This window comes from Solanum dulcamara, chromosome 8 (genome assembly GCF_947179165.1).
Source record: "Solanum dulcamara chromosome 8, daSolDulc1.2, whole genome shotgun sequence".
NCBI classification, from domain to species: domain Eukaryota; kingdom Viridiplantae; phylum Streptophyta; class Magnoliopsida; order Solanales; family Solanaceae; genus Solanum; species Solanum dulcamara.
The window spans coordinates 74,459,410-74,603,588 of NC_077244.1; the positions used below are offsets into that span (position 1 = coordinate 74,459,410).

The window sequence follows — 144,179 nt, forward strand, 5'->3', positions numbered from 1 at the left end:
TGGATTTATTATTGACTCACTCATTTATTAATTCAATTTATTTGACTCATTTTAAATCATCAGAATTTGTATTGATATCTAACTCAAATTGATTCATAAAATAAATATTTTTGTTTGTTATATTATATACATTCATAATAAAGAAAAATAATAAATTTATTAGATACTTAAAATCATAAAAGACAAATAATAAAAATTGAGCGGATAAGATTTTAGCCCACTTTTTAGCTTATTTTTGTTCGGAGACCGCATTAGAGCTCTGACTAAATTTGAATCGCGCTCCATGCCTAGGACTCGAACTCGAGACCTCTGGTCAAGAGTGAAATAATTTCACCATTACACCACAATTCGTATTGGTGATCCATTTACTTATTAACTCAACCTATTTGATCCGTTTAAATTTAACTCAACCCATTCATTTACAGGTCAGTCGATTCCATATTAAGCTAGACCAGCGGTTAGATATGGTTTTGCTTTTATAATCATAAGAAGGAATTGATTTCTCCTTCGACTTTTAATTCCCACATAGCTAGCTCATCACATCCATCCATCGATCAACTTTATATTGGTAGACAGCTAACCATTCCAGAATTTTAGTATATTCCTACTAAATTAAGATCTAAGGTACTTAGCTTAGGGCTCTATAGTATGGTTCGTGTCGAATTTTCATAGGTCAATATTAATTTTATTCCAACTTTCCATACCCTTTTGCAGATTTTTTTTACTTTAATTAAGTGGCCATGTGTTTTTGTGTATATAGTCTTTTGAGACTCTAACGAATAGTAATATCGAAAGATCTTCCTCACGAGGAATTATATTGTGTCTCATTTTTTAAAGAATATTTTATGTTGTGATTATGAACAACAAAATAAACGTTTAATTAAGGTTTAAGGGAAAGTTAATAATTAAGGTTGAAGATTAAATAAAAAACGTAATGAAAGAATTATAAGGAGGGTTCATATGTGTAGTGTGAATATGTGATAATCAATGAAGAAGTTTGCACACCACACACAAAAAAAGAAAAAAAGGAGACAAAAATCATTGCTAATTATATTTGACGATAGATTATTGATAAATTATTAAAAGATTGTGCTAGCTACTAACTATTTAATGGCAAATTCGTGATGAACTTCGTAGCTTATTTATTACTTCATTTTTTGGTGTGTTTGGGGTGTTAGCAAGATTTTGGAGGACATACTTGGTTTAAAGGAGGAGGGTTACTGAGGGTTAATCTGACACAAGTCCTCTACCATCCGTACTCATAAAGATTGAAGTAAGGGTTGCATAAGTTTTATCCTTTTTAAATTCCACTTGTTAGATTAATTTCCTGAATTTATTTTTGTTGTATTCAAAATAAGTCAATTAGGCTTCAGCAAATTAAATTAGACTCATTATCTTGTGTCGGAGGAAGAGCAAAAGTCCTGGAATATCATTTATGCAAGTGCTATAATTATTTTGTGCCTTAAATTAAATTGCTTTAGTGATAATTTTATGTATTTGTGTTAAAGAAATCGCTTGATATGTATAAATAATTTATTTAAAATTTAGTACACATCTTTTTTTAAAATTCAAAAGTTCAAAATTTCGAATCCACATCTATTACAACGTCAGTTGATGTAAGCTAAATCCTAAACAAAAACACATGAACACGATTGATGATACTGTAGAATAATAATCGTTTTTGATCACTTGAATAGATTTTTATACAAATAATAACGTCTGATTGAATATAATAAAAAAAAATCTTACAAACTTTATCCTCTATCCTATACTGTCTGGTTTTGCGATCCAGAAAAATTGATACCTTCTTGTTTTTATCTTTAGTAGATTCTAAACTGACCAGTTAAACTTTCCAAATCAAGTGCACAAATAACAGAATTTAAAAAAGAAGAAGCAAAAAGACACTTACTAGTCTAAATGCTATTTGTGGAACAACATTCGTTAACCAAAGGGAAAAAAAACATATGCTTTTGTACCCATGATAAGACATGAAATGATAAGGATGAAATTAGGAGGATTCATCTTTCTTCTTCTTCTTTATATTCTTTCATTATTATTTATTTAAATAGGTTAATAGTATTTTGATTCTTTAATTATTTGTAATTATATCAGACTAAGTGTATTTAACTTTCAATTATTAAAAGTATTCACGTTTGATCCCTTTGCTAATTAATATTGATAAGTTTTCAGAATTATTAATCGTTTTCTCATTTAATTATTCATGTGTTATAATATTATACTTTTATTGTTACTCCATATTTAAGGTTAATATGTTTCTAAAAACAGTTCAAATATAACATATTTCCTATATAAAGGGAACAAAAATAACAGCGTATATATCAGTGTGATTCCATAAAGATTGTTTTCAATAAAATCTTGAGCTTAAAAAAAACCATTTTCGAAACAGATTTAAAAGATGCAAGAGAAAAGAACTATGATAAAAATAACAGAAGAAAAGAGAAAAATATTGACAACAATATAGTAAGATGACCAAGATAAAGAGAACAACATCAATAATAAAATTGAGTACAATAATAATCACAATAATGGTGAGACTGATAAGTGTTGAAGTATAAGAGCAGAACAATCAGCAAGCTTATGGTGTGATTAGTTTGTTAAGAACCTGAGTTAGTTAGCTATGTGATGAGCTGTCAGTGAGTTAGCTAAGTTAGCTAGCTATTCAGTTATTTACACAGCTGTATAAATATAGCAGTGCACTTGTCTACATTCAATGTATCACAAGATATTTCTCTGAATCAATTAAATGCTTGTCTCCTTTCGCTAGTTTTCTCTAATGTTCTTTCTAGAATTCTGAAGTAGCTAGACTCCTGTAATGAAGTTTTCATGGTATCAGAACAACGATCTAAGGGAATGTTAGTTATTGTAAACGATTACTAGGTGTACAAATTTATCTCCTACAAAAGGTGAATCAAAAGAGGCATCGCAAGGTCAATCTAGCTACAAATGACTGTTAATGGATGTCTAACAAAAAACTCTGGAGATGGTGCAACCAACATTATAACAATTCCTGTCATCGACCACAATCATCCTCTCTTTCTAGGACATATAGAAATTCTAGGTATTTCTCTCATTTCCTTACAACTAACATAGTAACTATGCTCTTCGGAGCAGGTCCTTAAGAATTGGTCTTGTAGGTCGTAGCAAATTAGGATTTGTAGATGAAAGGTTTCCAAAATCTGCATTTGAGCCTGAATTGCATGATCAGCGAGAAAAGTGTAATGCTGTAGTATTGAGCTGGATTATGAATGCTTTAAGGTTTGGTCTACTCAGTTCTGTAGTGTATGCATCTGATGCACGAAAGATTTGGCTAGATCTGAGGAAAAGGTTTGATACAGTTAATGGATCCAGAATCTTTCAACTACATAGAGAAATTCATACTCTAACTCAAGGTACAATGTCAGCTGTTGATTATCACTCAAAATTAAGAGATCTCTGGATGAGTATGATGCTATCATGCCTTGTCCTAGTTGTCCCTGTCCTGAATCAAGAAAGTTTGGTGAGCATTATGATTATCAAAGGTTTTTACAATTTCTCATGGGATTAAATGAGTCGTATAGCCCTCCTAGAAGTCAAATCCTCATGATGAGTCTCATTCCTACATTGAACAAATCCTAGACTCTATTGATTTATAAGGATATTCAGAGAAATTTAGATACATCTAGTTCAGGGGTAATCGAAAGTACTGCAATGTATGCTTGAAAAAATGTTCACTACAACAATATTGCAAACACTTTTGGTGCTAGTACCTCAAGAGGTTCTATTACTTCTTCAGGCAATAATTCTAGTGAATGATATAGTGGGAACACTAGTACATCTGGAGGAAATTACAAAGCTAGAAAGAACCTATTTGTATGTGAGCATTATGCCTTCAGAGGACACTCTAAGAACCAATGCTACAAAATTATTGTCTATTCTACAGATTTTCAGTCCAAGAGAAAGCCTATGTATGCTAATAAAGTCACATCTACTAGGTCACCTACTGGTGCTTTCTTTACTCAGGACTAATACAATCAAAAACTTCAACTGTTGTCTAGATCAAATGGTGAGCATGCTGAGGAACCTGCTGCAAATGTATCAACTGTCAATAATACAGGTAGCTTTTCTAGTACTCTTACTTGTACACATAAATATAGTAAATGGATAGTAGATTATGGAACCACTCATCATATAACCTCTGATCTGAAAGTGTTAAATCAAGCTAGGAAAGCTCCTACTCATACAAGTAGTAAAGTGCATCTTTTAAATGGTAAAGTGTGGCAGTCTCACATGTTGGCAGCACATATATTCTTTCAAATTAATCCATATCTAATGTGTTGTTTATACCTGACTTCAAATTTAACTTGTTTTCTGTGTCAAAGATCACCAAAGAGTTACAATGTATGATTGATTTCTTCCCTGATTTTTGTATTTTTCTGGACCTCTCCACTGCTTAGTTGGACGGGATTGGTAAAGAAGAGTTTGGACTCTACATACTACAAAAGGGACCAAAAGACATTTCAAAGCAGTCAGTCAATAGTAGTAGAAATCATGTTGAGTTTGTCAAGTTTGTTCATTCTGTTACAAAGTCTGAGTCTAGTGATATTTGGTATAAAAGATTAGGTCATTCTCATGTTGATATAATAAACAAGCATGCTAGTCTTATCTCTTTGAGTAGTAAGGGTCAATCTAATTACACATTTGAGCACTTGTGTGTATACACCCCAGCAGAATGGGGTTGCTGAAAAGAAGAACTATTTTGGCCATAGCTAGATCCGTGAGATTTCAAGCATCTATACCACTCAAATACTGGGGTGAGTGTGTGTTAACTGTTGTGTACATATTAAACAGACTTCCATCTAGAGTACTTCCTTACAAATCTCCTTTTGAGAAGTTATATCTACACCCTCCATCCTTAATACATCTCAAAGTATTTGCCTGCCTATGTTATGCTGCCTGTCCCAAGATTACTGATAAATTCTCATCCAGGGCTATTCCTGTAGTGTTCATGGGTTATTCCTCCACTCAAAAAGGCTACATTCTTTATGATCTTCATACTCACACATTTCTTTCAATAGACGTATGGTGTTTCAGGATGAGCTCTTTCCTTTTAAACAAATGCATATTTCTTTTAATCCAATTTTTTCAGTTCTTGATATGATCTCTTCATGTGCTTCTTTTCCCACTTCTTCCTCTACTTCTCAGTTATCTATTCCTACTGCATCTTCTACTATTCCATCTTCCTCCACCAATGTATTGCCATATTTTCTTGAAGTTTCTACTTTACTTCATATCTCTTCATCTGACCATATTCATATATCTCAACCTGCACCTCTAGCTCATGCCCCTCCTACATCAGTTGTACCATCTAGGAGATCCACCAAGTCTCTTACTATCATGTATCTCCCAAATATAAGCAAACCTTGAAAGCCTATTCAGAACTGTGTGAACCTACTTTCTTTAAGAAAGCTGTTGCTGACCCTGCTTGGGTTAAAGCCATGGAGTTGGAAATGGCTACACTAGAAAGTAATAACACATGGACCATTGTTGATTTGCCACCTGGTAAGAAGACTATTGGTTGTAGGTGGATATACAAAATCAAGTTTCTAGTTTCTGGGGAGGTAGAAAGATTCAAAGCAAAACTAGTTGTCAAAGGTTTCAGTCAAAAGGAAGGCCTGGACTATGGTGAAACTTTCAGTCCAATTGCTAAGATGGTAACAGTCATATCAGTAGTAGATCTTACTGCATCCAAAGAATGGTTCATCTATCAAATGGATGTTCATAATGCCTTTTTTAATGGAGACTTACTTAAAAAGGTATATATGAAGATTCTCAGTGGGTTTGCTAGACATGGGAAGTATCACAATGTATGCAAACTGAACAAGTCATTGTATGGACTAAAACAAGCACCAAAGTAGTGGAATATAAAATTAACCGAGGCACTAATACAAATGGGGTTTAAACAAAGTCATTATGACTACTCCTTGTTCACAAAACAGGTTGCTAGTGACACTGTGATGGTACTAGTATATGTGGATGATCTGCTGGTCACAGGAAGTAATCATGAACTTCTGTGCAGTACTAGATTGGATATTTAGAAGATGTTTAAGATGAAGGATCTTGGGGAGATAAAATTCTTCCTAGGAATTGAGCTCTCAAGTTCCAGTCAAGGTATACTAATGACACAAAAAATATGCACTGAAATTAGTCTCAGAATCAGGGCTAGGAGGAGCCAAACCTGCATGCACACCACTGGAGATGAATCAGAAACTTACATCTGTGCAGTATGATGAACATGTCAAGAATGAAGGGTCACAAGGTAATAGTCTACTCTCAGATCCTACCAAGTATCAAGGACTAGTAGGAAGACTTCTCTACCTCACAATGACCAGACCTGACTTGGCCTTTGTTGCACAAGTCTTAAAGCCAATTCGTGCACTCTCCTAAACAATCTCATTTGGAAGTTGCATTAAGGGTAGTAAGGTACATCAAGGAGGCTCCTGGTTTAGGTTTATTGATGCCAGCAGAACCTACCACACAACTCAGTGTCTATTGTGACTCAGATTGGGGAGCATGTTTGAAAACAAGAAAGTCTATCACAGGGTACCTAGTCTGTCACATGTATATCGAGTCATATTTCGCAAGAAGCAAAATTATTATAAACCAATATTTGAAGGACCACAAAAACTACTCTCCCTATTTTAATTATAATGCTAGTTAATATACTTAATCCCTTCAATTTTTCAGGGATAAAATGCAGCTAATCTTACCAGTATGTTACCAACTGTTCTTTATATTCCTATTGCAGGACTTCCGTTAATCAGGGATCTATAATTGATAAAATTATTACAAAAGTGAAGACACTTCCGTACATATTTCCTCTTATAATTTTCTGTGATTTGATGTATCAACAAATATTCTTTTACTGTATACTCCCCTTTAATTTTATTTTAACTTTACAAAAAATTAGGAACAAGATGCTTCAATGAAATTGCTCCTATTTATTCGGTTGTATTCCAAAATGGGAAGCCTTTCAAATCATTAATGTTGGTATAATCAATGGAAAAAGTATGTCGTTTATATTAAAAAAAAAAAAATCATACTAATCTTTAACTTTATTAACATAAAACACGTGTATCGCACATTTTTTTGGCAATATATTACACAATACATATATATGTAACAAGTTTAATTAATTATGAATTATAATTAATAAATACTTCATACTTACTCCATATGTATACTGTCAGTCGCCAGATATGATTATAATATTTTTGTTAATTTCTTTTAATGAACATGTACAAATAATCTATTAAAAATTCAGAAAGTAAGAAAGCATTGTTAAGTAGTGGATTGTCCATTTATTTGTGTGGACACACCACTTTGCAAGTTGCTCAACTTTCCTTCTTTTGTATAACTATAAATATGACCATTCTTGGTCATTGTGAATTGCTAAAAAAACACACAGAATACATATACACGCTATTTTCATTTCTTTTCTGTTTTCTCTCCATATTCTCTTACTTTCTTTTCTGTTATAATATTGTCAACTTAGTTATTTTATAACACGTTATCAGCACGAAGTCCTAATTTTCTCCAGAAAATTAATCTCTATATCAGGTATATCTACTAAAGAAATTTTATTTTAGTTGTCTTTTCTATTTCTAAAATTAATTTCTATCCCAGTTTTATCATGTCAAATATATCAAAACTTGAATTTGTGGCACTTGACATTTCTGGAAAAAATTATTTATCATGGATCCTTGATGCTGAAATTCACCTTGACGCTAAGGGTCTAGGTGATACTATTAAACAAGATAATAACGCATCAAGCCAAGATAAAGCAAAAGCCATGATTTTTCTCCGTCATCATACATGAAGGATTAAAAACTGAATATTTAACTATAAAAGACCCTCTTGAATTATGGACTAATTTGAAAGATCGGTATCACCACCTGAAACTTACGGTGTTACCAAAAGCCCGATATGACTGGATTCACCTTCGATTTCAAGACTTTAAAACCGTGACAGAGTATAATTCTGCGATCCACAAGGTAAGTTCCAAGTTAAAATTATGTGGAGACTCTATCACTGATGATGACTTACTTGAGAAAACTTTTTCCACTTTTCACGCTTCAAATGTGTTGTTACAACAACAATATCGTGAAAAAGGATTTAAGAAGTATTCTGAATTAATTACATGCTTACTTGTGGCTGAGCAAAATAATACTTTGTTGATGAAAAATCATGAAGCCCGTCCAACTGGATCTGCTCCATTCCCTGAAGCGAATGTTGTAGCAGCGCATAATCAGTCTGAATCAAGACAAAATAATTATCGCAGCCACGGCCGTGGCCGTGGCCGTGGTCGTGGACGTGGGAGAGGACGAATCAATTATCGTCATCATGTTGGAAATAAACATGAGAACAATAAAGGTCCTCAAAATAATTCTTCCAGAGGTAAATCCAATTTTTGTCACCGGTGTGGTATGAAGGGTCATTGGGCACGTGAATGTCGTACGCCCGAACATTTTGTGAAACTTTATCAAGCCTCTCTCAAAAGGAAAGATAATAATGTGGAGGCAAACTTGAGTTTTCGAAATAATGATGATGAAGCAACCCCCTCAAATAAACATGAAAATATTGAGGCAAATATGGCTTATAAAGATGATGATTTCGCAGATCTTCCAAATATTACTCATTTGGATGCTGAAGACTTTATGAGTATTGATTAAGGAATTTATCATCTGGCGGGGAATATATCTTATAATTAGTAACTTTTACAAAGAGGCATATAGTTTGTACTAATGTGTAAAAGTTGAAAGCTCTATATTATGTAGTATGGTCTGTTATTTATTTTTGTTACTTATTTGTCATTTCTATGTAGTATTATCACACAATATTACTTGATGTTTTTTTTTTAGTTGTATATTTGTACCATTCAAAAACCTAGATTAACACTTCTTAGTATGACACTTGTTACCAAAATAAATTGTCAATTGAGTTTATTTATTAAAAGTTTTAGTATATTGAGTTATATAAAGAAATATGAACCAAATTTCAAGCGTGTTAACATAGTAATTTATTTACGATATGCAGCCAGTATCTGATGAGCTTTATTAACACATATAATAATACATGATCGAAGATGCTAAAATATGTCAAATTAGCCATTAAGTTATAAAATTAGTGTATACTGTGTATATATGATTTTCACATCATTTGATACTGGCACATAGCCATCTGCATAGATATATGTTATCGCATGTGTTATAATTATATTCAATTAAGGTCATATTAGAACTAATGTTTTTTTTTTAGCTAATACTTTATACATACAATATTGTCAAAAATACATGTGAGTAAAGAATATTTTTCACACACATTCATGATATTATAGTTACGGTTTTTATGTTTTTTTTTGTTTTTTTAAAGCAGTTCAATATCTTAAAGTTTTTATGTTGTTAGTTTTTCACACTCTTATAATGTATCTCTTTTCATTTATGAAGAATATGGAAATTTCCCAGTCATCAGTTGGATCCAAAATCAATTATGATAATATGTGTCTTATTGATAGTGCCACAACACACACTATTTTAAGAGATAAGAAATATTTCTCTTATTTGATTATGAAAGAAGCTAATATTAATACAATATCTGGTAGTACAAAATTAATTGAAGGATCCGGAAAAGCTAAAGTTGTACTTGTTGGGGGAACAAATTTAACAATTAATGAAGCATTATATTGTAGTAAGTCTCAAAGAAATTTATTAAGTTTCAAAGATATTCGTCAAAATGGTTATCATATTGAGACTACAAATGATGAAAAGAATGAATATCTTTATATTACTACAATGATGTCGGGCAAAAGGTTTATTCTTGAAAAGTTACCCGCTCTTTCATCCGGCTTATACTTCACAAGTATTAGCATGGTTGAAACACATGCCATAGTAAACCAGAAGTTTACTAACTCAAATGATTTTATTATTTGGCATGACCGGTTGGGCCATCCCGGTTCTAATATGATGCGCAAAATAATTGAGAGTTCACATGGACACTCTTTGAAGAACCAAAAGATTCTTCAGTTTAAAGAATTCACTTGTGCCGCATGTTCTCAAGGCAAATTGATTACTAGACCATCAGTAATCAAAGTGGGCATTGAATCCCCAACATTTCTGGAACGAATACAGGGTGATATATGTGGACCCATTCACCCATCATGTGGACCATTCAAATATTATATGGTTTTAATAGATGCATCTACAAGATGGTCACATGTGTGCTTATTATCAACTCGTAATATGGCATTTGCGAGATTACTTGCTCAAATAATTAAGTTAAGAGCACAATTTCCAGATTATGCAATAAAGGCAATTCGTCTTGATAATGCTGGTGAGTTCACATCTCAGGCATTTAATGATTATTGTTTGTCCACTGGGATAACAGTTGAGCATCCGGTTGCTCATGTTCATACTCAAAATGGTCTAGCGGAATCATTAATTAAACGTCTCCAATTAATTGCTAGACCAATGCTTATGAGAACAAAACTTCCCATTTCATTATGGGGTCATGCTATTTTGCATGCAGCAAGTCTTGTGCGGATCAGACCCACAAGTTATCACAAAGTCTCTCCATTACAATTGGCTTTTGGTCAGGAGCCAAACATTTCCCATCTTAGAATATTTGGAAGTGCAGTATATGTTCCAATTGCTCCACCACAACGCACAAAGATGGGACCCCAAAGAAGATTGGGGATATATGTTGGGTATAAATCTCCTTCTATCATAAAATATTTGGAACCTATGACTGGAGATTTATTTACTGCAAGATTTGCTGATTGTCATTTTGATGAATCAGTATACCCAACATTAGGGGGAGAAAATAAGCAGCTCAAAAGGGAAATAGATTGGAATGCATTACCATTATATCATTTAGATCCTCGTACAAATAAATGTGAACTCGAAGTTCAAAAGATAATTCATTTGCAAAATATTGCAAATCAACTGCTAGATGCATTCACTGACCTATCAAGAGTTACTAAATCTCATATCCCAGCTGCTAATGCTCCAATTCGAGTTGATGTCCCAATAGGACAATTAAATAATGCAAATGAGTCTAAACCACATTTAAAACGTGGTAGACCAATCGGTTCCAAAGATAAAAATCCTCGAAAAAGAAAAGGAGCAAATAATCAAGATGGTCATGATATGAAAGAACCTGCTCAAGATGAGCAAGGAGACATAACAATTGATGAAACCTTGGAAGAGGTTAAGACGCCTGAAAATGATAAAGAAATTTCAATAAATTATGTCTCATCAGGAAATATATGGAACCGAAATAATGTAATTGTCGACAATAGTTTTGCTTATAATATTGCTATGGAAATAATGCAACAAAATGAGGATCTTGAACCAAAATCTGTCGATGAATGTAGACAGAGGAATGATTGGCCAAAATGGAAAGATGCAATTGAAGTTGAATTAGCTTCGCTTGAAAAACACAAAGTTTTCGGACCGATAGTCCGAACACCTGAAGGTATAAAACCAGTGGGGTACAAATGGGTCTTTGTGCGGAAAAGAAATGAGAAAAATGAAGTTGTAAGATATAAAGCACGACTTGTGGCACAAGGATTTTCGCAAAGACCCGGCATTGATTATATGGAAACATATTCTCCTGTGGTGGATGCAATCATTTTCAGGTATCTTATAAATCTGGCAGTTTATGAAAAACTTGCCATGCATCTGATGGATGTCGTTACAGCCTATTTATATGGTTCTCTCGATAACGATATCTTTATGAAAATTCCTGAAGGATTTAAAATGCCTGAAATATATAAAGATTCCCGGGAAACTTGTTCAATAAAACTTCAAAAATCTTTATATGGGCTGAAACAATCAGGGCGAATGTGGTACAATCGTCTTAGCAAATACTTGCTAAAAGAGGGATATAAAAATGATCCAATTTGCCCTTGTGTCTTTATAAGAAGGTCTGGATCTGAATTTGTTATAATAGCAGTGTATGTTGATGATTTGAATATTATCGGAACTCTTGAAGAACTTTCAAAGGCAGTAAAATGTCTTAAAAAGGAGTTCGAAATGAAAGACCTCGGAAAGACAAAATTTTGTCTTGGTCTACAAATTGAATATTTTGTAAATGGGATATTTGTCCATCAATCAACATATACAGAAAATATTTTAAGGAGATTTTACATGGATAAAGCACACCCACTTAGTACCCCAATGGTTGTGAGATCTCTTGATATTAATAAAGATCCATTTCGACCTCATGAAAATGATGAAGAGCTTGTTGGTGCTGAAATACCATACCTTAGTGCAATTGGTGCATTAATGTATCTTGCCAACAATTCTAGACCAGATATAGCCTTCGCAGTAAACTTGTTAGCAAGATTTAGTTCTTCCCCAACGCGAAGAGACTGGAATGGAATTAAGCATATATTCAGATACCTTCGAGGGACCATTGATATGGGTTTGTTTTACTCGAATGAATCCCCGTCACAATTGATTGGTTACGCAGATGCGGGATATTTGTCTGATCCCCATAAGGGTCGATCGCAGACAGGCTATTTATTTACATGTGGTGGTACAGCTATATCATGGCGTTCAACAAAACAAACTATGGTTGCCACTTCCTCAAATCATGCAGAGATAATAGCCATTCATGAAGCAAGTCGAGAATGTGTTTGGTTAAGATCAATAACTCAACACATTCAAGAAACATGTGGCCTTTCTTTGACAAAAGACGCTCCAACAATATTGTATGAAGACAATGCTGCATGTATAGCTCAACTGAAGGGAGGATACATCAAAGGAGACAGAACAAAACATATTTCACCAAAATTCTTTTTCACTCATGATCTTCAAAAGAAGGGTGAAATAGATGTCCAACAAATTCGTTCAAGTGACAATTTAGCAGATATGTTTACCAAAGCATTGCCAACTTCAACCTTTGAGAAAATGAGATACAAAATTGGAATGCGTCATCTTCGAGATATTAAATGATGTCTTCATCAGGGGGAGTATAATACGCGCTGCACTCTTTTTCCCTTAGTCTAGGTTTTGTCCCACTGGGTTTTCCTAACAAGGTTTTTAATGAGGCAGCATTCAAGACGTATTACCAGATGTGTGTACTCTTTTTCTTTACTAGGCTTTTTCCCACTGATTTTTTTTAGTAAGGTTTTTAATGAGGCACAACATCAATGGATGTTCAGGATAACTATGTATATATATATTTTTTACTAGCATTTTTCTTTACATGTGGACATCCAAGGGGGAGTGTTAAGTAGTGGATTGTCCATTTATTTGTGTGGACACACCACTTTGCAAGTTGCTCAACTTGCCTTCTTTTGTATAACTATAAATATGACCATTCTTGGTCATTGTGAATTGCTAAAAAAACACACAGAATACATATACACGCTATTTTCATTTCTTTTCTGTTTTCTCTCCATATTCTCTTACTTTCTTTTCTATTATAATATTGTCAACTTAGTTATTTTATAACAAGCATTATGATTTAGAATTCGTAAATCTTAAGTTTTGGTTCTGCATCTATTCAGTGCATGTATTATTTCAATAAAAATAATATACACATATATATTAAAAGTATATTATATACATTTAAAAGCGAAGTAAATGTGGATATAATATGAAGCACGTCTTCAAAGAATAAATTTATGTAGTAGAGAAAAAAGATATATGCCAAGGGACAAGCAAAAAGTTTAGGACCAAGGAGTAGGGCACATGAGGGAGCATGACCTGATTTGGTCTGATCTTTGTCTACTAATTAATCCACCAATTATCAAAATCTTTACATAATTACTCCTTATAATTACTACTAGTTGTTGGGGTACAATAACTGCATGGGATGAGACATCACTTGGTACTTTTTGATGTATCTTTGGCTAACATAATCACTATCTCTATTGTATTAAGTAAATTAAACAGATACTAGAGAATCTTAATAAAGAAAGCTAATAAAAAATTTACTACTTTCCCATTGAAAGTTTGAAAAAAAATCGAGTGATTATTTTTGCAGATATTTTAATTGAATTGGTGAGAAAAGAAAAAATAGTGATGTTTTCTAGAAAGTCTCCCACTATTTTAGTGTATATTTTTCACTATAAGTAGGTTCGATGGGGAATAAATGGTAAAATCAAATTAAGATATTTTTTTTTTACTAATTCCTGATGAAAAAAATATTTGTTTCTAACAGTGGAATTATTGCCGCCGGCTTTGAAAGCCATCCATTCAAGTTTTTCCAATCCTTTTGTTTTGTTTTCTAGTCGGGCTTTCTAAACCGCACGATGCATAAATTTAGGAGTAAAGTTTATAACTTGCTATTTTTTAACTTCTATAATTAGAAAAGATAGTTAATATCACAAAATGTGTATTTTTTCAAAGATGTGATTGAAAAGTAGTATGGAATAACTATCAATTTGTATAAAATATAAACAACAACAATAACAAATTCAGTGAAATCCTACTATGTAGGGTTTAGGAAAGGTATAATATATGCACCGTACCACTATCTCGTGGAGATAGAAATACTATTTTTGAAAGATCCTCGATTCAAGTGTATCAAATCCAAATATAAAATATAAACTTGTATAAAATATAAAATAGCAATATAACAATAATATTTGGACCACCATTTGCCCATCAAATTTCTCTGATTTACTTTTTGGTTCTCGTTTCTTCTATGCCTTACTAACGAAACAAAAATAGCTAGTAAGCAGAGGTCACATGGTCAAGTTGCTTGCAGCATCTGATTCAAAACTCAAAATCGTGGTTTTGGTTCACCAAGTTTTTAAAGTCATGAAATATTTTCATGATTTTTAAATAGAATTTTGTAGTCCAAATTAGAGGGAAAAAATATATAGAATTTATGCAAGTTGGAATTGAATTTGCAGCTTTTTATATAACGTGGCTATTTCTTTTAGATCTATTAAATTAACGCTAAGAAACTTTTTTTTTGTACTTAATTGACATTGCATATGTTATTTATGTTATTTATGTTATTGTTGCATTAAGGGGATCTTAATTCGGAGAAGGAGAGAGCAGTCGAGTGGTCAAAATCGATCGATAAATTATTAATAAACCTCTGAAGATTTGGTAACGAGCACTTATTGTGAAGCTACTTGGTAAAATAGTGAAAAAGCAAGTTACACATTTGGTCTATAGTCAAAAATAATAATATCCCTTAATCATAGAAGTTATACAGAAATTATATATCTTATACATCCATTATACATTTATCGGTTATTATTTTTGAGTTACAACTATATATTAGGGATGATAAAATTAAATTCAACTGGCTGAACTCGTTCAAGTTTGGGGGATAATTGACCCACTCATCCCATTGAAAAATGGATTGACATGTAGTCCAAATTGATTCATGAAAAATCTTGTCAATTTTTTTTAAAATTTTTTTTGAATGTTATATATAGCCATAATAAAGAATAAATAATTTTATTAAGTGCTAATAATTTATAATAATAATAATAAAAATAATTAAAACTTAGTTATAACCCGTATTTTAGCCTATTTATACTTCTACTATATATCATGAAAATCTCTTAATGAAATTTGATAAGATCCACTCACTTAAGGATTAAGCCCACTGGACCGGTCCTTATTTGTATTTTCAAGAGTAATTCGGTCCAATAACTTGGGTTGGACTTAAGAGAGAGAGAACAGAGCCCGAATACCCGAGTATCGGAGCTTTGAATACCCGTTAAGCTGTAAACATTTTGGGAGTTCTCATCCCCGGCAGCGAAGTGGTTGTTACGAATAACTGGAGAGAGATTGGCAGCGGAGCGGGAACTCAAGATGGGAGAAAACAGGTCTGTCGCCGCCGCACCACCACCGTCGTCGGCAAAAGCCTCCGCCATCGATGACGCACTTCTCAAGCAATTCTTCGCTGAGGTCAGCGAGGTTGAGCGCGACAACGAAGTTATAAGGTTCGGCCTCCTTCCCCCCATATTATATTTATAGATACAACACACACACATAGATATAGATGTACGTGTGTGTTTACAACAGTGTGTGCCGCGATCCTTTTTGTTTGTGTTAATTATTTGTTCTAAGTTCCTCTCCAGTAGTATAGCACGAATTTTATAACATGAACCTTGAAATGGATGCTATTCAGGTAACTGGAATTGTATTGTACACACCTGAAGAGGAAATTTATATGTGATAAAATGATTTTAAGATTGGTATGATAGACACGTTATTGGAATTACTGTGTATTCCTATCCGTGCAAAACTCTCTTTTTCATGATTTTTGGTCTTTAAAAGGAAAAATCACATTCTAGACAACTAATTTGGACTATAATTTCTATTTATTGAGGATTGAGCATAACAACAACAACGTTCCCGTGAAATCACATAAGTGGGGTATGGGGAGTTTGGAGTGTACGCAAACCATAACTCTATCTTGTGGAGGTAGAGAGGTTGTTCTTGAGGTATCCTCAGCTTACGTGCAACAAATCAAAATAGTTATGAAAAAAAGAAAAATCGACATTGGAGAAAACATAACAATTAATAAGGAAAGCAGTGCACAGCAATCACAAAAAGAATAGTAACAACTAAAAAATAGTGTGATAATCTAAATACAATAAATAATAGATGATGGTAGATATCAAAAGCAAGAAACTACAAGAATAGGAGCTAATACTACGACAAACACCACCAAGACTAAACCCATTGAAAAATAAGACAACACTCCACTACCTACTAATTTTCTACCCTAATCTGTGACCTTCATACTCTCCTATCTAAGATGATGTCCTCGATAAATTGAATTTGTATTATGTCCTGTCTAATAACTTTTCACCATTACTTTTCCGGCCGAGCTCTACTTCTCCTCGTACCCACTATATCCAATCCCCCGCACTGCTCACTGGGTCTTATGCACACCTTCTCTTCATATGTCCAAACTATCTCAACCTCGCTTTCCTCATCTTGTCCACCACGGAGGTTACTCCCACCTTGTTTTGCATATCTTTATTTCTCATCTTACTGCCCCTAGTATGCCCACACATTCATCTCAGCATTCTAATTTTCGCAACTTGCATCTTCAAAACATGAGAGTTCTTGACTGGCCAATGCTCCGCCCCATTCAACAAAGTCGGTCTAACCACCACTCTGTAGAACTTATTTTGAATTTTAGGTGGTTCCTTTATATCACACAAGACTCCAGAAGCTAGCCTCCACTTCATCCATGCCACATCAATAAAATGTCTCCACTCCTCCAATCTAGCATTAACTCTGTTGCATATCTCATCAATCAGTACTATGTCATCTAGCATACACCATGACACCTCATCTTGATTATACCGCTTCAATTCATCCATTACCAAAGCATATAGAAACGGGCTAAGCGTTGATCCCTGTTGCAACCCCATCCTGATTGAGAAGTCTTCCGAGTCTCCTCCCACCGTTTAGGATTGTGCTTAATAATATTCATTTATTCTTTTTTGACATGTACTAGTTTTCTTTAGATTTATGTCTTTCTTGTTGATGTTGATAGCTGAAAAATACGAATTCAGTTTGTTATTTGTATTATTCTATATTTCATAATTTGGGTTAAAACTTTAAGAACTGCAGGATACTTTCATGCTTCAAGTTGAATCCATTTGAATACCTTAACCTGTCATTTGATTCGTCCATTGACGAAGTTAAAAAGCAGTATCGTAAGGTATATTTCTTGAAAGTTGAAATTCCCCTTGGACTCAAATAGTTCCATTTTATATCATAGTCTGTAATTCGACCCTTATATATTACCATACCTTGCATGTATGCAGTTGTCCTTGCTTGTTCACCCTGATAAATGCAAGCATCCACAAGCAAAGGAGGCATTTGGTGGTAAGAAAGCCACTTTATGTTGTTCCTTGTATAGAGGAGTATTGTTATTTTAGGTAGTTTATTGAGTAAAGGACTTCTCTATTCGAACAAAAAATTCATTTCGTAGTGGATGAATACCACTTTCACACTTCTTGTTTCTTTAGTCTTATAAATGGATCTTTGGCTTGAGTATTTGGGTTATCCCGTGTTCTGTTCATTAGGTGGTTTATGTTAGATATTGATATCTTTCATCTATAAACTAAGTTTGATCATTCCAAGAATTTTTTGAATTGGAAACTCGCTCGAATTGGATTCCTTCAATGTCCATGCTGTAGATATATTTGGGAAGTTGTTTTTCTATTCTATTAGATTAGTATTAGTTAAGTGTCCCCGCTTACTGCCTCTTAGTGAACGGTTTAAAGCATTTTGTCTCAAGAAAGGTTGTTCAAAATTTAAGGTAACCACAGTGCTTTAAAATGGGTAACCTACTGGAGAGAGCAGAAGACTGCAGTTCCTCCGCCATAAATATACCTTGCTACATGAACGATCTCTCCAAAAATATAGTGTATCTGAGTCTCTGTCGCTATAGCACTAGAAAAACATATTTTACCACTTCAGAATTCTGGTTTATACCGGGCTCTATCTGGCAAACTACCAGTACAAAGGTTTTATTGTACAAGCTTCTGTTTTTATTCCTTTTGTGTATTGCTTGGAGTGGTTAATGGAATTTTCATTTTCAGATTGCAGGATAAGAGTTTCTTATCATGTTTGCCTGCTTAATTGATCATTCAACGTGGTGTACTTACCTCCTAACCAGCTACCAAACGACCCCTTAGTTTTAAGTTTATGAGATAGGAAACCGCATTGTCTTTGACAGAAATGTTTTATATGTCAGCTTATCAGTTATTTTGGTCCTCCTCCTCCCTCCTCCTTTTTCTGAAAAATGGAATCAGTTATTCTATTGTCACAAACTTTAAGGACTATAATAAAAATACAATTTCAGAAGCAGTGCAACGACTCCAGTGGCATTCAGTTTAAACTAGCATTAGAACTTTTGTGCCTTATCAACTCCCTCTCGCATCAGGGCAACATCATTCTAGATATAGCTTTTTGGATAGAGAACATTCTTTTGTAGGAGAATATCATTTATGTTGAGTCAAAAAGAATTGAAGAAAGCAAGGATGAGAGCTGGAAAAGAGCCTTAAGCCTTAATCTCAAAAGATCACTCTTGTAAATGCTTATATGTTGTCTTATTGTGAGATGATTTGGTTTGATTTTGTTTTTTTTAACTGCTCAAGTAAGAAGTTTCTGTTTTATATCTTTCCCTTCGTGCTTGTGAATTTATTTTTCAATTTTTTTCTCTTGTTGTATGCAGCCTTAGCTAAAGCGCAACAGTTATTACTTGATCAACAGGAGAGGGATTACATTCTGAGCCAAGTTGTTGCAGCAAAAGGTCCGCCATCACCTCGTTATTCATTCTTTTATTCTTTAGTCTTCCTTTTGCCATGGAATGGACTGCATTCACATTCTCTCTGCTCTTCCAATGGATCACTTGAACTGTTGCTGCAAATTCTTCAGTGGTCTGAGATCAAGAAAACTGGGTGACGGTGTCTGTTTGTGATATTCTTTTCTTTTTGCATAAGTGACATTTTTTGGGAAATGGGGTTTGTTTCAAAATTTTGAATTTTTTTTGTTGAAGTTGAAGAAGTGCTGAAGAGCTGTTTTTCACCCAAAAATCTTCAACTCAGAAAACAGACATAAATTTTCCCAAAAAAGATAAAAAGAAACTAAACAAATCAGCTTGCACAACTTATTTTTCATAAACTTCTTCAAAATTTTGTCCAAACGAAAGATGATAATCAATAGGGGCGAAAAACTTGGTCTGGTATTGTGAGCCGTTTTCTGTAACTCAACATGGATAAATGGAGACTGTTCTGCATTCTCACTATGTTGCTCACTCACTGGAACTACTATATGAATTATTCTTCTGGTTTCCTTTGTCTCTTTAATATTTTGTCTCCGCATACTGAAACTTTTGTGTTTCCCCTTTTTGTGTATGAGCACAGAAGAATTAAGATCAAAGTGGAAGAAGCAGCTTAAAAAAGATACTGCTAGTAAATTGAAGTCATTAGTTACTGAGGTAAGTCTGCAATTCTCTCATGTTTTTTAAATTGATCTAAATTTAGCTGGAATTATTGCTTCTGGATATTCATATGGTGAATTTTCTTTCTGATGTATCTACTACCGAGATTACAATTATTTTCTACAATGAAACCGTGTCCATTTCCACACAATCAAAACCACATTAAACCATGCAGGTCATCGACTCCTTGATTTGGTTATGTAACTTGATGCATTTTAGACTTACTCTTGTTTTCACCTTTCTACTAGTATATCTCTTATTGAACTCCTTTTGTTTGGCTTCTGCATGACTCTTATTCCACCTTAATGATTTGGGTAGGGAACCTACGTGGTTTCAATAGAGCATTTACGAATATATATAGCACTATGTAACTTTTGTGTTTCAAATGGTTGATTTCTGTACTCCTTCCTGATTGTGCAAACAGGGTAAATATGACCAAGAACATGAGCAGTCAGAGGAATTCCAGCAGCAGCTCAGGTTGAAGGTTAGAGAAATATTGACAGATCAAGAATGGCGGAGGAGAAAAATGGCTATGAGGGTATGTTACTCAGCTGTTTTCTTGAAATGTCATCTTTTTAGATTTCTAGTTAAACTTCCTGTTCGATTTTGTATAGATATCTGAAGAGGAAGGTCGCTTGAAGAAAGATGAGGAAGAAACAAAAGAGATGTGGAAAAGAAAACGTGAGCATGAGGAGCAGTGGGAAGGAACTAGAGAAAAGAGGGTTAGTTCTCTAGCTCATTTTAACTAGGTTGCCGCAATAGTTGTTGTATGTTCAGTGAAGTATGTTTTCTATATAACTTGCAGTTGGTGAACTTATTTGTTACTACTTACCTATCTTGCTTATCGTTTGTCATTTGTCAGTAAGACTATTTGCTTTATTGCTGCTGTTGCAAAAGTTTTCAGGTTTATAGGATTCATAAAAGATACTGATGATGTATCCTTGGTTATTATTAATGTGTTGATTGCAAAAGCAGTACTATAGTTAAATGTTTTCTGAGGTATAATCTACAGGAAGATTTCTTTCTGATAGGCTGCTTTCTTTTTCTTCGTCTCATCAGGTGTCCAGTTGGAGAGATTTCATGAAGGGGGGGAAAAAGGTAAGTTTTGATTTGCTTAGATTGCCGTCAATAAATGCTCTACCCCTCTTTTGTAATGACAAAGAATATGGCGTGGGCGGCGAACATCTTATACTTTAAGTAAAATATGATTGGACAAGTTTCTTCATGCTTTTTTGCAGGCTAAGAAAGGAGAGATTCGGCCTCCAAAGCTGAAGACAGAAGATCCCAACAAATCTTATGTTCAAAGACCAGTTAAACGAGGTTAACGCATGTACTCTGATGGGTTTTTATTGCTTCCGTAGTGACGTGAATCTCAGTGAAAGCTTGAACTGGCGTCTTGAGTATAAGCTTCACCCTTGTATAAAGTTGTATTTGTTGAGAAGCCAATTATTGAGCAGCAAATTACATTTTGCTCTCGAGTGTAAACCAGGTAGGAGAGCTTTTGGTATTATGTTCGGTGCACCAGGCTCCTCAGATCTGGTGTATTTTCCATATTCTCTAGCTCTATAGTCCAACGAGTTGGGTCCGTGGAGAGAGCTAATGAGATGTACACAAATCTTACCCCAACCTTTGCAGGGTAGGGAGTGTCAGGTGCAAGATAATTAGCAAAAATAGGTGCATATCTTGCACAAGCCATGTTCAGCATTTTAGTTTTCCCTAAAGTACCATCTCTATTCTCCACCCTTAGTGCTTGAACATCATTATTTTTATTTGCAAGACTATTTTTCGAATTAGCCAAAGTATATTTATTACCAGTTTTTCATGAAGATTGGTGTAGAAACCTGAAAGAGAAAAGTGTTCAAACAGGGGAGCGTTTTTGTCTGATCAAAGTTAAATTGATTGAAAAACTCACATTTCACTCTGATGCTCGACATTAAGATGGTATTTCAACACCTAAATCAAAAGGTGAAGGGGTACTGCCCCATATCGGTCTTCAAATAACCCATCATATGTTCTCCGCAACTCAACTAGAAAATTTTACGAAGATTGTTGATAGAAGAACCATCAACTAATCTTTAAAACAGCTAATCTGCAACTTACAGATCTCTTCGATGATGTACGAAGGTCAAAAGACAGTAAATAACACACTACAATTTTTGTATCTCATTTTCTTGTTCACGTAGTAGTATATTTTACAAGGCAACAACACAATTACACAAAGCAACAACTTCTATGATACATGTACAACAGCTCAGGATTATCTATCTCAGCAATCCGCAGACAAAAATGATGATACACCTAAACGAGGAAAAGAATATGTAGGGACTAACAAAGGAATAAAATTCAATGAAAACCCAGCACTACCCGCCCATGAGAATGATCAAAACTCCGAAAGGGTTAAATCCGTCTACCTGCTTGTGGCTCAATGTACACCTCTATCGAAAACCCCATCTGCTCAGTATCATGATGAATAAACCGCGGCGCCTGCAACCTCCAATATCTAAATCTGACTTCCTGAAGACCTTTCCGTGGAAGAATTACAACGTGCCTCAAGCCTTAAACTTTTCACGAGGATAAGTATATCCGTTGAACTCTCTGACTGGTGACCGGCTATGTACATATCACTGGAAATCTGACATGTTAGCATGAGCCTGGAAGTATAGCAAGACAATTGCACTATAATTTAAGTCCAAGTGACAGAACCTCGATCATTGGCTACTTGAGGACGTCCTCTGGTTGGTGTAGGTGGTCTGTTGGCATTTAGCTCCTAGCCCAAAAATTGCGAGTAAGATCAAACACACATCAAATAGAAAAAAATGTGGGTCGAAAGAGATCTGGTAATAACAAACCTGCATCCAAGTGTCTTCTATATGCCGCTCAGGTGAAGTTTCAGGAGAGGAAATTGCTGGTGGCAGCGGGTGAATAAGTTTTGGAACCACAACAAGATCTCTACCCAAAACCAAGATAGCACCAGCATTATTAGCAGTACCTGTAGAAAGGGAAAAAAAATTGCATAAAGATAAAAGCATATCTAAGAAATAGGAGACCTCCAAACATCCAAAATTTACAACATCATACCACAATAATTAGTGGCTGAGAAAAGCGTAATTAAATGTCCCTGAGCAAATCGTTCAAATCCATCCATCACACATTCATGCGCTCGGACAATCAGTTGAAGATCATTGTTGTTGCAGAATTCCATCACACGATCAGGCTGCATGTATGCAAGTGCTTACATTATTTCAACAAAAACTAGGGCAACTATAACCAACCAAACACCCTGGAGACCAGGATAGCTAGGAGATATCTCATATTGAAGCACCACATAAACTGAAGCACCAAAACTCCAGTCCAGCAAACAGACAATAATGTCCCAAATAACTGGAACCTTTAAGTTGTAACAGCCCAACTGGTGAATCAAATAAGTGACTTCAAGGAATTGTGATCGGGAGTTCAATATCTTAAAAGAGAAAGAGCTTCAACATGGTAATTTAGAAAAGGTCCAGGTTACAAAGATGGAAGTTGCAATTGCACAAAACGAACTCAAGAAAATGACGGCCCATAGAATGTCAAAGTGAAGCAGGGTGGATGAAGCAATCTGGACTTTTTTGTTTGAAATATCATCTCTTTCCATACTGGGCCCTTTTAAGCAAACTCCAGTTAACTGATAAGAATGTGCAGCTTCCCAAAATAACAGCCAATAGGTTGAGCCAGCATCCATAGTGATTGGACGTTCCACTTGGTGTTGCATTTGGAGAGAAAAATACCTCAAAATTGATATGAAATGTAAATTACTCACCCCAAAAGTGACCAACCCGGGCCCTCTTGCATTTGGTCTTAATCCTTCAACACTATCATTTTCTGTAGGGTCAGACCTACAAGCATGCACCAATGTGAGAAAATATGAGGATGAAGTCAATGAAAGAAGCATAAGAGAAGATGGAGACTAACCACAATAAATCCATAAGAACAATCGAGCCAGCATCCATAGTGATAGGGCGTTGGATATTTTCTATTTGTTCAACATGATTAATTGACCTTCCAATACCACCATGCATACAGATTATCTTTTTCTCGATTAATGCTGCCAGAGGAAGCCAGTTGAACAACCTATTAAATCGATGCCATGCCCAAATTCCATCTCGCTCACCCTGTTGCATAAATAGACATCAGTGTCTAGCTTGAAAAGCAAGTACAAGCTTCACCCAGTAAATCATAACATACCATGCGTTCAATGCACTCAATTCGAAAGCCAAAAAGCGCATTAATATCTGCAGCTTCATGGTTCCCACGAATTAGATGTAAATTGAGGGGATACTCAACCTAAAACATCAATTTATGTCATCAAAATCACAGGGTTACTAAGAATGTGAAAGCAAAGCAAACATCAAATTATAAGAGGTGCCTTTAAAGCAAGAATAAGAGTTAGAAAGAAGAGGTACCTTTAAAGCAAGAAGAAGGGTCATTGTTTCCAAACTGTGCTGGCCCCTATCAACATAATCTCCTAAGAAGAGGTAGTCAATATACCTGATGGTCACTTAACAAAATTAGCATTTAAGACTAAAAGAACAAATATTGACTCCACAAACCAGATCAATCAAAAAATTGGCATAAGTCTGCAGGAGTCGGAACTACAGGAGAGACAGCAAATAGACACCAACAAAATATTGCGTCACAAATTCTTTGTACTCCTTCAAGAAGTAATTTTGGTTCTTGTTTTGGTAAGTATTACTAACAAGCTCCCACAAGGGCTTAATTTAGAGAATGAAAAGGGAAAACATTCCCTTCCACTTCCATAATAGTGTTGTCCCACAAAATCAAAAACAGGATTCTGATAGTCCTACTGAGACACCAGACAGTTACCGCAACAAGCTAACTGTGATGCCCGCAATTACAATCAAAATATCCATTTCAAAACAAAAATGAAGGTAAATATAGAGATAATACTGCAATCCAGGGAACTAAAGACTGTCAAAAGGACACCTTGGACTGAAAATAAAATAAACAGAAGCAAGATTGAGCCAAGGCACTTACGATATATCCCCAGCAGTCGATGGGGAACCATACTCATCGAAAAGACGCATAAGATCCCCAAATTGCCCATGCAAGTCACCAAATATCTTAATAGGAGCCCTAAGCTGTATAACACTAGGTTCACTCGCAAATATCCTTTCAGCACTGTCACAAAGATCAGCTATCTCATTGCAGTCCAAGAAAAACTGTCGTCGAACAGGTGGCTTCCAGCCACGAGGCTTCAGAAGATGGGAAATCACCTGAGATAATAAGGAAAACTAAATAATATAACTAACATATTGCAGTTATTTGTCTTTATACGATATAACAGCTTAAGCTATAAAGTTGCTCACAGTTACATTTTCTGCAGAGTGGGGAAGTCTTTGCTCGGGTGTTCAGAATAGTTAACGGCCTGATTGAATTAATACAGAGTCCAGCTATTATCACATCCCCACCTCCTTTTCCCTCCCCTCCCCCCCCCCCCAACCCACACCTCTAGCTCACCCTAGTATAAGGCCACAACATATAGACAAGGAAATATAAATTTTATTCTCTCTTTCTTCCCTTCAATCACTTGAGCCTCTACCTCCATGAGGTAGTCTGCATACATTCTAACCCCCCTAGATCCCACCCAGTGGGATTTCACTGGGTATGCTGTTGTTGTTGTCTTTCTTCCCTTCAAAGTACTGTTACACACTTTTACTCCCCAGTTCTTTATTGAACTTCTCAGAGACCTATAGTTCTATAGCTGGAACCAAATTCCCTAGTGAAGCAAAAAAAAAAAAAAGTTACTGCTTGTAAACTTTCGATTAGATTTTTCTTGCTTCCTCAGTTCATGCTTCAACCAATCTTGAATTGGCGTAGTGCCCTGCCTTACATTCGGTGTTTCCAGCTAAGGTGATTTCATGTTTAAAAAGCACTCTTGAAGAAACTCTTGCCAAAAGCAAGAGAAGAAGAGATAGTTAGGACATATAACCTAGAACGGCACATGAAAACATTCAACAAAACACCTATCTTCCTCCTGCATAAAGCTATGCCTAACCTAGAACGGCACATGAAAACAGTCGACAAAACACCTATCTTCCTCCTGCATAAAGCTATGTCAGGAGCAGGAACAACCAAATTGGCCATTTTACTATCTAGCTGCTTAGCATGGCCCTTCAAACAGAGATACGCAAAAAACAGACACAACAACAACAGCAGTAACATACCCCAAAAACAGACGAGCAAAATATATTGGATTTAGGAGGTGTTTGGTTGACTTCTTAAAAGTGACTTAGAGCCCGTTTGGATGGGCTTAAAAAAAGTAACTTTTATGTATAAAGTGCTTTTAGAACTTTGAAGTGCTGAAAGTTATTTTTATAAATAAGCAGTTGAGTGTTTGGATAAAAGTGCTTAAATGAGGAAAATGATGTGAATTTTAGAGTTAAAAGAATAAAAAGGGTAGTTTGGGAATTTAGTTAAAATATAAGGGATATAAAAGTAATTTCCATGGTCAAAGAAAATGACTTTAAGCACTTAGAAAAAAAAAGTTAGGAATCCTAACTTTTCATTTTTGACCGACTTTAAGAACTTTATGGCTTAAAGTTAGCATTAGGCAAACACGTCCAAAAGCTAAAAGGGGGCTTTAAGTTGGTTTTGACCAACTGAAAGCCCATCCAAACGGGCTCTTATAAGCTAAAAGCCCCCCAACTTTTGGCTTTTGGCTTTTTTCCCTACTTTTTCAGCCTAAAAGAAGTGCTTTTAAACACTTTTTGTTGTTCCCAAACACTTCCAAAACTAAAAAGTAACTTTCTGATGGCAACTAAAAAATAACTTAAAAGCCAAAAGCCACTTAAAATAAGCCAATCCAAACATCCACTTAATTAATTCAGCAACTTATTTAGCAAAACTCATGCACTGTTTCCACCATAGGATTTTGAAGTTTCAGTGCAACCTACTACAAGCAGTTTACCCTTTTTACTTTCATGAATAACACATCAAATGAACAACGGTACGCCACATTTTGTCTAGAGATAAATCATTGTAGTACCTTTTTAGGAACACTGTTGATGGACATTTGACGATCCAATAGTCTCCTTGCTGCTGTTGCATTTTCTGGGGTTCCATAACTAACTCGCCTGCCTTCGTTTTCAAACTGATCAATCGAAAGCTGCCGCACCATGCCACCAAGAGCACCACCAGTCTCTGCAGCTATAACCACCTTCAATGCATTAAGGCACACTATCAGTCAACTTATGAGTAAACTAAGATCAACACATATCATTAAGGATCTGAACACTGACAGCACGGTGATGTAGCCGGACTCCAGCTGGGACAGAATTATTTGACAAGGCAGAGTCAGGCTTGATCAGAGTAGCCGCCTGTTTTCCACTTGGTGTTGCCTCCGCTCCACGGTCCCTATCTGGAAGTTCAACTTCTCCATTGCCTTGTTGACGAGCTTTTGCAGCTGCTAGTGTAGCAGTAATAGCCTCAGCTTCTGCAGCAGAAGCCTCCACTAAATATTCAACACCTTTGATGAGTCTCCTGCAAACAAAACAAACCACAAGATATATCTTTAAAAACTAATCATGCATTAACAAAACAGAGACAGCAGATGCTGTTGTTCCTATGCAACTGCAAACTCACCGAGGTCCTTGCAGCGTCGCATTTTCAGTGCTTATATCGGAATACATATCACCATTTACAGGTGGAGCAACAGGAGTTCCCAGTACAACTGAACCATCATTAACTGCTTCAGGGTCTGTTTGCCTTGTTCTTTCATCACCAAAACCATACCTTCCTGTTAACCTCCCCGCTTGTACATCAACTGCAGCTGCTGCATGTGAAGCTGCACTAGTTGTTTCAGCAGCAGCCAAGTCCTCAGCAACAAGCAAGTCATCTAGCAATACCCCTGCAACCAAAAAAACAGCAGGATTAAACTTGTTGAAGAAACCAGGAAGTGATCAGAGTAACTTCTCCAAGGAATATTTCATTACACTGTTTATATTATTTAGAGTTGGAAACATGCAACAGATACATTTGATGTTATCTTTGACTTTCACATCTGACAGTGTATTTGGCTACCTATACTTTGGAAATTAAATGAATGCATAATTTGCATGACGAATAAACCAAGTCAACAGCATTTCTACCATGATATCAGCTAATATTACTTGGAGCCTGTTTGGATTGACTTATTTTAAGTGCTTTTAAAGCAAACTAGCTTTTAAGTTTTCTTGTAGTGTTTGGGTAAGGTGAAAAAGTGTTTTTAAGCATTTAATTTTAAGCCACAACAACAAATAAAAAGAAGTCAAAAGATGGAATTCCTAACTCAATGGCTTATGCTAAAAAGCCACTTAAAATAAGTTCATCCAAACAGGCTCTTAATCTTCAATTAAGGATGTCTGTCTACTCATCCATACCTTATCCGGGAAAAAAAGGATGTCTACTTATCCATATGAAGAGCCAAGGCAGGCAGGTTTGGAGTAGCTGACTGGGTTGTTTAACGTCATTTTCAAGATGCAAAAATGCCCAAAGAATGGAGGTGGAGTACTATGATCCCGTTGTATAAGAACAAGGTGATATTCAAAACTACATTAACTACAGGGGTATCAAGTTGCTAAGCCACACTATGGAAGTTTACGAGAGAATGGTGGAGATGAGAGCGAGGAGGTTGTGGCTATATCCGAGAACCAATTTAGATTCATGTCAGGGCTATCAACTACAGAGGTCATCCATCTCATGAGGTGGAGCAATATAAGGAAAGGAAGAGGGACTTACATATGGTGTTTATTGACCTAGAAAACGCTTACAACAAAGTTCCAAGGGAGGTTCTATAGGGATGCATGGAGGCTAGAGTGTAGTAATGGCGTACACTAGGGCGATTATGGATATATACAATGGAGCCAAGACTCGGGTAAGGATAAGGGGAGGGGACTCGGAGCACTAGGCAGATAGGGTTGCAACATGGATCAGTTCTTAGCCCATTTCTATTTGCCTTAGTGATGGATGAATTGACGCAACATATCCAAGGCGAGGCGTCATGGTGTATGTTATTTGTAGATGACATAGTACTGATTGACAAGACTCACGAAGGAGTCAACACTAGGCTGAAGGTTTAGAGACAAACACAGGAGTCTTAAGGGCTTTTGAGCAAGACCAAGATAATATACTTAGAGTGCAAGTTCAATGAAATAACACATGAGATTGGCGTGGATGTGAGACTTGATACCGAGGTCATCCCCAAGTAAAGATGTTTCAAGTACAACTGGTCTTTAATCCAAGAAAATGGGGAGATCAACGATGATGTCACATCACATTAGTGTGATGGACAAAATGGAGACTTGTGTGTTAAGAAAGTGCTACCAAAATTTAAAAGATAAGTTCTACAGAGTAGTGGTTAGACCGATTATGTTGTATGGGGCAAAGTGTTGGCCTGTTAATTGTTAAGCATTCTCATGTAAATGAGGATGTTGAGGTGGATGTATGGGCATACCAGGAGAGATAAGATTAGAAATGAAGATATCCAAGATAAGATCGCAGTGGCCACAATGGTGGACAAGGGCAAAGATAGTTTGGGCATCTAAAGAGGAGATACATAGATGTCCCAATGAGCAGGTGCGAGAAGTTGTTTATGGTGGGTTTGAGGAGAGGTAGAGGTAGGCAGAAGAAGTATTGAGGGAGGTGATTAGATAAGGCATGACACATCTTCAGCTTACCAAAGACATAATTGTAGATATGAAAGTATGGAATTCGCAAATTAGCTTAGAAGGATAGTAAACAAGTCAACACTGGCTCGCTTTTTGGCGAGACAGGCTTGATGGTAGTTGGAGCACCGCATTTGTCGTATCTGTTCACTTTTTTACAGTAGTATTAGCATTATTCTCATAGTTTCTTGTCTTCGATTTTCTGTTACCATCGGTGTTTCTTGTGCTTCGGATGTCGCATTATTTTGTTGTTGTTACTGGTCCTTTTTTCTAAATGATCTACAGTGCTTTCCTTTTGGGTTCCATGTCTTCTTCATTTCCATATTTCCTTTTTCAAACTGCTTTGAAATGCTTTTCTTGAAGCCAAGGGTCTATCAAAAACAGTCTCTCTACCTCCCCGCGATAGGGGTATGGTCTGCGTACACCCAACCCTTCCCAAACCCCACTTGTGGGATTACACAGAATATGTTGTTGTTGTTGTTAGCTATATGCATACTAGAGGATGGAATTCAGTTGGTGAAGACCACTTATGAATGTCTAAAACAAAGCACATCCAGCACCACCCCGGAGACGAAGAAAGATGATAGAAGATACTTTTAGTTACTTCACAAATTCTTTTTTCACAGTTCTGATCAGCTAGTTACTTCACAATTCCAACAAAAGTAAAAATGGTTGTCATCTGAAAATCAAACTGGAAGGCAAATATAAGAACGTTCATTGATGTCTATCTTATAGTCTTACCACCACGCAGACCACCATAAATAAATATCAAGTCACCAACAGCAACAGCAGCATGTCTACAACGTCTGGTCAATTCAACTGCAGCATCTCCGCCAGCTGCATCAGCACTGAATCTGCCAGTTCTAGGACTAGTGACAACAGATGTTGTGTCACACCACACTCCTGCAGCTGTATCAAGAACTGCCAAAAGGGGGGGGGAGGTAACCACGAGAGTGAGGGATGAACATAACAGTTAACCGAGATGTCAAAAAAAAGGAGTTGAACAAACAGCGACTCCACTGTGTATCACCAAAAGTAAATAAAATACCTGCAATACTGGATGAGTCCTCTACCATGCGGCCACCACCAAGTGCCCCTCCAGATACATGGAGCCGAGCATTAACAAAAACCTATAATACCAGAACATAACTAATAATTATTATAAGAAGATCCATCTGAAAAGATGCCGTTAATAAAAGGCATGAAGCAAACACTTACAGCAGCATGTTGATATCTAGAGGATGGTGACACACCAGGAGCAATGGCCCATTCCCAGCGCCCATCTCTATGCTTGGCAAGCCCATATGCGCTGGCCAGTGGCTGTGGATCATCAAGGCAGTGGGAGAAGTATTTAAGTACAATCAACCAATGAGCACGAGGGCACACGAGAAAATAACAATGTAACAGCTCAGAGTCCCCATACAAACCAATTACACCAAGAGAAAGAAAAAAAATTAGCAAACAAAAACAGAACTATTGAGTTCATCACTTATGTTACATGGATCTTCACATCTGCTTTTGACGAACCCATGTCGAACAGGTGTAGCACTGCATAGGTGTGGGTACTTCATGATTCTTCAAAATATACACACATTACAAATCACTTACACAACCCATCTCAGATACATAATCATATACTCGCTACAAAAAAAAATATCCGCATGTGTGCACTAGACTTACTGACCGATTTGAGTAATCAAAAAAATTATGAGAGCACTCGGTCAATTAATTTTTTTAATGTCACTTTCGGTCAAACTTCAATATACACTTCTATGTAAATCTGGCCAAAGTAAATGCACAAGTCAACAAGGTTTACAGTCGTAGGCGATAAAATGCACATCCAACTAAACTACAGTTTTCTGAAGTATCATCCAGCCAAGCTGCATATACTTAACTTCAAGCCCCAGATGTCCATTGTTCATTAATCAAAAATCAGCTCCATATATTCTTATTAGGTTTAAGTGGATGAAGCTCAACACAGTGTCATTTTCACTGACAGTTTCTTGGGCATAAAGATACAGAAAAGACAGTTGATAAGTCTGTTATTTTTAAGTTAGTGAGCACAGACTACAGAAACAATAGTTGGAAGTATCTAAAAGACATGATCTGTTAAAAAGATATCATGTCAAAATTAGAATGGCTAAACAGAGACTTCGCCAAGATACAAAAGTAAATGAATAAAAGAGCCCCTTATCTAGCAGCAAAACTATTTAAGATGAGGTGATTTACATAATAAATAAGAGAACGGCTCTATGTGAGGAAATGGAAATAGAAGAGGAGTAAAAGAAGAAGGGGCTGACAAAAATAGAGCAGGATTTGTTCTAGAAAGAGAGCAAACTTTCTAGTGAGCTACCCTTTTAAGTGCAAGTAAAAAAAAATGGTAATGACAAACCAAGGAACAAGTAAATCAGCATAAAAAACCATCCATTTTTCTAATTGCATAAAAAATATGCTTCACTCACCACACTATTGGCATCCCTCCCTCCACAAAGCAGAAGAAGACCATCCGATCTCGCACTTGCAGTTGCGTACCTAGCCAAGTAACAAGAGCAGATTAGGATTTCATTACTTTACTGGACGGTCGGACCAGATTAGGATCACAGGAATTTATCTTCAGTTGGACATCATTAGAGCAAACTAGAGACTCGAGACTATATACAGAAAATTAAGAAATTGATGAAGATGGAAATGTGTAAAATACTTTCACCAAACACTTGGTCAGCTGCAGTTCAACAAACATTACAGTCTAATAAAACTTTGCTCAAGAAAAAAGAAATTCGGAAAATATAAGAGACCAACATATGCTCAATCTGCCACAACTGTTCATCAAATAACCATCTTCCAGATAAGAAATGAATGTATTTGCTGCTTCTTGAGCAAATGTTTGTCATGTTTTTGTTTTTTTATAGAAGTGGTGGTGTTTTTTTATAGAAGTGGTGGTATACGGGCCACTGCACGTGCACCTCAGCTAATCCATGGACAGCCAGTTATACAAGCACACGTGACGATTAGACCCGCTACACGTGACTAGGGAAAATAGGCTCAAACTAAGTGCAATATGGAACCTGGGATGTCCATGTTGTTATCCTTAAGCCTAAATCACTCGACCTCCCTACAAGAGGAGCCAAGGTAGGTCATCTTCTTTGTTTTGCAGTTAGTGAAAAACTTAAAAGAAACATCATAAGAAGCAATAAACTTGTTTTCTTATGATATTGAGAATTCAAACCTTTACTTCACCCTTAAAAGCCCCCATCAGAAAAAAGAGCTCCACTCATATTGTATGAAAACAGAATAGTAGGTGTAAGAAAATATGCTATTTTGGAAAAGATAGCAACTCCATCAGTAGCAAGTGAAATTGGTTTGAAACCAAGAGTGCACCAGCGAGGTGCATAATTCAGCCACTCAACCATCAATTGGTATCAATAGGAAATGATTGTTCTTAATTCCGAGTGACCTAGTGGAATTTCAGGTTTTAGCTACCTGAAGTCATATCATGGCAGTATTTTTATCATATCTACCTCTTCAAAAGTAAGGACTAACCAATGGAGATGCTGATACTAATAAATCAGCAAAGTTTCTCTTCTTTGAACTCAATGTTGTATGTCTTTACTTAAATAGTCTATGCGGTATGGTTTTCTCAACTAGGCTTCAACACAATAACAACCACTACTACCTCTGGAAACATCACATCCTGTTTAGGGTTTCTTATGAAGTCTACATTTATTGATTTTTCCTGCACACAAGATGTAAACAGGATTTGTCTGGGATGGCAGTGCAGCAGGATGTGAAGGTAGCTGACATCTGGACAACAAGGGTGGAACATCCAATTCAGAAGGAATTTCAATGACTGGGAAATTGATACAGTTACTGAGTTCTTCAGCGTGTTGGAGGAGTTTAAAGGTACAAATGAAGAAGCAGACAGATTATAGTGGAAGTTAGATAAAAATTCTTCAAGGTGAGCTCTACCTACAAGGTTTTGAACCAAGGAAACCAGCAGACACAACATTGGCAATGGAAGTATAAATGGAAGGTAAAGAATTAAGATCCCCTTCAAAGTTGCCTGCTTTACTTGGCTACTGGCAAGAGAGGCTGTTTTGACTCGAGAATCTCAAGAAGAGGAAATTCTCTCTATGTTCCAGATGTTGCCTCTGTGGTGAAGAGACTGAGATAGTTAGTCATCTGTTTCTACAGTGCAGGATAACTACACAACTGTGGAGGATTTTTGTTAGTCTCAGGGGCATTAGCTGGATCGTGCCTAACAAAATCACTCACTTACTCTATAGTTGGGAGGAAGCAGGAGCAGGAACTGCAGACAGAAAGGAATTGTAGATGTTTTGAGAGAATAAAAACTGTGATCTACAGATGATCAAACTAAACTGCATCAGACTTTTTTGTTTCTGGTGCAAACAGATATACTTGGAGGATACTGATTCAATCAGACATCCTAGGGTTTTGTTAGGATTTTTAGTCAGTTTCTTTCATTTTTGATTTTGTTGTAAATATAGTTTCAGTACAACCCATGTACTGTTATGTCAATATACACAAATGTTACCTTCTCAAAAAAAAATGTAAACAGGATCTTATGCAAATTACACATTTCTCTGCCAAGAGCATCAGTCATCAAGATTCCACTAATTTGTATGACAGTATTTTAAACTCCTTCAAATGCTATTTGGTTCCCTTCCGACTATAGTATCCACAAGAGTGAACTCCTTACACGACTCTTCCTTTTTAACTTCCATAGCATCATATCTCCAACAGTTCCATACAACAAACTTTTCGAGTGTGTTGGAAGTAAATTTATTTATTTTGATGAGTCAAATTTTCAAAAGCATTGAATACAGGTTAGTGAGCAAAATGTTGACACGGGATTAAGGACATGGCTAAAAAGAATATGAGTTAAAATGTCTATGAACTTTTGAAAGTTTAACATCGTGATTTAAGGGAACCATTTCTTGAATTTATGAATCTTTACTCAATTAGAGAAGGAATGTCATTTCCTCAAAAGTCATTATTAAGTAGTCTGCGGGCTTTATTTACTATATGTAATAAAACCTCTTGATTCTTATGAGTCCGCGAACAAATTCCATGCACAGTAATCTCATGTCAACACTAGTATATAAAAGAAGTCAGTAATGTACCGATAAAGCTAAATTCAGCTCTCACAGAAAATACTTTTGAGTACATTATAAGTTTGAATCATCACCTGATATAACAACTCTGCCTCAAACCAAAGAGCCGGCTATATGAATTATCACTGTCCTATTCACTTCATTTAGACTCGTTCTATTCAATATTAAAAAATTTATGCTCTCTAACACTGGAAGGTCTTTACATTTTGTACCGACACATAAATCTCTAGTATTAATAAGAGACACCTAACGGTTATTGAACATAAATTAAGTTGCACCAACATGACTAGGGCTCAATCCTAACTAATTGGTATCGCACATATGGATCCTTTTCTTTCATTATACCCTACTTTTTCTCTAAGTCTGCATACGTTTCAAGAGCTTCAAGGTCTTTGAAACAACTTTCTTTAATGTGCATCTGGAGGTCGACGTGGGATATAACTAAACCATCTCAAGTGATCTTCTCACATACTGCAATTGCAACTATAACAAGCTCAATACTTCTTTTTAAAAGTCAAAAGATCTCATTGCCATTTCCCAAGTTCATGTCCTACCCAACAGTAACTCTTTCCCACTTTGATCCCTAGGTGACTTGAAACTCGACCATATGGTTGGAGGGGAGGGTTTTACCAGAAGGACATCCCTCCATAGTCAAGGGATCAGATACATTCTTATAAGCAATAAATCATAACGAAATAGTCACTTATGATTGCCACTGTTTATCACATGCTACTTCTTCGATTGACATGTACAAACAAAACTTTAAGTTCTTCAGCATGTAATGAAGCACATAAAGTTCAGAATAGCAAATGAATACAGTCAAAGTAAGGACAAAATAGTGAACGTCATGTACAGTGAGGAATTAAAGTACACATCTTCAAGAAAGAGATCATGAAATTTACATGCAAGGAGGTGGGCCTTCACCCTCAGGCTCCAATTTGCGCCATTCATAAGGCTTGGCAGCTGTGTCCAAAGCCCAAACATCAGCTAGAGGCCGTTTACCTGAAAATAATGGATCAAATTATTAATTCTTTGTATATTATTGCTTAAATAAAATGGGGGGACCTCTTCATGAGACCGACCATCATTTCCACCGATAGCCATGAGATATCTTTGCCCTACTAAAGCCATGACGTGGCCATAACGTGGCCCTGGACCAGGTCCTTGGACGACAACCCTAAAAAAGATCAGAATTATTTCAATAGCTGATCACCGTACTTCACCAGCATACACCATGTTCATCGAAACTAAGTCACTACTTGAACTGCTAGGTGCCAACCTGTGCCATCGTGGGCGTTGTTGTGTAAGGTCCAGAACATGAAGATCCTCAGCTGACAATCCAGCTGGACCAATTCCACCCTGAGATGAATAGCATAGAACATCTTAACTAGCAAACATATATAATCATGCATGAAGCAAATGAAATGCTTTCAGTTTATACCAACCTGAATAACAACCATAGTTCCAACCGCGGTAGCAACATGAGCAGCTCTTGGTGTGGGTGGCTCTCCTATTGGAGTCATCCTGTGATTATTAATAAACAGGCACATACTTTATCCATTCTAAGCAAACAACAAATTAGAATGTAGCTTACCAGTGACACCAATAGCCACTTACCTAGACCATTTATTTGTCAATACATCATAGCAGTGCACATCAGCAGTAGCCCCAGCCAAACCTGCAATTAAGACCTCTTCTATCAATTGGTCACTTCATTCATTGCATTGAATCTACACAACTGGGAAGTATACCATATTCTAATCAAATCAGAAAATTGTCCATGAATTGCCCAGAAAAGAGGGCAGTCAAGTTGGATAATTAGGAGAATTGGAGGAAACGTACGAATTCCAGCACTTCCAGCAGAAGAAGGAGTCCCTGAAGCAGCAGAATTCCCTTCAAGAGCAGTTGCACCACCAAAGAGAATAAGCCTAGGACCAATGTAATTTGGGCTACCTTCCTCTCCAACAGCCGGTACAGCCGTTAACGTATGCCCGCACCTTGACCCTGGACCATCCTCCTTCTTCTCCATAACTGCGTGCACCACAGAGTATGTGGGAGCACACCTCGGCCCCGCCAGCGGAGTACTACCCTGCTGCTGCGGAGGCTGAGAAGTCGCTGGCTGCTGCTCATCCTTAGGAGTCTCCGGCGGAGATCCCCCGGCTGATGACTGGCCGTTTAGCTGCTCCGACGACGCGCTTTTATTCTGATCGTGATCGGATTCCGATGACATCGTTGAATCCACATCCATATCCCTCACCTTGAAACCCTAGATTCCTAAGCTTATTGGAGCTCCAATTCTCAATCATAGCCAGTTTGGATCACCATTTCCAATCCAATTCAAACCACAAATGTCGAAAAACACAATTCCCAGTCCCTAGATCCTCTGATTCAAATACATTCAAGTTCTCCAAAAAAAAATACAGACCGAAAGAGAGAAAATTCTAGGTTTTTCTTTCTCTCTTCTTCTCCTGAGAAAAAACTTCAAGACGGTCGTCGAGGAATACAATAGCAACACTTTCTCTCTCTAAAACTCCTTCTCTGTCCAATCCTCCATCACTCGCTTTCTCTCTCTACAAGTATTTATATGTATGTATAGATTCATACGTATTTTTCTGCGGATAGTATCTCTGTCTCTCTCATCTGTGTGAATGGCTAAGAAGAAATGTGACTACGGTGGACTTCATTCTTTACCTCTCTCAAGGTACAAGTCCTGATGCATGATTTACACTTTGTTTTCGCAGATAGTACAAGAATCAATGCATAGAGTACAGCAGTTTTGTGCAGTCGTCAGATTTCTCTTTTGTAAAAATAACCGGTTCCGATTTCAACGGGAGCGGTGCCCTCGTTGATTGGGTGAAAAAGAAGGACTTAGTAATACGCGCAGGAGCGGCGCGTGTGTTGAGATGTATGAAACTGATTCAGCCTGACAAATACATATGGGATGAGAGCTGGCTTTGGCTTAAGATAATGTATTGCATGACTGGTTAAGAGTCATTCATATTATAATGAGATTAGAATATGTACGGATCTTATTTGTATTTTATTATAAAAGTAAAAAAGCTATTTTATTGGCTCGCACATAAATAAATTTAAATACTTATAAACTTATTTAATCGAATTTTAAGTTTATTCACACCCAAGTTTACAAAATCAATAAAAGATCATTTGACTTGTGTCGTTGTCTTGCATAGGTATGCATGTGTGAAATTATGGCGAAGAAATGTGTTAAAAGAGCATAAATTAAATGAAAAAAATTATCTCCAAAGATCTGTAATTTTTTAAAATCAATGTTGATTGTTATTTAATTTGTTAAACTATAGTTTTCATCCGATAGACATAACTAACAAAGAGTGATAGATTTAATTTTTCAAATTGGCAATTAAGCAAATATGCTACCTGATCAAGTAGGTGTTTTTCTAAGAAGAAGATGGGTGCGGTCGGACCTAAAGTGAGTTGTAGAGCAACAAAATCGTACGTTCAACGTGATCAATAGATGCTTGGGAAGTACCTGAAGTGTTCTTTCTAAAGTCAAACCAACAAGTAAGGGTGTCTGACTGCCACAAATTGTTATAGGAATTGCTTAAAAACTGCTGCAAATTAATTGTGGCAGCCATAACTACAGGAGTCAAGCAAACCATAACTACGAAAATCAAGGATGGGTTTGGATCTTTTAATGAGTGGGTTTGGATTTTTTAATGGGCGGGTTTGGGTCTTTTAATTGATGGAGTGTGGTGGGTGTTTATGTGGAGATCATATGTGGCGTAAATTAATATACATGAGATGCCACATTTCATTCCGTCAAACAAAGGAGTAGAAGCACTACTAAAAAAATGTCAAAAAAATGATTCAAAAAAGTGACGGACTGCGTCGCTTTTTTGATCAAAATCGACGGAAAAGTGACGCAGTCATTTTCGTCGCTTTTCAACATTTGGCATTATAAGTTCATCATCGGAAACCTCCTCTAGCATGTGTTGAGGATGTTCTAGTGTGGTTTTCAACTCAACATCAACTTATTTTTGAACAAGTGCAACATCATTTTGGTACGCCGATCTAATACATTCTCAATTTCAATTCTTTCCACAGGCTTTGTGTCACGACCCAAAAACTGAGGTCATGATGGCACACATCTCAAAACCCAATCTGATGTGTAACCCTAAAAATAAAATTCATACAAAACTTCCAAAGAGGAAAGTGATTCCACGATTTAAATAAAAAGAAAAAAAAACAATGAAGAAATTATCCCAAAACCTGGTGTCATAAGTATAAAGAGCATCTAATACAAGGTTCGAATCTGAAGATACAACATAAGTCTCTGAATGATACAAAAGACTGAAAAATAAAGATAGACTAGTGACGATCCGAATTCTGGGACCTCACCACTAATCTGAGAATTACACAATCCGCTAGAATATTAACTGCCACGTGGGGTACCCCGACTAGTATCTGCATCAAAAAGGGACACAGAAGTAGGGGTGAGTACAATTCACATGTACTCAGTAGGTTTTAGCTGACTGAGTATAAGGAATTAATCAAACCTATGAAATAAACTAAGGAACGCTTCCACCTGCATATAGAAAAGTCCCACTTCGGCATCGGTGCCGCCAGTTTATATATATAGTGGCACGAATAAAGTATAATAACAACTCATAATCACAATTAATCAAATAATTCAAGCAGCACAAATGTCAATGCAATGCAATGCAATATGATGATGCAATGATGTGGTGGTACGGTGGAATCAAGACTGTCGCACAGCCTGTCGTATACACCTGCCGAGCTGTGCTACCAAGCAGGACCCATGGGGGTCTCGCAGACCATATACCTCAATCACAATATCTCATTATCCTTGCCACCTCCTCGTGGTCAAGGGATCACAATGCATCCACTACCCTGCCGGAAAACTACCTCGGTCAGGGACTCAAGATACAAAGGTTGGGATCACAATGCATCCACTACCCTACCGGAAAACTGCCTCGGTCAGGGACTCAAGATACAAAGGTTTAAAGGTGTTTCATTTTCTTTCTCAAAAAGAATTTCCATATTTCTCAACTTCCCATGTTTCATGATGTGATGAATGAGGATGAATGCATCAAAACACATATGCATGGAAGTAATAATCAACTCACATGTGGTATAATGTTCAAAGTTCTCAAAACTTAACCTACACATGATATTCACCCTCAATAAATAGTAACGGGAAGAACACACTTTCATTTAAATATTCACCCCTTTCTCAACAATATTTCAATACTCAAGTATGCTCAAAACCCCTAACTCAATCTCTCAGGCGGCATCACAAGTCAAATAATATACTCAAGCCTCTCTCTTAGGCAAATCATAATTCACATGCTCTCAAAGCAAATAAGATAACAAATAAGGCCCCCACACGGGCTATGTAATACAAATAAACCCCGTCACGGCAACACATTAATAAATAAGCCTCCACACGGACATCATAATATATATAACATTCTCAACTCATACTACAACCCCATCCCAAAGTCTATAACATATGAATGATTAATTACCCCATCTCAATCTCAAAGAAAGATAGCCAAACCTACCTCAATTGCCGAAACCGCACTCGAATACCTCCACCGGACAAGTAACTCTCGAATTCAGCGCTCGGAATGACAACCCACTATCAACAATGAAACATACACGTCACAAGGAGTCCAATGACACCCATATTGATAGGTTTCGGAACCGGGGGTAAAATGGTCCAAAAATTAACTATTTTCGAAAAGGGTCAAATCTGTAAATTTATTGAACAATCCCATTCTATTGGTAATAAGGAACTCATGGTTGAAAAACCCATAAAAATAGAGCTCAAAACGAGTTGGAAATCACAATTTTCCTTAAATTCGGATTAGGGAAGAAACAAGGATTTTTGGGGTTTGAAACTAAAATTTAAGAGTTAAAATCGTCAAAAACTTAATGAAAAAGGAAGGTTTTAGGTCAAAAATCACTTACCCAACACTTTGCCTCGAAAATCTCTTCTCAAATCACCTCAAGGAGTTCAAGAACTCAAACAAATGTTGAAAAATATTGAAATGAGAAGAAAGGGGCATTTTCTGCCCAAAAAGTTACTGTTCACGCGTGTTACTGTTCACGCGTGTTACTGTTCACGCGTGTTTTGTACAAATTTACGAAAATCACCCTCAAGGTCATTACAATATCCACCACTAAAAAGGATGTTCGTCCTCGAACATAAGATAAAATAAAGTACCTGGGGTCTCAAAAAGCTGAGGGTATCGAGCCTGCATATCAGACTCTAACTCCCAAGTCGCCTCCTCAGCAGGCCGATGCTGCCACTGCACCTTGACCGAAGCGACCTCCTTGGTCCTGAGTCTACGAAGCCGCCTATCTAGAATAACTGTCGGCTCCTCCTCATAAGTCAAATCCGGACTCAACTCTACCGCATCATAAGAAATCACATGAGACTCATCCGGTATGTACTTGCGAAGCATGGAAACATGAAACACCGGATGGACAGCTGACAATTTAGGGGGTAAGGCCAACTTATACGCCACTCCACCTACTCTCCTCAGGATTTCAAACGGGCCAACAAACCTTGGGCTAAGCTTGCCCTTCTTTCCGAACCTCATCACACCCTTCATGGGCGATATTTTAAGCCACACGCAATCACCCACCATGAACTCTAAGGGACGAACCCTCCTATCAGCATAACTCTTCTGACGACTCTGAGCTGTCAATAGTCGACCCTGAATCAAACGTACCCGCTCCACAGCATCCCTAAGTAAGTCAGTATCCAATGCATCAACCGCAACAGAATCAAACCATCCAATGGGTGATCGACACCTACGACCATACAATGCCTCAAATGGTGCCATTTGAATGCTGGAGTGATAACTGTTATTATAGGCAAACTCTGCTAAGGGCAAGTGTTGGTCCCATCGGGCACCAAAATCAATCACACAGGCCCTAAGCATATCCTCCAACACCTGAATAGTCCGTTCAGACTGACCATCGGTTTGGGGATGAAATGCTGAACTCATCTCTAGTCGCGTACCCAAACCACGCTGTAATGCCTTCCAAAAGTGAGAGGTGAACACTGAACCCCGATCCGATACAATAGAGATAGGCACCCCATGCAGCCTAACAATCTCACGAAGATAGATCCTAGCTAACTGATCCGCATTGTAGCTAGTCTTCACCGGAAGGAAATGGGCTGATTTGGTCAATCGATCCACAATCACCCAGACAGAGTCATACTTACCCAATGCCATGGGTAATCCAGACACGAAGTCCATAGTGATACGCTCCCATTTCCACTCAGGAATGGGCATCCTTTGCATAGGACCACCCGGTTTCTGATGCTCATACTTCACTTGTTGGCAATTTAGACACTTAGCCACAAAATCAATAATGTCTCTCTTCATGCCACACCACCAATAATGTTGTTTCAAGTCATGAAACATCTTTGCCACTCCCGGGTGAATCGAATACTTGGAACAATGAGCCTCCTCTAATATCATACGTACCCATTCACTAACCTTGGGCACACAAATGCGACCATTAATCCTCAAAACTCCTTCCTGATCAAGAGAGGCTGATTTTGCTTCACCACTCAACACTTTGTCTCGAATGGCCCTCAACTTTTCATCTTCAAACTGGTGTGTACGAATCTGGTCCATCAAAGTAGACCTAGCCTCCACAAATGCCAAAATACCATGATGTGTAGAAATATCCAGTCGGACCAACTGTCTAGCCAATGACTGAACCTCCAACGCCAAAGGCCTCTCCACAGCCTTAAGAAAGGCCAAACTACCCATGCTAGATGCTTTGCGACTCAGGGCATCCGCTACCACATTAGCTTTGCCCGGATGATAAAGTATGGTAATGTCATAGTCTTTCAATAACTCTAACCACCTACGCTGCCGCATGTTCAGATTCGGCTGAGAAAAGATATACTTAAGGCTACGGTGGTCAGTATAGACCTCGCAATGCACTCCATAGAGATAATGCCTCCACAACTTCAGAACAAACACCACTGCTGCTAACTCTAAGTCGTGGGTAGGATAGTTCTTCTCATGTACCTTCAACTGTCGAGAAGCATAAGCTATAACTCTACCTTTTTGCATCAATACACCACCCAAGCCGACTCCCGAAGCATCACAAAACACAATAAATGCCACGCCCTCCTCGGGTAAGGCTAGAATAGGTGCTGAAGTCAATAATTCCTTGAGCTTTTGAAAGCTCGCCTCACACTCATCAGTCCACTGAAATGCCACGGTCTTTTGAGTTAGCCTAGTCAATGGGGCTGCAATAGAAGAGAATCCTTGAACAAACCGACGATAGTAGCCTGCCAACCCAATAAAACTCCGAATCTCGGTAACCGAAGTAGGCCTAACCCAATCACGAACCGCTGCAACTTTGGCTGGATCAACCATAATACCATCCTTGGTCACTATATGACCCAAGAATGTCACGGACTCAAGCCAAAACTCACATTTGGAGAATTTTGCATACAACTTCTCCTCTCTCAATCTCTGAAGGACTGTCCTCAGATGCCTAACATGATCCGCCTCATTCTTGGAATAAACCAAGATGTCATCAATAAACACAATCACAAACGAGTCCAAATAAGGTCGAAATACCCGGTTCATCAACTCCATAAAAGCAGCCGGGGCATTAGTCAACCCGAAGGACATAACCACAAACTCATAATGCCCATAACGAGTCCTGAATGCAGTCTTCGGGATGTCAGATTCTCGAACTCTCAACTGATGGTAACCCGACCTCAAATCAATCTTTGAGAACACCGATGCACCTTGAAGCTGGTCAAATAAATCATCAATGCGAGGGAGAGGATACTTGTTCTTGATAGTGACTTTGTTCAACTGTCGATAGTCAATACACATCCTCATAGTACCATCTTTCTTCTTCACAAATAAAACCGGTGCACCCCACGGTGATACACTAGGTCTAATAAACCCTTTCTTCAATAAATCTTCCAATTGTTCTTTCAACTCTTTCAATTCTGCCGGAGCCATCCGATAAGGAGAAATAGAGATGGGTTTAGTGTCATGCTCCAAATCAATCACAAAATCGATATCACGATCAGGAGGAACTCCCGGCAAGTCTGTAGGAAATACATCCATAAACTCTCTCACCACCCTCGTAGTCTCTATATGAGATGACTCCGTGGTGAGATCACGTACATGAGCCAAATAAGACAAACAACCCTTATCCATCAAGCGACGAGCACGAATATAAGATATCACCCCCTTAGGGTATGAACTCGGATTACCCTTCCATACTAAGCTAGGTAAACCGGGATAAGCTAAGGTCATGGTCTTTGCATAACAATCTAATATAGCATGATAAGGAGATAACCAGTCCATACCCAGTATCACATCAAAATCAAGCATGTCTAATAAAATCAAGTCTGCACGGGTCTCTCTACCCGAAAATATCACCAAACATCCCTTGTATACCCGATCCACTACTAAAGATTCACCTATTGGGGTAGAAATAGTAATAGGCACAATAAGGGACTCACTCACATAATCAATACCCACATCAAAATAATTCGACACATAAGAATAGGTAGACCCTGGGTCAAATAATACTGAAGCAGAACGATGGCAAACTGGAACAATACCTGTAATAACTGCATCAGAGGCTTCTGCCTCATATCTACCCGGTATAGCATAGCATAACTGACGGTCACCCTTAGCCTGCGAACCACTACGAGCACCACCTCGTACTCTACCCCTAGCACCATGGGTGCCACCTCTAGTATTCTGCGAAGAACCTCGAATAGTTGGAGCATCTATAGAATGAACAACTGGTGCCCCAGGCCGTCCATTAGAAGGAGCACGTTTGGGGCAATCTTGGGCCTTATGCCCAAACTCATCACACACATAACAACCTCGAGGACCTGAACTCCGTGGGGAATAACTAGAATTGTCAAAACGACCTCCGGAGCTCGAAGAACCCTGAATAGCTGCCTGGACTGGTCTGCCCTGATAACCATGGGTTCCTGAACCCGAATATTCTCTACCCTTGGAGGAATGATCGCTGAATTGACCCTGCCGACGGAACCTCTTGGCCCCGCCCTGTCTAGCACGTCGGATACTCTCTATCATCCTGGCATGATCAATAATACTCTGAAACGTACCCCCAGACAATACAAGAGAGGCTGTAGCCTCCTGGAGATAACCGGCGAATCCCTTCACTAGTTTGCGAATCCGCTCGAATTCGGTGGGAATACTCGACATAGCATAACGAGATAACTCATGGAAGCGAGTCTCGTACTCAGATACAGATAAGGAGCCCTGCTCCAGTTTGTCAAACTCATCCCTACGCTGATCACGAAGGCTATATGGCACAAATCTCTCAAGGAACACCTCAGTAAACTGTTCCCAACTCATCATAGGAGAACCAATAGGTCTACGAGCAAGAACTGACCTCCACCATTCTTTGGCCACTCCCGCAAATTGATATGAAGTGTAAGCAACTCCATGTGCCTCTAAAATGCCTAGGTTGAACAACCTATCTTGACACTCAGTCAAAAAGTCATAGGCTTTCTCTCCGGCTTTACCATCAAACCTTGGAGGTGCCAATCGAACGAACCTCTCAAAACTCTTCTGCTCAGCTACCGACATGGCAGCATTAGCAGAAACTGGCGGAGCTGCAAATCTCGGAGGTGCAATAGAAGGCATTGAAGATGAACCAGGAGTCTGAAATCCTACACTAGGCCCCTGAACTGGCGGTGTAGCACCAACTGTGATAGGAGAACCTATAGTACCTGAAATAATACCAGAGGTAGGAGCACCATCCAGTCTAGCCAATAATCGAACCAATAGCTCTTGAAGCATCGGAGTACTATCGGGAACCACAGGAGGCTGGGATGGCCTCTCCTCCTCAGTCTTCTGCTCTAAGTCATCCTCATGCTCATACATGGGCTCAGGTGATAGCTCTCTAGCTCGTCCACGAGCAGGTGCCGCTCCCCTTGCTCGGCCTCGTCCCCTGACTCCACCACGTCCTCTACCTCGCCCGCGTACTGGGGCTTGAGCAGCAGGTGCAGCCTCACCCTCAGTAATTGTGGCTCTAGTCCTCACCATCTGCGCAGAAGGAATAGATCAGAGGTATACAACACTTGATATGAATAAATCGCACGAAGGGAGTAAAAAGAAAGAAATTCTCCTATTAAGTATCTTGTAGCCTCTCGAAGATAAGTACGGACGTCTACGTACCGATCCGCAAGACTCTACTAGACACCCTGCTCTTTAACTTATAAGACCGGTGAACCTAGTGCTCTGATACCAATTGTCACGACCCAAAAACTGAGGTCATGATGGCACACATCTCAAAACCCAATCTGATGTGTAACCCTAAAAATAAAATTCATACAAAACTTCCAAAGAGGAAAGTGATTCCACGATTTAAATAAAAAGAAAAAAAAACAATGAAGAAATTATCCCAAAACCTGGTGTCATAAGTATAAAGAGCATCTAATACAAGGTTCGAATCTGAAGATACAACATAAGTCTCTGAATGATACAAAAGACTGAAAAATAAAGATAGACTAGTGACGATCCGAATTCTGGGACCTCACCACTAATCTGAGAATTACACAATCCGCTAGAATATTAACTGCCACGTGGGGTACCCCGACTAGTATCTGCATCAAAAAGGGACACAGAAGTAGGGGTGAGTACAATTCACATGTACTCAGTAGGTTTTAGCTGACTGAGTATAAGGAATTAATCAAACCTATGAAATAAACTAAGGAACGCTTCCACCTGCATATAGAAAAGTCCCACTTCGGCATCGGTGCCGCCAGTTTATATATATAGTGGCACGAATAAAGTATAATAACAACTCATAATCACAATTAATCAAATAATTCAAGCAGCACAAATGTCAATGCAATGCAATGCAATATGATGATGCAATGATGTGGTGGTACGGTGGAATCAAGACTGTCGCACAGCCTGTCGTATACACCTGCCGAGCTGTGCTACCAAGCAGGACCCATGGGGGTCTCGCAGACCATATACCTCAATCACAATATCTCATTATCCTTGCCACCTCCTCGTGGTCAAGGGATCACAATGCATCCACTACCCTGCCGGAAAACTACCTCGGTCAGGGACTCAAGATACAAAGGTTGGGATCACAATGCATCCACTACCCTACCGGAAAACTGCCTCGGTCAGGGACTCAAGATACAAAGGTTTAAAGGTGTTTCATTTTCTTTCTCAAAAAGAATTTCCATATTTCTCAACTTCCCATGTTTCATGATGTGATGAATGAGGATGAATGCATCAAAACACATATGCATGGAAGTAATAATCAACTCACATGTGGTATAATGTTCAAAGTTCTCAAAACTTAACCTACACATGATATTCACCCTCAATAAATAGTAACGGGAAGAACACACTTTCATTTAAATATTCACCCCTTTCTCAACAATATTTCAATACTCAAGTATGCTCAAAACCCCTAACTCAATCTCTCAGGCGGCATCACAAGTCAAATAATATACTCAAGCCTCTCTCTTAGGCAAATCATAATTCACATGCTCTCAAAGCAAATAAGATAACAAATAAGGCCCCCACACGGGCTATGTAATACAAATAAACCCCGTCACGGCAACACATTAATAAATAAGCCTCCACACGGACATCATAATATATATAACATTCTCAACTCATACTACAACCCCATCCCAAAGTCTATAACATATGAATGATTAATTACCCCATCTCAATCTCAAAGAAAGATAGCCAAACCTACCTCAATTGCCGAAACCGCACTCGAATACCTCCACCGGACAAGTAACTCTCGAATTCAGCGCTCGGAATGACAACCCACTATCAACAATGAAACATACACGTCACAAGGAGTCCAATGACACCCATATTGATAGGTTTCGGAACCGGGGGTAAAATGGTCCAAAAATTAACTATTTTCGAAAAGGGTCAAATCTGTAAATTTATTGAACAATCCCATTCTATTGGTAATAAGGAACTCATGGTTGAAAAACCCATAAAAATAGAGCTCAAAACGAGTTGGAAATCACAATTTTCCTTAAATTCGGATTAGGGAAGAAACAAGGATTTTTGGGGTTTGAAACTAAAATTTAAGAGTTAAAATCGTCAAAAACTTAATGAAAAAGGAAGGTTTTAGGTCAAAAATCACTTACCCAACACTTTGCCTCGAAAATCTCTTCTCAAATCACCTCAAGGAGTTCAAGAACTCAAACAAATGTTGAAAAATATTGAAATGAGAAGAAAGGGGCATTTTCTGCCCAAAAAGTTACTGTTCACGCGTGTTACTGTTCACGCGTGTTACTGTTCACGCGTGTTTTGTACAAATTTACGAAAATCACCCTCAAGGTCATTACACTTTGTCTTAATAACAACCCACCAATCAGCCTTATCTCTACGCAATAAATGTATAGCGTAATAGATTTGCTTATCATTTTGGGCAATGATAAAATGATCATAACTTTCATATTGTCTGGTGTGCTTAACTTTAATTATATTATGTTGTTGGTCTACCTTGTACCTCTGTGTGATGGGTCAAACTACTTACACCAAAATAATACTATTTTTTTAGGCCAACCTGAATTTCTTACTTCAATAATCTCTTGAATGACACCATAATAATATTCTACAGTTTGACCATTATCGATGACATCACCTTGAACGCACATACCACTATTATTGATTTTCTTGTGCATAAAAACTTCTTCAGTTTGAAACTTAAAACCATTCATACAATATTTATTCATTGTATGAATATGAGATTCAGGCACGAGTGCGATCTCTCTCACAAATGGCGAATATTCGACATTTGAGTATTCACCATAAACATACAAATTCATTTTAAAATAATACAATTTACTATAAAATGAAAATATTATATCTATTGATTCAATATAGGCTTTCACACTTACATAATCCTTTAGCCATTTGAAAAACCTCGTATATATGGCTTCATTGCTCCATATGCTTACGAACGAGCTGATATTGATATGTACAATTTTGATAGTTAGTAATCATTTATTACTATGTAATGTGATAGTATAATTTAACACTTACTTAAGATATGGTTGAATTTCTAGACAATTAAGCAGAATATGGGTCACAGCTGATTATCTTTCCATATTAGAGAAGCCTCGTCTTACACACCACTTTGACTAAAAATTGAAATCGGTGAAAACATCGGATCACTATCACCTTCATCATTGCGATTAGGCCTATTTCTCTTACATGAAACTTCATCCCCAAAGTAATAGAAATAAAAGTCACTAGTTTCTCTCGCAATATGAGCTTGAACAATTGATCCTTCGATCTTTCCTCTCTATTTAATTGTTTGTTTGCAACTTCTAATTTTTCTGAATGTATATATCAATATATGTTAACTAATAAATATAGTATATATAAGAAAAATAACTTAATTATTTATATAAAAAATACATTACCTCTCAAATTGATACATCCACCTTATTTGAACTGAACCTCCAAGGCGGACTTCTTTTACAAGATGAATCGGAAGATGCTCCATCACATCAAAAAAACCACATGAAAAAATCTTTTCCAGCTTTGTAGTAATAACAGAAATATTTTCCTCCATCCTGTCTAAAGTACTTTCCAACAATTTTTCAGAGCATAAATCTCTAAAGAAAAGACTTACATGTGTGATTAACTTCCATATCCTGTCAGATAGGTATCTAAAAGAGATAGGAATCAAAGTTTCCATGAATACATGACAATTATGACTTTTCATACCTATCAACTTTCCTTTATTCAAATCTGCCCGCTTACCCAAATTCAAAGCATATCCCTCTAGCATTCTCAAATTTTTAACCCACTCACATATGACACATTTCTCATTCAATGTGAATGAATAACTGGCTTTAGGCTTGATAATTTTACCATTTTGTAATTCTTGCAACCACAATTCTTTTCTCCTACAGTATTCCTTTAAGTCTATTCTAACTCTTGTGTTGTCTTTTGTCTTGCCCTTAATATCCATCACTGTGTTAAACAAATTGTCAAAATATTTTTTCTCAATGTGCATCACATCAAGATTATGTCGTAGGAGATTATCTTTCCAATACTGCAACTCTCAGAATATGCTCTGTTTGTTCCAATTATGTTCAACACCATATCCAGAAAGTCTAGATGGTGGAGTTTCTGTAACTTTAGGCAGTTGAGAAACTCTCTCCCAAATTTGATGTCCTGTCAATGATGAAGGTGGAGGGTTATTTTCAACCCTGTTTTTTTAATGCATGTTTCATCTTTCTAAACTCATTGTTCATTGGCAAGAACTGATGATAACAATCAAACCATGAATTTTTTCTGTCATGCTTTAAGGTGAATATCTTACTATTTTTCATATAATGAGGACAAACAAGCTTTCCAGCAGTCATCCAACCAGACAACATTTTGTATGGAGGAAAGTCATTAATAGTCCATATTAAAGCAGCACGCATAACAAAATTCTGCTTAGTTGATATATCATAAGTCACTACGCCTTCAAACCACAATTGTTTAAGCTCATCTATCAATGATTGTAGATAGACATCAATCAAACTTTAGGATTACGAGGACCTGGAATAACACAACTTAGAAAGATGTACGGACTTGTCATGCACATTTCAGGAGGAAGGTTGTACGAGGTAAGAAATACAAGCCAGCAAGAATAAGGTGAGGCAGCATTAGAGAATGGTGTGAAGCCATCTGCACACAACCCCAATCTTACATTTTTTTGGTTCACTAGCAAAATTAAGATACATGTTATCAAAATGTTTCCATGCTTCTCCATCAGATGGATGAGACAAGAAACCCGACGACCTTCTATATTCACAATGCCATCTCATATGTGGGGCAAACATCATCGATGCATATAACCTCTTTAATCTAGGAATAAGAGGTAAATAATGCATCGCCTTAATTGGGACCATCTTTTCAGTAGGAGTCCTCTTATAACGAGCTAGTCCACAAAACTTATAATTTTCTAATTCACTATCAGTCTTGTAGAACAACATGCAGCCATTAACACAATAATGAATTCTATCATACGACAATCCTAACTTGGAAATCAATCTTTTTGCCTGATAGAAGTTCTTAGGTATGTTAAACTCAGAATTAACTAGTTTGCCCGAAAGATCAACCGTTGAGTCCATAGCCGCATGAGGAACACTCCAATCTGATTTAATATTCATTAACTTAACTGCAACTGACAAAGCAGAATGTGAACTCTCTTCACATAGTGAATGACTAGCCTCTTCTAATTGTTGATAGAAGTGTCTTGCTTCTTACTAGAAGTTTCATCAAAATATTAATCGGGTTCCATCCCACCTTGAACCCCGAAAGCATCATTGACCATTTCATGAACTCATCATGTTGAAATGTATCCTGTTGAACTCTATCATGTAGAACCCTATCATGTTCAGCCCTAATTTGACCATGTGGTACAAACATATTATATTCATCCACGGACAGCAAATTATAAAATATATTATTCAATCCATCTATTTCTGCATGATCAACCCATACAAAATATCTAGGCTTAAATCCATTACCATACAAATAAATCATAACTATATCTGGATTAAAAAATTTCAAGCACCTACATTCATGACAAGGACACCTAAACAATTCATTTCTCTTAAAAATATCAAGTGTCATTGCATGATCAATAAAACTTCTTACACCGTCAATAAATTCAGGTTTCAAACCACCACCAACTTCATAATGCATGTTATACATCCACAAACGATGATCCATCTATAAAATTATATATATTCAAGCTTAATTAATTCATAAAGACTACAATTCATCGAGACTACAACTGTCATTAATTCAATTTATAATTAATTAATTCATATAATAATTAAGTTCAAGTCCTAATTAATTCAAGTTATAATTAAGTTCAAGTTATTCAAGTTATAATTAAGTTCAAGTTATTCAAGTTATAATTAAGTTCAAGTCCTAATTAATTCAAATTATAATTAAGTTCAAGTTCTAATTAAGTTCAAGTTCTAATTAATTCAAGTTATAATTAAGCTCAAGTCCTAATTAATTCAAATTATAATTAAGTTCAAGTTCTAATTAAGTTCATATTCTAATTAATTCAAGTTATCATTATATTCTAATTAATTCAAGTTATAATTAATTTTAATTTCTAATTAATTCAACTTATAATTAAGTTCATATTCTAATTAATTCAACTTATAATTAATTCAAGTAAAAATTAAGTTTCAAACCTCATGACATTCAAGTTGAAGTTCTAAATTAAAATATCATAAAATTCAAGTATATCTAAGTTGTTGACATCCAATTTTGGCCATCCACAATGCAAATTAGCTATCGAGTTTCTTTGAATTTGAATATTTTGAAACAATTAGCTTTTATAAAAAATATATATATTTTCATGTTTATCTTTTTATAAATTTTAGTATAATATACATATTTCTATATAACTATATATTTGATTAATATTTATGTGGTTATTCAAAAATTACCTTAAAAGATTTTATTTTTACTAAATACAATGTTAGTTAGGTTAGTTTAATTATAGTTTGTATTTTTGAAAATTTTAGTTTTTTTCTAAAAAAAAATAAAATAAAATAAAAAAATCCCAAACTCCCACATCGAAAATATATGGAAAACTTGGGGTTTTTGGAGCCTATATAAAGGCTCATATTTTCATTAAGAAGGAGGAGGTTTTTTAACCACCCCAAAGTTATAAATTTTCTTAACTTGGCTAGGATTTTGGACTTTTGTCCCCAGCCTAAAAAGTTGTGAAAATTTCTAGCTTTCAATCTATATTTCCTTCACGGAAAATAGGAGATTGAAGTTGAAATTTAGGCTAAGAACCCACGAAGGTTCGAGTCTAAACTTTTTTTTAAAAAATCTTTTTTCTTTATTTTTTGTAGATTGGAGTTCCATCAAGCTATTATTGGATGGTGGTGAAGTTGTCTTCCGCTCATCGTTTTCAATCTTGGCCCGGAAAGAGGTAAAATATTTTTTCAGTTTTATTTTACTTAATTGTTTCACGTTTTATATTTAGTTGATTCATAGTCTTATTTTTTTAGTTAGTATGTATATAAGAATAATTAAAATTAATGATATAAATTTGTTATAGCTAGCATGTGTTAGAGTTAATTAGCTAGAATATGTTAGGATTATTTCATTAAAGCACTTAGTTTTGTTCATTATTTTTCCAAGTAGTTTGATATTATTATTATTACTATTATTATTATTATTACTATTATTATTATTATTGTTTGTTCTTATTATTATTGTTGTTGTTATTATTACTGTTGTTGTTTTTATTATTGTTGTTGTTGATTACTATTATTATTATTGATTGTTGTTGTTATTATTATTGTTGTTCTTATTATTGTTGTTTTTATTATTGTTGTTGTTGATTACTATTATTATTATTATTATTGTTCTTATTATTGTTGTTGTTGTTGTTATTATTGTGTTCTTATTATTGTTGTTATTATTATTATTATTATTATTATTATTATTATTATTATTATTATTTTTGTTGTTGTTGTTGTTGTTATTTTTATTGTTGTTGTTGTTGTTGTTGTTATTTTTATTGTTGTTGTTCTTGTTATTATTATTGTTGTTCTTGTTATTATTATTGTTGTTGTTCTTGTTATTATTATTGTTATTCTTATTATTATTATTGTTTTTCTTATTATTATTATTATTATTATTATTATTATTATTATTATTATTATTATTATTGTCGTTGTTGTTGTTATTATTGTGTTCTTATTATTGTTATTATTGTGTTCTTATTATTGTTGTTGTTGTTGTTCTTATTATTATTATTATTGTTCTTATTATTATTATTATTATTGTTCTTATTATTATTATTATTATTGTTGTTGTTGTTCTTATTAGTATTATTGTTGTTATTATTATTGTTGTTCATGTATTATTTATTGTATTTATATTGATTCGGGTTGTAATAATTTAGTTACTTATGTTAGTTATACTTTCTTAGATATTAATTTTAATTTATTTTAACCTAATTAGATTCCCCTAAAGATAAACCAATTCATGTTAAGTTTACTCTTTAAATGATTTTCTACCTTTACTTATTTATTTGATAAACTTTTACTTTTTTATATATACATCTATATTATTTTCAATGTTTAAGTTTAATCTCTTTTTTTTTTCTAAAAAAAAAATAATTTTAAAGTCTTCATTTCATTTTAAATTAATATTTTCAAAAGTTAGTCAAATAATTTTCAAATCGTCGGATAACCGCGCGTTAGCGGCCACTTTGAATGCTTAACACCTTCTCAAAGTGGAAATAAGAACCTCGTACCTTTTTCTCTAAATTTTTAAGACTTAAATCTGTTAGGGTCTTTTAAATTAAGTTTTCTTAATTTCTTTAAAAAATTAAGTGGCGACTCCTTTTTTCTAAAATTGATTTTTTCTCTAAAAAGTTGAAATTAATTTTAAACCGTCTTTTTTCGATATAACAGAAATGACGACTCCGCTGGGGACTAAATAGGTTCTAACCATTAGATTTGATTATTTATTTGACTAACTATTTGGGTTTGTAATAATTAGTAATTCTTGTTTTTTTTAATTGTGCAATTATGTGTTTAATTTACATATTAAATTGTTATTTGCATTTCATAGCATTTTTTCTATTTAATGTATAGTATATGAAAGAACGATTTTGCGGTACCGCAGTCGGGCTTTTTATACTTAACCCTTTTCGGAAACGATCGACAATTTATTGATACGCCATGCGTCCAATGGTTGTCGTAAGTTCCAGCCTGAGTTGTCCGCTTGGGTTACCAGTCTTGCAAAAGCCACTCTTAGTCAACCTAGCGTAGAGCAAAGCCAAATCCCTAATTTAGTGCATTGGCCTAAGACGACCCAATACCCAAGGCGTATTGGGCCCAATAGAAAGACCACCTTGAGTTCAAAATGGCCCTCGGCCTAAATGGACAATCATACCTATATGTGTAAGTTTGAAGGTTGTATACGCGGTTTGGCAAACCATTGTCCCTCGGGGCTGGGAGTTTATTTTGTAGCTTAATCTAATCAAAGAAGGATCTTCACAAAATGACACTTCATCCAAAAGGCGTTGGCGTTCGAAGATGTCAAGAAGTCAAGAAGGATTTTCCACTAAGGCTTAGTTAGGATTGTACCCCTGCGTGAGACTGATTATTTATATCCCTTTTTCCATTTATGTATCCCCATTCAAATTATTCATAATATTTGTATAAATATAAGTTTGGGGGCAATGGAATGTTTCAAATGACGTAATACATCCTTCAAATCGTTAGGCCTACCTTTGGCACAAAAAGGTCACATATTTGTTTAGGATGCGCAATAATTTTTTGTGTGCTATATGCTATAACTGTTTTGTGAATATGTTGCTTTATTTGGAGACAAGCTAGTCCACTTTTTTTAGATTTTTTTTAGAGCCTCATAGGCATAAATATCGATCACTATCGATAGTGCATCCAAATATTCAATGAGTCTTTAATTTCCCAACAAAATTCGAACTTTACACTCAAATCATAAACTTTGCTTTCTCATCTCCACACAAAAAAAAATCAAGTGGTCGAACTACGTAGCACCTGAATTCTCCTTTGTGAGATACGTAGGCAGTCTTTCAAGGCTCGGTCCCTGTTTTTGAAGTTTTCAGTTTTCCTCATTCTTTCAAAGAAATTGAGAATTTTTTCTGCATCTAAGAAAAACAAGGGTACAAAAGTTGAAACGCAAAAAAAAAAAAAAACTGTGATTCACAAGTCAACTTTTCTCACACATTATCATAAAATTATTTTTTGTCCGTTTACTCTTTCTTCACCCATAGATTAGTTTGTCTTAAAACAAAGCAACATTTATGTGTTTAATTCTTTATGTGATATTTTGCATTAATTATTATAAGCACAAACTAATACTTTGACTTTTGAGTTATTTTTCTTTTTCACGGAAAGACTAATTTATGTCGAAAAACAAACTTGCTTACTTCTCAAAGATCGAGGGTTCAACAAAGTTGTTTCTTTCTTTGTAGGGGCTGTTATCAAAGGACATCATGCGATAAATGAAAGGATCTCAATTTGGAGGTCAATTCCCTCTCCCTAACTAAGAAGTTTTCTTTGTACACAGAAGAGACGACATTATTTCAAGAGAGGGGATCACGGGACAAAGAGTTAATGGGAAATAACGATGACATTAAATTTCACAAGACACCAATACACAGCCTGAAAGATAAATCGGGGGAGTCTTTGACTATGAAATCTTACTCCTATATCTTATTACTTATTTTTTTTTATTTTTTAGAATGACCCCGCTTTCACACTCTTCTCATATCTTTGCAGGAAAACTGTCCCCGACAATAGTCGGGGATGGTTATAACAACGTATGATTCTTTGAATAGTTGGAAGAATTCAAATCATAAGAGACAATCCTCAAGAAAAACACAACAACAATAACCAGAGCTCAAGAAATTGGATTTATTGGAGAAGTATCAATTTGAGGAAGAAAGATATAGGGTGATAAACATCCAACGTCTATATTAGATGAAGAATTAAAGAGATACATATTCCAAGAGTCTCCTAAAAAATAATGTAAAAATTCAAGATAAACAAGAAATAGGATGCAAATACTAATTGAGAAATTATAGGAAAGCATAGAAAACATTGAAAGACAATCCTCTCCAGTAGAAGAATTATCCCAGATTCTGAAAAGAGCAGATAATTTCATACAATTTGTCCTCCAAAATGCACCCGTTATTATCCGTCACCGGGACAATGAGTTATGTTATCTACAATTGTTTGTCAAGTCCGCATGAAGAGGAAATCATCAATAAATAAATGTAAAGATTTTACTAGTACTGATGTAAAGGAATCTCGAAACTTCAAATAAGAGGTTTTGGAAAGGGGAATATCGGAAGAGGTGATTATTTGGGTCAAAGAATTCTCTAATATATGTTGAACGTGTGTTCAGTAAGGCAGGAGAGACAATTGGTGTAAATTACATAGGAATGGAGATAACTGATCAGATAAGGAAAAGAGAAAAAAAAATGGCAAAATTGCAAGAAGAGATAGTTGTACAGAAAGCCAAGGAGACTGAACTTAACAGAGAAAACTATGCGAGAGAAACAAATGCTTGCAACCATGTCTCATTAGATTAGATCCTTTTGTCAGGAATGGTCAATATGATCGAGATTTTTTCTACCATAAAATTGGATAAGGAACATCGTCAGCTTGTGAATGTAATATTGTCTTCAGGAGATTTGGTTCTTCAACTAATAAATGACATCATTGACCTTTCCAAAGTCGAATCAGGAGTAATGAAGTTGGAAGCCACAACATTCCGACCAAGAGAGGTTATAAAGCACGCTGCAGCATCTCCACAGAAAATATTAACATTGGAAGACCACACCAAGTTTGTCTAAAACTCTGAATTATTTTATATATCATATCTGCAAGAACTACGCACACCTGATTCTCATCTCGATGAGATACGTAGGCAGCCCTTCTTGGGTTCGGTATTTCTTTTTTCAAAAAAAAAATAAAAAAAAATTAAAAAAATAGAAAATAAATAAAATAAAAAATTGTGTACATATGTCAAGTGTCATACCTTCTTGATTGGAACGAATACAGTTAGGAGCATGCGAAATATTTGGTATGATGAAAATGATTGGCTTTGTGGTAAACCATAGCTTCTGTTGGTATCTTTCATTCGTACTTTTGTGATGCTTGAAAATTCTCTTGCGGGCATTCAAGGTAAGAATATAACCAACCTCATGGCTTCATGTGCATTGTGTGGTGAGCTTTAGATTAAAATTCAATTGCATCGCACTGTTGATCTAGAACTTGGCCTGATATGTTTGTTGAGGCGAAATCCTGAGTTATGTTTGGTTTGAGAAAAGGATTGTAGGCCTTTTTTGACCCGATTGTGCCTTTCAGAGCCTACCAAATAACATTAATCCATAGTTTTCCCACTTTGAGCCTAAAACCTTTTCTTTGGACAACCACATCTTAGCCCTTTCCCTTCTGAGTGCTTACATGCACTATCCCTCTCTTGGCCCAACCTCCTTGAGCGCACCAAAGACGCGCAAATTATAGAAGAAGATCCAACTTCGAAATTGCCAAAGGCAAAAGACGTAAAGTCTCCAAAGTCAAGAAAGCAAAGACGACTTTCTCATAAAAAAAGAACCTCCTACAAGGTCGATGTAAGACAAAAAGGAAACTACTCCAACAAAAAAGGAGAAACCTCAAAAAGGAACGAAAAGAGAAAAGCTCTAACAACTAAGGACTCAAAGAAGTCAAGACAAAAGAAAGAGGTGAAAAGAGGAAAAACTCTATCAAATAAAGACTCGAAGAAGTTGAGACAAAAGAAAGAGGATTAGACGTCAAAGGCGTATCAATCATCAAAAGCACAAATTCAGTGTGATGCTCAAGGAGAGATTAAGTCACTTTTATCCCAAATTAATATCCCACCCATTCCCTTAGCCTACATTACAAACCAATAAACAAGCCCTATATGATCTCATTCCAAATATTCTCACATTAGTGGAGACTTACATGCAGGCCAAGCATATGGTATCACAGTTGCATGCGTTGAACTTTCTTGAGAGTGTGAGTGCACTTTGTAAAATGTTCTCAAAATCAAACACTTCATATATGTGCGAAATAGAACTTTCTTTATTGTGAGGGCACTTGAAACATGATGATTGGTATAATTCTAAACCTTTGTTGGAAGCAGGATGAAAAAAATCTTGTCGACACTTAAGTATGTTTGAGGTACTACTTGAAGCTATAAGAATTACCTTGAAGTCAATCTCAGTTATGAGAAAGGAAATGAGAAAGGAAATGAGAAATATTTCTATGCATTCCTAACTGTTGATACCAATTGTAGTCAAAATTTGACTATCTCTTTGCATTCACTAAAAAAAAAAAAAAAAAAAAAAAACTCTTGCATTTGTCCTTTGAAAGTGGGTAATCCCATTGATGTGAGATGCCTATTTTACTTCATTGGATCGTCCATATCAAACTGGTGGAATATCTCGTGTTTTAAGCTGGAAATGTTGTAAGTAATACAGTTTTTCATGTCATTATGCTCATATTACACATGTGTCTACTGATTATCTTGTCTCAGATTTTGCAGCATTCATCATCCAGAGAATTGGAACTACATTTGACCTGATTCCTGCACCAACAGGATATGTAGGCGCCACAATGGCTCGGTCATGTTCCCCGTAAGATTTTCATTTCTCCCTTTTAATGAAAACTGGGACAGAATTTTTGAGATCTTCTCAAAAATTCAGAAGAAGATACTATCTCCAGCAAGTCAAGATTGGAGATCATGTTAATATATGCAACTGGGACAGAATTTTTGAGAAGATCTCAAAAATTCCATCAAGAATTGTCAGAAGTTCGAAGTCAACTTCAAATAATCTCCAACATTGCTAGAATGAAGCGAACTCAAATTCAAGTTGCGAGCCACCGAGGCCTCGTATAACTTCTATCAAAGACATGAGTTCCAACGAACACGAGTTGTTCAAAAAAAAAAAAAAAAAAAAAAAAAACAAAAAACAAAAAAAATAATAAATAATAATTAAAAAAAAAAAATAATAATAATAATAAAAAAATATAAAAAAAAAATTTGTTGTCAAATCATCCAAGAAGATGACAATGCATTTCATTTCCATTGCATTTTCATTTGCCAAGAGGGCCATTCATATTTTATTTTATTCATATTATATTATCGGAGGTGGTAATATCATTTGTCAAGAAGGCCATTCATATCATATTTTATTCATATTATATTACCGGAGGTGGTAATATCATTGCCAAGAGGGCCATTCATATTTTATTGCATTCATATTATATTGCCGGAGGTGGTAATATCATTGCCAAGAGGCCCATTGCATTCATATTATATTATCGGAGGTGGTAATATCATTTGCCAAGAAGGCCATTCATATTTTATTTTATTCATATTATATTATCGGAGGTGGTAATATCATTGCCAAGAGGGCCATTGCATTCATATTATATTACTGGAGGTGGTAATATCATTGCCAAGAGGGCCATTGCATTCATCATTGCCAAGAGGGCCATTGCATTTTCATTGCCAAGAGGGCCATTGCATTTTCATTTGCCAAGAGGGCCATTCATATTTTATTTTATTCATATTATATTATCGGAGGTGGTAATATCATTTGCCAAGAAGGCCATTCATATTTTATTGCATTCATATTATATTGCCGGAGGTGGTAATATCATTGCCAAGAGGGCCATTGTATTCATAATTGCCAAGAGGGCCATTCATATTTTATTTTATTCATATTATATTATCGGAGGTGGTAATATCATTTGCCAAGAGGCCATTCATATTCCATTGCATTCATATTATATTACCGGAGGTGGTAATATCATTGCCAAGAGGGTCATTGCATTCATATTATATTATCGGAGGTGGTAATATCATTTGCCAAGAAGGCCATTCATATTTTATTTTATTCATATTATATTACCGGAGGTGGTAATATCATTGCCAAGAGGGCCATTGCATTCATATTATATTACCGGAGGTGGTAATATCATTGCCAAGAGGGCCATTGCATTCATCATTGCCAAGAGGGTCATTGCATTTTCATTGCCAAGAGGGCCATTGCATTTTCATTTGCCAAGAGGGCCATTCATATTTTATTTTATTCATATTATATTATCGGAGGTGGTAATATCATTTGCCAAGAAGGCCATTCATATTTTATTGCATTCATATTATATTGCCGGAGGTGGTAATATCATTGCCAAGAGGGCCATTGCATTCATAATTGCCAAGAGGGCCATTCATATTTTATTTTATTCATATTATATTATCGGAGGTGGTAATATCATTTGCCAAGAGGCCATTCATATTTTATTGCATTCATATTATATTGCCGGAGGTGGTAATATCATTGCCAAGAGGGCCATTGCATTCATCATTGCCAAGAGGGCCATTGCATTTTCATCTGCCAAGAGGGCCATTCATATTTTATTTTATTCATATTATATTACCGGAGGTGGTAATATCATTGCCAAGAGGGCCATTGCATTCATCATTGCCAAGAGGGCCATTGCATATTCATTGCCAAAAGGGTCATTGCATTTCAATTTGCCAAGAGGGCCATTGCATTTTCATTTGCCAAAAGGGTCATTGCATATTCATTGCCAAGAAGGTCATTGCATATATCCTACCAATGGATTTTCATTCGTCCTACCAATGGACATGCAACATATCCTACCAATGGATCTTCATTTGTCCTACCGATGGACAGATAGTTATTTTTTCAAGTATCCTATCAATGGATCACCATCCTACCGACATGCAACATATCCTACCAATGGATCTTCATTTGTCATACCGATGGACAGATAGTTATTTTTTTCAAGTATCCTATCAATGGATCACCATCCTACCGATAGTGCAGCATTATCCTACCAACGAATCAATGAGGATTTTTCCAACATGCAAAGAGGATGAAAGAAAGTGCGAACGACATCAAAAAGGATGCAGCACAACGTGGAATCCTTTTAGCAGCGAACTGGGACACAGTCCAAAGAATAATGTCAAACTCATAAGACACGAGCTAAGAAACGACTTCCACCACAATAAACTACATTTCTATCGGAAGGCGTGTGGTTATTTTGGGGTTCATTCATAATTCAAAACTCGTACCAACCCCTTTTCAAAAAGATGAAAATGGAGTCGGCCAAAATTAGATTTGTCAATTTTCTTTGTCCACGATCTCTTTTATCAATCATATCCAAAGAAAGGGACAGCTGTTGACACCCAATTTTGGCCATCCACAATGCAAATTAGCTATCGAGTTTCTTTGAATTTGAACATTTTGAAACAATTAGCTTTTATAAAAAATATATATATTTTCATGTTTATCTTTTTATAAATTTTAGTATAATATACATATTTCTATATAACTATATATTTGATTAATATTTATGTGGTTATTCAAAAATTACCTTAAAAGATTTTATTTTTACTAAATACAATGTTAGTTAGGTTAGTTTAATTATAGTTTGTATTTTTGAAAATTTTAGTTTTTTTCTAAAAAAAAAAAAAAAATAAAAAAAAAAAATCCCAAACTCCACATCGAAAATATATGGAAAACTTGGGGTTTTTGGAGCCTATATAAAGGCTCATATTTTCATTAAGAAGGAGGAGGTTTTTTAACCACCCCAAAGTTATAAATTTTCTTAACTTGGCTAGGATTTTGGACTTTTGTCCCCAGCCTAAAAAGTTGTGAAAATTTCTAGCTTTCAATCTATATTTTCTTCACGGAAAATAGGAGATTGAAGTTGAAATTTAGGCTAAGAACCCACGAAGGTTCGAGTCTAAACTTTTTTTAAAAAAATCTTTTTTCTTTATTTTTTGTAGATTGGAGTTCCATCAAGCTATTATTGGATGGTGGTGAAGTTGTCTTCCGCTCATCGTTTTCAATCTTGGCTCGGAAAGAGGTAAAATATTTTTTCAGTTTTATTTTACTTAATTGTTTCACGTTTTATATTTAGTTGATTCATAGTCTTATTTTTTTAGTTAGTATGTATATAAGAATAATTAAAATTAATGATATAAATTTGTTATAGCTAGCATGTGTTAGAGTTAATTAGCTAGAATATGTTAGGATTATTTCATTAAAGCACTTAGTTTTGTTCATTATTTTTCCAAGTAGTTTGATATTATTATTATTACTATTATTATTATTATTACTATTATTATTATTATTGTTTGTTCTTATTATTATTGTTGTTGTTATTATTACTGTTGTTGTTTTTATTATTGTTGTTGTTGATTACTATTATTATTATTGATTGTTGTTGTTATTATTATTGTTGTTCTTATTATTGTTGTTTTTATTATTGTTGTTGTTGATTACTATTATTATTATTATTATTGTTCTTATTATTGTTGTTGTTGTTGTTGTTATTATTGTGTTCTTATTATTGTTGTTATTATTATTATTATTATTATTATTATTATTATTATTATTATTTTTGTTGTTGTTGTTGTTGTTATTTTTATTGTTGTTGTTGTTGTTGTTGTTATTTTTATTGTTGTTGTTCTTGTTATTATTATTGTTGTTCTTGTTATTATTATTGTTGTTGTTCTTGTTATTATTATTGTTATTCTTATTATTATTATTGTTTTTCTTATTATTATTATTATTATTATTATTATTATTATTATTATTATTATTATTATTATTATTGTCGTTGTTGTTGTTATTATTGTGTTCTTATTATTGTTGTTGTTGTTGTTCTTATTATTATTATTATTGTTCTTATTATTATTATTATTATTGTTCTTATTATTATTATTATTGTTGTTGTTGTTGTTCTTATTAGTATTATTGTTGTTATTATTATTGTTGTTCATGTATTATTTATTGTATTTATATTGATTCGGGTTGTAATAATTTAGTTACTTATGTTAGTTATACTTTCTTAGATATTAATTTTAATTTATTTTAACCTAATTAGATTCCCCTAAAGATAAACCAATTCATGTTAAGTTTACTCTTTAAATGATTTTCTACCTTTACTTATTTATTTGATAAACTTTTACTTTTTTATATATACATCTATATTATTTTCAATGTTTAAGTTTAATCTCTTTTTTTTTTCTAAAAAAAAAATAATTTTAAAGTCTTCATTTCATTTTAAATTAATATTTTCAAAAGTTAGTCAAATAATTTTCAAATCGTCGGATAACCGCGCGTTAGCGGCCACTTTGAATGCTTAACACCTTCTCAAAGTGGAAATAAGAACCTCGTACCTTTTTCTCTAAATTTTTAAGACTTAAATCTGTTAGGGTCTTTTAAATTAAGTTTTCTTAATTTCTTTAAAAAATTAAGTGGCGACTCCTTTTTTCTAAAATTGATTTTTTCTCTAAAAAGTTGAAATTAATTTTAAACCGTCTTTTTTCGATATAACATAAGTTATTCAAATTAGCTATAAAGTCTAAAGAGTTCAAAATTTATACAAACCAAAAAAGTTTCTAAGTTTAACTTCAAAAGTCCTAAACTTCAACTTCATGACTTTAAATATCTAACTCTAATTAGCTTAATTAATTCTAAAGTCTAAAGATTTCAAAAATTATACAAACCTAAAGTTCAAAAATAGTATCTAAATTATTCTAATTATAAGTTCTAAATTAAAGTCCTATAATTCAATTATCCAATTTCCAATATTTTTCTAAGTTTCAAACTTCAAATTTTCATATATTCAAGTATCTAAGTTATTCTAAAGTTCAACATTAGCTTAATTAGTTCAAAAGGAAGATTAACTTCAATAAGATTTCTAAAATTAACAAAAAATTCAACTTCAAAGTTCTAATTAAGTTCAATTTCTAAATTTTAAGTATCCTAAAATTCAAGTATCTAAATTATTCTAATTATAAGTTCTAAAGTCCTAAAACTCAAGCCTCTAATTAAGTTCCAATATTTTTCTCTAAATTTCAAACTTCAAAACTTCCTAAGTTACAAATTACAATCCAATATACAAACAAACTACATGGAATAAACTAATTAAGTAACTCTTAAATCACAAATTACTATCCAATTTACAATCTAATACAAAAATCTCAAATCTAACTTAAAGCTTAAAATCAAAATGGCATAAACTAATTAACTAACTAACATCACAAATTACTAAACAATTACAATCTAATTCAACAACCTAAATCTAACTTAAGCCCTAAAATCAAAACTATAACTACATTCACTAATTTCACAATCCAATATACAAATGAACTACAACAAACTAAATGTAATCAACTAATTAACTAACTAACAAATGACAAATAAAAAAATTTGAAATTTTTTATAAGGTTTAAACCCTAACCTCTTAAAGATGAATACCACAGGACGGCGGCGACGCAGCGGCGGAGGACTGACGGGGGACAGCGATGGGGGTGGGGGATGGCGGTGGGAGGCGGGGCAGCGACGGAGTTGGGGGATTTGTAGAGAGAAGGGAGAGAAAAGAGAGAGTTTAGAGAGAGACAATACAGAAAAAAACCGTTCTGTCTCGCACATATTTTAACAAAAACGACGGACAACATCTCTAAGTCCGTTGCTTTTTAAAAAATATTTGACCGTCATTTTGACCAAAAAGCAACGGACAAAGCGACCCAGTCCATCGCTATTTTAAATTTTTTGATCAAATCATTTGACCAATAGCGACGGATTTAGCGATATTGTCTGTCGCTCTATTAAAAAAATATTAATAAATAAAAAATAAATAGTTGCGACGGAAGGTGTCATAATATTTAATTTATAAATAATTATTTTTTAATAAAATATTTATATAAAAATAATATTTATTTTTAGCAGAAAAAAACCGTCAAAATAAGCGACGGACTAGGCGTCCCTGTCCGTCACTCTTAGTAAAAATAATAATAATAATAATAATAAAATGACGGACAACGTCGTTTTATCCGTCATAACTTATTTGCGACGGTGTTCGTCGCTTTTTGTTCTGTCGCTTTTTGGATTCTTTTTAATAGTGAAGTGAGCCAATAGTATGACATGAAAGGTATTTTTGAGCCAATAGTATGACTTGAATGATATTTTTGAGCCAGACTATAGTGTAACGGTATATGTGTTCTATTTCGAATAATTGAAGTATAGTTTTGATCTTTTTTCGTTATGTTTATCGAATGCTCCATTATCTAAGTTTGTGTTTGGATATTCCATAAAGAATTATATTTCAAATTAGATTTTGATATGTGATTTGATATTATGATTTAAAATCATGAAATCTACGCATAAAAAATTCAACTCGTGATTTGTTTTAAAAGTGAAAAACTTAAATCTATAAGTTGGTATTTTCTAAAAAATATATTTTGAATCTTGTAAAAAAAACACATTTCGGGCGAAGAGATTGTTATTACTATTGTTAATTAGAGAATCTTTATAAAATTATATGTATTTAAAGTTTAAAATCACAAATGTTTATTTATAAAAGGAAAAAGGGTCAAAAATGTCCTTAAACTATTTGAAATGAACAAAAATGCCCTGCGTTTATAGTTTGGTCCAAAAATGCCCTTGCCGTCAATACTTTGGTCCAAAAATGCTCTTATTGTTATTTAATTGGTCAAAAATGTCCTTTTTTCAAATAAATATATTATTTATTTTCTTTTTGAACACATTTTTTCCTATTAATATTTTCTTTATTAGCAAATGTTTATTCTACTTCAATTAGAATTTTTTTTAAAAAAATCTTATTTTATTATAATTATTTTCTATCGTTATTTGAATAAAAATTAATGATAGATTTATTATGATCTTATATATATGACATATATTATCCGTTAAAACTTAGAGTACATGAAATTATTTTAATTTAATTGATAAAATGAGATTACGAAGAATAAAATAATTTTCTACATTTTTATTACTTAAAGTGGTTTAGAAAGAAAGAAAAGAGGAATAGAGTTCCTTAAAAGTAATATTTTTACAAGGAACAAGATTTATTTTTTTTAAAAAAATATATATTTATTCGGAAAGGGGCATTTTTGACCCATTTTATAACAATAGGGGCATTTTTGATCTATTATATAATAACAGGGGCATTTCTGGATCAAAGTATTAACGGCAAAAAGATTTTTTGACCAAACTATAAACGGAAGACATTTTTGTTCATTTCAAATACTTTAAGGGTATTTTGACCCTTTTCCCTCTATAAAATGAACATGGAGATATACTATTTATCAATGCATCATCTTAGCATATTCTGATGTCTTGTTTATGAACTATAGTTTGCTCATTTGATAAGATTAGATAAGAATTAGATTGTTTTTTTTAAACAATTTGTGAGTTTTTTATGATCATGAAAAATAATACACTTAAGTAATCTAAATTATATGTTCAAACAAAATTTTAATTTTATATTAATTTAATTTCATATCGCATGCCCAAACTACTCTATCCATGTCAGCTTGTTTATAATTTCAGTTCCAAGCTTGGGTAGAAAAAAAGTATTGTCGATGGTCAATTAGAAAGTCTACTTCCGTTTGGCCATAGATATTTCCAAAAAAAATTGGAAAAAATTGGCAAATATTACTTGGCCATAGAACTTGTTATTATTTGATAAATATTTGAAAACTTTTAAAAATATAAAATTATCCCAGATTTGTATATTTTATGAAACACTCATCATTTATAGTTTTGGATTGAATTTTAATCCTCATTCATTGTACAAAATTTATACAATTATATACATAATTTATATGATTTTTATCCGAGCTTGACCTCTTCACTTTCAATTACAAATAGTAATAGAGTTTTTCTATACAAATCAATGGTATTTTTATTTTGTTTTCTTCTTTTTTTTTTCAGATTTATATCAATTGTGTTTATCGTCATTATTTTTCATGAAACACATTCATTATAAAATGATAATACAAATTTACAAGTATTTTTAACAGTTTTTAGAACTCATGGATATAAATTATATTTCTTTAATAAGTCAAATATTTCTTCCAAATTCTATAGCCAAACGTATGATGAAATTTCACCAAAAACTTCATTCAAAACTTCACTCAAAAATGACTTGGCAAAAAGTATTTGAAAACTATGGCCAAACGTTAGAGATAAATATGCGTATACTTGTGTATAATTTACTCGTTTCAAACTCTTTTTTTTTGTCTCTACATAAATTTTTTACTTCTTACCTCTCTTGTTTTAAAAAAATCAGTTCATTGAATGTTTATCGTAATTCCATAAATGCATGACATCTACTCTTTTTTTTGGTTAACAATGCATGACATCTACGCATATATATTGTTATAGTTTAAATTAAAAGTTCAATTAATATACATCCTGCCTTAAATTATTACTTGTCTGTAATAAATAAATCAAATTTAATGTAACAATCAACGTGAGTAGAAAATTTTCTTCTGTTATCCCTCACATGGCCTTTTTCTTTTCTAATCTTTTTACTGCTGTGAAGCATGCCTATTAGGGCAACGAGATTATGCTTCAATTTAGACATTTGGTTTGTTCGTGTAATCTAAAATTAGACTTCATTAAATTAGTTCAAATTAGCTAACAAAGTGCAACTCCCACTTATCTCAAATTATTAGTAGCTAACGCATACAAAATTTCAAGATCATGATTAGTAGCTCAACTTTAAAAGCTCACTTCTTTTAACATAGGCATAATATATAAATGTGTCATTTAATTTGACCTTAGATGTAACCTATACCCTTCAATTTTGGACGTGCACATATTGACACTGAAAATTATGAACTAGAAAAAAAAGAAATCATTCATTGGAATAATCTACAACCAAAGTAAAGAAATTGCAGAAGTGAGTGCAAAATGAGGGTAAAGAGGCTAAATATGGGGGAAAGTAACTTGGAGAAGAAGACTTGGATTTAGCTCTTTCTTTATTTTGCTTATGGCTCAATCCATCATTGAACATTCACACCAACAACCTTGTAATTTCACTCATGATCCACCCAATTATTCTTAAGTATATATGTACAAGAGGAACACACACATCAAAGGGAAGAGCCTATAAGGCATCCTCTCCTCAAACCCGACGAGCTACAACTACAAATTAACCAAACTGGATTCCATCTCGAGTAGAGATCTCATCTTGGTATGGAGCACTATAACTCCTTAGTCGAGCAAGTAGCATACTAAACGCCTAAAAAGGAACTTTACCAAATTACACCACAACAGTACCTTATGACTATTGATTGCTTTTTGTTGCTTTCTTTGAAAGCTCATTCAAAGCTTTGAGTTGGATTCATTTTGGGGTTTTAGTTAGGCTGAGGGCATCCTTTTTGACAAACCCTTCAAGACCTCATCCCCACATGGTAGGTACTCTAAGATGTGTCCTTTTTCTTCACAACATCACAATTTGCATTAGATTTCTCCTCTTCATTGTCAGCTGTAAACAAAAATAAATGAAAAAAGAACATGGTTCAGTTCAAAAAACATCAGATCCTAACTCAACAATCACCTATTCACCAAAGCAGTTGTCGTTTTTTTAGCTTCATTGACCCATAGGTTTTAATGTTTTACACCAAAAACCCAACACCTTATATAAGAAAATTGACCATAGTTTGTTTCATAGTGATGATTGAGACATCTAGTCTAACTTTCCCAGTCCAAATCCAGAAGTATCAACTACAGACGCCATAATTTACCTACTATCTTCTTCACATAAGACATATTTTCCTTCTTGTTCTTTCTTTGTCCCTTGGGAGATTTTCCATTCTGCCGCCCATAAGATACCAAAGAAGACTAAAAAGTTGTCCAAACTCAATAATTAAGTACTGATTCAATGCCGGGGACTCTTTCTTTTGGTTGTAATTCCAGACTTGGGAACATAAATGTGAGTATGCGAAAAAAGAAAGAAAGAATTAAATTTTCAAGATTCTCTACAATATCTAGAAGAGTTGGATCATTGAAAGTTCAAAGAAAATGGTTACACATAAAAATTCACAATTACTAAGTACTACATACTCTTTAAGATTGTTAAAATAGTTTAAGAGAAGTTTATATAAAATTAGTGAAAACATAACTATCTTGACATTTTGAAAGACTCCAATTAACCTAATATGCCCATCAATTTAAAATATCTAGCCTAGTTAGATTCTAAAAATGTCCCATCACAATAAAAGGGTAAAAAGGAAACACCTTGAAGAGATTCACACTCAAATTGTCCACAATTTGAGTATGTTAAGCTAAGTTTAGTCTATTGATATTACTAGTAATACTTTCTAAAACACTATATCAGTCGTCAATCTCAAATCGTCAATTCTACCTAGTAAATTGAACTGAAAAAAAGCCCCAAAAGAGAATGAAGAGAACTTACCAAGAAAAGGAAATTTAGTCCTTAAAAATGATGGAATCCGCCATTTCCATCAAGGATTTCAAGCAATCCGGTGAGAATTTTCTTGCAAACATGTAAGAATACGTTGAATTCGACTCTCTGAGCTTGTAAATCAGCTCGGGGGAAACTTCAGGTGGATGATAAGTATGGGGATGCCCACCAACGGAGTCGGTCCAATTCACCCGAGTCAATGTGTGACGAGTACAGCCATTTGGATCCTCCATTGATAACAAAGTAGGAAAATAATGTTCCTCCGGATAACAAGACTGGATTTTTACACATGGCTTCTTGAATTTCCTCCATAGCTTACTATCCTTAATCACCATCAAGGAATGCTTTCTTGTAATGACAAAAAACTGTGACCCAACTCGGAATTTATCAAAACTCACTTCTGGCTCCATCACATTTTCCCCTCTAGCATTATATCTATCTAATAATGAAGGAGATTCCGTAAGAATCTCTATATAACTAGGGAATTCCATTTTCCTAGATAATTTCTGGGTATCCAATAGAAAATTGTAAAAGTAATTAAACGAGTGTAAAGGGATACAATGCTGAGAGATAAGAGCAAAATAAGAATTATCTGGGTCATCAAGCAGAGCGTGAGCAAGAAGGCGGCGCGTGGCAGATATAAGCGTCGGTGATGAGCGTTGAGTTCTCTTTGAATGTATAAATCTGTCAGCGAAAACACCCATTGGAGGAGTAATTTTCACTGCAGGATCAGCGTGAATGTAAATATTATACAGATGTGGATCAGAGACATTGAAGAACTTGTGCCACAAGGGTTCAAAGTGTAAATCTGAATTCGTTAAAAAGAGAAAGGCGATTTTAGGGCGGCGCACGGTGGTGGAACCTAAACGGAATTTATTGGCAGGGAGTTTACGGGGTGGTTTTTTGAGAAAAGTGGAATCGGCGGCGATGGCTTTGTGGAAAAGGGAAAGATCGTCGAGTTCATCAGGGAGAGAAATGGGTATTTGTCGTTGAGGAAGGATTGATGGAGCTAAGTAAAAGATGATTGGTATAGAGATGAGAAGTGTAAGAGATGGGATAAGGATGTAATATTTGAACATTGTGAAGAAAAAACACAAATGGGGAAGATAGTGATGGAGACAATTTAAAGTAAAAGTACCATTCAAAAGAGCTTAGAAATAAGGAGAAGAAGAAAAGGGGTTTGGGGATTAGGGTTTGTGTGAGAGATTAAAGAAGAAGAAGAGTAGAAGTGGGGATTGAGATTCGAGATTGGAGAAGAGAGAGATGAAGAAGACGAATGGTGAAATTGGCTTGAATGGAGTTGAGTAGAAGGGGCGTAGGTATGATGGGGTGCGTGGGGGTATAGTGTGGGGCCTTTTTTTTTTTTTCCCGGTCATTCGACTTGAGGGATTGTGTCACTGCACAAAGGTGAAATTAACAAATACACTATGGTTAGGGTCTGCCTCCATCGTTTCGTTTCGATTTTATATGTTATTGATTCAAGGAAAAAGATTTAAAATATTTTTAAATTATTTAAAATAAATAAAAATATCATTCATTTATAGTTTAATCTAAAAATATTTTTGTCATCATTATTTTGGTTCAGAAATATCCTTGTTGTTATTTAATGGATAAAAAATGTCTTTGCTGACATTTTTGTTCATTTCAAATAGTTTAAAGGTATTAAATTATTAAAAAAATTATCGATTTTTAGTTTATTAATTATTGATTCTTAACGGTTCGATTTTTGATTTAATCAATAAAAAAATATATATTAAATAAATATATGATTTCTCCAACAATTTAACATGAAAGAACAATTATATGTCTTTACATGATGCTCATAAAAGGAACTATACAAGTGCAACACAAATAAAAGAATTTGGACAACAATGTGAATTAAAGGCTAAAGAGCAAAGGTAATAATCAATAAGAAATTGATATTAATCTTTAATATTTATGTAGGGATAAAGTGGTAAATTACTACCGTCTCAATTGATTGTCTATTTACACAATAACCAAGTTTTTTTTTATAAAACCATCAAAAAAAAATATGTTAACCCAATAATAATAAACCAATGACATTTTTTTCCATTCGATTTTTACACAGCCATAACTATGGTACATGATACATTTGCTACTAATTTTAACATAAATATGTAGTTTAATTATATAAAATTTTATAATGATAAATTCAAATTAGTTATTAAATTTAAAAAGTTAAAAAAAATTATGTGTGAGAATGATCAAATATATGTTGAACTTTGCTAAAATAATCAAAATATATCCTTACATGAACTCATGTGAAACCATACTCCTCTACCTAAATATGCCCTGTTTAGCGTAGTTTTATGATATTTTTATACTTTTAATCTTAGATAAACTTTCTATATTAGTTAAAAAGTAAAAGAATTCTTAAGGCTAGTAAACTTGTTAAGCATTGAAGTGAGACGAATCCAAATAAAACAAAATAATAAATGAAATTTTGTGTAATTGATCTTAATTAATGCAGATTTGAGGCTTAGAATATATTTGATCAGCCAAGATTTTGCAGCATGGTTTATTTTATATTTGATCAATTAGAATATAAATAGGGAATAGCACATCATTACATGCTATTACTATTTTAATACATGACAATTAAATTTCCATTTTCATGTCTCCTAATGTATATGATGACAAACTTAATTAATATAGTATTAGGTCATCCAATTTAAGCAATATTAAGTTGTTTAATGTTAATTATCATAAATTAGGTGGTTTAATTTGACACAACCTAATCCTAGATTAGTGCATGACGCCACGGGAACACCCTTATCTAACCAAAACCCACCAACCCTAATCCCCTATTAAAAGAAATAGAGATGCCAAATTATGTGTATCACCTACAAGTCATAGATATACTACATATTTGTATTTTTTTTTTCTTATAAGCTGTTGATCATCGATGATTGTGATAAAGTGATAAATATGCATTCGCCTTTAATTAGAGTCTCGTGTTCTAATATTGAATATAAAATTACATTTAATAAAAGCACGTGTTACTTTTAGAGTAAATCTTTCCTACACAAATCTCGATTAATTGAACCCTAAAATCGATATTGAAGGAGAAATCATTAAAATATACTATAAGTTATTCATCAATTATTTATTTATTTTATAAATATTTTGTTTGGTTAGGATGGGGCTAACAAAAGTGAGCAAGGAAAAGTAAAAGAAGGATGCTCTTTTATGAAATTAGAATCCTACATTTTAAGCTAAAGAATGTCATTAAAATCCAACAAACCCATTAATTTCCCTTTCAACTAATCAAATTCCTACCTTTTTCTTTTGGTTTATTATTAAGTAAAACTAATAATGGAACGTTTCATGAATACGTTTTAAAAACAAATCTACATTTAAAGTGGTTTAGGTCTCCCAACCACCCTTTCAAAAATACAAAAATAAGGATAGGTGACTAATTACAAAGGGATGTTATGTATCACCATTTTATTTTTCAAAACATTTATGCAGTTGACTGAAACACATCACTAACTGCTCCAATATTTGCTTCAGAAAAGAGGAAGCGAGGACGCCATCGATACAATATTGACGATATTTTAAAATAAATAACGTGAATCAAATTAAAATAGATCTTGACTCATTTTACTAATGTCCTCACACTAAAAAATTTACGTAAATATTGCCTTTATAGCTCATTATTTAGGTTTTTCATTCGAGCAGTAAGACTCACAGACAATCTCTCTATATTTATATGATAGAAATAAAATATTCATATATACATATAAAACCTTAATTACCTATTATAGTGAGTATGTCATTGTTGTTGACATTTATAATTTAAAAAGTTAGATAAATATATTTTTTTAAAAATATTCTACTAAAGAATGTTAAATTTCAGTATAATAGCTGCTCATATCTTTATCAATTTTGATAGATAAAATATTAAGTTGTTATCAATATTTGTAACATGATCTTTTAATATACTTAAAAAGAAATTTATCGACATTATCCAAAGATCGATAAGTCATGAGAGAAATAAACAGAAAGTTGTTTATTAGATAATTAATTAATAAATAAGGACAGAGTGATAAAAATAAATATTTTTTTGATTCTCCTAAATATTAAAAATATTTTCCTACAAAAAAAAAAGGCAAATTAAATTTTTATTTTTATTTTCAATATTATTTTTGTAATTAAAAGTAACAAAGTAAAATACTAATAATAATTAAATTTAAATTTGTTAAGTATAACTTAATCTATCGAAAACAGTCTCTCTGTAGTAATAAAATTTTCATACACTTTACCAAACCTGATATTATGAAGTACGGATAAAATTTGAGACGCTCTATCAAGCATGATATTTTTTCACATTGCGGATTTCACTGAGTTGTTGTTGTTATTGTATCAAGCATGATATTTTTTTTTTAAATTTGTTTGTCGTATTTTTTAAGATGTTTTAAAAAAAAATATTTTACTTTTTTTATAATATTTTAATTTTAACTTTTTATATGATATATAAAATCACAAAATTAAATAATATTTTGATACATTTATTTAGTTTAACCGAAAGACAATTTAATCTATTTCTCGTAAAACTTTAAAGGATAACTTCTGGTTATCTTCTCTTCGTATCCCCTTTCATGAAATGCCGTCGCTGTCGTCCGGTCATTTAACCGGCGGCTGCTCCGCCGCATGGTCAGCCTCTGTCACTGTCAGTTCCCTCAGTTTCCCTTTCATGTTTAATCTTCTTCTCACATCCCATTTTTGTGAAACCTCTGATATCATCTTTCCACGCCAAAATCATGACCTCCCGTTCGACCCAATGCTTCAACCCTCGTAGACTTCGGGAAGAGGTAGAAGGTGATTCGGGTCCCAAAATGGGTCGACCCAGATTTCCCTTCTCCTCCTTTATCTCCCCTCTTTAAATCCGAGCAACAATCAGAGAACCAGAATATAAAGAGTGAACTAGGGTAAGAAGTATGTTTCGTTTTATCTTTAATGCTCATTTGTATTATCCATTTTCTTTACAGTGTTGTATATATGATTTTCTTATTTTATGTACTAACTTCCCCCCCCCCCCCCCCCTCTTTTTCTCTATTGTTTTGTAGTTGAGCTAATCTTTAAGGTTTATAACCTTAAGATTTAGGCAGAGAAAGATAATGAACAACAAAATGGTGACACCAGTGCAGCATTTGTCTATCCCTGATGACCTCCCTGAGTTCTTTAAGATTTATCACCCTGAAATATGCTACCCCCAACTGGTAATCTCTTCTTTACCTGCTGCAAATTTCGGGAAAAAAACACTAATGATTCATGTAGTAATGTCAAAGTTTTGATGTATCAAGATAATCAGTCTTGCAGGAATTCGTGATATTTTGTCCCAATAGCATAGAGTCTTTCTTACTTTAGTGAACTTCTTTGGGTGAATCTCTCTGAATATGATTTTTGGAGAAATAACTAACAAAGGAGCGTTTTTTCCCCTTTCTAAAATGCGGATCTTTCGGGTGATACGCATTAGAACATTTGGTTGCATTCTGATTTCCGTGGTGGAACCAGGATTTTCACACACAAAGAACCCAAAGGGTTCAACGTGTACTATATATTCATAATAAACAATTTTAACTATGTATAAATAATGTAATTTCCCGTGGAAGGGGTTCATCCCTTGGCCTTACCTGGCTCTGCCCCCGGTTGTATTTAGATAATTTGGATGAAATTAAGGGGCATTCCACTAGTTGAACTTTTAACTTATCCCAACCGTCTGTCTGTTCTTAATCAACTATACTGTCTATAAGAGAGAAATTGATGTCATGCAGCTATGTTCTCTTATAGTTTTTGGTTCTTGTCACAGTTCATAAAATGGATCCTTTTAGATGCTTGAGTTGTATCGAGTTTTGATTGAAAGTAATGTTCAAAACTTGCAAATAATTATCTACCATTAGTACTCTTGCAAATCTGGTAAGACCAGTGTTTATTATCCTACTAAGCAATCTATATTCATATAGTTGCGTAGAAATTAGACTTTATGCATCTGCAAAGGGAATGTCAATTTGATACTTCCTTACTGACTTAAGAGTGGATGATGGAATAATAAACGATCTAATGGTGGTTAAAGTCCTAGATTTAGAATACTAGGTTGGACATAATCTGACCATTCACTCTAGAAATTAGCACTAGATATGTTCAATTTGTGTTAAAAGCTTTTCTGTCTTATTGTATTGTTTATATTGCAACAACTTTCTTTCACCGGAAATTAAGTGAAGTTAAGTTTTATGTCTCCTTTTCTTAGAGAATTCCACCTGCATTTCTCAAGTTTTTCAATGGAGATATTCCTTCGATACGTGTGCTTGAAGATCTTGCAGCGACATCTTGGAAGGCGGTTTTGGAAAAGAATGACGGTGATTTCTTTTTCATGGAAAGTTGGTCAGACTTTGTGCTGGAAAATAAATTGGAATTTAGAGATTTTCTAACATTTTCCTATGCTGGAAACTCGAAGTTTTATGTTAAAATTTATGGAAAAAATGGCAGCTTAAAGCAGGATGTAACTGCTCTCAAAGAGCCTCAGCTGCTTCCATTGGTTGAAAAAACTGCACAGGGTAAGTTTCTTGAAGAACTTTAATTTGTAGCTAGTTTGCTGCAACACATTTGTCTTCATGTTTAACCTATAGAGTTCAAGTCCAAAAACAATCAACTTGCAAAGTTCGGAACCGGTGCAGGGAAAAGCATTGTAGTTCAGCCTGCTGATCAAACAGTTAATAGGTCAGGAGACTCGGCTGCTTTAGTCACTTCATTCGAAGTTGTCATTAAGGCATCCCACTTGAATAGAGCACGCTCGGTAAGTTTATTAGTCACAGATATTTTTTGTATGCATAAATCATTAAACGCAACCTACTCTGGAAAATGTTATTAATTAAAACAGCCTCACCTTCCAAAAGACAGACTATATTGAACTTTCCAAGGAAATGCTGGTAGCAATTTCAAGCCTGTTTTGCACTCTTCTTTGCATATGATTTGCGGAAGATGATAACAGAGCATTTAACTGTTGTATAGTTGTTACTTTGTGTGTCTTCACAATAACATCAGATAGTTAAATCGTAGTGGTCAAATGGTATTGCTTGAAGTAATTAAATATACTTCGATTGGAAGTTGTCTTCTACTTGTTGTAGTCTTTTTAATTCGTAGCATTTGTTACTAATCACTTGATTATTGAATGTATATTGTGTCTGAACTCTGAACATGTTTTGAATGTATGTACTTATGCAGAATTTTCCAGCTGCATTTGGCAATTCCTACTTGAAGAGGACGCAGCGCCCACTTGTGGCTACTCTTCGAACTGGTAGTGGTAGCTGGACGATTGTTCCTCAATATTATGATAGATTGGAACTTGGGGAAGGGATGCAAAAATTTATAGACGATAATGCTTTGCGTGTAAATGATGTTTGCCGATTTAAGCTGATTGATGATGAGAAGTTAATACTGAAAGTTCGTATTATCTGGTAGCCCATGTAGTCATGAAAATGTTTTTGGATCAAATGTTTCTGCTTGAGAAAGGCATGAATAGAAGGTTGATGTACTACAACTTTATATCAATGAATTTACAACATTCTATGATATGATTAGACTGAGCTATGATTTTCGGAGCTTGTTCAAAAATGAGATTTTTTTAGCCCGGTCCAAGTAAGCATGCTATCCCATGAGGCTTGAACGAGATTGGGTTGGCCAGCTTGTGAGCCAAATAAAAAATAAGAAAAAATTACTTAATTACACTCCTTTTATTTATCATATTTTTCATTATTCTCATTCATTTTAAAAAATTTCAACATATCATTCTTTCCATTCAGATACATAAATTCACTAATTCAGATACATTAATTCCGATTCATAAAGTATCTCTATGTTCAATGTATGATGCTTTAAATTTTATTTGTTGATTAATAAAATCTTAATTAATGTATTCAGATTATCATATTTTTAAGGGATTTTTGTAAATTAAAAAAAGGTAGGAAAAAATAATAATTAACTCCTTACAGTATGTGATTTATGTAAGTTATACAAAAAATAACAGGAAAAATCACACCACGCATCTATTTAAGGATTTATATTACAGCTTATGAATGGACTTTTGTGCAATTACTATTTATAAATTATTAATTACGGGCTTTAACATATTGTTATAATCCAACTATTTAAATTAATTATTTAAATATATTAAATTTTTTCACAATTAATAAGAAAGAGAAAGTAAAAAAATAGTGCATTAATTATGTGTAATAATAATCACTACAATCAAGAAATTATTTTTTCTTTTTCAACTGACACACGTCTCCCACCCCCCCCCTCCCCACGTCTCTAATACAACAGCCTCCGTCAACTTCTCTGTAATTTCTCTTTTTTCAATTTGTTCAAAGATATTCAAAGAAAATACTCTCTGTCTTCCTTAAGATTTCTTCGGCCCCTACCATTTTTAAAAATGTCATTTTCAATTAGGGTCGTTTGGTACAGTATATTAGTACAATTAATGGATGTATTAATTAGATGTATTAGTAGTACCTTATTTGGTACATTTTTTCATGTTATGTATAATTAAACACTCTATTGTGTATTAAGGTGTATATTATTAATACCATGGATTTCTAGGTAATAGTAAAGCAAGGAGATTTAATGCATTTATTAACATGATTAAAGACCCAATTATCTCTCAAAGTCTTTTTTATATCTTTTTCACCATAATTGTTGAGGATATTTTTGAAAATAAATATTTTTATGCAATGCATGTTATTTTTAATACACTAAACCAAACAATGCATAAGAAATATTCTATCTATAATTAATGCAAGCATAATTAATACAAGCATTACTAATACACTCTATTTAACATTATTTTTATACACTCTACCAAAGATCCCTTAGTTTATAAAGGAGTTCTATATGATGAAGAAAATTCAAAAAGTTGATCATACACCTCGGAAGAGTCTCCGAATTACAGAGGACGAAACTACGGTAGAGATTGAGCCACTAAGTTTTAATATATTAACCCAAACACCAGTCAAAAAAAAAGAGAAGCAAGGTAATTGAAACTGTTGCCAATAGATTTGGTGGACCACGCGTATCAAGAGAGTAGGCTCTGGACACCATCAATTTTTCATGCCAAGGCCAAGACGACTAGTTTCCAGATGAAGGATATTCTCAACTGTTACTTTTATTTTGTTGTTTTACTAGTCTCTTTCTTCTAATGGTAGCATGTTTTTTGATATAACAATTAACTGTCACTTTTCTTTTCTTAGGTTATTACATTTTCCTTCATTCGTAGTATGATTTTTGATGTTTAAAGAATCAATTGTTATTTATGTTTTTCAGTTATATTACAATGATTTTTTGAAATTATAACTTTCAGTTTTTTTTACAGATTTCATATTGAAATTATAGTTCACATGACATTATTAGAATTCAGTTTGCATACAGGTTTCATATTGACATTATAGTTCAGCTCTTTTATAGAATACAATATTCAAAGTTTTATTATAATTCAATTTTCATACAAAGTTTATATGCTATTATAGTTCAGTTCTAATATAGGATACCATATTCCTATATTATTTCAATTAAGTTTCTTGTTATGTTACCACTAAGAATTTTTCAAGTAGTATGCCACTGTGATACTAAAAAAAAAGTTTTTTTTTATATTTTTACATATTATTATACTTAAATTTTATTTTATGAGTTAGATTTCATGCACCATAATACACGAATATATTATTAAACCTATATATGAGATACAAACTTAATTAAATTTCAAATTTAAGCTAAGTCATACCAAACTTATTACGTCCAACAGTCAATAAATAGTACAATACAAATGAGATTAAACAAGTTTCATACACAAAAATAAAATTCACATGACATAATTAGAATTCAGTTTTCATAAGGCTTCTTATTGGCATTATAGTTCAGCTCATTTATAGAATATAATTTTCAATTTATATGAGAATTCAGTTTTCATACAAATTTCATATGATATTACAGTTCCGTTCTTTTATAGAATATCATATTCATACATTGTTTCAACTAAGTTTCTTGCTATATTACCACTAAGTATTTTTCAATTCATATGCCATTGTGATACCAACAATAGATTTTTTAATTTTTACATATTGTTATACTTGTTTTTCATTTTTAAGAGTTAGATTTCATACACAATAATACATGAGTATATTATTAAGCCTACAAATGGGATACAAACCTTATTAAATTTCAAATTAAAGTTAAATTTATACCAAACTTATTACGTCGAACAGTCAATAAATAATATCATACAAATGACATTAATCAGGTTTCATACACAAAATAAAAATAACATGACATAATTAATTATAAATTCATTACCAAAAAAGCATCAAAAAATACCAACACGTGTTTGTCAAAATAAAATAAATTTAAACTTAATAATTCTTAACCAACTTTCAGGAACATAATTCCCACACATCTTCCTGCTGTGACTTTCTTGATGACATGTGTTGCAGGTGACCTTAGCCTTCTTAAATTTTACATCTCCAACTCCTTCCAATGTACAGTAGCTGGCCTCCCTACCTTTCTCTTAAATTCAGGCGGCATCAATTTAAGTTCCAGCAAGTATCTTGGTATATCCAAGTACTTTCGCATGGAAGAGACTCAATTGAAAATGTGTATGCGTCTTGAAAATTCTTATTGTTATAATACGGAGAGCAATAACCTTCTTCATGCAGGCGTCTGTATCTAAGAACAGCAATCGCATGCCCGCAAGGCATCTCATCAAGTTGAAAGCGACCATAACTACACTTTCTGGTACGTATACACACAATATACCACTTAGGTCCATCGGTCACAACATGCCAAACTCATACCCCTAATTCAACGTATACAAAATTTATACATTATTTATATAGCAAGCAAACCAACCAACACCATTTACTTAGTAAAAAATAAACTCAAATTTAATTACAAATTCATACAAAAATTACTATCACCAAAAAAATAGAGATCATGCACAGTTTCAAACTAAAAACACAAAAAAACACAATTATACCATGGATATACAGAAACAAGAATCATATATTATACAAAATTTATATTATTTTCATACAAATTATTAACATCGCAACATACCAAATTTACACAACTCATATTTACAACTCATTATTTAATCAAATTATATACAATATTAATACACACTATATTCATACAAATTAGTTCACCTATCGTTAGACATATACTGAACCTCGAATTTCAATTGTATGAATGACCAAAAAAAACTGTCTATCTCTAACGTTATGCCGAAAATGTTATTTCATTGTTAACTCTTACGTCCACTGAATTAGTACAAAATTCATGATACATTAAAATGAGTTTAACATTACAAATAAGGAACAGTGAAAACTATACATTCAATAAAAACGAATGAAACTTTTCATCGCAAACAAACTATTTTAATGAAAACAAAAATCAAAACACTGAATAATGTACTTGTAGAATTCCATTTTTACTATGTTGAACAAGCATTGATAAAAGCCTTTCACTTTTCATGATAATTCCAATAATCGTTTTTCAAAATAATGAAAAGTCGTTGAATGGAGGAGAGAGAGAATACGTTGGAGACAGAAATTCAAATAAAAATTTTAATTTTGGAATATATCTCACCAGATTTTCAACTAATTGAGAAAATAAAGGAATTTAATTTTAAAATCAGTTATTAGAATCCTAATTGAATGCTAATTCTGTATTACCATTAATATATTTATTACCATTTTCGTTAATTTATTACAATTTTCTTTATTTAGTTTATTAATTCTTTAATTAATGGTAATATTTTAAACATGTTATAACTTGAAATTAATCTACTGTCACAACTCAAAATTTCTTATATTAAATATGACATTTAAAAATTTCTCACATATAAAAAGGATATAAATTACTAATAATAGGGTTTTTGTCATGAAAAGTCATGAAAATTGCAGTCTTTAAGTTTTGTGCATAGTCAGTGGACTTAGGGCTGGGTATAAATATCAAAAAATTGAAATATCGAATCGAATCAAATTTTTTCAATTTTTCAATTTCAATATTTCGATTTTCGGTCCATATATTTTATGACTTCAATTTTTCGGTTCGATTTTTGATAACACATTTTATTGTATTTCGATATTTCGGTTAATCAAAATTTAATACATACTATATTAAGTCAATAAATCTAGATATTTTTATATATACTATACTATATTAGATATTTTAATTCTTAAATACTTTTTATAATTATATCTTTTTATAATTATACTGTAGAAAAGAAGAATCTTTTTTTCTTCAGAATAATAATAAAAAATCTTTAATTAAGCACCTTCAATGTTTTAATTAATCAAATACACTTTGCCTTTGATATTTTCTACCAAGTTAATTGCATTAGGCCTCCTACTAACACACTCAACTAGAGTTAAAAAAATTGCCAATTTAAGAGCTCAAAACTGACCCGCACCACATGAACTTGAATTCACTCATCAATGTGAAAACAACAATAAAAGCACCAAGCTTTTAAACCAATAGGGTCTTAGTTGGTGAATTGGGGTGATAAGATATCCTGATTAGATTAAGTTTTGGTAGTGGATTATGAAACGAGAATAAAGAGCCGAAAAAGGCAACAAAAGAGAGAAAGGAAGAAATCGAAAAGGAGAAAAAGAAGAATGGATGAGGATCGAGACGGGGATGTCGGCCCCTCCTCAGTACGAAGAAGGGTGGGTTCCAGAGAAGATTGCGCCAACCAAAGCTTTGACTATGAGAGACTGATGAAGATAAGGATGAAGATACCCTTCTTTCTTAGAATTCAACATTTATGATATGTTTTGCATCTTGTTCGCCCACTCTTCATTCAGGGTGATTCGAACCAGGGGAGGATCTTCCACCTTTAAGGTCATATCACCTGTACTTGAACGCTTACTCTTACTGCTCTTCTCAGGTTCACCTCTTTTGGATGCCCTGAGGTTTGAAGTCATTTGTTTATTACAGAACAAGTCCCCCTCAATCACTGCCATAGTAGTCGAGGATAGTAAAAGTGTTAGAAGCTGCTAACTTTTAAGAGTTAAAGTTAAATAATTTTAATTTTTAAGAGTTTTTTTTCATGATACGAGCTATCTATATATAATGTAGTAGTCATAGTACTTGTAAAAAATCATATAATATAAAATTTTTAAAAAAGCTCAGTAAGCAAGCTCATAATACAAAAATCGAATTTAGTAAATCGAATCGAATTGAACAAAATTACAAAAAAATCAAACTGAATCAGTTCGATTCGATGTTCGGTACAATAAATACATAAATCGAAAATCAAAAGAAATCAAAATCGAATCGAACAACCGAATGCCCAGCCCCGTTAGTGGACTCTCTTCTGCCATTGGATGCATTAAAAAAAGTTTCCTGAATTAGCAATGTCAAACACCTGTGAGTTCTACCAAATTTTTCTGCCTCCATTTCAAAGTGGTAGTTGATAAAGCTAAATTAGCCACCAAATAATCATAAAATAATTTTAATTGCTTTATAATGAAAGTTAATAAAGGGCACTATATGAACTTTGAGCTTTGGTTTAAATTAAAGATATGAGGTGCTTCAACTTGGGCATTTGAAATAGGAACCTAACCTTTTCAAGATAATGGTATGTTTTGATATGACAAAAGTATTTTTTTCATCAGGAAGTTAATTTTTGGTGTTTGGTTATTAAGAAATGCTTTTTTAAAGAAAATATTTTTCAACAAAAATGATTTTCATGAAAACTGACTTTCTTCATACCAAATATCTTTGATAACAAAGTGTGAAAATTCCACCAAAAATCATGATGGGATATATGAATATGATTCATCTATCTTTATTCCTCAGGTCACGGAATTCGAGTCCAATCATGAATGAATTATTTTTTTGGTGGAGAGCATTTCCCGTTAAATAGACCTTACGTGTCAGGAATTTGAATTAGTCGGGCTCCAAAAGAATACCGGACTATATTTAAGAAAAAGATGCTTTGGTTTCTAACATCTAATCCCAAACATTAGGTGATTCTAATTAATATAATTAGACGTTAGGAAGACAAGTCTTAACATTTAAGCAGGTACATATATTTGATGTCAAGGACTATATCTGTTGTGTAAATTAACAATCGGAGTTGTAATTAGGAAATAAGAGCGGGAGTTTTGAAAGATGATTAGTAAGTAGTATTTGGTGAGGAAAAAGATGTATATCTGTCCTTTATATTTCTAGTTTAGTTTTCCTTGGAATTTTGAGTGGAGGATTTATGACTTTGGATAGAGACCTTTACACCAAATGTGTCCATGTCAAAATATAGTCAAATATTTGGTGAATGATTATTATTATAAATAATTTCAAGTCCACTTAAAAATAAGTGTATATGGAATCATATTGTAACTAGCATTTGCTGTTGTAGAATAAATCAATTTCAAAATGGGATAGCATGCTCGATAGCGCATGAGTTCTAGTATTATAAGTGTTTCCTCATAAAAATGTCCCAAATTTGATCAATTATTCTTCATGCTTTGTCAGCGACATAGATATATGTTCATTTAAAGCATATACTATTTTTTTTCCTTCAGCTTAAGATTTGCCGCCTCCTACTGAATCATAAGCAGCTAGATTTTTTTAAATTAATATTAACGACGATATATCTAGCACTAAGAAACAGTAGTTTCGACACAAAATTGCACATTTAGTGTGCGACATAAAGCTATGCTAATACAAAATTTGACTTCCAATATTAAACTCTGCATAATTTATGATAATTTTTTAAGGGGTCGTTTGGTAGAGTGCATTAGCAAATATAATGCATGTATTAATTTGGTGTATTAGTAGTACCTTGTTTGGTACACGTTTTCATGTTAAGTGTCATACACTTTATTGTGTATTATTAATACCATGAATTTCTAGGTATTAGTAATGCAATGAGATTTAATGCACGCATTAGCATGCTTAAAAACTCAATTGCTCCTCAAAAGCTTTTTTACATCTTTTTCACCACAATTGTGAAGGGTATCTTTGTAAATAAATAATTTTCAAAAAAATTATGCAATTCATGCTATTTTTAATACACCAAACCAAATAACATAAAAAATAAATAATGCAAACATTATTAATACATTCTATTTAGCATTATTTATATACACTCTACCAAACGACCACTAAGCGAAAACTGTCGTGAAACTTCACTGGCGAGCTTTATTTACCTCCATGCATTTGCCATCTAATTTTTTTGTTAAAGAAGATTATGATGTAAAAATGAGTTTTAGTTCGATGGTATAATTATAAGAATTATTTACATAATGAGGTCAATTATAGAGATATTACAAGATGAATTTATATAATAAAATATTAATTGGTATCCTAATAAAAATGATAAATAATTACATTAATAAGTTAAATTACACTGACCAAAAATTCTTTACATTTTTATTTGATTAATATTTCAGATGGTCACTTAACTAAAAGTTCTTTTTTACATAAAGTCTCTCAACTTTTTTTTATAACCTAAAGACACTCAACTAAGGATTATTTTCAAAAAAAGTCACTCAACAAATGATTTTTCTCACAGCAATAACCTCAAAGTCACACAACTATGAATATTTTACATACAAAGTCACTCACTATTGATATTTCATTTAGAAAGCCATCCAACCTGTTTAAATAATTTTTTCATTAAATTTTGTTGAAATACAAAATTGGGCCAAAAGCTCAAAACACAGCTGGCCAAACAACTTAGTCCAAGCGTACAGAAATTAAGTGTTGGACAATATTTTATGTGTTATTTATTATTTATTTATATTGATTCGGGTTGTAATAATTTATTTACTTATGTTATTTATGCTTGCTTAGATATTAATTTTAATTTGTTTTAACTTAATTAGATTTCCCTAAAGATAAACCAATTCATGTTAATATACTCTTTAAATGATTTTCTACCTTTACTTAGTCATTTGATAAACTTTTTTTTTTTACACATGTATGTTATTTGCAAATGTTTAAGTTTGATCATTTTTTTTAAAAAAAAATTATTTAAAGTCTTCGTGTCCTTTTAAATTAATATTTTCAAAAATTAGTCAAATAATTTTTCAAATCATTGGATAAGCGTGCGTTAGCGGCCACTTTGAATGCTTAACACCTTTTCAAAGTGGAAATAAAAAACTTGTATCTTTTTCTCTGAATTTTTAAAATTTAAATCTGTTAGGGTTTTTTAAATTAACAACAACAACAACAATAACAACCCAGTGAAATCCCACATCGTGGGGTCTGGGGAGGGTAGAGTGTACGCAGACCTGTTAGGGTTTTCTCTGAATTTTCTCTGAATTTTTAAAATTTAAATCTGTTAGGGTTTTTTAAATTAAGTTTTCTTAATTTCTTTTAAAAATTAAGTGGCGACTCTTCTTTTCTAAAATTGATTTTTTCTCTAAAAAATTGAAATTAATTTTAAACCGTCTTTTTCCGACATAACAGAGGGTATTGTTGTAAACAAAAAACTTATTTTTAAAAATTATGCAATGAATGTAATTTTGAACATGACAAACAAAACAAGCAACAAAAACTACTTTCAGCATAACTAATCCAGCATAACCTGTCCCAACATAACTAATTCCATCATAACTTCATAACTTATACCCAAACCATACAACCCCTTAGTGATTTGCTTGCAAGAAATTGTGTTTCAATAAAATAATTAAAATGAGCATTTTTTTTATTTTTTTTTTTAAAAATACTTTAATACAAAGATTGTATTTCAACAAAATTTAATGAAAAAATTATCTAAATTGGTTGGGTGACTCTAAATGAAATATCAATAGTTGAGTGACTTTGTAAGCAAAATATTCATAGTTGAGTGAGGTGAGGTTATAAAAGAAAGTTGAATAATTTTATGTGAAAAGAACTATTTATTGAGTGACTTTGTGTGACAACGAAGAATCTTTTAGTTGAGGACTTTGGGATTATAAAGAAAGTTGAGTGACTTTATGTAAAAAGAACTATTAATTGAGTGAACATCTAAGATATTAACTCCATTTATTTGCGTGTATAACTCCATAAAAAAAATTATCATACCATATAAACAACAACAACAACAACAACAACATATTAAATTAAATTCTACAAGTGAATCTAGATAGTATAAAGTGTACGCAGACCTTATCACTATTTCGTGAAGGTACAAAAGTTGTTTTCGAAATACGTTCGACTCAAATGCAACAAAGTACAAAAGAAGAAGAAAATAGTGAATAACACATAGAAATTAATAAGGAAAGCAGTATAAAGCCAACAAGAAAGGAACAACAAAAACGAAATAATGCAATAGTCAAAATACAAAAGATAACATATGATTAGGGCTGAACACTAAAAATCAAAAAATCGAACCAAACCGATAACCAAACCAAACCGGAAAAAAAACCCGATATTTATTTGGTTTGATTTGGTTTGGTTTTTAAATTTAAAAACCGACTATATTTGGTTTGATTTTGGTTTCAAGTCTAAAAAAATCAAAAAAACCGAACCAAACCGACTTTATATATACATATTTTAAAAATTAAATTTGTATATATATGTGTGTGTATTTTAATTTTTTTATGAAAAAAATACAATTTATATTGATTTTTTATATTTTTGATCTTGGGCCATTCTTTTGAATTATACTAAATAAAGTAAAAATAAATAAAATATAGACTTCATACACAGAAAAGTTACTCACAATTACAAATAGTAAAACTTTAGGTGAGTCATTCTCTATTATTAAACATGTATGCGTCAATCTTGGCTAGTAGCTACTGGCTACAATGAAATTTATAATAAGAAAATACTTTTGAAATTTATTTTCTGTTTATTCAAATAGTGACTACAAGGTATTTTAAAAACCGACAAAAACCGAAAAAACCGAAAAAACCGATAAAAACCGATAAAAACCGACAAAAACCTAATAGTAAAAACCGATATCGTTTGGTTTGGTTTGGTTTGACAATTTGAAAAACTGACTCAATTGGTTTGGTTATTTTTTAAATAAAAACCGATCCAAACCGAACCGTGAGCACCCCTACATATGATGATAGATATCAAAAGCAAGAACTATAGGAATACGATTAATATAATGACAAATCCCAACAAATCTAGACCCTAAAAAAAAGACAACATTCCAGTATCTACTAAATAAGAAATTTAAAAAATGACTTAATATGCTTTTATCGTTTAATATTTTCAAAGTTGTCTATAAAAAAATACAGGGTGAAGTCCAAGGTGTAACCAATTGAACAAATGACGACTTCGCACCATTTAAATGTAACTATTTGTTAGCCATCACTGCAATCATTGTGCTGCCATTAAAGATCGTAAGAACGATAAGTACATTTTTATTTTTAATTAAAAAATTTAAATTCAAGTCCTCAATATAAAAGCTGCTTTTGATAGAGAATATTTTATCTTTAAAATATAAATTTTCGACACAATCTTAATTAATCTATCTTCGAAATGAATATCGTAAGATTATGAAAAAGCCAAAAAAGAGAGAAAAAAAGGAGGCACTGTGTTTTACCTAAATATTTCCAAACTGGTCTAGCAAAAATCTCCCAACATTAATTAATATAATTTGAACATTTAATGCTAGTATTTAATTTGGACCTCTCGTTGTACACCACTTGCAGAGTTATGATTATCTACTTGGGATGATAGTATATGTGCAACACCATTTTTAGATGGATGAGGCTGCATTATTAAATATGCTTTTCCCTTATTTTCCTCATTTTTGAGCTATTTATTTGTTTTAGAAATAATTTTAAATTTTTTTGACTATTCGAATTTTTCTGTCATACCGAAGACACCCTAAACAAGTACTATTTCATTAAGGTTTATTCAGGAATGAGTAAATTTCTTAAGGGTTATACCAAGCTAAAAGCATCATATAATATAGACGAGGTGTTGAAGGATGACAAAAGTCCACACTGGTGGTTAATGAGATGGATAGACTTCTTATAAGGCTTGCCTCCTCCTTTTGAGCTAGCTTTTGGGGTGTGAGAGACCTAATTTAATATGGTATTATTTTGTCAAATTAAAAATGCTTATAAATTATGGCTTTGATTGATTATAATTTATAAACACTTGATTTATAAGAATTTTTGGTGTGTTCTAAATGCGTAAATGCTTATTTACTTCTTTGGCTTGCATGAATTTCGTTTAAATATAGAACAATAATATTTTAATCCAATATAAATTAAAATCGACTATATAAATTTTGACCGTACATATTTCTTCTTTAAGATAATATGATCGAATGCAATACATAAAAACTAAAACTGGGGTCAGTAGACAAATCTGAAAAGTACGTATTACCCAACATTCAAGATAAAGTTGATGAAAGACCAAAAACATTTAATGTTGTAGTAAATTAAATGACATAAAGTTAATAAATTATTTCAAAGGTTGGTTTTTACCGTTTAGTAGTTTTGTTACAGGTATATTGGTATAACTATTCAAAGTATATGAGAAGAATAAATACGGAAACAACAGGAGTTAGGATAGAGAATTAATCAAATATCTTTAAAAGGTTGGTAGTTCTTAAATAAGGTTAAAATTGAAAGAAAAAAAAATTCAAAATCTTCTTGATTTTGTGAACAACACTTGTTTTGAATCAAATAAAAAAAAGTAAAAACTAGTATAGTTTTTATTTCCTAAACTGAATACTATTCTTGATCTAATTTATTTGACTAAAATGACGTTTAAAATCAATGTAACGGTGATTGTATTAACTTTGGTTCTAAAAGGCGAAAAAATGAAATAAAATTGAGGCTTTCTTTCTTTCTCTATAGGGGAAGATAGAGGGGGCTAAATAATTTACTAATATTCAATAATGTTAGTTGAAAGATATAAATATAATCTCAAGAACAGTCGTAAAATATCTAATGCTAAATTAAACATGGTGCTTAATTTCATTGCGTAACATGGAGATTGTTTTTGTCACCCAATATTTGTAGTCCGCATTGGAGTCTTGACTAAATTCAAATCGCACACTGCAGGATCCATTCGGGGTGATGTTTTCAATAGGATTTTCTCTATACGTAGAGCTCAAACCCGAGGCCTCTGGTTAAGATTGAAACAGTCTCACCACTACACCACAACCCATTCTAGAAAAAATGAAATCGTGTTGATTGATTTATCTTTCAAAGTGAGACTTTCGATATGAATTAAGATTACTCTTATCCCAAAATAAATATTTTTTCCGTCTTAAAATACTTGTCATGTTTCACTTTTCTAAGGTCAAACTACATAAACTTTGATTATCATTTTTTTAAGATGTATTCTTTCACCAAATCGATATTAGAAAAATTCCAACATATAATACTTTTCATATAGTTTTTAAATATCTAAATTTTAATTTTAAAATAATAAATTAATCTAATCAAGTTTAGCCGTAAAAAAAATAGTCAAATTAACTCTAGAAAACAAAACATCTCCCTCTGTCCCAAAGCAAGTGTCACCTTAGAAATTCAAGATAAAAATTAGTATGTTTTTCCAACTACTCCTTCCGTTCACTTTTACTTGTCACTTATTCCTAAAATAATTTTTCAATTTTACTTGTCACTTTTGACATATCAAGAAAAGACAAAAAAAAAATTCATGTTTTACTCTTAGCATTAAATACTATTCTCCAAATCATTTTTCAACACCTAATATTAAACATCAATTAATAGGAATAGTATGGTAAAATACCTATATCAATAATTGTTCTCTTAATAGTTGTGCCAAGTCAAACAGTAACAAGTAAAAATGAATGGAGAGAGAATATACCCTTATACGTTATCTTCTTAATAGTTTAACTTTTCAAGAGACATTTATTAAATATGGTTACTTTAGTAAATTACATATTATATTTATTGACTTCTAAATGATTGTATTTTTTGCTAAGATAACACTTATTTTGAAATGAAGAAAACATCAGTTATCTTTGAGAGAGAGACTTCCCTATGTGAATTATTATTAGATCTAATGAGTAATGAGAATTGTCTTATGCTTCATTAAATTGAATTTTGCTAGCCGTTAGATTTTGAATGAGAGTTTTTAGTTCTCTAAAGTTAGTACAACACATAGTTTTACAAAAAAATAAAATAACTAGGACAAATATATCCAACAATAAAGCATTGATTGAAAGCTTTCTCATCAATTTTTAGTTGAACCTATTTACTATATTCTCAAATTTCCATCAAACTTTCTTCAATGCTATAATATCAAAAGACATTAAATTCAAGAAACTACTCTATTTTTCTACCTTGAAATTAACTCCTCTCATCTAATTCTATACCAAATTCTTCTGTATTTTTTCCCCCTACTTCCTGTAGTTAATTCCCCCTGTTACAATCACAATTAAGTCTGCACTAAATAACCCTCATAATTTTTCTTCTCCTACACATTATATAAATCTTGTCAAGCGTTTCCATTTTCTTCAAGCAGCTCCCTTTTGGCTATGCAAATTTTCAGGTAATTTTATCCAATTTTTTTCATGATTAGACTCTTTTTTTATTATTAATTTTCTATTGGTTTGATTTATTTATTTTCTCTAGTAGTGGTTGTGTATTAGTTGTGGACTAAATATTTTTATTCTGTGTCTTATTAATTTGCTCTGTTTTACTATAAATACAGGGTATTCTTGATAAAGTTGGATACAACAAATAAAAAATGAACTACAGGAGGGAGAGTAGTCATGATCCAAAACTTGATTTAAAGCTGAATTTATCTCCACCTAGGGAAAATATTAATAATAATAGTTTCCCAATATCACCAAGCAGATCATCATCATCTTATTCTTCTTCTATGGAAAGATCACCAGCAAGTTCTTGTATTTCAAGAGAACCAACACCAGATGATCATCATAATCAACAGTTTTTTAGTAGCCCAGAAGCAACAACAACTTCAATGATGTTAGTGGGTTGCCCCAGATGTTTAATGTATGTTATGTTATCAGTTGAAGATCCAAAATGCCCAAAATGCAAGAGCTCTGTTTTGCTTGATTTTTTCCGCGAGGATAGAATCAAGAATCCAAAGAATTGATGATCATCACAAAGAAATGCGAGTAATCTTAGTAGCTCAGTTGGTTGGCTTTATGAACTGTCTGACTGCTAGTTAAAAAAGATATAACCCTTTACTAAGGTTAATTAGGTTTTAGTAGTATTTAATTTCTTTATATATGTTGTAATCCCTTTTGGCTTATGGTTGCTTACAAGAGAGAGGGGAAGACAATTTTTTTTTTTGAGAGAGTTTGTTGAGGTAATTGAATGGATTTGATGAAAATCTTGAATGTAACCAAAGAGGCTAGTATGGTTTGGTTGTACGTCACATTAATTCATTCATGTTAGTAGCTTTTAGTTTCTATCTTTATTAAATGCATTGTAACCACCTCGTTAACGCCACCTTCAAGTATACTTTTTAAAACTTCGGTTTGATTAATTATTCGATATTCACAATTCATCAACTCGGTTTATTTAATTAGCACCAAATAAAATCACTATAAAGGGGCCAAACGCTCCTTATTATTAACATCATTCATAGAACTCGAATGTCAGTTTTCTTGTCATTAAGTGTACATACAAGTTACAACACATGTTAGGTGTTCACAATTTAATTTCTTGGGAGACCTTTCACATGGTTTTAGGTAGGGCTGGGCGTTCGGTATTCGGTTCGGTATTTTCAAAATTAGGATTCAGTAATTCGGTAATCGGTATTTCAAAGTATATACCAAATACCGAACTTTCAAATTTCGGTTCGGTAATTCGGTAATCGGTAAATCAAACTTCGGTTCGGTACGGTATTCGGTAATACCATATTGAAGTCGAAATCCAATGTAAAATCGTGCCTGCCTGTTTGCCTTGCATGCCATTGTCTGATATTAGTTTTTGTAACAAGTATGCTCGAGTACTATTATAGCCAGCTGAAAAACGAACACACTTGATAATACCTTTAATAAATGAGGCCTAAATAAGTACTATTGACGGAAAACTTTGAATCCTATTAGAACATAATATGGGTATTTTTAATATAAGTACTGAAGTTAAAAGATGTGGATAAACAATTTGCCCATTGGACAAAAGCTACAGGTGAAGCAATAGTTAATTGCTATCCTGAGATTTGCTAACAGCTAGCCTAGAAAATAAAAGGGGATGGGTGTGAACTGAAACAACAAATCTTCTAAAATGTAGATGGAAAGAATATGAGAGCACAGGGCAGGCACAACTATGGCCTATGGGACTGGAAGTTTCTAGCAGATAAACATACAACAATTTGAAGTTGAGCAACTCCTCTACAAGTTAAATCTCCCAACATAACATACTTATGGAAGGTAACCAATCATAGATTTGTGTCCATGGGATAGCAGTCAAGAACTCGAATGAATCTTGCAAATTCCTGTATAGAAGAAACATTAAGTGAAGGACGTACAAGTGAATCTTGCAATTATTTAGGCACTATTACAAGTGAAGGACGTAGAGTGAAAGAGGAAGAGGAAGAGGAAAAGAAGAGGCAAAGAGAACTTACCTTCAAGTGAAGCGATGAAGGTGATGGCGAAGGCGGCGTGAAGCGGCGAAGGTGAAGGGCTGAAGGCGGCATAACTGCATAAGTGAACTCAGAATAGAAAAATGAAGTATTGAGGTGAATAGGTTAAATGTTAGTGTAATAGTGTGCTAGGGACTTAGGTTTAGATAAGTTAAAGATTATTGGGTTTGGGCTGGACTTTAATGATTATTGGGTTTGGGCTGGACTTAAATTATAGCAATGAGCCTATAGCCCTTTATGTTTAAAAGGCATCTTTTAGGAGCCCAACAGAAATAATTTCGGTATTCGGTATTTACCGAATACCGAACGGGAAAATTATAAATACCGAAACCGAAACCGAAATACCGAACTGTTAAATTTTGGTACCGAATACCGAACCGAAGTACCGAATACCGAATACCGAAATACCGAAATAGCCGGTTCGGTTCGGTAATTCGGTTTTCGGTATTTTATGCCCACCCCTAGTTTTAGGTGCAATTCAGAAGAAATTATGTCAAATTTAAAGCACTCATGAAGAAACATTTTCTCAGCGCCCAAACATAAATTGGATACGAATTTGAGAGGAAAAGGGGGGGGGGGGGGGGGCAGCAAGGCACCCTCACCTGCATGACGTCATTCTTTTTTTAAAAAAAAGTTTTTACTCGTTCAGTATTCATTTTGGGGTCTGACTAATTCGATATTTTTGCTGAAAAGTCTCATTTTTGAGAAGTAAAATACTCGAACCTAAGACTCCTGATAAAAATTAAAAATTTATTATTCAGCACAATCTTTGATTGTTCTTGAGACTTGAATGGCCGGCCTCGTGCCAAAAAGGTCATCATTAATTGCGTCCTCACAGGTGAAAGGCTCATATATACTGAGAATAATTTTTTTTGGGCTCGTTACCTTTCACTTGATGACAATTTAAAGTTAAATTGCCCAACTCTTAAGAAGTATGTTTATATTTTTCTTTCATCGTTGCTCAAATAAGTTTGGCTTATTCGTATATATATCATATAAAGTTTTAAAATTCATGCGGAGCCAACCTTTTGCCAACACTTTTGCATAAAATTGAATGAGATCACTATTAAATAAATGTGTTTTCACAAATCTGTGAAACTATCATGTTGGTGGTCACTCAAATTCTGCTGACTTTATAAACAACGACTAAATATAAGACCTTCCTAAACTTTTGAATATAAAATTAGATTGTACTTTTAAAAACTTACATTTATAGGTTTTAGAATAAAGATAAATTACACACATTTAAATTGTATGAAAACAAACAATATGAATGGCAAGTGAAGCAGCTTAATCTCCATTTGAGTGTAATTTGCGGATTAATTGGGAGATTATTACATGAAATAATAGTCAATTAATATTAATTGATGAAAGTGACTGAAACGCGTTCATATAGTAATCGAAGTCTTAAATACTTGCGTGGACAAGTTTGAAAGTCCAACTTATAATTAATTACCAATTGTCAAAAGGGCGGCCAAATTGTGTTAATAACTTTTGAGGTTTATGAACAAAACGGTGGATGAGCTAATTAGATAGCTTACCATGTATTATCATTTAATGTAAAGCTACTATTTTTGGATTGTTCACATGTGACATTAGAAACCTCCACAGTTGGATTCATGATTTCCTGGTTTAATTAAAGGACTTGTATTTCTTCACCTATACATCTTTTCTTATTGGTTGGTTCATGAAAGCTGTCTAAGGTGTAGGAATTAATATATCCTATTTAGGCTTAGGAGGGTGGGGGGCATTGCAGTCGCGGAACACGAAATTTATTGACGAGTCTCAAAATATAAAAATATATAACATGTAAAAAAATCTATATATATAACAAAATTTTTAACCTAGTTAAACAATGATATATTCAAATAAAAAAGATATTATTTATCATTCTAGTTATTTAATTCAATTGTTCTTAAACACCCCTTAACATAGCGTGGCTCTCTGGTCACTACGCATTGGTTGAGTGGTTCATAGCCTTGGGAAAGGTAAGTTCTCAATTGCAGTAATAATTTGTACATATTCGAGAATATTTGTGATAAAAATATTAAATTTGAATCAAAAGTTATTGAATTTAGTGCACTCATATCCGGACGTCTAGCCTTAATATTTGCTAACCTAACCCAATTAAAATCAATAATCATGATCCATTAGATCGTTTTGAGTATTCAGAATTTTTAGTTCATAAAAGATTCATTCCGTAAAATTTTAATTGAGTATTTTGGATTTTTTGATAATTACAGTTATTTAGTTGAGGGAAAAACTTAGATAACTTATTTAATTAGTGGGTTAAAGTGTTAATTTATTTATCACTCTATACCAATTATTAAAGAAAAAGGATAGAATTTATTAATTGAGTAGAAAAGAAAAAGAAGAAAATAAATAATAATGATATATATATATAATCTGATGGCATTAAGCCATCAGATATAAGTATAAGCAGCAGCGAGAAAGCGAACAAGAAAACGAACCAGAAACTGGAAAAAAAAATACGGAGGAAGAAAGAAAAGAAAGGGGAAAAGAAAAATAAAGGAGAAGAGAAAAATAAGAATTTTCATTCTAAAGCGTCAAGGTAATTATTCTCATCCGTTCCATTAAATTTTTATGCGATTATGAACATATTTTTATGGTATATTGGTGGAAAAATAATACTAAAATAAGAAAATATGACCCTAGGGTTCTTCACATAAAAACTTGATTTGGGGGTCGAATAACGATCCGTTTTAGCTGAAATTTGACATGTAAGTTTATTTTATCATGAGTGAACATAATCGGAAAGAAAACTTCAGATTTGACTCAATGACTCGGGATGACTTTTTGACCCAATTTTTTATCCGAAAATAAATATAGCTATATGGGTGTCATTGGATTCGTATTCTTATGAAGATTATGTATTTGAACAAATTTTGATTGTTCGGAAGCGTTACGAAAGGCTCAAGTTTTAAAGTGATTATTTAATTTAATTGAGGTTTAACCCTAGTTTTGAAATTCAAAAAATATGAGAGTTGACATGTTAAGTGACACCAGGATTAGGAACGTGTTTATAGAATTGGGTGAGTTATTGAGTCTAGGTTAAACATATATATAATATTGGTGTTTACGGATTAGTTTACTTATAAATATTAGATATTTGATAGATTGAAATTGGTTTGAGACATCGAAGAAAGGAAAAACACTAGTGGATTAACTTGATTGACTTGGATTCTTCAGTTGAGGTAGGTTATGGTTTTTATTCTATATCATAGATAGACTCTTAATAGTGATTGATATTCATTGAGTAATGTGTGAAGTTTACTACACATTTAATTGTTGTGGTTTGGATGGTTGATATGTTGTTATGATTGGTCTGAAATCTCGAGGCCATGAAATCCATAATCTTGAACTTGCCCTATCAAAAATGGTGTCTTGAATATAGAAGGCTTGATGAAATATTATTAATGAAGTGGAATGTAATAATAAAGAATGATAAAGTAATTATATCTGGATCGGGTGTCACGTTCTGACACGGTATATTTAGATCGGATGTCATATTCCGATATGGTATATTTGGATCGGGTATCACGTTTCGACACGGTATATTTGGATCGGGTGTCATATTCCGACACGGTATTATTGGATCAGGTGTCACGTTCCGAAACGGTAATATAAAAGGAGAACAACTTAAAATGACTTAATGCTACCCAATCTCCAGTAACTCATTTTCCAAAAGAGTGTGATGTGGAGGCATGAGTCCTCCTGTGTGATCTTGATATTGTTGATTGGTTATGAAATTGTTCATTCTGTTGTCACTTGATCTTAATCTTGTTGGTTGCCACCTTTTAAGTGCTACGGTTGATTTCCCGCTATTACTTATTGCATATTGATTCCTATTTTGAGTCGGCTGATGATACCTACTCAGTACATATTTTCCAGTACTGACCCCTACTTGTATCTTTTCTTGTTTTATTTTGTGGAGTGCAGCGAGTGTTCCACCGACTTCGACTTGACCTCAGCTCTAGTCAGTCTCCAGTTCATTGGGTTGCAGGGTGAGCTATCCTTCTAGCTGGCGATGGAATCTCTTGTCATGTCATGGTGTCCTTAGTTTTCGGACACACGATGTTAATTGTTTATTCTGGTGTTGATATTTTCAGACATAGTTTTAGAATTTAGATGTCCTTCATGTGATAACTTTCAGGTTTTGGAAAAAACGTATTTATTTGAGCTTCCGCATTATTGTCATATTTATTAGTTGGGGTTTATATTATTGGTTCTCCCACCTAGGAAGTTAAGTGTGGATGCTACTCATGGCCCATTTTGGATCGTGACACCTATCCTTTTAATTCGTAGGAATAGCACTAGGTAGTCGATTGTAATGACAGCATCTAAAATATAGTCGGTTATTGAAAGTTATTTACTATTTTAATTAATATTATCAAATTTCATATTTTGTGCTGCTCCTCCTCCGACGAATACTTGATTGGTACTTTAGAACTTGTATGTCAAGAACTTGAGATTTTATTAGTTGAGTTTCTTAAGAAAGGATACTTTTAGACGACGGATAGGAAGTATCTATTTAAGATTCATATTCTATAACAAAACACAACAATACTTCTCATATCTCCAAAGGAAAAATTACACAAATTGATAAATATTACTAGTATATTATTTAATATAGCTATAATTTCACATAATTATAAATTTTGGGTATAATTTAACGAAATTTTATATTATACAAATCTGGGGGTTCATATACAAATCTAGAAGCGAATTTATGGACTCATATACAAATCTCTAAAGGTTTGTATTTGTTTATAAAGAGAATTTAGAGACTCATATGCAAATCTCTAAAGCAAGTTTCAATTTGTATATACAATCTCTTTGAAAATTCAATTTGTATAATGCAGCGGGATATACAAACGGGAAGCCCAATTCGTATAATTCAACGAGATATACAAAGAGAAATTGGCATAACAACTGAAACTATACCTATGGAATATAATTAAGCAAACTGTAGTTAATAAATCTAATTATGTTTTAAGTCTTTACTATTTTTGAAAATTCCTCTATCTCAAAAGGGACAAACTTTCAATGGTAAGTCTAGCAGTTTAGACTTTTTAAAAGGATTTTTTACATAAATGAACTCTTTTAGATTAATAATTACCCTTTTTAGGATATTTTTTTAATTACGATCTATAACATATTTATCTTGATTAATAACTAAAATACCCCATTACCCCCCCTCTCTCTCTCCCTCCCCCCCCCCTCTTTCTGCTTGCTTTTTTTAATCTATTTTTCTCATTCTTTTTCTAATTCTCTTTCACTTTTTCTTTCTTCATTTTTTAAAATAATACTTAATTATTCTAATTTAAAACTAATTTAAATAGTATCGAAGTGTTTGAAATTCACATCTACTACTTATAATATATTTATATTAAAATATTTTAATTATATATTCACCAAATTTATTGAAAGATGCCATATGCATCATACTTATAATATATTTGTATTAAAATATTTTAATTATATATTCACCAAATTTATTGAAAGATGCCATAGGCATCATAAATTGATTTCAAAATATATTTTAATTATTATTTATTTTTTCTCTTATTAGTGGTGCTAAAATATATTATTGTATTATAAATATTTTAGTTATATATTCACCATGTGCATTAAACATGCCTATAATATATTGAATTCAAAATCTAATATAATATTTTTCTATTTTTTTCTCTTATTAGCGGAATATATTATTGTATCAAAAATATTTTAATTATATATTCACCACGTGTATTGAACCATGCCTATAATATATTGAATTCAAAATCTATTATAATTATTTTTTTATTTTTTCTCTAATTAATGAAATATATTATTGTATTAAAAATATTTTAGTTATATATTCACCAAGTGCATTGAAACATATCTATGATAAGTATAATATATTGAATTCAAAATATTTTACAATTAGAATTCAATATTATATATTGTTATGAATTCAGTTGTTGTTATTTCAACAAATATAATACATTTCTAACAACGTAAATTAATTTGAATAGTATTAGAATGTTTGAAATTCACACATAATGCTTATAATACATTTGTATTAAAAATATTTTAGATATATATCCACCACGGGTATTGATACATGCCTATAATATGTATAATATACTGAATTCAAAATGTATTACACTTATCGTTTATATTTATTACTTTTATTGTGTTAGAAATTTATTATATATGTATTTATATAAAACAAATTATTTAATTTAAAAACAGTAAAAGTATCATTTTTATAATATGAAATTCAAAATTAAGTTTTAAATTAAAATAATTAATTATTAATTTTAAAAGAAGGAGAAAGAGAGAGAAAAAAATGGACAGGAGGAAAAACGGACAAAAAAAAACAAAAGAAGTAGAGAAAGAAAAGGGAAAGAGGAGGAAAGAGAAGAAAAAAAGAAATGAAAAAAATCGAAGAGAGAGAGTTTTATTTATATAAGAAAAGTTGGGGAGAGAAAAAAACAAGAAAGATACTTTATTTTTTTGCTATTTTGATAAGAAAAGTACTGTCATTTTTGATAAAAGTAAAATATGTACTAAAATTCATAACTAATGCTATATACTATATTATTTAGTAGATTTTAATTAAATCTCATAGTGAAAAAACCAATTATAACTTATTCCGATATTTTTTAAAATTATCCGAATTTCCTATTTTTGGGAAGTTTTCTGATACATAAGAGTTACGTCTGATACATCCCGATTTGATACATAATAATTAATGCTATTGAGTTTTTTTATGAAAAGGTAATGTAAATCAAGTTAAGTTTCCTTCTTTCAATCAATTACTTAGTTAAATAAGGGAATTAACCCAAACAAAGTGTAACAGTTATGAGAAATTTGAAAAATTCAAAAAGCAGAGCATATGATCCTAACAAACTTCAAACCAAAATTCAAAATTCATCAAACTATTCGACATGAATATCTTGATTTTACTGATACATTCTGGAGTTTGACAATTCGAGGTGACTTATGAACGATACAAAAGTGATGAAATGATAGTTGACGACAATATATCTTTTGTGAATCTAAAATCAGCAATTGCTGCTGAAGTGACTATAGATGAATTAGTGAAAAACATTGAAATCTGATACATCATTCAATGTAACTAGTCTCCAATGATTATTCGTAATGATATGAGTGTTAATCTTTACATAGAGTTAAAGAAGAACGAGCCTGAATTCGTAATATATCCCCTATGCATAACAACATCAGATAGAAAGAGATGTGAGATACAAACATTTGTCGCTACATCTGGAGCAATTGTTTATGTCGATGCAAACACGAATGATTCACAAATTCTTCGTTTAGAAAAATCTGATAATGTTGCAACCTGTTATATACCGGAAATGAATGTGAAGAACTACATAATTGATACAATTGGTGTGGAAATAAAGGAAAAACAATTGTATAAAGACAAAGCAACACTAGTTGCTGTGATGGCCAAATACAAAATTGATAATGAATTTAATTTCAAAGTTAAAAGATCTGACAGTAAAAGGTATGGGCATTTGAAATTATTTTGCTATGTGTATGGTATTGAATGAGTTCTGAAATGTTAATGAGCTCTAACATATACCGATACATAGTGTGTAGAGATATATATATTGAGTTTGATACAGTGAGTATAATTGTTTAATAACTATCTGATACATATACTTATAAATTTGTTTTATAAAAAGTAAGTAGAAATTTGATCCTTGATACATTACTAAATATTGAATTTCAATGGTTAAGTAACACTATGTACATTTCAGATCCTATCAGGTTCATTTAGTTTTTTTGAGTTTTTTATTCATGATACATCATAATAATATGTATCTAAGTTTTTTTGAGTTCTTTAAATTTCCTTTTTATTTCCATTAGGCCATCTCCAATTCATGCCAAATTTTACATTAAATGCTATATTTGGTGTAAAATTTGGTGCTACACTATTCATCACATCAATTATCTTTTATTATTATTTTATTATACAATACTTTTACTTAAATATTATATAAATTGGTACGTTTTAATTAAAACATTTTATTAGTTTTATGTAATATTTTTATAATATCAATTTTAGATTAAAATTTTAATTTTTTATATATCATTTTCCTTTACTTGAATTTTTTTGAAATTAAATTTATGTTAATTCTACTATAAATTTGAATTGGATATAAGTACAATTAACTTTGACAAAAAATAAATATGCAAAAATATAAATATAGACATAAAACAATTAAGGACAAAGAAGCTTATTTTGAAGTACGTAATGCACTAATAAGCATTTATGGGAGCAACGTAATGATCTTGAAAGTTGAATATTCATGTAGAACTAAAAATAAAATTTTCAATTGTGTAATGTTTATTTAATTATATTTCGTTAATGATTTCACTTTTATTTGTGTTATCCATTATTATGTATAATATGTAATATTTGCTAGCAATTTAGATTATTTAAAAAATTATGATCTAAAATAATTTTATATTAAATGACTATAATTTGAAATAATATGAAAATTATATATAGTGAATCTTTTTTTAGAAAGAATTTTTTTTATGAAATAAGAAAATATAAATGAAATAAGAAATAATATAATAATAATAAAGAGAAAAAAAATCCTTTTTGATATAAAATTTGGTGCAGATTGAAGTTAATTTACACCAAATTTGGTGCTATTTGGTGTTAAGATTGGAGATGCCCGTTAGGAGTTGTCAAAATTGTATTGGCAACTGTCAAGCAGTGTCATGAACTACATTAATGATGTTACAATCATGTCCTACAAAAGCACAAAAGAGTACTACTTTTAGTGGGCAAAAAATCATATGCCAACCATATTATTAATTGGTACTGTCATTCTACAACTATTGGAAAGAAGTTTACACAATATTACAGAGAACACCTCATAAATTAAGTACATTGATAAGATTACCATACAAAATCATAAATTTAAATGCTGGTTCTTGTTATATATATGTGATTAAGCACATAAATTGAGTACATTTATTTTGACGTGATTTAAATCTTCCAGCAATAGCCACTATGAGGCCTCTAATTCATTAGACAACTTCCTCTGAATGTTATCATCTACTACTCCCACTGGCCACAAGAGCATAGGCCTCAAAAAGGCAAATCTTTGAGTGATTAGCCTCAATTATGTAGTGCAAAACTATAAGAAAAAAAAGGTCATTTGCACATTTGCTGCTTGAAGCCAAACTTTTCATTTTTGAGATCAAATTCAACTAAGTAATTCTGCATCTGAAAATTGCCCAGAATTATCGATGGACCGGTAGACAATTCAGGGCCAAAAGCACTATCTGTGATCATAGTTAAACAAATCGCATCAGTTTCTGCACCATCTACGAATGAGAAGTAATTTGTTACTGACAATGTCATCTCTGCACCACCTTTGTAATGAAACTTCAGCTCTGGCAAAGACACTGTTTTGTGCCTGGAAATATTGAAACATGGCCTTAAACCTGTTATTAGCTCAATACTCTCAGTTCTTGGAATACCTTTTACTTGTTTCACAAATGCATTAAGTACTGGCTCAAAAACACCGCGATTCATGTATGTGAAAGTTGTGCCTGAATCCACAATACTCCCACCATTTCCATTAGAATCTGGTGTCAAATACTTGTATGGAATCTTCACTTTCTGCCCTCCAACTGTAATTTTCCTCAAACCAACATAATAGTATACTGACAATGCATTCTTTCCAGCCACCACTGGATTTTTCAGCAATGGGGTATGGCTTAAATCTGCCGATTTTTCACCACTAGCTGTAAAATCCAAAACAAGATTGCTACTTTTACCTGTGTCATCAAATCTATGTGAAACAAGACAATAAGAGAACTTCTTGACACCTAATTGACTTGGCAATGATGCGCGTCCACGGCCTAAACCAGCAATTCCAGCAGGCTGTTTGGAAGAAAACAGAGAACACCCCACAAGAAAATTGGGGATTTTCTTGTTAGACATGTCAAGTGTTTCAACAAGGGCAAGACCTCCTGTAGAGCCTGAACCATAAAGTATAATATAAGGTGGACAGATCTGTTTACAATTAGTAGGTGATTCACAATCTTGACAACGCGATTTTCGATTAGTCTTGCTATGAATCCAACCACATTTTGGATTCAAACAACCAAGAACTCTTGCAGAAGATGAAGATTTGGGAATGAATTTAGGAATGGACTGTGAACTAGCAGAAGAAACAGAGCAATTGGTACATAAGTACTTTGTAGTACATGGGAACCAAACAAAGTTACTTCCAGTATCCATAATGAAAGGGATTTTCTGGGGAGGTGTACCAAAGCCAAGAGTAATAGAGTAGCCTCCATAGCTTTTAGGGTACAAAGAGGTTGTGGAAACAGGGGAATCTTGAGACTTCTTGATGTAATTTGCTCTGGCCAAGGAAATGGAAGCTAAATGTGTGAGCTTTTCGTATATATCTTGAGATGGTTTTTTTGTGTTTAAAAGTGAGAGTGGAATGGTAATGGTGGAGTTTGATGAAGCAATGAAGGGAAAGAGGAGAGAAAGCAAACAGAGAAACAAGGCAAAAGAGCAAGAAGAAAAAGAAGACATTGTGTTGTTTTTAGGGAAGTGTGCCTTTGGACCCAAATTAAATAGTATGACTAGCTTAGTAGTACAGGAATATAGGAGATAAAGCATTAACAATGTTGGAGTAGAGTGTTAAAAAGAGATTCTGATTTTTTTTTTTTTTTTTTTTTTTAGTAATGGAGTCGCTTTTATTAAAATGTTTTACTTAATATAAGATTTTTTACCACAAATTTAAATTTAGTCAAATTTTTACATAGACAACAAATATCGAGAGGAAAGATATTAATTTTGGAGCCAGTTTTATGGCTAACGTAACTCAACTTTCACTGTGACATGTGATTCTTGCACTTTACTGTCAGTTTTCCACAAAGTGTATATGATAAGGGTCGGTGGGGAACTTTTGGCCAAGTTGTTCAAACTTTAGGTAGTAACCGTTACACAGTGTTGTCTCGGTTTTATTTTTATTAATAATAGAAAGTTGTATGAAAGCACTTTATTTTTGAACTAAAATTTTTCAATATAAATTTAAATTAATCAGGCTTAAAAAAAAATATCGAATAACTACAGGAATCTTAGTCGGACCAATAAGATTCCCACTACGCTTATTTGCTTTTGGATTATAAGCCAATTTTACAAACATGACCAAGAACTTAAGTACATGAGTTCGATCTACTTGTTAGTGACTACTCTAGGATGTTAAGACAAATAGGCATGCAATTGCATTAAATACATTTTTTTTATAATATCAATATATATAACTTAAATTTACTTGATTTTACATCAATCACTCTATTGTAATTAGGTTGAACCAAAAGTTCATTTTATTTAGGTAGCCGATTGGGTCATGATTCAACCACTCCATACAATTGGGTAGAGAGATGTAATGATTCTTGATCTGATTATAAAGTAACAATAAGCATTTGTTCTACTTGAAGAGGGTAAAGATTCTTAAAAACTAGGCCTACATTTCAATAAGCATATTTATATTACTTGACGTGAAGTGGGGTACAATGGCATCATTTATTTGAGAAGTTTCCAAAGAGAAATCATCATGGTTTTCCTTCTTAAATAATAATCATTAGAGTTTGAAATTTAATAAAGGATATTAAAGTTTGTTTAATGGCATTTGGTGAGAGGTAGTTGTGATTCAAAAAATAAGTTATCCATACAAATTATAGTTTACCATTTGATTAATAGTTTGTTTGTTCAAACTTTGGAGAAGCTTTTTTGTTTTCTTTTAAAATTTCTAATGCGCTTTTTACAAGCAAAAAGTGATTATTATTTTTTTTAAAAGGTGCTTATTTTTTTTTGATTAATAGTTTGTTTATTCAAGCTTTTGAGAAGTTTTTTTTTAAAAAAAAATAATAATTCAAATACCCTTTTGAGAAGCTAAAAGTGATTTTTATTTTCCAAAAAGGTGATCCTAATATGTTTGATCAAACTTTTAAGAAAAAATAAGTGTTTTTAATAACAACGAAGTAATTTTTTAGAAGTTGTAAAGGTAACTTTTTTCCGCAAGCACTTTCCAAACCTTATTCAAGCACAAACTGCTATTCTCCGAAAATACTCTCATAAAAACACTTCAAATAAAAAAACAGTTTTCAAAATAAGTTAACTTTGAAAGTTCAACAGAACAACATTTAAGTTCCAACAACATAACCAGCATGTCAGTCTTCACATGGTGTACAGAGTTTTTAGAGGAATCGATATTTCCATATATATATTTTTTGGAATAGTTACAAAACATTGGGGGTCCTGAATTGCTACATATTTCTAGCTGGATGACAAAGAAACCTCTGTTTTGCATTAGCCCTTCTTCAACTATATCGACAGAAAAGCACAATAAATATCAATGCCAGCAGTGTACAACTCTTTTAATCTTATACATAACTCTAATTAACATTATTGATTAATATCTAATGCTATTTTATCTTAAACATAATCACGAGCCTCAATTAAAGACAAATCCTAAACTCCAACAATGTGATTATATATATGGGGCCTCATTGAACATTTTCCTCGGCAGGATTCAAAGCATTGAATCGTCTTTTCTGGCATTAGCAGACAAATTAACACTCCTTCCGTGTTATTTTATACTACCGCCTACCATTGAACGTGAAATTTAAGAACGTCAAGAATTTTTTTTGATAAATATCAAAAGTATTAGTAGTGACTCTAGAAACAGCGTGACATTTCTATAACAATAAAAACATATTACTAAAAGCATAAAAGAAGCGGCTTAATGCAAAAAACAGAGTTCGGAGAAGGGCAGCAGCACCCCAAAGGGTGTGATGTAGATAAACTACTCTTATGAAAGAAGAATTATAAGTTACCTCCCTAATGTCAATAAGGGTAAAAATCTTATATATATATAAAAAAGAGAATCTTCAGGTCGGTGACATGACACTCTCCTAAGTCGAAAATACTATTTTTTTAATATCTTTTAACCTAATTTTTACGACAGTCACCACAACATCAGTCTCAAATGTCACTAATTACAAGCAAATAGAAGTCGCAACCTTTAACTGGAAAACCCCAACGACCGCATTAACCCCTCTTCACAAAACATAACGACAATTACATATTAATGTTGATGCTGTTGAGAAATATTGCATCTGTCGGCTCTGTCTCTCTTCCGTTTTATTGCTGCACTTTGAAGGACTCAAGTAGTTGCTAACACTTTTACAACTTTCACAATACTGCTAATCTTCGTGCTTGGTGGTTTCATCGTTGCAAAAGGTCGGTTTACTCTTGAAAGTTCTTTTATAGTCTTGGACTATAGGTGCAGGATAATCTACAAAATTTACAAGTTCACATGGCATATCCAAAATCTTGAATGCATTTTTATATACTGGTGTAGATGACCTCGAACCATGGATAAAATGGGGCTACTACATATCTCCTATGACATATGGACAGAATGCAATTGCCATCAATGAGTAAACAATTTACTTCATGTTTAATGGGTTTCTTCACTTTTCCCGTCTCATTCATATTTGATAGGTTTTATGACAAGGAACGATGACTTCATGAACAGAGAATATTTTTGTGTGTGTTGTAAGTTTTATGATTTTTTGGCACTTTTGCTTTTGAAATTATGATTTTCCTAGACACATAAATTCGGCACAATTATATTGATCATCCAACCGTTCCTCATTGCAGAATAGAGGGAGAACGGATCAAACAATTCCTCATTGCAGAATAGAGGAAGAATGGATCAAACAATTCATATTTGATTTGTTCTCTGATTTTTCCTTTTCATTTTGAATGTAATTTGGCGGCCATCGTTTCTCGAGTAAACAAGTCAAGAGATCTCAGGCAAGTCTTTTTTTTTTTTTTGGATAAGCCGTATATATACATATAGAGCGCAACTTATGTTTTTTTGTTTTAATTTATATGATATAAATATAATTCTGAGTCAATTTTTTTATAGATATTTTAAATATTTAAACTGTTAATTATTGTAAAATGATATACGTTTACGTAACTTTTACATAATATATGTAATTATTTTTTTCTTAATTTAATTCATGTGGCGCATATGGATTTCGAGAGTCAATCAATTTGTTCATATATTTATTTTAGATTATGATTTATAATACTTTTTCATGTAATTTTCACAAAATATATATTACCTTTTTTGTTCCAATTTACGTATTACAGGTGAAATTTTTTGAATTAATTATTGTGATTTGTAATGTTTTTAAGATAACATTTATGTAACATATGTAATTTAACCCATTTTTATATGTCTTTTAAATATTTTAAGTTGTTAATTATTATAATTTATAATACTTTTTACATAATTTTCAAATTATATATTACTCTCTTTGTCTCAATTTATGTGACACATATATGATTTTAAAATTTAACCCCTTTTATATGTCTTTTAGATATTTAAGTTGTTAATTATTGTAATTTATAGTGTAGTTTTTTGACGTAATTTATATATCCCAATTTATGTGGCACATGTAGAATTTTCTTTTTTTAAAAAAATTTGCCGAGGATTTCTCGGAAACAGCCGTCCTACCTTGATAGGGTAAAATCTGCGTACACTTTATCCTCCCTAGACCCACATTGTGAAATTTACTGAGTTATTATTGTTGTAAGTAGAATTTTAAAATTTAATCCCTTTTTATATGTTTTTAAAAATATTTAAATAATTAATTATTATAATTTATCTTATTTTTTTAAAATTTTTTTTAAATAATATATATTACTTTCTCTTATTTCAATTTATATGATATTAATGAACTAACATTTTATGGAATTATATACTCAAGATTGTGCTAAAGGTGAAAGTATTGACATTCAAAAGCTGGTGGGGCCCCAAGTACTCAACAAGACATGAAATAAGAAAAGTAATGGGTCCACGTGTATTAGAAGTTTTAAAGTACAGCGGAAAAATAAATAAAAAGTAACACAAGTATTGATTTTTATGTACAATAAAATGTAACTAAGTATAAAGACCATCTTATTACAGCACAAAAAAAATATATATATAAGAAAAGCCCTGGCTGGAAGCAGGCATGTTGACCATTACCTGCTTTCCTAGCCTCTTCTATATATTATTATTATTGGTAATGCAATAGGGCAAAAATCTTATAAAATATACGTCTATTATTACATTTCATTCAATAAGTCTTTTAATTTTAGTATGTGGACTTCTATTACATTTGAACTGAATTTTGATGTTATATTTTTTTGACTGCATATTTGCTCGATATCAACTTATGATTTGAGAACCGTGAAAGTTACCATTATTGTATATTTTTTGGATGTAGAATTAAGTAAATAATAAGGATATGCAAAGCAATGGGACTGATTGGTATGTGAGGCAAGTTATGAAGGGATCCAGACTGTTGATATCCCGAAATCATATGAGTAATCATAGAGTTCAGCACTTTGCAATTTTCGTATGCTTGCACTGTGATCAATATGGTTTGTTTTTCTCTTGGTTTCTTTGCTCCCATTATTTTCTTGAATCAAGGTTTTATTGAAAACAACATCTCTACTCCTAAGATAGCGATAAATATCTGTGTACACATTACACACTACGTTTTTCTAGATTCTACTTGGGAAACTATGTTGTTTGAATTATCATTTGTATGTGGAACATTTCTTTCTTTCTTTTTTGAAATTTAAAATCTATTTATTAAGAAACAAATGATATGAGTAAGATTAATGAAGACTGGCATATGATATTTCAAATTTTTAATTATCAGGTTTTTTTGGTGAAGCCAATAGAGACATAGCGTGTGATTTGTAAAGCACATACAAGGTGTTCAAACTAGCCAGAGCGCGGGAGAGAAGGGCACGCGATGTGGATCAAGTGAAGTGCATTAAGGATGAGCATGGAAAAGTATTGTTAGAGGAGACCCTCATTAAACAAAGATGCAGTCGTACTTCCATAAACTCTTGAATGAAGAAGGGGATAGAGAGATTGTGTTGGGAGATTTGGAACATACAGGGAGGCTTCACGATTTTGGGTGTTACTGGAGTATTACGGTTGAAGAGGTTAAGGGTGTTGTGCGTAGGATGCGCTGGGGGAGAGCGGCTGGACTTGACGAGATTCCTGGGGAATTTTGAAAGAGCGCGAGCTCGGTAGGTTTGGAGTAGCTGACTAGATTAATTAATGTCATCTTTAAGACGGCAACGATGCTCAAAGAATGGAGGTCGAGCGTAATGGTCCCTCTATACAAAAACAAGGGATATATCCAGAGCTGCAACAACTATAGAAGTATCAAGCTTTTAAGCCATACTGTGAAAGTTTGGGAAAGAGTGGTGGAGATGAGGGTTAGGAGAGGCGTGTCTATTTCAGAGAATCAGTTTGGATTTATGCAGGGACGCTCAACTACAGAAGTCATCCTTCTTATGAGGAGACTGGTGGAGCAGTATAAGGAAAGGAAGAGGGACTTGCATATGGTATTCATCGATCTAGAAAAGGCTTACGATAAAGTTCCACGAGAGATACTATGGAGATGTTTAGAGGCTAAAGGTATACCTGTGGCGTACATTAGGGTGATCAAGGACATATATGAGGGTGCCAAAACTAGAGTAAGGATAGTAGGAGGGGACTCAGAGCACTTCCCAATTGTGATGGGGTTGCATCAAGAATCAGCCCTTAGTCCATTTTTATTTGCCTTGGTGATGGATGGATTGACGCGACAAATTCAAGGTGAGGTACCATGGTGTATGCTTTTCGCGGACAACATAGTCCTGATCGATGAGACCTGTAGCGAAGTTAATGCTAGGCTGGAGAATTGGAGACATACCTTGGAGTCTAAAAGGTTTAAGCTGAGTAGGACCAAGACAGACTACTTAGAGTGCAAGTTCAGTGAGATACCTCAGGAGGTTGGCGCGAAAGTTAGGCTTGGTGACCAGGCCATCCAAAAGAAAAATAGTTTCAAGTACCTTGGGTCTATCATGCAAGACAGCGGGAAGATTGACGAGGATGTCACACATCGTATTGGAGCAGGGTGGATGAAATGGAGGCTCGCTTCCAGTGTACTATGTGATAAAAAGGTGCCATCAAAACTTAAGGGCAAGTTCTACAAAGTGGTGGTTAGACCAACTATGTTATATGGGGTGGAGTGTTGTCCAGTAAATGTCTCTCACGTTCAAAAGATGAAAGTAGCAGAGATGAGAATGTTGAGATGGATGTGTGGGCATATCAAAAGTGACAGGATTAGAAATGAGGCTATTCGGGACAAGGTAGGAGTGACCTCGGTGGAAGATAAGATGCGGAAATGCGACTAAGATAGTTTGGGCATGTGAAGAGGAGAGACACAGATGCCCTAGTGCGGAGGTGTGAGAGGTTGGCCATGGATGGTTTTAAAAGAGGTAGGGGTAGGCCGAAGAAATATTGGGGAGAGGTGATTAGACAGGACATGAAGCAGTTACAGCTTAACGAGGACATGACCTTAGATAGGAGCATGTGGAGGACCCATATTAGGGTAGAAGGCTAGTGCATAGTCGCGTTATTCTTCTGCATTAGTAGGCGCATTAGCGCACTATAATTTCTTGTGCTCTGACTTCTGTTATTATCTCTCTATTACTTTCTGTACTTTGATTACTCTATTTTATCTGTGTCGCTTTCGTTATTTGCGTTATTCGTTATTTGCTTTCCCACATCGCTTTGAACTTCTTAGCCTTATCTGTCCTCTTTTTATACTTTTTTTGAGCCGAGGGTCTCTCGGAAACAGTCGTCTACCTTGGTAGAAGTAAGGTCTGCGTACACTTTACCCTCCCCAGACCCACGTTGTGGGATTTCACTGGGTTTTTGTTGTTGTTGTTATACAAAGTGTATACAATCACTCTGTTGTAACGTGATTCTTTTACTTCCCAATGATTGCTATAAATTACCGCAATATAACATAATTTGGTACTGTCAAATGTCAATAGTTAAAGGAGAGGGTTGTCTGCGTAGAAGTTTGTTGATATCAATGATAACATGGACAATTATATATAGTTTAGGTCCTTCAAATGTAGCCTTAGGTGTGGGTACTTATAGGGTATTATTTGATAGTGTGTCTAAGAATAATATTGAATAATGTATATAATTAGTAATGCTGAACTGTTTCTTATTCCGTGTTTGGTTTGAGATATTAAGAGTATTTTTTTTAATCATACTTATCCATATATTAATAGCTCCTGTCTTGCTAATATAATGGTTTGATATGTATTGATTTTAAACCCTATAATACTGAATATATATATATATATATATATATATATATATATATATATATATATATATATAAAAGGTGGAATTTGATAAAAATTAAAATAATACTAAATATGGTGTATGGTGTGCTATATATTAATTATACACCCTTTAATATTGAATAGGATATATAATTTTCTATGTATTAGTTATACATCCTATAATACTAAATATAATGTATAACTAATACATGTAATAAATTTTCTATTACATCCTACCAAACGCCATGTCTTCTTATTTGTGATTTATGATCTTCAAGAAATGATTTGTTCTTTACCTCCTGTAAAGAGTTGGTAGCACTTCAGGTCAATCATGTTTTTCATAAAGAAAGCCATTTTGATCATCAAAATTGCATTGCAAGACGATGTCCAATTAATGGTTGACACTAGCTTAAAAGCCTACAAGTTTCATTTCTCATGGTCTAGACTTATTTCTGGTAGGTTTTAAGCTTTTAATACCACATGAAAACACCACATATGTTTTTACTCTATTTCCGTCCTTTTTATGTTGTGTTTCTTCTTCTTTTTTAGTTGGAAGAAGACCTATAAACCCCTAGGCCTTACAATTTTAAAACAATTACATTATTGAACTTATCAGCCACGATCATAACTAAAAATTCTTTATAGACATTCCAATATTTGAAAATTTCACTATATTTTGCTGATTATATATGCATAATATAGAGAAAAGAAAAGCAAAGAGCTACACTTCCAAATTCCTTTGAAGAGTACGCTAAATGTGATGCTAAACTTTCCATAATACATATTATTGAAGTTCAAGTTTTAGACATTAACCATGGACTTTCAGTAGTTTTTTGTCAGCATTCTCTTTCCCTCTCTTATGTAATGTGATGCTTTTATGTTGGATTTATTTTTTAAATATCTTTTCACATATACTTTTTTTTATGAATGTCCAAATTATATATCTATATTTAAGTTTAAGTTTATCTTTTTTGCATTAACAAAATTTAAAAAGTAAGTTAAACCCGGGCGAAACGCGGATAAATTAACTAGTAAAAAAGATTTAAAGTTAAGAATTCAATTTGAAATAAGAAAAAATGTCATTTTTTCCCGTAACATCACATAGACGAACGGAGTATTTTAAATTATAAGAGAATGATAAGGATTGATCCTTGTCAACGCCCAACAAAAGGAGAGTTATAGTGGAGAGTGGGACATGAGTGTATTTTGGAATATATGGATCTTTAACCATGTGGTGTGGTGGGGAAAGCAAAGCAAAAAAGGTACGTACAAGCAAAGCTGGATTCTTCCTGGTTTAGGTTCCTTCATCATCTCCACATAATTAATTGATATAATCCTTTTGGTCCACAAAAGAGACTAGTACTAGTGGAGCTTGGCTTTAATTACCATTATCGAGCTCTATCATTGACGGATTTACAATTTTCATTAATTTCGAAAATATAAATATAGTCCATGAAGTTTGAATCTAGGCGGATTTTGAATTCTTCAAATTACCGAGTCAACATCTAATTTTATGTTTAGAGGATTAAAAATCTCTATATATGCATAAAAAAAATTTTTACTGGACATATACAATATAGAGTTTGGCCTGCTGAATTAATTGAACTTTTGGTCCACACAATTGCAAGAGACTAGTAGTGGAGCTTGGCTTTTATTACTATGATCAACTACTACGACGACTACTAGCATCTAACTTTTACAGAAAAAATGGTTTATTTGTCAGGACTTGAAGGAGCCTTATCTTCATCACACTTCTCTGTCTTTTTTATTTTATAAGTTTAAACTTTAAAATAAAAGTCAATGATGTTAGTTACCTGACAACATATTAACAGTAATAAGACTATTTCCAAGGTATTAATCTCACGTCAAATACTAGAAAATTTTATTGCATGCAAAGAGATTTTATATTGATTTTTCTCCTGATGTTTGATCCGCTTTGAAACTTGATTAATTAGATTGAATTTGTACTTGGAGTGGGAAGTCCCACTTTGAAATAAAATGCTTCTATCAAATGTAATTTCATTTCAAAGACTCGAACTCAAGATATATCTAATTAAGGATGAGAGGCTTTATACTTGTCATCCATTGCAACGTTTGATGGTGCAATCACTACAACAACAACAAAAAAATAGAGTGGCAATAGATTTTCTTTTTAGGCGGTAATATTTATTGTCATAAATATATTTAGTCGCAATTGAATTAATGTCATTAAATTCAGAGTCACTAAAACCTTTAACGACATTTATATAGAGTACTGTTGGTTATAAATACTCATATTTATCAATGCCACTAAATATAATATAGCAACAAGTATATTATTGCCGCTAAATAATTGCCACATTTCCTCCCCCGGTGGTAGTGAATATAGAGACTCATAAATAAGCTCCTTGTTATCCTTTTAGTTTACTCAGTGTTATGTCTTTTAATTTGCACTCATTCAGCTAACTTTTTCTAGCTAATGGCAAGTCCTATAATTAATTCATTCACCTCATTTACTGCAGATGGCTTTTAGAAAATATACAAATATTTTTAAGACACACAAAAATCATAATACTTTCCATAATTCTCACGTAAATGTAGATTCGTTATCTCATTAAAATTGATAAGGTAAAATCTAGCTAGCCCTTTTTGCTTATACTTAGCTTATTCAAGTTGAGATTTTAAAGTTATTATTGTTAATAAAAGACCGCTAGACATCGTGTCTAGTGGTATAAATTTTAAGGGGGGAAAAAGGAGATATGTGACATTGGACTAAAGCATATATTCGTTTTACCAACTTTAGATTAAAGCATATATTCTTAGTAAATAATAATTGGAAATTTCCTTATGAAATACAAATGGAGCACAAGTTAAAAAACTGGGAAACTTTGTAAATTGAAAATGTAAGCATCAAGTTTCCAGCTGCGATTCAACAAGAATTTCAGGCATTTAATATCTGACTATCAAAATTGTGTTGCAGAAAAATTAATGAATCTCCCAATTGATAATTGCATGAATTTCATCTTAGCAAATAAATTGTATTGATATTCTTATTTATGATATGAAGTTCACTTTGGCACGTTTAATCATCAATACAAATTTTTTACTATTTATCACAAATATAATATTTCTTTCGTTTTATTTTATATGACTTTTTTTTCTGGCTTATTTTACAAAAGAATAACACCTTTAATTTTAAATATGTTTGGACTCTTTAGTTTTAACAAGTTTACTTTAGCCTCCAATTGACGTAGCATGTTGAAAATCATAAGATTCTAAGAATAATTTTAATATATTTTCCTGTTATATATTTAGTTTGTGTGTCAGAAGTTTTTATTTTCTTGAATTATTTGTTCAATTAAATGAATAAAAATATATATATGAAGTATATTTTATGTATAACATTTAAAGTTCTTGACCAATCAATACTACCACTGTTATTTTTTTAATAAAATGTTGACATTAAATATCATTAACATTACTATTAGTTGTCTAAAAGATTAAAAGTTTGGATGGCCTAGCCATTTTTGGATAGTTTCTTGATGTTGAGTCATCGATCGAAATGTAATTGAAAAATAGTTAATTAACTTTTACTGACTTTTTTCCCCTTATCATCTTAGTTTGTCTTCGCTTCTTTCACAGAGTTGGAATTGTCTGAGTAATTTACATATGGTTTTAAATTGTCACAATCCATACATCAACATTTTTTTAACGGAGTTCTCAAAATGTAGGAACTTTTCATAGAGTTTTGAACTTCCATAGTTAAAACTTCGAAATTTTTCTAGGAAATTTAGACAACAACAATTATCGTCTAGATATACAAATCAATTATATCTCTTTACTATATCTCGCTCGCCTCTCTCCTCCCTCTCCCAATCTCGGTCTCCTCTCTTCCCCTTCTAACACTACGAATCTTAATTAATCATGTTATAGCTAAAGAACTTGATTATGTTTCTAATCTTAGTTGTTTTTGAAATTTTCTTTATCTATATTCTTCTATAAAATGAGTGAGGAATCTTTATACAAATAGCCAATTAGATTTATTTTTTACTTTCTTTTAGATAATATACATAAAATATATATTAATTATATACAAATTATTCATATATTATATATAAAAAATAATGGTTCAATTGGGCTACATTATAAACTAGTTCTATATTTTGATTTGATTCTTTGAAATGATGTAATGGTTTAAGAGGCTAGTTTATTAAGAGGTCGAGCCCATTAATGGACAAAATGGGTTTTTGTCGTGTTAAAGTCAGAGTCCGTTTGGCGCCATACTAGTCAACTGTTGGTTAGTGTTTGGGCTGTATTGGAGTTCGGTGGAACTTCCACGCGCCAAATACCTCAACGGTGCTCTCTCTTAGGCGCCAATTCCCAATTTAATTTCTTCTTTCTTCTTTTCTCAATGATTTAATTTCTTTTTGAGATAATTTGTTTCTTAAAGTTCATAGGAGAAAAGGAAAATGCGTACACTATTTTTTTTTATAGTAGTAAAATCTTATATTACTCAATTTAAAGCATAACATTATGAGTATCAAAGTCTATTTATAATGATTGTTATTATATATTGAAGTCAAATGTATTCGATGGTTGATTAAAATTTTTCAGTCAGCCTAGACATAAAGGTGCATTTGAAAGGCCTTATACCACTAAACTGTGTTTTGTTTCTTATTCAGATGGTTCAAACTTAATATATGTATATAAATATAAAAAATGTACCCTCTCGTCCTTCTAAATCTGCCCCTGAATATAATAATACGATAAATTGATTTGATTATTAATGTTTAAGGAGTTGTATATAGTTTTTCTCTTATCCATAAAATATAATTTTAACCACAAAATTTTGCTGTGTTTGTTTGTCAATCATTAGCAAGCATTTCCCATGCCATGTGAAGAACTAAAAGTGGAGTGTAATCTTAACTTCTAGAGCACAATCAAACTATTGTTTGTCAGTTAGTTAACATTATAATAATATACCAATCGAAATATTTTGTAAATTTAATTATTGTTTACAAATTTAATATAACTTTCCAAATCTCAATATTGTTACCATTATTACTATTTGGGGAGTTAACTTTTCAATAATTCTGTTACCTTTTTTAACTTTTAAGACTAATGATGAGTTGAGTTTGTTTGAATTCCATTATTAATTCTTCTTTAAATTTACATATTAAGTGCTTGTTCTTCCCTCCATATACATATCCGAACCTTTTTGTTTCTTTCTTCCTTTCCTTTCCCTCGTTTTCTCCCCCTTCTCTCTCTCCCCGCTTAACTCAGATCTCATCTTCTTCCCCAAAACACCCGATTTGATTCCCTTCCCCTCTGAATAAAACCCCACAAAACACAGGAATTCTAGTCAAAAGGGGTTTCCAATTCAATTGATTCTTGAATTTCTTGTCATAGTTTTAATTTCCCTCTTCTTTCTTCAATTGAAAATAATAATAAAAAAATTAGGAATTTTCTCAGCTGGGAAAGAAGTTTAGCAAGATCATGCAGCCAAATCAACAGCAGCCTTCGAAGCGTCAGCTTCCGTTTACGTCAAGTAAACCGCCGCTAGGAGACTACCACCGGTTCTCTACTGACCCACTTCATCTTTCTTCTCAAGAGCCTGAAGGCATCACTGTAAAGTCTACTGTGAGTGTTCTGATTTTTACACACTTCTATGGTTCTTTTTGTGATGCAGAATTTTGTCCCTTTTTATCTTTTTCTTCGAATGTCATTTGAATGAATTGAACAAATTCTAGGAAAATCTGCTGTATATTTTTCAATAGCGTAGGAGAGTAGCTGTATTGAGTTAAAAATTTCATGACGAAATATGTGGTTGTGTTGTTTAGATCTCCAATTGGGTTTGACTTGAATTTTGGTTGTTCTAGTAGAAGTCCTTTCTTTTGCTCTAAGAAAACTTATATTTCTAGAATGCTATCTTTCTTGATTTGGCATGTATTCTTTATTAAATTTGTTGTGAAGTTCCGAACTTAGTTGATTTCAGAATTATATGATCTTCTGGACTTATGAATGTCTTGATTTCCATAAGTTGGAGATACAATTTTGAAATCGATGTAAAAAGTTGTAGAAGTTTTTGAATTTTCGGGTACTCGCATAACAACAACATAACTCGTATGCAGACCTTACCCTACCTTTTTGGAGTAGAGAGTCTATTTTTTGTAGACACTCGACTCAAAAGAAGTGTAATCAAAGCAAGATCTTAAGGATAAAAAAACGATAGTATAATAGCAAGATGAACAAAGCAAATGAAACAACAAGTAGTAGTAAAAATTGAAGAATAAGATACAATGCAAATATTAACTAATACTACTAAATAATGAAAAGATGAGAAGAAGAGACTAGCCTCTGCCTTTCCCACAAAAATGTACGACAACACTCGGCTACCTATTACCCTTTTATTCTAATCCTCAATCTCTATACCTTTTTATTATGATTATGTCCTCAGTAAGCTGAAGATGAGCCATGTCTTGTCTAATCACTTGCCTCAAATCTTCTTCGGCCTAGCTCTACCTCTCCTAAAGCCTGCTATAGCCAACCTCTTGCACCTCCTTACTAGTGCATCCGTGCCTCCTCTTCACATGCCCGAACCATTTCAGTCTCGCTTCCCTCATCTTGTCTGCCATGGTGGCCACAACCACCTTGTCTAGTATAACTTTGTTTCTAATCCTATCTCTTCTCATATGCCAACTCATCCATCTGAGTATCCTCATCTACGCTACCCTCATCTTAGAACATGCGCGTTCTTGACTAGCCAAAATTGTATTTTCAGCTACTAACCGACCTCAATTTCTATTAGGTTTCTTAAATTTTTGCCACCGTTACTTCTAGATAGTGTGAAATTTTGAAGGGAAAACATGCAGCAGTATTCATCTTTCAACAGAAAAGGAGATTAATATCTTCACAATTAAGAAGGGGAAAGTAGAGGGGACAAGGTCATTTGTTTAGGTAGGTCAAGATCTGAATCATAATGGAAGAGGCCTGTGGGATTTGAAATGTAGAAGCTTGTCAAATGCTTAGTATGCATTAAGATGGATTTGTAATTCTTCCCTTTGCATTGTGCTCCAATGAATCAATCTAGACTTTCCGGATGGCCATCATTTGCTGCAAATAAACTCTTGCCTGATGTTTAAGGAGGAATACGTCTTAGTCGAAAGATGTTGCTATAGTCTATGCTAAATTCTATTTCATGAGAATAACAGCTGCATTAGTTGTCTTTTATCTCTCTGTCTTAATTTTCTTTTGTCATATAAATACACCACAATTGCAGTGGTCCTGTGAAATATTTTTAACATCATGTTGAAATACTAGTATGGCGTAAGTGTTATCCCTTCTGACCAATATCCACAAATGAAGGACCTAATTAGGTTGGTTTAGCATACCATAATAACCAAAAGAGAGAAAATCACAAGAAAAAAGCAGTAGGTTTGAGGAATCTGACCCTCAATGGTAAATGTATTTGTAATTCTTTGTAGTAATAGCATGTTACAAGGCCTTGAGTATGTGGACTTTACTGTTATGGATCTTTTAATGCTGCTACTGGAGACGGGTTTTTTTGTTGTTGGAGTAAGTCCTTTATAAGATTGAAGGTAAAGTTGGATGATAGGATTTATAATATTGATAGGTCTTGTGACTCAGCTTGTGTAGTAGAGGCAGATACATGCACCTCTTTGTGTGCATCACAAATTGAGAAAAATAAATAGAGGAAGCATTAGAGGAAATAAATGCATATTAACTAATGAGCTGCAATTTTCTAGTCCTCCTTACTGTCAGATTAGCAACTGGTTGCTTCTGGTGAAGAACGTTTGCCACTACATAGAGATTCGGTATACTAGTCCTGAGCTGTCTCTCATGTCTAGAGAGGCGGAAACAGTGTCTGTTGGGCTGAAGTCAAATCGTATCATAGGTGGCAAAGATACTGCAAAGGACTAAGCCACTATTTTCATGTCGAATGTGGTCTACTCTACCAATAGCCGGTCAAATACGAAACTGCATAAAGTTTCAGTGAACTTTTGAAACAATCAAAGGGATTGATCAGCCCAAGTCCATATTAGGAGTCCATAATTCCCTTATCCCACCGATGTGGGACTTAACATGCTGCTAATATTGTGTTTATTATGTTCTATTTACAAAATCCTCATTAGATTTTTTAGTGATACGACATTACTTTGTCTATTTAATTGCTGATCAATTTAGTTGAGCAATTTATAGTATCTACTTATCAACTTCACTTCAGACACAATTCTTGTTTAAGATTTTAAAATTTATTGCTGATAAGAACTTGGTGATACTGAATTGTCTTGATTAGCCACTGAAACGGAAGAGTGACACAGCAAATTACGAACAGAGAGTTGGTGCACAGGTTCCAGGTTCTGGAAGTGCCGATGTGAGTAGTTCAATGCAGACACCAATCTCAGGGAAAGCTGGAAACTCACAGAAAGTACCTAGGACATCAAAGGCCAGATCTGCTGCTCAAGCAACCTCAAGTTTAGGTAAGGATATCATCAATATAATATTCACCATTTTATCTTACTGAATTTGACAGATTAGCGATTTGGATAACTGTAATCTTTGTTGTGTCACCCCATCTTATCATTGTTTTTCATTTTTCCGAGGCACCCACCATTTTATAAAACACAGAGAATTACAGAAGGATATCTTAAACATTTCAAATTACAGGATCCCCTTCAGGCAATAATGTTACTCCAGTTGGTCCTTGCCGCTATGACAGCTCCTTAGGTAAATTAAAACTTTTATGACCTTCGGTTACTAATTTGTGTCTTTAATCTGTCTGTCCATTGGGGTATGAACATAGGTGGAGGTTGTATTTCTGTGCTTGCACATTTGTATGTTATAGGACATTTTTCTTGAATTACTTGTTGTACAGGGTATATATATAGCAGAATTAGTAACTATGACTTCATCTCTTGATTCTCATTCAGGTCTATTAACGAAGAAGTTCATTAACCTGATCAAACATGCAGAAGATGGTGTTCTAGATCTGAACAAGGCTGCTGATACATTAGATGTATCTTCACTTCACAGTAGATACTACATAAGTTTTGTGTGATAAAATTGTATCAGCTTACAGATCTCCTTTTAACAGGTGCAGAAAAGGCGTATATATGACATCACAAATGTCCTGGAAGGCATTGGTCTGATAGAAAAGAAACTCAAAAACAGGATCCAATGGAAGTATGGAAATGCTTATCCAATAAATATATTAGATTGAAGTTGTTTATCATTTAAGTTCCACATTATTCAAGATCATTCGATAAACAAAAGTTACGATTCAGTTCTCTTATTACACAGGGGGTTAGATGTCTCAAGACCAGGGGAAGTTGATGAGAGTGTTACAAGTTTACAGGTTTGAAGAACTATCTCAATGCCTGTCTTTTTTCTTATTTTGTTGATTGCCAATTGGACCTGTCATAATCTGCCAAGTAGCCTGAGCAAAAGGGTTTCAATAATTGGTTTGTGCTCCCTTTACAGGCAGGAGTAGAGAATTTGACGATAGAAGAAAGTAGATTAGATGAACAGATAAGGTTATCTTCTGATGCCTCTGATACAATATTCAAGATTTCTTTGCTTCAACATTATGCTGATACTGTGTTGAATTGGCTTGTCTCAGAGAAACACAAGAAAGGTTGAGGGATCTGAGTGAAGATGAAAATAATAAAAGGTACCACATTCTTTGGCTTTATCATGAACCAAGTTATTTGTGTTACATTTTGTTGTTAATGGATCTATCTGCTCACTTTTCCTTCGTATTCTTGACAACTGATCTCTTCTAAATTTTTTCTTTCTAAAAGATGGCTTTTTGTAACTGAAGATGATATAAAGAGCTTACCTTGTCTTCAGGTAATTTTAAACAGATGATTTTGGTTTTTCCTTTCATTCTTTGTAATGCAATTTTCATCAAATGACTAATGCTCCGACTTAAATTTATTGCTCATCAGAATGACACACTGATAGCTGTTAAAGCTCCACATGGCACCACTTTAGAAGTTCCAGATCCTGATGAGGTAACTGCTTTCTTTTTAGTACAAAAATCTTTTTCTTTATTATTGTAACAAGTCTACCAGTTCTTTAACTGGTATCTGAGCAAAGTTTAAGTAGCAGTTCTATGTGTCTTAGCATGTCCTCCTTGTTTCCAATAGGCTGTTGATTATCCACAAAGGAGATACAGAATAGTGCTTCGCAGCACCATGGGACCAATTGATGTTTACCTTGTCAGGTACTTATTTACCTCTTACTTCAACTACCTATGAAATTGAAAAGATTAATATGTTGCTAGATAGGATGGAGTGTTTAATAGTTTTGCATTTTTTAAGGGCAAGATAAACTTAATTGATTTAAGGATGGAGTGTTTGAACAATCCTTTATCTAATTCTTTGTTTTGAAATTTCTTGTTTAGTCAATTCGAGGAAAAGCTCGAAGAGATAAATACTGTTGAGGAACCATCAACCATGCCTTCAACATCAGGTTTCATTGAGAATGAAACTGTGACATTGCCTGTTGATGATGGTGGAGGAGTTGGTGTTGGGATGGAGGGACAGGAAAATCAAAGAGAGTGTCCAGATGCTGGTACTTCCCAGGACCTTGTGACTGGAATTATGAAGATTGTTCCAGATGTTGATGTAAGTTCTTATTTTGAAGCTTTAAAGAAACTGAATAGTTATTGAGTGTTTTTCGAAGCAAAAAATGAGGAAAAAGAGACTAATTCAACACAGTGCATTTTACCTTAAATAAGTAGGTATTTTGTAGAAACATCCAATGCAGTTTGGTTTTTTCAGTTACTTATTTTGTTTTCGGCCCTGCAGAATGAAGCAGATTACTGGCTTTTGTCAGATGCCGATGTTAGTATCACTGATATGTGGACAGAGTGTATCCTACTAGTTCCGTTCCGTTATTTTTTATTTCTTGCTACCAATGAAAGTTATCCCGTGAATATAGAATCCATGACTCAAAGTTAGCTGCTCTTGACTGGAATGCGTTGGATGCAATTCATGAGGATTATTCAATTGCGGATGTTAGTACTCCACGTGCCCAAACTCCCCCATCCAGTACCACTGAAGTACCTTCTGCGAATACTACTGGAAGCTGAGTAATATTTCCTGGCATTTCTGTGGATGCTCAGGCTTGGTTTTCGGAGTAGTGCTCGAGCTTGGTGTTCAAAATGCTAAATTCTCCATCAGGAAATCTGTATAATAAAAGTTATACATTGAATCAATTTATACTCTGTATAGCCCCTCGAATGGCCTAAACGTAAGAACAAGTGCATCCAGAAGCTTTTTCCGAAATGCTCCGTCAGGAAGTTGGCAGTTTGATGTCCCAAGAAATGAGCTCCATTGTACAGTTAGTATATACATCATTGTACTTGTAGTGGCAATAATCAGATGGTTAAACTGCTGTCTAAATTTCACTGTGTATTGTCTAAGATCTTTGCTCTCTATGGTCTTAGCTTTGAAATCTGATACTGATGTCAAGAAAATTTGATTTAGTTACACTGCTGTGCTGTAGTGGTGGCTATTTTGACCCCACTTAAATTCAGTCCAAATCGTCCATTCACATACTAACTAATGAGCTGCAATGTTCTATTACATTATCCATCTCTCTCTCTCCCCTGCTTATACTTCTAACTAATAGAGGACCTCTAGTCCTCCTTACTGTGAGATTAGCAACTGGTTGCTTCTGGTGAAGCAGGTTTGCCACTACGTAGAGACTCGGTATACTAGTCCTGAGCTGTCTGTCATGCCTAGAGAGGTGGAAACAGTATCTGTTAGGCTGAAGTCAAGTTGTGTCTTAGGTGGCAAACGATACTGCACAGAACTAAGCCACTGTTTACATGTCGAATGTGGTCTACTCTACCAATAACCGGTCAAATACCAAACTGCGTAAATTTTCAGTGAACTTTTGAAACAATCAATGTGATTGATCAGCCCAAGTCAATACAAGGAGACCATAATTCCCTTATCCACTGATAGGGACTTAACATGCTGCTAATATTAAGTGTTTATTATGTTCTATTTACAAAATCCTCATTAGATTTTTTTAGAGATACAACATTACTTTAGTTTATTTAAATTCTAATCCATTTAGTTGAGCAGTTTATAGTATCTATATATCAACTTCACTTCAGACACAATTCTTGTTAAAGATTTTAAATTTTATTGCTGATAAGAACTTGGGGATACTCAATTGTCTTGATTAGCCACTGAAACGGAAGAGTGAAACAGCAAATTATGAACATGGAGTCGGTGCACAGGTTGCAGGTTCTGGATCCAATCTCAGGGAAAGCTGGAAAGTCACAGAAAGTACCTAGGACATCAAAGGCCAGGTCTGATAGAAAAGAAACTCAAAAACAGGATCCCATGGAAGTATGGAAATGCTTATCAAATAAATATATTACATTGAAGTTGTTTATCATTTAAGTTCCACATTATTCAAGATCATTCAATAAACAAAAGTTAGACTCAGTTCTCTTATTAAATAGGGGGTTAGATGTCTCAAGACCAGGGGAAGTTGATGAGAGTGTTACAAGATTGCAGGTTTGAAGAATTATCTCATTGTCTGTCTTTTTCCTTATTTGGTTAATTGCCAATTGGCCCTGTCATAATCTGCCTAGTAGCCTGAGCAAACGGGTTTCAATAATTGGTTTGTGCTTCCTTTACAGGCAGGAGTAGAAAATTTGACGATAGAAGAAAGTAGATTAGATGAACAGATAAGGTTATCTTCTGATGCCTCTGATACAATATTCAAGATTTCCTTGCTCCAACATTATGCTGATACTGTGTTAAATTGGCTTGTCTCAGAGAAAAGGAAGAAAGGTTGAGGGTTCTGAGTGAAGATGAAAATAATCAAAGGTACCATTTGTGTTATTTATGTTACATTTTGTTGTTAATGGATCTATCTGCTCACTTTTCCTTCATATTCTTGATAACTGATCTCTTCTAAATTTTCTTTCTAAAAGATTGCTTTTTGTAACTGAAGATGATATAAAGAGCTTACCTTGTCTTCAGGTAATTTTAAAACATATGCTTTTGTTGTTTCCTTTCATTTCTTTGTAATGCAATTTTCGTCAAATAATTAATGCTGCAATTTAAATTCATTGCTCTCATCAGAATGACATACTGATAGCTATTAAAGCTCCACATGGCACGAGTTTAAAAGTCCCAGATCCTGACGAGGTAACTGCTTTCTCTTTAGTACGAAAACCTTTTCTTTATTATTGTAACAAGTCTACCAGTTCTTTGACTGGTATCTCAGCAAAATTTAGGTATCAGTTCTATGTATCTTAGCATGTCTTCCTTGTTTCCAATAGGCTGTTGATTATCCACAAAGGAGATCCAGCATAGTGCTTCGCAGCACCTCGGGACCAATTGATATTTACCTTGTCAGGTACTTATTTACTTCTTACTTCAACTACCTATGAAACTGAAACGATTAATATGTTGCTAGAGAGGATGGAGTGTCTAATAGCTTTGCGTTGTTTAAGGGAAAGATAAATTTAATTGATTTAAGAGGTTCTTTGTTTAAAATTTTTTGTTAGTCAATTCGAGGAAAAGTTAGAAGAGATGAATACTGTTGAGGAACCATCAACCATGCCTTCAACATCAGGTTACATTGAGAATGAAACTGCAACATTGCCTGTTGATGATGGCAGAGGAGTTGGTGTTGGGATGGAGGAACAAGAAAATCAAAGAGAGTGTCCAGATGCTGATACTTCGCAGAACCTTGTGAGTGGAATTACGAAGATTGTTCCAGATGTTGATGTAAGTTCTTATTTTCAAGTCTTCAAGAAACTGAATAATTGTTGAGTGTTTTTCGAAGTAAAAAATGAGGTAAAGGAGACTAATTCAACATAGTGTGAGGCTCTACCAACATAATGCATTTTGTTATACTATTCAGTTACTTATTTTTTCTTCGGCCCTGCAGAATGAAGCAGATTACTGGTTTTTGTCAGATGCCGATGTTAGTAACACTGACATGTGGAGAGAGTGTATCCTACTAGTTCCGTTCCGTTGTTTTTAATTTCTTGCTACCAATGAAAGTTATCCTGTGAATATAGAATCCGTGACTCAAAGTTAGCACATCTTGACGCGTTGGATGCAATTCATGAGGATTATTCAATTGCGGATGTTAGTACTCCACGTGCCCAAACTCCCCCATCCAGTACCTTCCGCAGATACTACTGGAAGATGAGTAATATTTCCTGGCATTTCTGTGGATTCTCAGGCTCGAGATTGGTGTTCAAAATGATAAATTCTCCATCAGCAAATCTGTATAATAGAAAGTTGTACATTGAATTAGTTCATCCTCTGTATAGTCCCTTTTTCCGAAATGCTCCGTCAGGAAGTTGTCAGTTTGATGCCCCATGAAAAATGAGCTTCATTGTACAGTTAGTATATATACCATTGTACTTGTTGTAGTGGCAATAATCAGATGGTTAAACTGATCTCTATGGTCTAAGCTTTTGTAAGCGTGATACTGATGTCTTAAGAAAATTTGATTTAGTACACTGCTGTGCTGTAGTGGTGGCTATTTTGACCCGCTTAAATTCAGTCCAGATCATCCATTTGTCAACCTCAGATAAAATAAGTCGACTCAAACGGGCTCATCGTCTGATATATAGGAGTTAGTTTCCATAATTACACATATTGGCGTTCATCAATTAATTCTACACAAATGACAGTGTACTTGAATCTTTTCTCATTCCACTAAATGGTGTCTTCATGTGCTTTCACTAGTAAAGTACGATAATTTGTTCAACCTTTTATGGAATTTATTTATTTCGTGGGTGTATAGTTAACTGGATATTATTGTCTTTGATGTAAATTCTATAGCTGAACTGCACTACCAAAATACAACTCTATATATTTAATAGATTGAACCACTACTTTTAAGTATCTTAATGAAAAATTCAGAATAACTTTTTAAGTGTCTCTCGACGTATTCACGTACTCTTCTTAATTTTCAACATACAACTACATAATTCTGCACGAGTAGTCATGCTTTCCTTTCTTTGACATACAATTAGACGCCCCACCACAGTAGTCAGCATCAAATTCCTCCAAAACAACATTCACAATTTCATCATGTACTTCATTAGCAAGTGGTTCCACATTTTCCAAAGGTACTTCAATAACAAGTGGTTCCACACCTTGCACATGACCTCCCTGATCCAAAATAAAATAATAAGTAATGAAATTAAATGAAACAAAAACAGATGAATGATCATTTGAGAAATTAACTCGATCTCTATCCCAGCAATAATATTCGAGAGCATGATATCAAGGTTAAGTTTGTGCACTGATAATGCATAATGTAATTTATAATATCATGTTAAGTTTATTTTTTTTATTGCTTGGGAAGGATCTTTATTTACAAAACAAACATGTTAAGTTACGTACTAGTAATGACAGGTAAATATTTTAACAAAAAAACTGAAAAATAAGGTCAATAACACGTTAAATTAAATTACACAGATAGTATATATAACTTAAACCTTAGGTAGATGTAGGAAATAAAGAAATCAATTCCCTATATAATGATTAACGAGATCCTTTGATGCAAAAGGTCAATGTAATTTATAATTAAGTAAATAAATTAAAGTGTGTTTTACATTCTATAGTCACTTGGGCCTACAAAGTGATATCAAAGCCAACAGAATTTCTAGGTTCGAGTTTCTTTGACACTTATTATTAAAAAAAAATCCACATGCTTAGCCCCTCACACACACGTGAAAACATTAATAAGTAAAATATAAGTTTGCTCCAAAAATTTAAGCTTATAGACTGGCCTGGATGATAGGAAGAGAGAAGCAAGGTTATACCAAGCACAAGTCGATAAATGCATCTATAATGAAATGTTGATTCTTCGTGTTATTAATCTTCAAGAACCAAGTAAGCAATTCCTCCATAAATTCCCAATCCACTATTTGTCCCCTTTGGCCACCATTATAAGCTTTAGTCATTTGCTCCATTGAATGCAAGAAATCCAATTTAGGATTCTGAGTTTCCACAGCTAAGAGTAGACAATCCTTGAAAGGGAAACCAACCATGGATAGTACCGAACACGATTCATTTTCTTCGAACGATAGCCTCCTTGTTGTCAATGCTTGTCGTGCCATTTCCAATGCCTCCTCTGGACATGTTGAACAACAAGCAGCACTTTCTGTGAATAGACCAAACATGTTAGCACTACTCTCTAGTAAAGATTGATCATATTTGCTACTAATTTTTTTCTTCTTATTCTTTCTCAAGAATGAGAAACGCTTCCATAAGGTAAAGTACTTCATTTTACTAATTAGAAGAGTAGTACTCAACTTGTTACATACATTTTTCTTTTGAATTCAGACTAAACGTCGCTACTTAGCTGCACATTCATTTATAGTACTACACCAACTCTTACATAAATGAAATAACTACTGTATATTGCTAGCTAGCTTGTATACTTTTCTACACCGCAACAAATAAATGATATTTTTGTGTCAATAATATAATTGTTACTATATTATATTTAGTGGCAATAATAACTATGCCTATTTATAGCCAGAACTCTATATATGTAAATGTTGTTAAAGGCGTTAGCGACTCTAGATGCAATGTCATTAACTCAATTGCCGCTAAATGTTATTTATAAAAATGAATATCTATTGCCAATATGCTTTAAGTTCGAAGTTCTTATAGGATCTGATGTTCTTCATTGACGTCGACGTCGCATGAGCTTGATCAACCGAAAAGGGCACAATCAGATCCAAAACAAGCACAACCTTCATAAGATATGTGTCTTACTTCGATTGGACGTAAAATTTACTAAAGAGAAACTTGAATCTTACGAGCTTCAATTAAATATGTGTATAACGTATCAAAATATTTTTTGAATTTTATAATCTCAAACATAACACATGTGAAATAAAATAATAAAAAGTATGACCGATAAATTGAAATAGAGGGATTACTCTGCAAATTAATTTAATCACAGTCTTCAATCTTTTTAATTATAAGCCTTCTGCTATGAGACAATCTACTATTACAAACTAATGCTAGCTAATTAGAACAACCTTGCCAAGATTTGGAGGCTTATTAAATCACAATACCAGAAAGAAATTAAGGACATATATAGTACTATGACTTTTCTAATCATAAAATTTCTTTTTAACGATGCATTATTATAGATTATTGACATTTTAAATTATGGATTAACGATGAATTATAAAATAAAATCCCATTTAACAACGTATTCGTAGTCAATTCCTATTTAGTATTGAGGTTTGGCTATTACTGGTATTAATTAATTAAGCGTGAAGTTAGGTGAGTGAGGGTACTGATTACCTCAATATTTTATTGTTTTCTGGTTAGACGTTAATAATATTATAAATGGTGAACAGTTGTAAATATTAAAGTAAGTCTTTAACTTTTGTAGGGAACCAGTAGTACTAAACACCACAAAGAAACTCCTAATAATAAAATATGTATAGTCCTAACTCCGAAATCCTAATTGATTTGATTTCTTTTGTTTGAATATGATATTTAGAAGTATTTTACATCAATATTAGTAAAAGTTTTTGGAGCCAATACTTTCTCCTTCTCAACATGTTTAAGGAGAAATGATTAAAATTGTTTCTTCATTATTGTAGTTTTTTAAAGAAATCTATTTTGATTTGTTTTACTTGAATCGAAAATCTACTGTAAATATAATTTTTCTATTTTGTAGAGATAGAGATAAAATTTACATACGCACCATCCTCTTCATATCATATTTGTGAAATTATAATAGTATATTGGTGTTGACGACTCACCTAGATGTCTATTTTCAATTTAGATACCTAGTAGTATAGCGTATACAATGCGATAATTAAAGAAATTATTGACGGGGTCTTCTATTACATTTAGTGTTGGATAAGTGGTTGGAGATATAAAACATTAGTTGAATGCCTTTTATTACTCTCTAATCTAATAGCCAATACATACAACTAGCTAGCTAGCTCTAATTAACTAGGTCCATGTTTGACTAGAACTTCATATATAATTGGATTGGTTTATATTTGTAGCTAGCACATCTACGAATATTAGTCTTTCTGATCATTTGAATTATATAATCAAATGAGATGTTTAAGAGAGAGATATAGTACCTTAGATTATATTTTTATGATTAATATAATTACTATGTTACTAAGGAATCTATCCGCGCTTTGGGCGGATTAATTATTAAAAAAAATAATTATTTTTAAATTTGAATTATTTTCATACATTTCTCTAAATTTTTCATCACTTAAAGAGTTATTAGTTGGTCGTTTAAAGTACTTGATTTTTGTATAATCTATGTAAGTGAATTTTTTCTTTCTTTATAAAAATATAAAGAAAGAACAATAATTCAAGAGAAATGATTTTTTTTGTGCATATTTTTAATAACATGGTTATTTCTTTGTACATTAAATAGAAAACTAATTATATGAACCTCTTATGTGCCTTTTGTCCTATTTTTTATCTTTTAACTCTTTCCTTTTTTCTCCTCTCAGTTCATCTTGTCAAATTTATTTTTCTCTCTTCCTTTTAAACTTACAAATATTAAGGAGAAACCATCGTTGGCCCCCTAAAGTTGGCACCAACTTTCACTTAGACACTTCAACTAGGCTTTGTTCATTTTAGACACCTCAAGTAAGGCTTCGATGTGTTATTTTGACACCTTTTTGACAATCGCCAAAATATATTAAGTGTGTATAATGTATTCGCCTGACGTGTCAAAAATAACGAATTAAATAAAGACACGTCACATAAGAAACATATCATTTCTCAACACCAAGACTGATACTACAAAGCTAGACTTCGATAGTTCGATATCCATAGGCCAATTTGGTTTCCGGACAGAGTTTATATTTTATATATTCCAGTGATATGTGAAATGTTTAAAATCTTTAAATTAAAATGGGATATTGTGTATAATTTAAAACATTAATAGGTGCCAACCCATTTGATTAAAAAAATAATCAGATTTGCTTTTAGCTTACCACAGGAGTTTGATGTTCTAGTTTTTTAATCTCTGTCCATCCTTTTAACTTTTGTTTAATCATAAATTTTGAAAAAAATTGTGAAATTTTGCCATTTTTTTAAAAATCTATCTATAAAAAAAATTCTAAATTTCATTCACAAAATTTTAAAATTTTGCAAGTAAAATGCAGTCTAAATACAACTTCAAATTCTATAATTTAGTATTTTTCAAGAAACTTCAAAAACTCATCATTTAAAATTTCAACTAAGGGTGTGTTTGGTAGGAAGGAAAATGTTTTCATGAAAAACATTTTATTAAAAAATAAATAATTTTTTACTTATTTTTCGATGTTTGGTAAGTAAGAAGAAAATATTAACCAAGAATATTTAGTTATAATACATAGAAATACTATGACACTGAATCCAAAGATACTATAACTTGCAAAAATACTTAATCGGGAGACAGATCCCGAATCCGATTCAGAATTGGAAGTCAAGTCTCAAAGTCAGTGTCGAGAGTCAAACTCCTGATCGGATCTCGAATCGGAATTAAAAGTCATGTTCTAAATTAAGGTGGAATCTCGAATCTTTGGTCGGAGTCAAGTAGTGAGGTGAAAAGAAAATTTTAGAAAATATTGTTCAAAACATTTAACTCAACCATCTATTATAATAAAATAAAATAATGATGAACGTTTTCCTTTCTTCGTAGCAAATGCATCCTAAAACTTAAATCACGCAAAGTCACATAAATTAACCCTGGAGCCTCCGATCGGCTGCTCCGTTTGAATTGGATATTTATTACTCCATATATATGGAGCAGTCAACTCTTCTGAGGCTTCACTAAGAATGTCAAATCTTTTAAGGATATTTAAGTCTAATGCGTTATAATCTATACCGATTCAGTAATATAGTTATTGGCTTGTCTTAGTGGCGGAGCCACATGTTGCTCGAAAATTATAATATTTATATATGGTAAAAATAATTTTTTATATATACATAGTAGACGTTGAGCTCTCTTCGCCAAGTTTATGTGTCTGCTTCTTCAAATTTTGAACCCCTAAATCAAAATTATGGCTCCGCCACTGACTTGTCCTCTTTGAAATACAACAGTCAAATGACGTCGTATAACTCAAACAATTCATTTCGAATTAGTTAAAGAGTTCAATGCTTCACGTCAGAACACATTCTTTCAATATAAAATTTATCTTTTTTGAATAGTGAATAAGTGAAAAAATAAAAATATTTTTCTTTGTCTCAACTCTCTCTTTTACTACTCTAACCTTAATATATAAACACAATATAATACTTTTCATCCACTTTTCATCTTTTTTTCCATTCAACTCAAGGAAGAAAACTTTCTTTCACAGATAAAAGTCAAGCATATGGATAGTCATTTAAAGATTAGTGAGACAACTATAGAAGATAATGAGTAGTCATTTAAGGATGAGTGGGACAACTATAGAAGATAACGTGGAGAATATGTCATTATGGCTATGAATAACAAAAAATATGACATCAACACTTAATATTTTAATTATCAATATTAAAAAGCTCGATAACACTAACGATTTGTGTTTTGAATTAGTACAAAGTATAAGTTTTGTTTTGCTGACTCAGTTTTGCAGTGTGATTGAACTTTAGTTAGGAAGTGGAGACTTTGGAAGAACTAGTGTATTTTCTTCTAATAATTGAAGAATTGTACCTATATACACAATGTTTGTTTGGTTCACGGTTAGATACTTAGATTTATAATTTTGTCTACGAGAAAATAACGATATTGAAAAAGATAGATTGTTTTTGAAAATTCCTTGACTCAAGTGAGCGAATAAATGTAAAAATTCACTTCATCAAAAAATTATTTATATAACATGTTAAATATCTTAGTGAAAATTCTGCACCAGTTATTAAATGTGTCCATTTGGACAATTTTTCAGACCTCTTTTTCTTCGAAAGGAACAATTATTTTGGACCAAATTTCTTAAAATTAAGAAATTAGAGTTTGTGAGTTATTCAGTTAGTTTGAATATGTGTGCTTCATCTTCCATTAGCTATTAAAATTGAAGTCATGAAAAACAATATTTTCAGCTAAAACGAATTAATTAAATAGATTTTATTTACTAACAATGAGACAATGACTCATTTTTCTTTTCCTAATAAACTTCTAATCCATACAAGACGCCAGCATGTCTCTCTGCCCCGTCATTCACAAAATAAATATCCCTCATTTTCTGAAACGCATGCCACGTCAGCAAGCTATCTGAACCGGCCTGGTGACATTTCCCGACCGCCCGGTCCACAGACAACGTCTTCGCAAGCCGGTCTAAACCACCATAGAGGCTATTACAGAACCTCATCAAATGCTTCATATCATAAACTTTGTTTCCAAAAAACACCCTGACAACTTCCATAAAGTCCTCTAACCCACCGGGAAGTTCCCGGCGCGTGAGTATCTTCACCAGGTACCCGAAATCATACGCGCTGTGAAACGTAACCCAACTCACCGATTCATTACACACCAGACCGGACGACATCATCAGCTCAGTAAACCGGGCCGAGTCAATCCCACATTCCCGGTTCATCTCGAAGTCGATCCCCTGTCTGCGGAGCAACTCGATAGAGTCCGGCGCGTAGAGATCACGTGCCACATCGAAATCGGAGAAATTGAACTGCCATATGTAACCGCCGTCAGATCCTAAATCAGGGAGATTACCGTCAGCGTCAGATAAAGTTAAACCAAGCTGAATAAGATTCAACACATCCACGTTAGACTTCAACATCTTATACTGATCCGATGGAGAATTATTTCGGCCACGACCGTAAGAAATCTGAGGCTTTAAAACAACACCAGGAAACTCTGTATCCATAGATATATAAGGGTACTTATCGATCACAGTAGAAATGAGTTCAAATTCCAATTCGAGATTATCAGCCCATACTTCTCGAATTTTAATAGCCATTGATGACAAATCCTGGAAAGGGTAATCGTAAAAAAATAAATTAAAATCTGGGTATTGAAGAAGGATAGAAGATTTAGAATTGTTTGTGGGTGAGGTGAAGAAGGGATGGAATTTATAGAAAGATAAGAGAATATGTTGGTTTGAAGAAGTGGGGAAGTAATAAATAAATAAATGGAGGCAAGTGAGGAGTTGAGTGGTTTCGCAGAGTGAAAAGGAAGGGGAAAGGAAAGGCGTTAATGGTATAATGGGTACACAGAAATAGGGGAAGTTTTTGGTCTATGTTCAACGCGTTTGAGTTATTTGACTCATAAACAAACAAAGACTCATTATCCATAACAGTTTTGACTAAAAAGTCTATTTTGCTAATTCATTATTACAATCCCTATCTTTCAATTTATTCCTTCCATTTAGATTTCACATAAAATATTCAATTTTATATTATTGTTATTGCCTTTTAATTATGACATTGTATTAGTATTCGTATCCACAATGTACAGATAATAATATAAAAATATTATTTTTAATTTTTTTTTATTACAACAACAATAGCGATCCAGTGAAGTCCCACAACGTGGGTCTGGGAAGGGTATAGTGTACGCAGACCTGATTCCTACTAAGGTAGGACGACTATTTTCGAAAGACCCTCGGCTCAGTAAAAACAGATAAGAAAGAAGTCAGATAAGGATAAGAATAAGAATAAGGAGTTCAAAACGATATAGAAAAGCAAGATAGGACAATTAAAGTACAGAAAGTAGTGAAGGTAATAAATGATAATAGAAGTCAGACCATAGGAGATTATAGGGGATTATAGTGCGCTAATATTCCGACATATTAAATACTCCATCTCTCCCATGTAATTATCAAGTGCTCTTCTTATTAATATAAATCAAATATAGTTACTTTATTTACTCCTGAATTTCTAAATTGTTTGAATTTTTATTTTGTTATTCATATCTTTTCAATTTAAAATTTATGGACAATAATATGTGTATTATCTAATTATTTCATTATATTTTTAAAGTATTATCTCTCCCCCTCTCCCTCCCCCCTATCTTTAAGTATATTTTTTCTACTATATTTTAATTACTTTATGTTAGTTTGACTTTGAATGTATTTTTTTTTGTGTGTGTATTATGCGTAATAAGTAGTTGAGTTTTCTTATTTTTTTAATTTCAATATATATAAAATGTTGAGTTTAAATTTAAGCTACTTAAATTTTTTAATATTTAAATGCTCATTGAATTCATTATTTTGGAGATAATTACACTATTTTCCTGATAAATTGAGGAACTTACTTTTTTTTTCATTATACTTTTAGGATAATTCCAACCAACTTAATATCTATTACAAATATATAACTCAAATATAAATTGAAATTAGTGGTCAGTTTCAAAATGATTTGTATATCTGATAAGATTATCAAAATTCAAAAAATCTGAAATTAAATATAGGCTTATTATATAGTTTCAAATTATGTACTATGAGATGTATTTTTTAAAATACTTCACTCATATTAATTCAGCTTAAAAAAATTACTTACATATGCAATGTGTGGGTAGAATAGGCTATAAAAAAATTATGTACTATGAGATGTATTTTTTAAAACACTTCACTCATATTAATTCAGTTATAAAAAATTACTTACATATGCAATGTATGGATAGAATAGGCTATAAAAAAATTACTTACAGAAGATATATGAACACTTATTTTAATAAAATAATAATATAAAAATAATAACGAAATTAGCATTTAAAAAGACTAAAATACTTGACTAAAATTTTTGATAAAAGATCATCAAAACACAAACAAACAAAATAAGAACAAAACAAATTGCGTTCTTCAATTCAAACCTGTATATAATAGCAAAAACATTAGCATGTAATACGACTATCGCTCATCTGCATATAAAATTAAAATATTAAAACATACAGAGTTTCTAGAAAATAAATTATATGAAGAATACAATAAATATATTAATCAATAAAATTAATGATCAATAACGAAAAAAGGGAAGGAAGCTTAATAGTATATATAATTGTAGGAGTATGTATAAGAAAGGTTAAGAAGTTAGAATTATATTCTAACTCAAATTAAATTCAAATTCAAATTCAAATATTATGTTGATTTTTTAATGAAAGATTTTTTAATTACTCTTCTTTATCATTAATTTTTAAAATAAAAAGCATATTTTTTCTTATAAGCTAAAATTTGAAATCAGTATAATAATTCTATTCCCCCCCCCCCCGCTCCCCCCTACGTCCCCCCTTCCTCCCCTTTTTTTTCTCATTTATTTTCTTTTCTTTATTCTTTCTATTTTGTTTGTTTTTTAGTTATCTTTCTATTATTATTTTTACTACTATAATATATATATAAAGCTAAAAAGTTAGGACTCTATTACAATTCAAATCTCATTTAAATTTGAATTCAAATATGATATCTATTTTTTAAAAGAAGATCTTTTTATTGCTCTTTCTTATCTTTGATTTATTAAATATAATAATATTTTTTTTATAAGTTAAATATTTAAATTGAGAGAAATATTTGGAATCAATAAGATATTTCCTCCCACCGCCTACGTTTTCTCTTTTTTCTCATTTATCTTCTTTTTCTTTTCTTTCTTTTATTTGTTATTTTTCTAAAATAAGATAACCCCCACCCCCTACATTTTCTCGTTTATCTTCTCTTTTTCTTCTTCTTTTGTTTATTATTATTATTATTATTATTATTATTATTTGTATTTATATTTTTATCTTTTAATTTAATATTTAAATTAAATGTATTTAAATTTATTTTATAATATCTAAAAATGATAAGTTTATTAAATAACAAGAGTTCATTTAGAACTCTCCAATCATAGATTTCTACTTTAAGCTAATCAAAAATCTTTTTTTAAAAAAGTTTAATATTTTTAAATTCAAATATTTTTATTTTTTCAATTAAAAACTTTTATTAGAATATTTATTAACTTTGTCTTAAAATTGCTAAGTGACTTTTCCATAGCCTGCCACTTGACTTAACCCTGCTGCAAACTACTCTCCTTTATAATACATAGAGATTACTTGAGCTGAGAGTCTTTTGAAAATAATCTTTCTATCTCCATGATCTAGTGATAAGGTATGAGTACACTCTTTCTCCCCAAACCCCATATTGTAAAATTTCACGGGATATTTTATTGTTGTTGTAGTTGATCTTAAACTAAATATATGTAAAATGTATTAAAATATTTTTTTCATTTTATGGACTTAAATATATCATGAAAAAAATTAGAATTAAAGAGTTATCAAACAAGGAAAAAGACATACTTTCATGAATTAAAAAAAGAAAATAGTATAAATAAATTTAAATAGAGAAACTATTTTTTTTTAATATTAATATAACATAATGGAGTAGTAGTCTTATTTATATTTTCAAAATATATCAACAACAAAAAATCCAATATAGTCTAAAAAGCAAAATATGAGAGATAAAATGGGGCAATAGCATAACATATCCAAGAGGAGCAATAATTATAACCAACTAATGTTGTAACAAATAAAATATTAAAAATAATTCAGCAAAACAAATTTCTAATAGATAATTTCTCAGGAGGAATGTCAAATTAACGAGGGCTCAGTAAAATAAAATAGAAGGAATACACGATAGCCAAATAGCTCAAACCTCGTTAATTAGTGACAGTGCTCTAGTGCACATGAAAATAGAGTATTTACTCATCATCTTTCGTGAATATCATCTTCACAAATTTAGGACCATTGAAATTGGATCTCTGATTCATTTCTTGAAAAATATTACAAATTAATTTAAAGGCATCAATTGAAACAAATACTACTAGAAGTTTCGGAGGGGAGTGAATAGGTCATTTCATGTCATCCAAATTAAGTTTATTTTATACCAAAAAAATCTATTTTTTTAGGTTACCAACATTGCTATTAATTCCTTTTAAATCATTACAACAATAACATACCCAGTGAAATTCCAGAAGTGGGGTCTGGAAAGATAAAATGTACGCAGAACATATCACTACCTCATTGAGATAGAGAGACTATTTCCGAAAGACCATCAGCTTAAAAGTTACAATCCCAAGTAAGAGAATAAATAAATAATATATATAGCATAGTGGCAAAAAAAAATGATGCAAATTTTTTAAAAAAAGAACAATAACAAGAGCAAAGTAATGTGACAATCAAAGACAATAACAACACAACTATAAAGGCATGCCTAGACTACGACCCCCTTAAATCGACACATGACAAGACACCATTCTATTCCAACTAGCCTTCTACCCTAATCTGTGACCTCCACTCATTTCTATCTAAGGTCATGTCCTCGGTGATATGGAGTAGCGTCATATCTTGTCTAATCATTTCTATCTAATACTTTTTCAATCTACCCCTACCCTTCTGCATAACCCCTAACTCCAACTGCTCACACCTCTTAACTGGGGCGTCGACACCCCTCCTCTGCACATGCCTAAACCATCTCAGTCTCGTTTCTCTCATCTTGTCTACAATAGGTGCCACTCCCACTTTCTTCCCAATAACCTCATTCTTAATCTCACTTCTAGTGTGTCCGCACAATTATCTCAGCATCCCCATCTCCGCAACATACATCTTCTGAACTTGAGAGTTGTTTACATGTCAACACTCCACTCCATATAACAACGCTGGTCTAACCATCATTCTGTAGAACTTACCTTTAAGTTTAGGTGGTACTTTCTTATCACACAATACTCCAGAGGCAAGTCTCCATTTCATCCATGCTGCCCCAATGCGGTGCTGGCATCATCATTGATGTCCCCACTACTTTGGATGATGGATCCAAGGTATTTAAAGCTTTCTGTCTTGGGGATAGGTTGAGTGGCAAGCCTCATTTTCATACCCTCTTCATCCATCGCAACACTAAATTGGCACTTCAAGTATTCTGTTTTGGTCTTGCTCAATCTGAACCCTTTGGACTCCAGCGTTTGTTTCCAAACCTCCAACCTATCATTAACTTCGTCTCGAGTCTCATCAATAAAAATTATGTCTTCCGCAAATAGCATACACCATGGAACCTCCTTCTGAATAGACCGTGTCAGCTCATCCATCACCAAGTGAAAAAGGAAAGGGCTCAGCACAAATCCCTGATGTAATCCCACTTCAACAGGAAAATATTCTGAGTCACCTCCCACCATCCTAACTCGAATCTTGGTCCACCATATATGTCCTTTATGGCTCTAATGTATACCATCGGGACACCTTTGGCCTCTAGACTCCTCTCCAGAGAACATCCCTCAGAACTTTGTTATAAATCTTTTCAAGGTCAATGAACACCATATGAAGATCCCTTTTTCTTTCTCTAAATTTCTCCACCAGTCTCCGCATAAGATGAATTGCTTCAGTAGTCGACCGCCCTGGCATGAATCCGAACTGGTTCTCTGAGATAGACACTCCTCTCCTCATCCTCATCTCCACCACTCTCTCCCAAATTTTCATAGTGTGTCTTAGTAGTTGAGACTATATATTTCTATAGCAGAAATAAGTTATTGAATTTTTTCTACATCATCACATAATTATGCTAATCCACAAATTGTAGTAGCATAAGGCAAACAATTAGAAAAGGAAATTGTAATTTGTTGGTTTTAAAGATGTGAATGGAAAATGAAAGGTTGTGATCTTTCATTAAAAGGGTTGTGACCGTTCCAAAAAGTTGTGACTTCTTTAAAAGAGTTGTAACTTTTCTAAAAGGCTGTGACTTTTGTGAAGGATTGCGATTTTTTTGATAAGTCACAATAAACACATGTTCACACTATTCTTTGTTGTCTATAAATAGAGGATTTTCCTCTCATTTTTATTTCATTGAATTTCTCTTCTCTTCTGCATATATTTTCTTACAAACAAAATTGTGTTTTTGTATGATTACATTGCTGCTTTCTGAGTTTGCTGAAATTGAAGAAGTTTGAGGTACCTCTACTTCTTTAATGATCTATTTATTAAAACCTTAATACAAGAGGGATAACATAATTCACTACTCAAATAATTCCAGTATCAGAAGAAAATATAAAATTGTTGAATATTAATTATTTATTCTTCATTTAAACAAAATGTACCGTCAAAAGCAATTAAAAAGAAATTCTAAACAATATGTGGAGATTTCTTTCTCACGGCGTGGAATTTTAACTTTTACGAATAATAAGATGTTGGGGTTTTAATCATTGATTTAATTTTATAAAATCCTAATAAGAAACGTGATAAAGGGGACATTCAGTATTTTGGTGCCAGTCAATATATATTGATGTTGTGACCTTCTTAGACGACTCCTTCTGTGGCATCTTTTTTTATAATTAGTAGTGGTACTACACTTACTACAATTATATACTCCCCGTTATCCGATTTTAACTTAACACAAAATTTAAAATAATAATAAAAAATTTAAAATTTGTGATTATATATTAAATATATTAAAATATTCTTTAATTTTATGATTTTAAATATATTATGTGAAAAATAAAAAATAATAAATATTTTTCTATAAAACAAATAAAAAAAATATGACAAACAAATTAAAACGAATCCTACTTCTATATGTATATATTGACTTGACTATTTTTTTGAGACTAATTTTTGGTCAATCATGTACACTCCTGTAGTGTCAAGACCGTGTAAAGCCTGTAGGTTATATTGTGTGACAATTACACATTATCTAATTATCCATTCACATTTTTGTATAGTTTTTTTTTCAAACATATTTTTGTATAGGTCCAATAGAGGGTGTTGTGGTCCCATTAAACACTTCTTTTGAAATCATGTGATCAAGCAGAAACTTCAAGGCAAAAATTAAAGTGTGTATTTATTTATTCAGAAAAATCGATCTGGCTTACCATCCAATGCTGATAGATAGAACTTTAATGAATAATATAATACTAAAATATTTGGAATAGAAGCATATCACGTATTTGAATTTTTATCACAGATAAAAGTTAGTGATATTAAAGAAAAGAAGGATAGATGAGTAGGTTCATTATATTATCAATCGAGTTTTGAATTATCCATCATTATATTGTTTTTGGAGATTTCTAGGTTATTAAAGTAGAATAAAATGAGATACTTAAAAGTGACTGAAAATGAACACTTCGAGGCTTGCTGAATAGTTTTTGTTCATTTGAATTTCATGTCAAAATGTCTGAAATTCAACTAAATATATGTTCAGATCTCATATAAAAAATATCTGAAGTTTAGCCTAATAAAGACCCTAGCTTTAATTAAAAATGTTTAAAATTAGATTTTACCAAGATTACAATTTTACTAAAAAAATATTTGAACATGAAGCTTGTTTTTTTCCCCTTGCATTTCATTCTACCTTTCTAACTAATAGTAGTATTAACTTTCCTAAGAAAGGAGTTAACTGTAATATGTATGAATATGCATGTAAGATGAATAAGAATGGCAGATCTAATTAATTAAGAACGATTTTTGGTTGAATTTTATGCTCTATTCATTGTGTTGGTATTTTCGTTAATGAATGCTAATGCAAAGTAAAGTATTTGTTTTCTAAAATTAATTAGGTTCATTCTCAGAGATTTATTTCTTCAAATTGATCAAATTTATTTTAGTTTATGAAATTAAAGTTAGTCAAGATTAATTTGGAATAATGTATTTTAACTGATTTTAATTTTTTAAATAATGATCGTGGTTAATTCAAGTGGATTAAATCTTGACTAGCTTTAGTTTTCAGGGAATGAACTTGTGATTGAGTGGTAAAGTTAGGTCACAGATTCATTCCTTGAAAATTAAAATTAATCAAAGTTCATTTCCCCTGATTTAATCTAAGTTCATTCTTTGAAAATTATTGAGTTGGACAAAATTCATTATCCCGAATTAATAATTTTTATTATTCATATTTCGTCATCTATTTATATATATATGTTGAGACTTCTCTTTTAAATATAGATAATTTTTTTTTATTTTCAATTTTTTAGCCACGAGTGCACGTTTTTAGAAGTGGCTATATAATATTGGGGAGCGACTAATTGCAATGATTTGTATCACTATTGCACTAACATTTTTTAATGAACCTAATTAATTTGGGGGAAAGAACCGTAATTAAATTTAATTTTTAGGAATTGAACCTTGTTAATTCGAAAAAATAAAGCTTGATTAACCTTAATTTTCGGGGAATAAATTTGTTAATGGGTGGTTAGGCAAAGTAAAAAATTCAGTCCCTTAAATTAAACATCCCATTCCCTGAAAATTAAAGTTAATCAAAATTTATTTTCCCGAATTAACCATGTTTATTTCCTGAAGTTAAAGTTTGAGATTTCTCTTTGAAATATAGAGGAAATAAATTACTCTTTTCATCTTCAAAGTTCTTCTTCCCCTTTTATTTCTTTGGTAATCTATCTATCCAAGCTTAAAATTTTTAATTACAAGTGCACGTATTTGATAGTAATTGTGTAATGGTGGGAAGCAATCGACTACAACAATTTACCTTTCTATTGAATCGAAATCTTAGATAATCAGAAAATGAACCTAATTAATTCGGTGAATGAATCTTGTCTAACTTTAATTTTCAGAGAATAAACTAGTTAATAAATGCATGGTAATGCAAATCAAAGATTCATTTCTAAAAATTAAAGTTAGTCAAGATTCATTCCCCTAAATCAACCATGTTCATTTCCTGAAATTAAAGTTAATTGGTTCATTTCTTCGAATTAAAAGACATTTACTACCTAGACTTTGTTATCTACCTACCTATATATACAATTATACGTAGTGATAAGAGAAATTCCTCTTATCTTCTTGAAAATTCTCCTTCTCCTTTTATTTTTTTAGGAAATCGATGTGTGTAAATTCTAACTTCAAACCGCAAATGCACTTTGTTTGAATGTGACATTGTAATTTTCGGAAGCTACCGACTGCAATTATTTATATCCCTATCAAATTAAAATCTTTTGTAATCACGGAATTAACATGATCAATTTGAAAACTAGTTAATTTGAGAAAATGAATCTGGACTAACATTAAGAATTAACTTGTTAATGAGTGATAATGCAAAATCAAATATTCATTCCTTAGAAATTTAAGTTAGTCAAGGTTGATTCCCCCTCGACTAATTTTAATATTTAAGGAATAAACCTAATTAGTGAGGGAATGAAGGAATGAATCTTTAATTTTGCATTACCACCAATTAACCAGATTTAACCAAGTTGATTTAATTTTATGTAAATTAATGTTAGTCAAGGATCATAATTCTGAATTAACTAAATTTATTTCTTGATATTGAAGTTAATCAAAGTACATTTTCCGAATTAAAATGGTCTTATATTTGATTTTTCTCATCAATATAGAGAAAATCCTCTTTTCTTCTTCAAAGTATTTCTTTTCCTTTTATATTTTTGAGCAATAAATTTGTGCTAACTCCAAACATTCAGTCACAAGTCTCATTCTTCTCATGAAAAATGATTTTTGACATTTTGACAACTCTTTTAGGAGGTTGAAAAGAATAGTCACTACCTAACAAATTAAGATGCGTTAGGACATTAAATTAAACTAATTTACTCCGTTTTAGTAATCTAAGTCACCAAAAAAGGAGTAAGGATTCAAGTGATCTCAAAAATAAGGTGTTAAGTAGATTTCGAGGTCCACAATCATGCTTCCAAGCTAAATTTATTGTTTATTATGTAATTAAACAAAGGAGTATCAATTTTACTAAGCTAAAACGAAAAGCGATTAAACATGCAAACATGTTTTATTATTTAGGCGGGCAAAATATAAATATGTAAAATCAATTATTAAGTTAATTAGTGCAACTGTACAGAGATTAAATGATCAGTTGTGCAATTCATTTATTAATATTAGATAAGTGAGAGGAAAGAAAAAAAAAAGAGACAAGAACAAGAAGTTAAGCATGTTTTCTTATTTTAAAAAAACTTAGTACAAACTCTACAATCACAAAAAAATAATACATTATTTTCAACTTGAAAGAAGTGCAGCAATTCTAAACCATATAAATTTTAATTACTCCAAACAAATGAAGTAAAGGAAAGAAAATCATTATCCTATAAAATATATAAAGTCCAAATTGAATTGATTAGAGAGTGATCAATCAACCCCATGTAAAGTTTTAAGAGATTTCTATAGCCAAAATGTAATGGTTATTTGAACTGTGAGTGTATCATATTATATCATATCGACCATCTTTGTAATTAATTAAAAGATTGACAAAGAGGTTATTTTTATTTTAATGGGATCACCTCGTGCAATATTTAACATAAATAATATATCGCAATTATTATGTAATACTAATAGTATTTCGCAACCAAACTAATAATTACTCGTATTAATCATTGAGCATAGACTAGCATTTTTTGTTATGTACCTGGCCTTGTCGGGGGCGACAACTTTATTTGAGCTTTGTCTCCAAGCAATGACATCCTATTATGATATACATGTAAAAAAATACAAACATAATATTAGGAACGAAAATAATTAGGTGTCATGCGGAAGCTAGCAAGCAAACCTCGAATGACCATGAGTAAGAAGACAACGAGAAATATACCAAAAAGAGACACAAACATTTAACGTGGTTCGGTCAACCGACCTACATCCACAAGAGGAGATGAGCAATCCACTATAAATATGAGAGTACAAAATATCGAGAGAAATAACCTCACACAATTCACTCG

General features: G+C 33.0%; 7 protein-coding genes, 2 long non-coding RNA genes and 2 pseudogenes across 11 annotated transcripts; 6 read left to right on the plus strand and 5 right to left on the minus strand.

Moving 5' to 3' along the window:
• The first annotated feature begins 15,732 nt into the window (after window positions 1-15,732).
• Window positions 15,733-21,794, plus strand: LOC129899635 (J domain-containing protein spf31-like). The gene is made up of 9 exons (XM_055974648.1): window positions 15,733-15,973; window positions 17,622-17,712; window positions 17,819-17,879; window positions 19,234-19,311; window positions 19,925-19,998; window positions 20,426-20,539; window positions 20,616-20,723; window positions 21,061-21,099; window positions 21,240-21,794. Exons 1-9 carry the CDS (start codon window positions 15,843-15,845, stop codon window positions 21,324-21,326), a joined length of 783 nt encoding a protein of 260 aa, XP_055830623.1. The 5' UTR covers window positions 15,733-15,842; the 3' UTR covers window positions 21,327-21,794.
• Window positions 21,795-22,116: 322 nt separating this feature from the next.
• LOC129899634 (serine/threonine-protein phosphatase BSL3-like) lies at window positions 22,117-37,808 on the minus strand. Of its 2 annotated transcripts, XM_055974647.1 has the most exons (22): window positions 36,677-37,808; window positions 36,452-36,512; window positions 36,280-36,358; window positions 36,114-36,193; window positions 35,917-36,011; window positions 35,737-35,836; window positions 32,165-32,234; window positions 30,921-31,022; window positions 30,751-30,832; window positions 30,444-30,623; window positions 27,643-27,907; window positions 27,300-27,540; window positions 27,047-27,217; window positions 25,036-25,274; window positions 24,444-24,528; window positions 24,226-24,324; window positions 23,953-24,152; window positions 23,801-23,876; window positions 23,080-23,215; window positions 22,851-22,990; window positions 22,705-22,768; window positions 22,117-22,625 (listed from the first exon to the last, which is right to left on the minus strand). In XM_055974647.1, the coding sequence occupies exons 1-22, from the start codon at window positions 37,080-37,082 to the stop codon at window positions 22,612-22,614; spliced, it is 2,985 nt and encodes a 994-aa protein (XP_055830622.1). In that variant the 5' UTR covers window positions 37,083-37,808; the 3' UTR covers window positions 22,117-22,611. The 2 variants fall into 2 exon arrangements, with proteins under 2 accessions (XP_055830622.1, XP_055830621.1); XM_055974646.1 differs by having other exon boundaries at window positions 22,117-22,768.
• Window positions 37,809-68,248: 30,440 nt separating this feature from the next.
• LOC129901036 (glycosyltransferase BC10-like) lies at window positions 68,249-71,107 on the minus strand. The gene is made up of 2 exons (XM_055976144.1): window positions 69,720-71,107; window positions 68,249-68,789 (listed from the first exon to the last, which is right to left on the minus strand). Exon 1 carries the CDS (start codon window positions 70,805-70,807, stop codon window positions 69,734-69,736), a length of 1,074 nt encoding a protein of 357 aa, XP_055832119.1. The 5' UTR covers window positions 70,808-71,107; the 3' UTR covers window positions 68,249-68,789; window positions 69,720-69,733.
• Window positions 71,108-74,318: 3,211 nt separating this feature from the next.
• On the plus strand, window positions 74,319-77,323 carry LOC129901584 (B3 domain-containing protein REM23-like). 2 transcript variants are annotated; one of them, XM_055976822.1, is made up of 5 exons: window positions 74,319-74,680; window positions 74,819-74,971; window positions 76,000-76,306; window positions 76,427-76,545; window positions 76,974-77,323. In XM_055976822.1, the coding sequence occupies exons 2-5, from the start codon at window positions 74,870-74,872 to the stop codon at window positions 77,208-77,210; spliced, it is 765 nt and encodes a 254-aa protein (XP_055832797.1). In that variant the 5' UTR covers window positions 74,319-74,680; window positions 74,819-74,869; the 3' UTR covers window positions 77,211-77,323. The 2 variants fall into 2 exon arrangements, with proteins under 2 accessions (XP_055832797.1, XP_055832798.1); XM_055976823.1 differs by having other exon boundaries at window positions 76,239-76,306.
• A 24,933-nt stretch (window positions 77,324-102,256) lies between these two features.
• LOC129901302 (probable aspartyl protease At4g16563) lies at window positions 102,257-104,008 on the minus strand. Its single transcript, XM_055976448.1, has one exon. The coding sequence runs from the start codon at window positions 103,981-103,983 to the stop codon at window positions 102,499-102,501; it is 1,485 nt and encodes a 494-aa protein (XP_055832423.1). The 5' UTR covers window positions 103,984-104,008; the 3' UTR covers window positions 102,257-102,498.
• A 12,739-nt stretch (window positions 104,009-116,747) lies between these two features.
• LOC129901410 (transcription factor E2FB-like) lies at window positions 116,748-123,116 on the plus strand. Its single transcript, XM_055976568.1, has 14 exons — window positions 116,748-117,198; window positions 119,876-120,059; window positions 120,247-120,306; window positions 120,510-120,595; window positions 120,674-120,762; window positions 120,880-120,934; window positions 121,060-121,112; window positions 121,199-121,249; window positions 121,380-121,428; window positions 121,527-121,592; window positions 121,728-121,804; window positions 121,985-122,207; window positions 122,391-122,454; window positions 122,544-123,116. The coding sequence occupies exons 1-14, from the start codon at window positions 117,055-117,057 to the stop codon at window positions 122,672-122,674; spliced, it is 1,332 nt and encodes a 443-aa protein (XP_055832543.1). The 5' UTR covers window positions 116,748-117,054; the 3' UTR covers window positions 122,675-123,116.
• A 607-nt stretch (window positions 123,117-123,723) lies between these two features.
• LOC129900869 (uncharacterized) lies at window positions 123,724-124,316 on the plus strand. The gene is made up of 3 exons (XR_008769715.1): window positions 123,724-123,947; window positions 124,064-124,118; window positions 124,244-124,316. It is a non-coding gene; the product is annotated as an uncharacterized LOC129900869 (long non-coding RNA).
• A 69-nt stretch (window positions 124,317-124,385) lies between these two features.
• Window positions 124,386-124,744, plus strand: LOC129900868 (uncharacterized). The gene is made up of 3 exons (XR_008769714.1): window positions 124,386-124,433; window positions 124,541-124,589; window positions 124,692-124,744. It is a non-coding gene; the product is annotated as an uncharacterized LOC129900868 (long non-coding RNA).
• A 147-nt stretch (window positions 124,745-124,891) lies between these two features.
• LOC129900177 (transcription factor E2FA-like) lies at window positions 124,892-125,772 on the plus strand (annotated as a pseudogene).
• Window positions 125,773-126,519: 747 nt separating this feature from the next.
• LOC129901048 (transcription repressor OFP13-like) lies at window positions 126,520-127,932 on the minus strand (annotated as a pseudogene).
• A 4,705-nt stretch (window positions 127,933-132,637) lies between these two features.
• LOC129901002 (probable CCR4-associated factor 1 homolog 9) lies at window positions 132,638-133,714 on the minus strand. Its single transcript, XM_055976103.1, has one exon. The coding sequence runs from the start codon at window positions 133,514-133,516 to the stop codon at window positions 132,710-132,712; it is 807 nt and encodes a 268-aa protein (XP_055832078.1). The 5' UTR covers window positions 133,517-133,714; the 3' UTR covers window positions 132,638-132,709.
• Between the last annotated feature and the right edge of the window lie 10,465 nt (window positions 133,715-144,179).

Excerpts from the sequence above, each read along its gene's own strand:
- LOC129899635 (XM_055974648.1), top strand. The coding sequence starts at position 15,843 with ATGGGAGAAAACAGGTCTGTCGCCGCCGCACCACCACCGTCGTCGGCA. Across the intron at positions 17,880-19,233 it reads AGCAAAGGAGGCATTTGGTG|CCTTAGCTAAAGCGCAACAG; the intron begins GTAAGAAAGCCA and ends TGTTGTATGCAG. Across the intron at positions 20,540-20,615 it reads GGAGAAAAATGGCTATGAGG|ATATCTGAAGAGGAAGGTCG; the intron begins GTATGTTACTCA and ends GATTTTGTATAG.
- LOC129899634 (XM_055974646.1), bottom strand. The coding sequence starts at position 37,082 with ATGGATGTGGATTCAACGATGTCATCGGAATCCGATCACGATCAGAAT. Across the intron at positions 32,235-35,736 it reads GAAGGCCCACCTCCTTGCAT|GTACGCAACTGCAAGTGCGA; the intron begins GTAAATTTCATG and ends TTACTTGGCTAG. Across the intron at positions 30,624-30,750 it reads GGACTCATCCAGTATTGCAG|TTCTTGATACAGCTGCAGGA; the intron begins GTATTTTATTTA and ends CCCTTTTGGCAG.
- LOC129901036 (XM_055976144.1), bottom strand. The coding sequence starts at position 70,807 with ATGTTCAAATATTACATCCTTATCCCATCTCTTACACTTCTCATCTCT.
- LOC129901584 (XM_055976822.1), top strand. The coding sequence starts at position 74,870 with ATGAACAACAAAATGGTGACACCAGTGCAGCATTTGTCTATCCCTGAT. Across the intron at positions 76,307-76,426 it reads GGTTGAAAAAACTGCACAGG|GGAAAAGCATTGTAGTTCAG; the intron begins GTAAGTTTCTTG and ends GAACCGGTGCAG. Across the intron at positions 76,546-76,973 it reads ACTTGAATAGAGCACGCTCG|AATTTTCCAGCTGCATTTGG; the intron begins GTAAGTTTATTA and ends GTACTTATGCAG.
- LOC129901302 (XM_055976448.1), bottom strand. The coding sequence starts at position 103,983 with ATGCTTTATCTCCTATATTCCTGTACTACTAAGCTAGTCATACTATTT.
- LOC129901410 (XM_055976568.1), top strand. The coding sequence starts at position 117,055 with ATGCAGCCAAATCAACAGCAGCCTTCGAAGCGTCAGCTTCCGTTTACG. Across the intron at positions 120,060-120,246 it reads TCAAGCAACCTCAAGTTTAG|GATCCCCTTCAGGCAATAAT; the intron begins GTAAGGATATCA and ends TTCAAATTACAG. Across the intron at positions 120,307-120,509 it reads CCGCTATGACAGCTCCTTAG|GTCTATTAACGAAGAAGTTC; the intron begins GTAAATTAAAAC and ends ATTCTCATTCAG.
- LOC129901002 (XM_055976103.1), bottom strand. The coding sequence starts at position 133,516 with ATGGCTATTAAAATTCGAGAAGTATGGGCTGATAATCTCGAATTGGAA.